We start from the raw sequence: 144,179 nt of genomic DNA on the forward strand, positions 1-144,179 counted from the left end.
AGAGGTGCCTGTTGCTGTGTTGGGTACTGTATTTCTGAAACACCCAAAGGTCAGCGAGGCATCCTTGGAACCATGAGAGGCAGGCCGCCCAGAAATCTTTGGCTAGACCCAGTGAACCTGAAGCCTGCGGAAGAGAGCTAGCTGGACCATTTGTTCAATCCATCTTTGGGCTTGCACCTGAAACTGGGTGGTGGTCCTGTTTGGACGTCCTGAGTAAATTCTGTTGTGGGGCCTAAAAGAGGATCCGCGCAATCTACACCAGCCCGTGGCAATCCAGGGGCAAGGGCCTCAGGGATTACCAGTGAGAGAGGAATAGCGACACAAGAGAAGCGTCTGCAGAAGCTCCTGAGCAGGTAAAAGGAAGCACGAAGATCTCGGTTGGAGTCTGGTTACCCCCAAAGACTGCCCTGTCAATGCCGGAGTTAGGATGGCAGGAGTACCCCGACCTGGAAACAACTACCCGTCAGGCGGAACAAGTGACTAGAAGGTTGGACTCATTGCGATTCCTCCATTGGCATATAGTTTGGAGTTGGAGGTACACAGAGTAGTCCACACAGTCCTGTGGAAGCCCGGTGAAGAGGACTTCAGGGGACTCCCGTAAGAGAGGGTGCCTGGTTTGAGAGTGGAATACTGGTGAGCGAGGAATGTCGAAAATTGCTCCACCATCGGGTAGCTGGCAAAGCTGCTGCATTTAAGGTAGAATCTTCAACAGTCGCCTTTGAAAATGTATGAGCAACAGAATTCACTATTGATCCACTTCCATCCTCACAGCCAACAGTGTATATAGACTTCCACAGGTAGGACAGCACCCACAGTGCCCAGGTGCACTGTGACTATTTGAACTGGTGAGCGAGAAATCCAGATGTCGTAGATGCTGACATTCGTGCCCAGAGTAGTCTGGTGAACAACAGAGGCATACCGTGATGCCTGGAGCTCCCATGTGCACCTGCCCATGTATCCTGTCCTGCCAGCAACTTAAATGGACTCAGTGGAGTTCTTGTTTTTGTCATTTTGTTCTCTCCCACAGGTTGGAATCTTTGTCCCATTTCTATAAAGGTTAGGAGGGATGTAGTGACCGGCTAGTCATGTTCTAGTGTTTAGAATTGATGTGCTTCCACCAGCCACTCCTACAGGGCTGGCTTCCACACTCACCCCATACCAATCCATCACAGGTGTCACACAACATGTGACCCTTCCAATAAAAGGGGCCAGGCGCACCTGCCCTGGGCCAGTTCTATATACTATACCACTGAGTCTGTGTCATTGCTTTGAGTGCATGGGGGCCTAAGGCCCGACCCATTACACTGTCTAGAGGAGTCTCAAATAGTGGTTTGGAGAGTGACATAGTCCCTTTAGATCCCTCTATTAGTCCTTTGTGGAAGGCAGAAGATGTTTAACAGACATGCTTAGCTGATGCGAAGATCTATGCCTGTTCAGACAACAAACTGAATCAGGTCTGGCAATGGTTTTTTAGAGACAGCAATCTGTCAAGAGTAATTGCTCTGTGAGAAAAAATGTATAAACATCCTAGGACATGCACATGACCTTTGCAGACAAGGGCATTTGACTTATCCAGAGCACAGAAAACCTCATGGGCGCTGCTAGGTAGCATCATTAGCAGAAGTATATTAATTAAATTACCAAAAAGCTCACAGAGAAACATAGGATGAGAGGTCTAGTGTCACCAAGGGTAGGGGCAAAAAAACCCACTAATTTACAAAATAGTAATTACTCAATAATTAGCAAGTGCAACAGAGTGCATGTTTGGAATACAACATAAAACAAGTAAGGAGATGTGGAAGAGCAACCACTTGCAAATATGAAAGGTCTGCCCGAACAACAAAAAAATTAGACTGAAAAGGTTAGACAGTGGTTTATCAGAGACCGCTCATGTCAAAGTAAACTTGATACAATAAATTAATGTAAACCTCTGGAGCCTTCTATCACCATGGAAGTGCAACAGTGTTCTCCTAAGGGGCTCTATGATGGCTGTTGCAAGGCTCACCACTGTACTGCAATAAAAACAACGACACACACCTCTTACATTTAGGCAAAACATTGGAGCCACCCCCATCAGACACCATATAACACAAGCCGTGATGTTACAAGGACACCTCTTAAGCCTGTGACAACCTTATTGTGACTAGTGAGAGTCCCTCACCTTTTAGTGAATACAGGTGCACCAGACGGGTTCATTGTCTTAATAGAAGGGGCTCATAAACAGCCATAACAGGGCCCACCACAGAAACATAATGAGGAAGATATTTCTGACCAGAACTGATGTAGGGAACCCAAAAACTAGTTGCTTGACCCCAGGAAAAAGGCAGGGACATGGTAAATGAGTCAAGCATTCTTCACCTGACCACAACATTGTGCCAAGTGAGAACCCCCTATCACTTCTTGGGTGTACCAAGCCAAATTCAATCTCTTGAGGCACACAGCCAATAGACAGCCATTACTGGGCTCACAAATAAGTTGTGATAAAGAGCCAGACATTTCTACTGGGCCCTCTATAGTAGCATCCACCGCTGGCAGTGTGACCACAAAAATCAGGATGTGACAATACATTGTGTCCAGCAGGAGTCTCCAATATCACCTGGGAGTAAAAGTTACGGGTGGGCGCAACTCACGTAATTCAGTGTAGCGTAATCACCCGAGAATTCCATGAGATTACGCATAATTACGCAAGAAGCGTATTTCTGCATTAGCGCTATTTCTCAGAGCAAAAATGCCTCCTGGCATGCAAAATGTGCACAAGAATGCTAAGTGTGTTCTTGGGGTAGGATTTCCCCCCAACTTACTCTGGGCATTTAGCACTATTTTCTAGCACAAAATGCCCCCTCGTGTCCAAAAACGGTACGAGAATGCATTTTGGGCTAATGCATAGCACTAAATGTAGTAGAACATGAAAAGCAAGCATGTGCAGCTGCTCACGCTTGCTAAATGTGCTCTTGCTGTATGATTTGTTCCCCAAAATTACTCATAATTATGTGAGCAGGAGTAATGGCGTAATTATCAGTAATTACACATGAAAGAGTAATGAGGAATTAACCCAAATTACTCTGATTACTTTGGCATAATTGAAATTCCACCAAGGCCTAGTAAAAGTCTGATTCGACCTGAGAGCACTAACCCACAGACTTACCAATCTCTACAAAAACAATGAATCTCTGATTTATGATCAGGCCATAATATCTCATAGACCATTAAATGCTTTTTGCCGAGGTGTCTAGTCTGATCATTGGTGCAAAAGGCCAAGTTGTAAAGGTCCCCGCCGCTTGGACCAGCAAGGACCCGGGATGACCTGGGCCAAGGTCAGAGATGCTGCACCACCTCATAACCTAGCACCTTGAATGTCAGCTTAAAGTGAGTGCCATGACAGCATAAAACCAATACTCATTGAAGCCCTCCACCAACTATAGTCAGCAGGCTCTCACACAGACTACAAGCTGAAAGTGGTACTTCACTCTCTTTATGGGGCAGATTTATAAGCCCCGTGTGCCACTTTTGCGCCACCGTTGCGTCACTTTTGTGACGCAGCGGCGGCGCAAAGCCAGCGCCATGCTGCGGGCTATTTACAACGTGACGCATCTAGCGAGATGCGTCACGTTGTAAAGCTTGCGCCACATGTGGGTGTACCTGTGCAGGGGGGGGTGTTCCGGCGCAGGAACGCCTCCGTAAAGTGGCTGAGTGAAATCTACAAGATTTCACTCAGTCACTTTTGAGCCCATGCTGCGTCAAAACCCTGCGCCTGCTAGAAACAGGCGTAAGGATTGACGCAGCATTATGACGATAGGGCACCCCCGAGCCTTGCTGGAGCTGCGTCGCGCTTGCCACGCAACTCCAGCAATGCGCCACCTTACGCCTTCAGATGCGTCACGCATCTGTTTATCCTTGCGCCACGATGCGCTGCATTGTAAATGCGGCGCATCTGTGGTGGCGCAAGGGTAAACTTGCGTGACGCATATTTCCTGGCGCATCCATGCTGATTTGCAGGGATGTGCCAGGAAACATAGATCTGCTCCTTTATATTTAAACCCTGCTGTGCCTACTCATGTATTATTTATAATGCATGCCATTATTAAAAAAATACTGATTTAAAACATTTGGTGCTTCAGTGCTTTGCGACTAATACTTGTTCTGCAATCACACATGCCCATGACATACAAAACCTCAACATACACTTCAAGTGTATTATCCTCTTCTTTACCCAATTCAATCTCACTGAGATATTCCATCACAGGTACATACTCACCAACGCCACATCAAAAGATAAGAAGGGAAACTGGAGTAGCCACAATAGACAAGAACTACATTATACGTTCCAAGGTCACTATTCCCTAGAGTCTCTATGTAACTATTCACAATTCTCTTGCAACAACCTTCATAAAAGTATCTTGACTGCTACCTGACAACATTTTTCACAGTCTCCAATCATATATTGGTATAGGGCAATTTAACTTCTGGCTAGAAAACAGATCTATTGCATCTTCCAAATTGATCCTAGATCTGCGAAGCCTTGTCCAGAAACCCAGTTAAAAAAAGGCCACTGTCATGACAATGTGATACAACATAGCCTACAAGTTAAGAACCTTGGCCCAGATTATTAAAACTGTTACCCAATGAAGAGTAGCACCCTAGGTTGCTGCATTGCATTGTGTGGCAGGCAGAGAGCAGGAAAGCAGCATATCTACAGAGATGTGAAACTATCCTGCTCTCTCACTAGATTGGCACACAATAAGGCTGCTGGGTGCCACGTACACACCGTTGCACCATAGTGCAACGGTGTGTGCATGAGTTTAGAATAGGTTTTGTACAGAAAAGGTAAACTTCTAGTACAACAAATTAACCATAAAAAAACTTTGAAACTTTTCCGACTTTGAATGGGCACTGTACAGCACAGCGCGTATGCAATGTCAGAAAAGTTAGAAGAAATAAAAGCATTTCTCCTCTTTGACACCAGCTTTCAAGTGGCACCTTATTTTTTGGCACAAAACCCTGACTACTATTGTAAGTGGTTTTATGGGAATACTCATGTACCTCCCATGGAACGCCTCCTTGATGCCGAGTAACTTATAGCAGAAGTGCTGCTTTAAGTTACTTTCTGGCAAAATATGCTTTGCACAGGAAAGTAAATTAAACAAAACATTTTGGTCAGGTTTGCGTCACTTTTGTGACGCAAACCTGCACAAAATGTTTGCTCATCTGGACCCTTATGTGAACCACTGCCAGATGGCCTGATCACAGCACCATCCATTTTCACCATATTACTTCCTCATCCTCAATTTACTCGGAAATTGATAATAAATGCATCAATTCTACTGTATTTAAAAACTGACTTCGAAATGTTTAAAGCTAAACTGGCACAGACCATGCACAACAACTAATCCTTCGAGACTCATTGGCTACTACCATCTTTCAAACAGAAACATGTGCCTCCTTTCCAGAAACCAAGAAACAGAGAAGGGTTTTGGCTCTGATCAGTTAGGCTGAGCCCAATTCAACCAACAAACAACAAAACGCTAATACTGATACTCAATTCTCAAACTGCAACAGGCACATTGAACTAAAACAATGTCACCATGTACTTCTTTTTCCGTACGATTTAATCAGAATCTTTTTAAATGTTCACATGTATAAACCACAAACAATTACATCCATTTTGGAATTCCTAGAAAACACCAAGCTCCCTTCACCCATAGAAATCTAATTAAAGCATCCTTCCAACCACAGCAACTCTCTTTCACTCCCCCTCAATGCACCCATCACTGTCAGCCTTCTCAATCATCCACTCATTCCACTCTCCATACGTACCAAAACACCCACCCGCACCCTGCCCACCTTTTAATACTTCATTTGACCTTTTGTTGTGGCCAATCAAGTGTATTAATTTTTGTCAAAAATTGAAAAGTCTGCATTTATGAAAAGTGTTTTTCTGTTTGGCTCTTAATATTATCTATTCCTTTTTTATTGTTGTAAAAATGAAGTATTAAAAGATGGGCAGGGTGCCGGTGGGTGTGCTGGTACGTATGGAGAGTCCTTTCCAGAAAGGCATAAGCTGACAAAAAAACAACCCTGGTTTTTGAATGCAGTAAAAAAACATGAGAATCAATGCCACACCCTCGAGACCACCTAACAGATATTGTCCTCCTAGTCCACAGCCCTTAATCTCAAAAACTCAGAAGCCATTTCTCATAAAGCAACCTTCAGTGCAAGAAAGGACAACTTCTTAGGCCAACACTGAAAAGTTTCAAAGGGTCTTTAACCCACAGTGCACTACAGATGCCAATGTAAACTCACACTTCCTCAGGCCACCTATGCCCACAAAGGCACTCCCTTACAAAGGTTCCTCTGGAAAACACCAACACCTTACTAAAAAAACATAAAACCCACCAAAGATATAGGAGATTTCTGTGCTGCTCCTGTCTTCTTCACACATGTGAAATTCTTAGCTGCACTTGTACCCACATTTATCAATAATCCACTTTAATCTAGAGAAGAACCCAAGAGGGATATGTACAACAGAAGTGGCGGAGTGAGGCGTTAGCCTTCATGGCTTAACGCCTCTTTTGAAACGCTGCCCCATATTTACAACAATATGGTGCAGCCTTACGTTTCCTCCTGCGCAATATTGTACAGCAAGTATAAGGGTTATGGAGGTCTGTAATTGGGAGGAAGTTACAACTAGTTTCTAGTTCATTTTTGGTATGCAACTCTAGTTATTTAGTTATTAATACTTTCAGGGGAAAATGTGTTTCACCAGGATAAGTGCCTAATTTGAGCTGGTGGTTGCCAGTGCGGGTCACCTGCCCTATTTTTTGAGGACTGGCACTTTTTTCTCCTCATCAGACAATTCCCAAGAGTTGAGAGGGAAAACTCTCAAACAAGAAAAAAGGAGGAAGAGAAAGATGGAAAAAAAAATCACCAAGCACCGGTTGCAGTCGTCTGAGAAGCGCTTTGGGCACCGGCACTCATTATTTTACAAATTAAGCGCTTTACAGTACATTTCGTTATTACTGTTTTTCTGTACTTCTTATCAGACATTCTAGTCTAGGTCAAGGTGTCTTTTCTAGTGGTCTGACATTCTGGATACGGACCAGGAGTTCCAACAGCATGCCTCAACTTAAAGAAGATGAGGTATGTATTATTCAGCTATGCAAGGAGATTGTTAAAATAACGTATCTGTAATAATGATCACATGCGATTCCATTTTTCTAAGATACATAAGGTATAACTATGGGGAAAACGTAGATTGAATTAATCTAATCATCTTTCTCTAAGCATTTATGTCTGGGAAATTTCTATTCTTATTTCAGAAGGTGTGGAGGTTAAATCTCTCCCCTATCTTTAAGATAATACAATGAACAACATCTTAGTTCACTTCGTACACTGGACCTTGTTGTATTCAGATATATGGATCATCTATATGTGACAGAGTTAGCTATATTCCTATTGGTTGTGTTTGCCCACTTCCATAATGGCTCCCACGCATTAAAGTTTCAGACTTTTTAAGAATTCTTCCATCTTATATAATTAATAGGATAGGTCTGGAAAAATATTGAACCTGAAGGGCTTTTAGGTATCTTTAAATTCAGTGATTCTTTTCTTTTTTTACTTCATTCCGCATAACCTAAAATTGTTTAACACCTCTGTCCCTGAGTAATGTCCTGGTCCATGACCTATCCTCAGACTGTTGTGGAAGGTCTTCTCCTTCTCCCATTCCTCCATCTGCTGCAGCATTTGGGGACCATACGTCTATTTCTCCTTCATTAGCAGTTTTTTTTAGATTTTTTTGGGCCTTTTGGTCTTCGTTGGTCTGATCCTTGACATCTGGCTCCATGGTGGTTGATTCAATATCTTCTACTCTGGTTCCTCATGTATTGTCGTGGATTCATGGAATCTTTATCGGTCCATTCGCTTCATATCAAACTTTCCAAACATGACTTTTCCTGAGGACATGGAAACTGTCCTTCACCTTCTGCTAAATTTTCTGGAGCAGTGCACAAGCTTTTTGTAGAGTTTTCTTCTTCTGCTTCCAGTTCTGAGTGACTCAGATTCCAGATGCAGCTTCCTGTTCTGAGGTTTGGGAATAGAGCCATCCAGTTGTCTTCCCACACTTGCCTGCTGAAAAGTCAAAGGCAGATAAGTGGTTCCTTTACAAATTTGAAAAGAAGAAATCAATATATTCTACTGTAAAGGATGTATCAACACAAATGCCACAAAATGAAAGACCATGGAATGGCATGGTGAGAAATAAATGATGGATTTAGGCCCAGATCTCTGTACTGCGGTGAATATATGACATTGTTCTGCATTCTGTCCATCAACTGTTGTTTTTGCATTTGTCACACCGAGTGGGACGGGTAAGCCCAGACGTGGGTCCCGGTGCTCTCCATGCCACTGGAATCAAGCTATCCTGGCTTAAGAGGGGTGAAACCCTGAAACTGGTCCTAGGATGCTTGTTTCCAGTCCAGAGAGGACCTGGCTTGGCAGTTCGGGCTGGACTGTTCCCATGAGGCACGGGTCTAGACTGATTTGCATATGGCTGGGTTCAAACTGGAATGGCATGGTAAGCAAAAAAACGATGCATTTAGGCCCAGATCTCTGTACTGGGGTGAATGTATGACATTGTTCTGCATTCTGTCCATCAACTGTTGTTTTTGCATTCATCACACCGAGTGAGACGGGTATGCCCAGACGTGGGTCCCGTGCTCTCCATGCCACTGGAATCAAGCTAATCTGGCTGAAGAGGGGTGAAACCCCAAAACCGGTCCTAGGATGCTTGTTTCCAGTCCAGAGAGGACCTGGCTTGGCAGTTCGGGCTGGATTGTTCCCATGAGGCACAGGGTCAAGACTGGTTTGCATATGGCTGGGTTCAAACTGAAATGGCATGGTGAGCAAAAAAACAATGAATTTAGGCCCAGATCTCTGTGCTGGGGTAAATGTATGACATCGTTCTGCATTCTGCCCATCAACTGTTGTTTTTGCATTTGTCACACCGAGTGGGACGGGTATGCCTAAACGTTGGTCCTGTGCTCTCCATGCCACTGGAATCAAGCTATCCTGGCTGAAGAGGGGTGAAACCTCGAAATCGATCCTAGGATGCTTATTTCCAGTCCAGACAGGACCTGGCTTGGCAATTCAGGATTGACTGTTCCCATGAGGCACAGGGCCAAGGTTGATTTGCATATGGCTGAGTTCAAACTGGAATGGCATGGTGAGCAAAAAAAACATGGATTTGGGCCAAGATCTCTGTACTGGGGTGAATGTATGACATTTTTCTGCATTCTGTCCATCAACTTTTGTTTTTACATTTGTCACACCGAGTGGGATGGGTATGCCCAGCCGTGGGTCCCGTGCTCTCCATGCCACTGGAATCAAGCTATCCTGGCTGAAGAGGAGTGAAACCCCGAAACCGGTCCTAGGATGCTTGTTTCCAGTCCAGAGAGGACCTGGCTTGGCAGTTCAGGCTGGACTGTTCCCATGAGGCACAGGGTCAAGACTGATTTGCATATCGCTGGGTTCAAACTGGAATGGCATGGTAAACAAAAAAACGATGGATTTAGGCCCAGATCTCTGTAGTGGGGTGAATGTATGACATTGTTCTGCATTCTGTCCATCAACTGCTGTTTTTACAAAATGATAGACCAGCACCTTAGAAATCAGGCTTAATTCTACGATAAACATTGTCAGATTTTAAAGCTCCTCTAACCAATCTTCTGGCACAGAGGATTAATTGGATTTCCATAGTTTCAAAATCCGTTAATTGAATGCAATTAAAGATTACAAGAAGAGATTTGTACGATAACCACTAATCTTTGGGAAGTTTGTATCAAAATGGCCCAAATTACATGTGCTCTTGCTTTTATTTCTAATGTTAATGATTTTAACCTTTTGGAACAACCAAGTCAATTTTATTATAATCTAGTACAGGCTTAAAAAAGAAGTATTCTTATCCACATCTCATTCAAAGGTCATTACCATTCATGCCCCGAACTTAATTCTTTACAGGTGTATAATATGTCCTGAAAAGTATTTTCTTTTGCATTAATTTTGTTCCCATGCCAAGAGTGTAAGAAGTACAGATTTTCAAAATACCACCCCAGCACATATCAGAAAACAATCGCTAAACTCAGTGGATCAAGCTCATTTGTTTCAAAGTGATCTCCTTATTTTAAAAACAATCTAAAGACTAGTAATTATCCTCAACCATATTTTAGACCCTTGGTACTCATAGTATGGCCCGCGGGCCACCAGTGCCCCGGCAGGCCTTCATTGGTGGCCCGCGGACCTTGCCTTGAAGTTTCTACGTTTCAAGTGAGGCCGGCAGTAAACACAGAAGATGACCACAGAAGCATACCTAGTGAATACCTATTAACCCCTTCCATGCTCATGACGGAACGGTTCCGTCATGAGCATCGGTTGAGCTGTGCTCATGACGGAACCGTTCCGTCATGGCCCCGCCCGCGCTCGAACCCTTCAGCACCGCGGGGGAATCCGCGCCGCGCTGAAGGGGTTAAATAAGTATTCACTACGTATGCTCCTGCAGCCATCCTATGTGTTTACTGCCGGCCTCTATGACGTCATACACGGCACGGTCGGAAAGCTTCCTAAAAGGTCCTTTAAAAGTCAGCTGTAAGCGATTTCATAGCTGACTTTTAAAGGGACTTTTGGGAAGCTTCCTGTTTCGTGTTACGCATGACGTCCTCTTCTGAACAGTTGATGCAAGCACATTAAGAATTTGGACAATTGCACCTGGAGAGAGAGACAGACAGAGAGCGACACAGAGACAGAGAGACAGACAGAGACAGACAGACAGACACAGACAGACAGACACAGACAGACACAGACAGACTGAGACAGACAGAGACACGCAGAGAGAGACAGAGAGAGACAGAGACAGACAGAGAGAGGCAGACAGAGAGACAGAGAGAGACCGAGAGAGAGCGAGACAGAGAGAGACAGACACAGATAGAGACAGAGACAGATAGAGATAGAGACAGATAGTGATAGAGATAGAGACAGATAGAGATAAAGATAGAGACAGAGACAGATAGAAACAGAGACAAATAGAAACAGAGACAGATAGAGACAGAGATAGAGATGGAGACAGAGATAGATAGAGACAGATAGAGATAGATAGAGCTAGAGACAGATAGTGATAGATTCAGATCGAGACATATAGAGATAGATAGAGGCAGAGACAGATAGAGACAGATATAGATAGAGAGAGATAGAGGCAAATAGAGATAGATAGATGCAGAGACAGCTAGTGATAGATAGAGACAGAGACAGAAAGAGACGAGGAGAGATAGAGATAGAGAGAGATAGAGCTAGAGATAGAGATAGAGACAAAGACAGATATAGATAGACATAGAGACAGATAGATAAAGAGATAGATAGAGACAGATAGAGACAAAGACAGATAGAGATAGATAGAGACAGAGACAGATAGAAACAGATAGAGATAGAGACAGAGAGAGACAGATAGAGATAGAGATAGATAGAGACAGAGAGAACTAGAGTTAGATAGAGACAGAGACAGATTGAGAGAGATTGAGATAGATAGAGACAGACAGAGACAGAGAGAGATAGAGATAGAGTAAGGGACAGCTAGAGATGGAGATAGAGACAGGAACAGATAGAGCTAGAGATAGAGATAGAGACAGATACATATTGAGATAGATAGAGCGGATAGAGACAGAGACAGATAGAGACAGAGATAGATAGAGACAGATATATATAATGACAGATAGAGATAGAGACAGATAGAGATAGAGACATAGATATAGATAGATAGAGATAGAGACAGATAGATATAGATATAGAGACAGATAAAGACAGATAGAGATAGAGACAGGGTATATAGAGATAAAGATAGATAGAGACAGAGAGAAATAGGGTTAGATAGGGAGAGAGACAGATAGACAGATAGAGACAGGTAGAGATAGAGATAGATAGAGACAGACATAGACAGAGAGAGATAGAGTTAGATAGAGACAGAGACAGATAGAGCTAGAGATAGAGGTAGAGACATAGACAGATAGAGAGAGATAGATAGATATAGAGATAGATAGAGACAGATAGAGACAAGGCAGAGACAGAAATAGATAGAGCTAGAGATAGAGGTAGAGACAGAGACAGATAGAGATAGATAGAGACAGCGTTAGATAGAGACAGAGACAGATAGAGCTAGAGATAGAGGTAGAGACAGATAGAGATAGAGATAGATAGAGACAGAGCTAGATAGAGACAGATAGAGATAGAGACAGATAGAGATAGAGATGGATAGAGATACAGACAGATAGAGACAGAGACAGCTAGAGATAGAGACAGATAGAGATGGAGACAGATATAGATAGGAGAGATAGTGATAGATAGAGACAGAGGCAGATAGGGACAGATACATATAGAGATAGAGATAGATAGAGACAAAGACAGAGACAGAGACAGGGAGACATGGAGTTAGATAGAGACAGATAGAGATAGAGATAAAGACAGATAGATATAAAGATAGCGACAGATAGATATAGAGATAGATAGAGACAGACAGAGACAGATAGGGACAGAGACATATAGAGATAGAGATAGATAGAGACAGAGACAGGGAGACATAGAGTTAGATAGAGATAGAGACAGAGACAGATAGAGATAGAGACAGATAGATATAAAGATAGAGACAGATAGAGATAGATAGAGAAAGGGAGAGACAGATAAAGCTAGAGACAGAGATAGATAGAGGCAGAGAGAAAGATAGATAGATAGAGAGAGCGATAGAGATAGAGATAGAGATAGAGAAAGATAGATGTGTGTGCTGGAGCAGAGTTTTCTGTTGAAAAATTCATTGGGTTTTGAAGCTTCAGTTGTCTAAACGTGGTAAAAATAAAATTACTAATTTTTAATCATTAATTATTTGTTTTGTGTAAATGTTTTTTTTTTATTAATCAATACGTATGTATTAACAAGAGAAAACCCGACACGAGGGAAACGCTTATATGTTGCAATTGACAATGTGCATGTTTTATTAAATAAACGTTGCTGAGTGCTGTTTATTTTTAAGCACGAAACGCTTTTGAATTAATGCTTTTCTGTGTTGCTAAAGCTAGATAATTGCATACACTTAAGGGTATTAGTGGGGTTAACACTGTTTAATCACTATGCTGTGGTAACGTTGTTTTGTCTCTTTTAATTAAGATGGTCTATTGTGGCCTATGGTGGCCTACTAAAGATGGCTGACTTTTGAAGCCTGGTTTCGAGTGAGAATTTGTGATGGAAAAGGCCTTGCTGAATATGGATGCGAGTCATCTGTCCACAGTCTTTGCCTGGTTAAAACTTTCCGTGAGGACAGCAGCAGATCTGGGCATGTTTCCAGATGCACTGGACAGCAGCCTTGGCAGCCTTGGAAAACAAAGGAGCTTTAAAGAAAGACTCTAAGCTGTGAGCTCACCAGAGGAAATATGTGGAAGTTGAGAAGAAACATTTGTAGACTTAGTTCCTGTTCTGTCTTTTTATTTTTGTGACTTTTTCTGAGCGGAGATTTTTCAAAATGTAGCGATGCTACATCCTTTCCTTCTCGCTCTGCTCAGCGGTTCGGCGGATGAAGAGGAAATTAAATGTTTCTTTCCTTTGTTTGAATTATTATAAATATATTAGACAAGAGAGGGTTCCATTCCATTGCGGTTTTACTTTCTTCCCAAACCTGTGTTGGTGAGAATCGATGCTGTAAGGACGGTGACTTGGGAGATTTCTACCGAGAGACTTGTCCTGATGACCCATTCTGACATTTAGCTAGAATAGGTAATTATGAGAAAATGATTTATTCTGATTAATTTCTTTTGACTAACTCTAGATAAAGAATCATAACTTTGATACGGTGTTGGTGATTATTTCTTGTCAATTATTGAGTACTCTATTTGAATATTGATGTATAGATTGTTTAGATCATGACAATTGCAATAGCTAGGTCTTATTGACCTCGGTGTAGGTGTGGGGTTTAAGTTTAGGAGCTTTCTTTCCACAGGTTCAATGTTAGTAGAGTATTTGAGTGTATGTTAGTGAAATGGGCCCTAGTGTATGGTGAATGTATGTGCGTGTAACTGTGAGATTACTCTATCCGTGGAAGTAGGGAGATTATATACACCCCAATCTGCATCAAGTTCCTGGTAGCAGAGTGATGATGGTTATTGATGATTGTCTTGATCTGATTAGATTGCTTGTATATTAGCTTATTGATTATTGATTATTGATTGATGTTGGTATATGTACTAATACTATATGTTGGAGTCGTCATGTTGAGTTATATGTAGTGCTTCTGGAACTTGGAAGCTAGTAGCAGTTCCGTAGTAGGGCAGAGGGAAGTATATGCTGCTCTCGGGAAAGACGGGATTGTTGGTCCTGTATGTATGCAGGAAAATTCACATTGTCTGGGTTCGGAATCAGTGACATTGTTATATGTTACTATTAGAGATATTTCTGGTATATAAGGAGTGCGTATGGTAGTGAAGGTTATCTATGAAACTCTGGTTTTAAGTCCCAGGGATCCGTAAGGTTCGCCGTTAAAGCTTATCGCGGGAGAAGTAATAGGTATTCTCTGAGCTTGTTTGAGAAACTTTGATGTGTGTTATAATTCTGTAGTGGAGCAGATTGTTCGCTGTTCTCGGGAAAAGCAGGATTCTGTGTGTATGTACTATATTTTCTTGTATGAATGTGCGTGAATGTTTATACATTTAGTTGATTGTAAGACTCTTTGGACAAGTCCTAGAGGAAACAGTTAATGAATGTATGTTAGAGGGGCAGAGTAGAGGGATGTGCTACTGTGTCAACGAGAGGTTTCTTGTGAAATAGATTTCTTTATTATTCTTTGGTTAGCGAAGCGGACAATGGAGATGTTTATATGTTGTAACTAATAGATTTTATAGAAATTCGACACGAAGTCTACTGAGAAATCTTGTAAAGGAGGGGTAGACGACTGACAGGAGTCAGGAGCCAGAAACTGCAGCGACTGCTGACGTCAAACAGACCGCGCTCTCATTGGATATTAGATCAGAATAGTGCTCGCGCTGAGATTGGTGCGTTGGTGTGAGCCGCGCAAGGATTGGTGGAGCTATTTAGTGACGTAACGTTCCAGGATTGGTGCGTTAGTGTGAGTCGCGCTGTTATTGGTTGAAAAATCATATTGTGTAGTTGTATTACGGAAGGGATTAGAAAGTTTTGGTAAGCGTTAAAATGTATTACCAAGAGGAGAAAAAGAAAAAATCTTTGTTCAGAAAGATTAAAAATTGGTTCGACAAGGATAAAGATGTTAAAACGAGAGAGGGTGAATTGTTACCTCCATCGAAAACGCCTGCATCCTTCATGGCTGCGAGATATGGGTATCATACCTGTATATGGTTGGAGAATTGGGTTAGGTACACCAAAGAAGATGGAGTTTTAGCATTTCCAGAACATGGTTCATTTAATCTGGCCGTGTTGAAAAATTTACGGGAAAAGATGTTATGTCTTGACCCAAGACCAAGGCCGACACAATTCGAGGCTTTAGTGGAATGGGAAGAGGAAGTACATGAGCGAGAGAAACAGAGGTCTGGAGGTAACTATAGGTATATGTTTGGGAGGAGACATGGTCGTGAAACTCATCATGATCGAATGACGAGATGGCGAGATGCTAGTATGTCAGAGGGATTATATCCTGTGAGAACAGTTGAAGAGGGAGCAGAAAGGGTTCCTGAGGCAGAAGTGAGAAGATATGGAGTTAATGAATATGAGGATGAGGTTTTAAATGACATGATTTACAAAAGACCACCTCCATATAGACCGGAACCAGAAGAGAGTACACCAATTGTTTCTCCGATAAGGGATACGCATCGTATCATTGAGACAGAAAATGTGACACCTGAGTTAAGAAATGGTAATCCTTTCAGGGAGAGAGAGAATAGAAGCAGTGGCGAAAATACGAGAGAATTAGCCAGAACTACATCGGAGTTGACTGAAAAGATCAAGGAACTGACAAAAAATCTAGATGCTGTTACGGTACCAGTAACCATAGGTCCGGTTATGCCTGTTTTTGATAAGCAGAGGAAGGGTGAGAATGGTTTGGTTATTCCATATGTTGGGAATAGATTGACAAGTTTGGTTGGTCCTTCAGGAGATTCAGGAAAAAGGGCAGGAAAATTCAGACATAACACCTGTAATGAAGAATTAGAGGAGTCTAATTCAGGACTGGATGCTGGTGAAGCTAGTTGTTCAGGGATGCCAATTTTAGAACCGCAGAAGAAAGTGGTTCCAGTGAGAAAATCTACTGAAATAACAGCTGAGGATTTGAATGAATGGATGAAAGTTCTTCAAAAGAGGGATAAAGATTCACAAGCAATTGATGTTGCTAGGTTACGTGTAGAATTAGAAGAGCTTGTTGCAGGGACAGTTCCAACAGAAATTCTAAAAAATCCTCATGATGGTGAATTATTATTCATGTGTAAGAATATTACCTGGAGAGCGAGAAATACACATGACAGATTAAGAGCAATAGCAAATGACTATGAAGTTGACATTGATAAAGTGAAAGTTTTGCAGAAGTCTTACAGGATGGATTTCACAGACAAGGATATAGAAAATTTGAATGGCACTGGTAGAACAGGACAGATTAAAGAAATGATCGCTTTATTGCGAAAATGGGGTGATGTTTAAAAGTGGAAGGATAGATGGTACAAAAAGAGAGAAGAATCAGGGGATAGGACTTATTCAGCATTTCCTGTGAGAGAAAAGGAAAAAACAGTGGATACTTATCCTATGAGAGAAATACCTGGAGGAGGATATGTACATGTTCCATGGACCAGACAGGATATTTTGTCATTTACGAATGATTTCCCTCGATTGAGAGAAAAGCCCGTCGAGTGGTACAGGCAGGTAGACAGGTTTGTGAAATTGTCAAAAGTGCTGTGGATTGACCTGAATAGTCTGTTTGATATAATTGTTCCAGCAGACTTGTGGGCTGAGTGTAAAATAGTTGTGAGTTGGCCTACTGAGGAATATCCAAGAGATCAGAGAACAGAAGCACCAGATCCAGAAGTAATGAGAAAGTATGAGCAGGTGATTGTATACCTGAAAAATAAAGTACCTCCAAAAGAAACAGACTGGGTTAAAATAGATCGAACACATCAGGAAGCAAAAGAATCAGTTCATGCTTTTTACGAGAGGCTGATACTGGCATTTAAACAATTCAGTGGAGATGAACACCTGGGTGACAAGGATTTGAGTCATTTTGTATACAGATTTGTATATGGCCTGAGACCTGAGATTAGTGAAAGAATTCGTGAGCATACTGTGGATTGGCAGAGTAAGAAAATAGATGAGATTCTGAGACATGCAAAATACTTCAGTGATGAGATTGAAGCAAAACAAAGAAAGCTGAAAGAGAAAGCAATGTGGGCACAGGTGAAAGTTGCGGAAAGACAGGAAGCACAGTTGGTGGAACAGGCGAATAATCCAGGACATAATGCAGGGAATAGACCTAGGTATGCAGGAAAAGGAAAGGGGAATCTTGAGGAAGCAAAAAAGAAGTTCCCATGTCACAACTGTGGCCAACTGGGACATTGGAGATCGGAATGTACTAATCCACCATTAGTGAATAATGAGGGAAACTCCTTGAATCAACAGGTGCAGAACGAGGGTAAAAATCAACAGCAGCAACAGCAGAAAGTTGTGAGACAGCAGAGTCAAGAGCCAAAACCGCCCTTGCCGCAGAATAGAGGAGCACAAAAGTATAATTCGGATTCGGGATCCTACAATGATGAGCAGGTAAACAAACCAAGGCGTTCTAACCAGGTACAACAGTACTTGTTAAAGAATGAAGGGAGTGAGTCTGAGGGTGATTATTGACGGTGCCGAAGAGAGGAGGAAGAGTGCATACTTGGTGCAACTCTAGAAATAGACCAGACAGGACCATTTGTGGATGGGAAAATAAATGAAGAAGGTGTTACTTTTTTAGTAGACACAGGTGCGACAAGATCAACTGTCAGGTCAACAGATATTAGAAATCTTCCTCTCTCGGATGAAGCAATCCAAGTAGTTGGTGTAGCAAATACACAAATCAGAACACGTCTTACTGAACCAGTAAGAGTACAAATAGGGAAATTCTCAGACATGCACAGATTTATCGTCTGTGACACAAGTCCAGTGAACCTGTTAGGTAGGGATCTACTGTGTAAGATGAACTGTATAATTTTTTGTACACCAGATGGAATAGCTTTTGAAACACCAGATGAGGATGTTTTGTACCGAGTGACTCTAGAAAATAGAGAAAGTGAGTTAATTGGTGCATATGCTGTGTTTGATCCAGAGGATTTGCCTCAAGAGCTGAGAGACACAGTGAAAAGGACAGTTTGGGATTTTACTGGAGAGGATGTGGGATTGATGAATAATGTAGATCCTGTGAAAATTTCAGTGAAAGAGGGAATTACTTATCCTAACATTCCTCAGTACAAAATGACACCAGAAATAATTGAGGGAATAACTCCTATAATTGAGAAAATGATTCAGCAGGGAGTTCTGAGAGAACTACTGAGTAGTCCGTGTAATTCACCGATAATGGGGCTAAAGAAGCCTAATGGGAAATTCAGGATCGTACAGGATTTGAGAAAAGTTAATCAAATTGTGGTGGCATGTTGTCCTATTGTGCCAAATCCATCAGTGATTTTGTATCAGATTCCACATGATGCTGAGTGGTATACAGTGATTGATTTGTGTCATGCTTTCTTTTCAATTCCATTGCATCATGACAGCCAGCCGATTTTTGCATTTAGATTTGGCCAGCGTATTTTAGCATGGTGTCGTATCCCACAGGGGTATACAGAGAGTCCTTCAATATTCAATCAGTTATTGAAAAAGTCATTGGAGAGTTTGATCATGCCTGAAAACTCAGTACTAGTGCAGTATATCGATGACCTACTTGTGGCATCAAAGACACGTGAAGCTTGTGAAGTAGATACTATAGCTTTACTGAACATTTGGCAGATGGAGGGTTAAAAGTATCTCCAGCCAAATTGCAGTTCTGCAAGAAAGAGGTGCATTATCTTGGACACAATATTGAGAAAGGTCTGAGAAAAGTGACTGATGACAGGATCAAAATTATCAGGGAAATGAAAGCCCCAAAGACCCAGAGGGAAGTGAGAATGTTCCTGGGAATGGTGGGTTATTGTCGTCAGTGGATAATTAATTTTTCGCTGATAGCGAAGCCACTGATTAAGCTGACTAAAAGTGAGATGACAGACCCATTGGAACTAGATGGAGAACAAATGGCAGCATTCGAAGAGCTGAAAAGCAGAATGTGTGAAGCCCCTGCTTTGGGTATGCCTGATTATGAAAAGGAGTTTGAATTGTACTGCAGTGAGAGAAATGGATGTGCACTTTCAGTGTTAATTCAGAAACATGGATTACTGAGAAGGCCTATTGCGTACTTCTCATCGACACTTGACCCTGTAGCTGTGGGTTTACCAGGTTGTCTGAAATCTGTGGCTGCAACATGCAGAAGCCTAGAACAGAGTGAGGGAATCATAATGGGATATCCTGTAAGGGTATTCGTACCTCATAATGTGGCAATTCTTTTGACAAGAAGCAGAACTCAGTACATGTCACATAGTCGGTTGACTAAATATGAAAAAGTCATTCTGGGAGCATCAAATGTGACTCTTGAGAGATGTGTGAATGTGAATCCAGCGACATTGTTGCCGGATATTGAAAATGTGGGTGTGAAAACAGAAGATGATCACAATTGTTTGGATGTGCTTGATTACTGTACAAAACCGAGACCAGACATAAGGGATCTTCCCTTGCATGAGAGTGATCATGTGTTGTTTGTGGATGGATCATGCCTGAGGAATGATGAGGGTGTGCTGTGTGCAGCATATGCAGTGTGTAAGGTTTCAGAAGTAATGGAAGCATCATCATTGAAAGGAGTGAAATCTGCGCAAGTTGCTGAAATAATTGCATTGACAAAAGCTTGTGAAATTGGGAAAGATTTGAGAACGACTGTGATGACTGATAGTCAGTATGGATTTGGAGTTGTGCATGACTTTGGCCAACTTTGGCTACAAAGAGGTTTCTTGACGTCGAGTGGGACTCCAATAAAGAATGCTGAAGTGATTGGGAAATTGCTTGAGGCGATACAGCTGCCTAAAGAACTAGCAGTTGTGAAATGTGCTGCCCATGGAGTAGGAGACGATTTTGTGACAGTTGGAAACAGATACGCTAACGACATTGCACAATACTGTGCAAGAAATAATCAATCTATTAATCGGGAACGAGAGAGTGAAATGTCTTTTTGTTCTGTGATGTTTACTAATGTCTTAGAGACATGGGATGAAGTGAAACAGTTGCAGGATGAGGCAGAGGAAGAAGAAAAGAAAGATTGGATTAAGGCAGGTTGTGCCCCGAGAGAGACAGACCATGTTTGGGTCTATAGAGATGGCAGACCAGTAATGCCCAACTCCATGCTGTCAGCAATGGCAAGGATGTATCATGGCCAGGGACATTTGGGGAGGGATGCGATGATTAGGTCCTTCAAACAAACCTGGTACAATGCAAAGTTCAGGACAATTGCAGAGAGTATCTGTCAAAGATGTTTGATTTGCCAGCAATTTAACACTGGGAAGAAGACAGTGGTGAGTCTGGGAACAATAGGCAGAGAAGGAGGTCCTTTTACAAGAATGCAGATTGATTTCATTGAAATGCCCCAAGTGAACAGACTGAGATATGTACTAGTTGTAGTCTGTTTGTTTTCAAGATGGGTTGAGGCCTATCCGACTAGGAGAAATGATGGAGTAACAGTGGCAAAGTTATTGTTAAGGGAGTTGATTCCTAGGTACGGATTTCCAGTAACGATTGAGTCTGATAGAGGTGGACACTTCTATAATGAACTCATGAGTTTGATTTGTGAAGCATTAAGCATACAGCAGAAGCTACATTGTGCATACAGACCAGAGGCTTCTGGTGTTGTTAAGCAGATAAACGGCACAATTAAGAACAGGATTGGTAAGATGTGCTTAGCCACTGGCATGAAATGGCCTGATGTTTTGCCTCTAGTGCTAATGACTATCAGATCTACTCCAGATAGAACTACTGGTTTAAGTCCGCACGAGATAATCATGGGACGTGCAATGCGACATGCATATGTACCTGTCAATAAGTTGATGACAATAACTGATGACATGATTTTGGATTACTGTAAAGGCCTGGCTGACGCAGTTCATTCTGTGTTTCACCAGATTGGAGAAGAAGCTACTACACTTGAGAAGAAGCAAGCTCATGATCTGAGTCCAGGGGACTGGGTGAGGATTAAGGTGCACAGAAGAAGAAATTGCTTGGTTCCAAGGTGGGGAAGACCAAGACAAGTCATTTTAACTACGACGACTGCAGTGAAGTGTGCTGGTGTGAAAAACTGGGTGCATGCGAGTCATACTCTGAGAGTTCCAAACCCAAAGGATGGGACTGGTAGAGAGTATTTTGAAGAGTCAGATTCCAGTGATGATGAAGACCCAGAACCAGTAAGAAAGGATCAAGGTTCAGGAAAAGAAGCTTTCCCTACAAGTTCAAGAGAACCATTGAGAATCTCAGAAAAGAGATCTGATTCTGAGAGAGAGCCTGAAGTTCCAAAAAGCAGTGGAGGAAAAAGAAAAGAAAAGAGCAGTTCCACAGAAATTACTCCTGAATCAGGAGAGGAGGAGATTGAAGAACCACTTGAGATTATTTCTGAAGAAGTAGGGTCAGAAGAAGATAGAGAGGGACAGATTGCGGAAGACCCCCGAGGAGGTGTAGGGAACACTTCTAATAAGTTAGGTGAAGGGACAAGTAGACAGCAAGAAGATTGCGTGTCGGAGACCCGAGGAGGGAAAGAAGTAGGGAAGTCTCAAAGAGTGGTGAGAAGGACTGTGGAGCGAAAGAAAATTGCTGAAGAACAAAAGCGAAAGAAAACTGTTGAAGAACAAGAGGCATTTGAAACAGAATCGGATGAAAGTGAAAGTGAAAAATCAAAGGGTCGAGTTCTGAGAAAGAGAACTTGGATTGGAGAAAGAAATAATACGGAGATAAGACCGAAAAAGGTCATAAGAGGAGATTTTTGGCCTAACAACAGAGTAAAGAGGCTGAGATACAGACTGATAAGAGGAAATACATCGAAAGCTGAACAAGTGAATGAAGTATAGAGTCAAAATGAAGTAAAAAGGAAGGAACAAAAGGAGTCAAGAGAACCTGAGGAAATAAAGAAAATTAGAAGACCCAACCAAAAGTACAGATCACCGGAATGGTCTTATGTGGCACTGTCTGAAGAAGGAAAAGAAGAAACAGTGACTCGAGATAATCCGGAGGGGATCTTGAGAAAAGTGGTTGAGGAAAAGGAAGAATCTGTTGGAATCTTAAAAGTTATCCTGACTGACATTGGGGAAGAGTCAGATGCACAGGATGTTGTTGATGATCTAATACAGTTTGATGTTGCTGAAGAAGAAGGAGTGAAAAGTGATGAATATCCAAATTGAGTGAATTGAAGAAGTCACTTGGAAAAAGTGAAAAGGAGAAAGTCTGAAACTCAGCTGTCTGAAGTAATCCAAAGTTTGAGAAATTACAGTAGTGGAGTAGTAGAGGCTAAGTCAAAAGACAAGGTCAAAGTAGTAAGATGGCTAACATAAAGAATAATCAAAGTAGATGTGCCTTCTTAAAAAGATGGTGTAGAATGTGCTGCTGCTGTACTGGATTATTAATGCTACTATGGGGTATTTTAGCTTTATTAGTTACATTTAGAGTTTCAATAGGTACATTTGGAATACATACTGAGAATGAGACAAATGTAGAGAAGAATTCGCAAAAAGTAGTTCCAACTAGAATTAGTAATACTTACATGCATAAAGATAGGTCAATTAATGATTTTTCTAGGAATGTTTTTTCAAAATTGTTATACGAATATGTGAAAACAATGGAAGTAAGGGATTGCTACGTTTGTATGCAATTACCTGCATCCGTTTCAGAGGGTGTTACTTATCACCATTTACCAGCTACGTATGGAATTTCTTGTAGTGTATTAAGTAGTGTTTTTTATTTGTTAGGGAAAATAGATTATAAGATGTCTAACAAAGATAGTATTTTTGGGCACTTGCCAATGAACAAAGAGCTGAATCCAGCTAAAGAAGCTAACATTTTTGGTGAGATTTTTATTGAAAAAGAAGAATTAACATTAGATTACATTTTTAAGAATAATTTAACTTGTAGTTTGGAAGAAGAGGAGAAAGCTTTCCTGAACATGGTGGAGGAGAGGAGATTGAGCATGCATGAAAAGGCAGGGAAACATAAAGTGAGTGAGACAATTTGGGACATTGAGATGGGAAAAGAATTGAGAAATGGAGCTAGTCCAACTTTAGCTTTAGATGCACCACAGAAGGGTAAGCTGTGCATTACAAGAGGGAAATCCCAATATGATACATATTTTGTTGGGACTAGTGAATGTCATGATACATACTTCATTGCAACAGGATGGGGTTTCAGAGGTGGAGAAGATACAATTTTTCCAGGAGTGTATTATGTTTGTGGGAACAAGGCTTATTACAAGTTGCCTGACCATTGGTATGGCACGTGTTATGTGGGCCTGGTTTTTCCAAAGATTTTTCATATAGATAGAATAGAAGATGTAGAACATATTAATTTACTAATGCGCTTCAAGAGGGAATCTTGGTCTGAAATTGTGGGTGACATTTTTGGAGCTTTAATTCCAGCAGTGGGAATTTCTTTAAATGCTAATGGGATTCGGAAACTGTCGACAGTGGTGGATCGCTTATCGACAAATACCGCTGGAGGGTTTCTTTTGGTGAATACGGAATTAATTGCCGTACGTGCTATGTCTATGCAAAATAGACTTGCTCTTGATATATTATTGGCTAAGGAGGGTGGAGTTTGTGGAATGCTGAAAGTTCAACATTGTTGCACTTACATTCCAGATGAAAGCAAAGACCTGAAGGTCTATATCAAAAATATAACTGATTTGCATGAAGAATTAGTACCACTTGAAGCTGAAAGTATCTGGACTAAAATAGCTAATAAAGTGATAGCTGTTAAGAGTTTTATTGCAAAAATAGGTAGTACTATTATAGGTAAGATATTGTTTCCTTTAACTTGTATAATTGTTGCTTTACTGATATTGTGATTAGTGTGTGTGTGTTGTAAAAACAGGGGAGGGAAAAAGAAGTTAATTAAAAGAAACAATGAAAAGAGAAATAAAAGGTTGAAAAGAGAACCACAAGAAATTGAATTAGAAGAATTAAGGGAGAGTGTCTACTTAGAAACAAAAAGGGATGATGAAAGAGTGTCTGGTGTGTAGTGTTGTGTAAGGAGGAAAAAGACATTTCAAATTTCTCCTAAAATGGGACTACATTTTCACAAATTTTTTTTTTGTGGATTATTTGGTGATAAAAATCACCAAAGGGGGGATTGCTGGAGCAGAGTTTTCTGTTGAAAAGTTCATTGGGTTTTGAAGCTTCAGTTGTCTAAACGTGGTAAAAATAAAATTACTAATTTTTAATCATTAATTATTTGTTTTGTGTAAATGTTTTTTTTTTATTAATCAATACGTATGTATTAACAAGAGAAAACCCGACACGAGGGAAACGCTTATATGTTGCTATTGACAATGTGCATGTTTTATTAAATAAACGTTGCTGAGTGCTGTTTATTTTTAAGCACGAAACGCTTTTGAATTAATGCTTTTCTGTGTTGCTAAAGCTAGATAATTGCATACACATAAGGGTATTAGTGGGGTTAACACTGTTTAATCACTATGCTGTGGTAACGTTGTTTTGTCTCTTTTAATTAAGATGGTCTATTGTGGCCTATGGTGGCCTACTAAAGATGGCTGACTTTTGAAGCCTGGTTTCGAGTGAGAATTTGTGATGGAAAAGGCCTTGCTGAATATGGATGCGAGTCATCTGTCCACAGTCTTTGCCTGGTTAAAACTTTCCGTGAGGACAGCAGCAGATCTGGGCATGTTTCCAGATGCACTGGACAGCAGCCTTGGCAGCCTTGGAAAACAAAGGAGCTTTAAAGAAAGACTCTAAGCTGTGAGCTCACCAGAGGAAATATGTGGAAGTTGAGAAGAAACATTTGTAGACTTAGTTCCTGTTCTGTCTTTTTATTTTTGTGACTTTTTCTGAGCGGAGATTTTTCAAAATGTAGCGATGCTACATCCTTTCCTTCTCGCTCTGCTCAGCGGTTCGGCGGATGAAGAGGAAATTAAATGTTTCTTTCCTTTGTTTGAATTATTATAAATATATTAGACCAGAGAGGGTTCCATTCCATTGCGGTTTTACTTTCTTCCCAAACCTGTGTTGGTGAGAATCGATGCTGTAAGGACGGTGACTTGGGAGATTTCTACCGAGAGACTTGTCCTGATGACCCATTCTGACATTTAGCTAGAATAGGTAATTATGAGAAAATGATTTATTCTGATTAATTTCTTTTGACTAACTCTAGATAAAGAATCATAACTTTGATACGGTGTTGGTGATTATTTCTTGTCAATTATTGAGTACTCTATTTGATTATTGATGTATAGATTGTTTAGATCATGACAATTGCAATAGCTAGGTCTTATTGACCTCGGTGTAGGTGTGGGGTTTAAGTTTAGGAGTTTTCTTTCCACAGGTTCAATGTTAGTAGAGTATTTGAGTGTATGTTAGTGAAATGGGCCCTAGTGTATGGTGAATGTATGTGCGTGTAACTGTGAGATTACTCTATCCGTGGAAGTAGGGAGATTATATACACCCCAATCTGCATCATGTGTATGTCTGGTCTGGTGGCTCAGTGGCCTAATGCATCTGCTGCAGGCGCCTGTGCTCGACCTCATGGTCACAGTTTTTTTTTTAGTATAGCACCGCCCCCCCCCCCACTGACCCTGCCCCCACCTGTGCAGCCCTCGGCAACAAACCACACTGTAAATTTGGCCCCGAGAGAAAGTTTGTGAGTACCCATGTTTTAAACCCTGTAAGAGTGGAAGTTGGTGGAAATTAATGCTACCAAAAATGTTTTTTTAAGAAATTAGGTAAAACATTGTGAAGGTCCTCTGCTGACCAGTCAGTCCTAAAGAAAACTGCAAATGATGAAAAGATATATGTTTGTTGTATTTGTATACTTAAATGTTTTTGTTGCCTCGCGCCTTAATCTACACTTTGTTGGCCAACTTGACCGGTCACGACCAATGCCCACAACACTCCTTGTGCCATAAATATCTTAGACCTTCACAATTCTTTGGTGTACTTCTGTAGTAAGAACCTAAAAGCAATTAAGTTACACTGTTAAACATTTACATGGAGACAGAGGTATGTAAGAACTATCTGCTTAGGAGGTATTTATTTGTATTTGTTTTGGGCGGGGACTGTGCACAGTGTAAAAAGTTGTAGTGGACTTCATTGGCAATGTGCAGGTCACATGAGTATTTTTATTCTGAACTCATCATCCACAGTATTACAAAGTACATAAAAGGCTAAAAAATGCTAATGTGATATTAAAAAGAAGCCTTCAAAGTGGATGTCAAACCAGCCCAAAAACAAAAATCACAAAAACTGTCCTCCTTTTCTTTATATTCAACATGAACGTGTCAACGCACCACCTCTAAATAATTTAGGAGGGTTGATAAACAGCAAAGGGAAAATCCTGAATGTTAACACCATTAAGAAAGCCTACATTAGAAGACTTTTCCAGTTCTCAGTATTTGCAAATGTATTTAAATATTGGTATCATTATAAACAGCAAAAGTCATCAGCATAAAACCAAAACCTCAACAATGCAATCATACCATAATACAATTGCCTTTAAGAAATTAAAGGAGAACAGCAAGTCTGGCAATCAATCAAATTAATAGCAGTAATTAGGCCTAAATACAGAAAAGACCACAAGCATAAGCACAAATCTACAAATCGTAGCCTGATTTTACATAAATGGGCAGCACTAGGAAAAATTACCTGCACATCACCAATCACATTATTAATATTAAAATAGCTTGTACTTCAATTATTTTCATTGGCTGTTAAAACCATTATTTTTTGCACAGAAGAAATCGCACATTTTATTAATGCAAAAACACGAGAGATCGAAGAACTTCTTTACATTAACAACATCGGAGTTTTATGTTGCAACAGAAATACATTCTTTCCCGAGGAAGCCAGAGACTTTGCACACAAAGACAGAGACCATGATTGCAGCTGAATTTCGTCAATTTTATTAAAACAAAAAAGACAGATGTAGGCTTGTAGCTCACGCACAACAAATAGCCATGCACTTTTCTGCAATGTGACAAGCTCTGTTGTTAATATGGCCTAGTTATACCTTCTAAACCAAAACCTATATTAGGCACTTTTTCTAATAAAACGTTTTGGTTCTACGGAAGCATGGTGCAACACATTCCAACCTCAACTCACAATGAATAAGGTTTCAGATAGCAGACTTGATGCAGGCATTTCTCACTACAGCCTCGGAAAACTCGCTCTAATGACCACGCACATGACAAAACCCCGTTGGCCTTAGAAGAGTGCTCTCTCAGTCTAAAAAACACATTTAATTGCACTGTTGAGAATGCTACACCTACCTCTCCAACATCTCAAGAAATGAGTACAGACTCCATTCCTCTCACCATTCTTCACTGTCATGTTCTGCTGTATTGTCAGTAATCCTCAACACACTTCCCATCCTCAACTCTCCACCATGCACTTTCACACTAGCTCACCCACACTACTCTAAGTGGACCTCCCTCTAGCACAGATCCAGCTGCACTGCTTCCTACTTCATAGGTGTAGATACTGAATTGCTGTGCTGCATAAGTAGAAGTGTACTGTATTGTCAGACTAAAGTCAGTCATCACCAAGTAGACCATCCATTATCCGATGCAACTCCAAGGCTTGAATGAATGTTGTCTCTCCACTACTCTCTCCACCTTCGAAGGGACTTCCTCTGCGTATGGGCCACATATGAACTGCCTCTTCATCAATAAAGAATACAGCTGTCCATTTGTCATTCTGTTTATCTTCTGACCCATGCCATGTCCCTGTGTGCCTGCTTGTGTGTTGTCTGAGCGTATGCATGTGGTGTGGCACCCGGTGTGACTGTATTTAAGTATGGCCCTTGCCTCTGAGCTCTGTGTTGGTCTGTGTGCATCACCGATGTCTTTTGTTTTCTGTGTATGTATGGGTGTATGCCTGTCTGATTAGGTGGTCATTGGTGCCTCTCCATCCGGGGACCTTTCTGCATTTTTGACAGTTGGTCTGTGTGCATGAGTATCTGGAAACAGTAGCGGAGTGTTGTAGTGTTTAATTAGGAGCGAACAAGGTGACTTATTTTGGAGTCCCAGTACTTAATTGCGCTAGACTAACGTGGCAAGTGCTAAGCTCACTTTATCTTGAAGCATTGCCACTACATATGTAAATATAACATAGAAATGGAATTTTAACCAATACATCACTTTTCTAGGGGAAACGGCCACTACAAAGCGTCTGTTTCCACGCATAACCATAACCACGCATGCATTACAACGCATGCGTGGTTACAACGAAAAGCCTTTACCACGCATACCTTTACTACGAAAATCGGAGTAAAGGCATGTGTGCTAAAGTTAAAAGAAAAAAAAAGGGGGGGTTGGGGCGGTCTCCCCCCCCCCCAAAAAAAACATGGGAATAAAAAAGAGGGCTTGGGGGGCACCCCCACAAATAAAATATTAAAAAAACTGTACCTGAATCCGTCAATTAACGAGAGATATGGAGGCAATCCATGTCGTTAGAGGAAACGGAAGGACACTTCCGCTTCCTCTTAACGACGTGGAACGTCATCAAGGAAGATTGAGTAGAGGAGAGGTAAGGGGGAATGAGGGGGTGGTGTCCCGCAAGGGAAAAATTTAAAGAGTAGATAATAAGTGCGATATCCTTTAACAAGAAAATGCCATTAACATGCATAATTTAACAACGAAAATTGTTTTAAAAGTATGCGTGTTAAAGGCATTTTCGTGATAAAGGATATTCATGGTGATGGTATTCGCGTTGTAACGCATGCGTGGTAAAGGCATGCGTTGCAACGGAATGCGTTGTGAAGTCATACATTCCTTTTCTAGTTCTAGTTAATAGCACCACACAATACCAACCAATATCAACCACAAAAACGCAGGAAGAACCCTTTGTGGTGGGTGGGGGTGGAAGAGGGGGATGTCATCTGTTTTAGGGGTGTCTATTTCTGCTGTTTGGCCGGCGCCGGAATTTGCCCTGACTTCCTGATTCCATTTTCTTCTAAAGCATAGGGTGGGTTGACACCGGTTTCATGGCGCTGAAGAACGTAGCAAACACCAACAGGTGACAGAAACGGAGGATTAGTCCTAGAAAGACTAAAGGGTATTCCTAAAATCGAGGTATTTTTAAAACAGCCCCTGGGATATGGCCCCTTCCTGGTCGAGAGATGAGGTCAGAAAGAGGTGATGTGTTCCTTCTCCTTGTTGGGCACTTAGCCTGCAGAAGTATTGTACTGTAATAGCATTTACATACCACTTACTTTCCATGGTGAGGTATTGTAGTGCTTTGCAGCATGTAGAACTGTACTCCAGAACCCAAGATTAGTGGTTCCTTTAATATTTTTGGTTATTGGGATCAACCTTGTGATCTCAGAAAACAATTCCATGCATCTGCTCCATTTTTGGGAGGCAGGTCAAATTATTAGGATCTAAGTGTGATCCTTGGTGTGAGTGGATGCAAACAGTTCGTGGGGTGAATTGAAAGGTTAGAGGAGATTCGTTATTGTTAGGTTGCATGTTCTTCAAAGATGGATAGGTTGTGATCAAAGAAATGACCCGTGGGTAATTTGCAGAAATATAATAATACAGAATAAGGCAGACAAGCATGCGACTAAGAGAAGGTTGCACTGAGAGAGAGGAAGCATGCTGAGGAAGGAGGGTAAAGAGGGTATTTCAATAGAGAGAAGAAGAGATAACAATCTATAGTTTTAAGTCAAGGTCAATATTTCATGTAGGGTTTTCATAACATATAGGGAGGAGACTTTTTTGGGAATTGTTTTTAATCTGAAGATGTAAAACTATCGAAGGAAACAACATTATTTGTAAGAGGCAAGCATATTGTACTTAAACAATTGTGTAATGTGTACTACTTTGTGAGACACTCAAACAGTTATCCACTTGAATAGCACGCTACCCGAGTTATGTAAAATTATGTAGACCAACGCCTACCCTGCAACAAACCTGCATAAACCACTTGTAGGAAAGTGTCCCTTTTTGCATGGTCACCCCCCTAACCGTTTGCCTGATGTCTGATGCACTTTGACTGAGTGTGACCTGGGTCCCTGACAATCAGGTTCTCAGGGCCTGTGTTCTTTCCCAAAACTGTACCTTGCTCCCACAATTTGCACACCTCTGGTCTACTTATAAGTCCCTTGTAATAGGTACCAGTGGTACCAAGGGCCTTGTGACCAGAGTGGGTCCCTTAGGGCAGCAGCATGTAGTATGCCACCCTAAAGGACCACACACCTGACACATACACACTGCCATTGCAAGCAATGTGTTGTGGTGCAGCTAAATTAAAAGAGTCCACATGGCACACCTTCCTGGGTGCGATGCCTAAATACCACTGCCTGTGATTCTTCTTTAGATTGGCCAGCTTGACGTATGAAAGCTTCAAAGAAGGTTCATATAGTTCTTCAATATCACACTCCGGGGAAACCTGATTCCATACTGAGTGTTGTGGGGGATACTCCTTCTCGTCTGCCTCCAATGACTTCTTATACCATTTTGAAAAGTCCTTGCTCCTGAGGTTTGCATCTGGGAGGAATTGCTCCAACTCCCAGTCACCATGTATTTCCATATTCTCTGCTGCAAACCAAGAAACTGATTGCTTGTATTTAAATCTAGAGAAGCCACTTCTAATTCTAGCTCTTAACACTTCCCATGGGTGAACCCCCTCTGATGTTAACAGATCTAACCATATAGTAATGCCCGCTCTTCTAATTGGTATTGTAAGACTATCCTTAAAACATAACGGGGTCCCTGGGGATTCCCAGATTGGGGCAAACTTGGAATAATACCCTATCCCCCATCTGCTTCTGACCTTATACCACAGACTAAGGGCAGCCTTCAGTACTTTTAGTCGCACTTTTTTGAAGTACCTTGGTGCCCAAAATTTATACAAGAAGCCGTCGCCACCATCCTGCCTTGTCATTTCAGCCAAAACACTGCCCCAAGATGACTGGTCTGGCTTTTTGAGCAACATCCGTATATTTTTAAATTGGAATGCTACACAGTACCACTTGATATCCGGAAGGGCCAGCCAGCCTTTAATAAGCCTACGCCAGAGCTTTTTCCACGCCTGTCTGGTGCCTTTATAGGCCCAGATGAAACTCACGATCTTACTCTGAATTTTACTAATGTCCAGTTTTGTAAAATTAAGGAGGATGGCATTAAAAAGATACGTTAGTTTGGGGAGAAAAACCATTTTAACTAGGTTAACCCTTCCATAAATTGTTAAAGGGAGGTTTCTCCACCTGGCTAATAAACGGTAGACTTCTTTTATGGTCCCATTTAAATTAATCTGTGGGATTTTCTCAATATCCTTGACAATTATAATACCCAAGTATTTAAACTCTTGACTTGTTCTACCCCCCCCCCCCCCAGTTGTCGATGTTCCAGCACATCACCTCAGTTTTAGAGGTGTTGGCTAGATACCCTGACAAAGATCCGAATTCCTCTGACAGGGTTTCAACCCTTGGTATTTCCACCGCGGGGTTATCAGTATATAGAAGCAAGTCATCAGCATATACGGCGACCTTGCTGCTATATTGGTAGGATTTAAAAGGTGTAATCAGATCATCTGCTCTTATTGCCTGTGCCAGGGGTTCTATATAGATGTTGAATAATAGGGGTGAAAGGGGGCAGCCCTGTCTCGTTCCTCTTAGAATATTAAAGCTAAATGTTAAGGTCCCGTTTAATAGTATTTTAGCGGAAGCCCCCTGATAACAGTTTGCCAAAGTCTGAATGAAGATAGACCAGAAGCCCATCGACCTTAACACTTCCCAGAGATATATCCAGCAGACTCTATCAAACGCCTTGGCCGCATCTAGTGCCACTATGGCCAAGGGTTCAGATCGGGCCGTAGCCAGGTCTATATTGCCTATTAGTTGCTCTGTTTGTTCTTGAATATACCTTTTAAGGATAAATCCTTTCTGGTCAGCATTAATCAGCTGTGGAACAATTTTAACCAGCCTCCATGCTAGAATGCCCATAAAGATCTTATAGTCAGCGTTCAGCAGGGAGATCGGTCTGTAGGAGTCAGCCCTTAAGGGATCCTTAGTAGGTTTCAAAATGAGTGCTATAGTTGCCTCTTTCCATGAACTAGGTACTTTGCCCGCTGACTGACAGACCGAGTTGAATAGGATGCCTATATTCGGGACCAACTCTTCCAGCAGGAGTTTAAAAACCTCGCTAGGAAGCGCATCTGAACCTTCTGCTTTATTAGTTTTACATCTCCCAATTTGCTCTCTGATCTTATCCTCAGTTTTTGGGGCGTCTAGACTTTTGCAGCTTGCAGCTGTTAAAGTCGATTGGGATTTCTCCCTCAACCAGGTTTTGAGGATCTCAGTATTTGGTATAATCTCCTCCTTATAGAGCTCAGAGAATAATGAGAGCAGCCGAGCTTGCATGTCCGCAAATCTACTGGATGTCTCCCCATTTTAATTTATAATTAATTCATTTATGTGGTTCTTTGCACAGTCCGCTCTGGCTTTCCAAGCCAGGAGTGCTCCTGCCTTATCTCTATATTCGAAATTCTGCATAGATTTTGTCAGCCACTGTGCTTTACATTTCTGATCAAGCCTTATCCTATATTCCTGGCAGACATTTTCAAGTTTCCTCTGAACTTGTTGTATTCTTTCAAGGGCCCCTTGATTGAGCCAAAGCTTTTCTGCCTCACATTTGGAGATTTTATCTACCAGCATTCATAGCTCTTGTAATTCCTCCCTGTTCTTAGAACAAATACGACTATATAAAAAGCCCCTCAAGTATGCCTCAAAGGCATCCCACATGTAATCCATAGACGTTGATCCAATATTTACAGAAAAATAGTCTTGGGATACGAGTCTAAGCTCTCTAGCTATCTCTGGGTCAGTCAACATAGATCTTTTAAGTGTCCATCTAGGTCTTAAGTTGCACCGAGTCCCTGCTAAGGCAAAAACAACAGGAGCATGATCTGATATATGACTAGGCTGAATGACTATTGATGTCATATCATCTACAATAGACCTATCAATCAGGACATAGTCCATTCTTGAAAAGTATTTGTGTTTCTTACTGTGGAAGGTAAAGCCCTGTATGTTACCCATCTTTACCCTCCACAGATCAGAAAGCTCCAGATCGTGTATCATATTATTTAGAGCCTGATGAACCCGAGGCGCCCCTACATAATGGCTCTGATTTGATCTGTCCTTTATGGGGTCGAGAAGCACATTAAAATCACCTCCGATTATTATAGGTGAGACTACTTCCGTCGGATTCCATTGTAGCTTACATATGTATGTGTGGTCATCGGTGTTAGGACCATAAAAGGATACACATACTAACTCTGGTCCTCCAAAGTCTAGTTTGGCTATTATCCATCTCCCAGTTTGGTCTGTTTTAAATGATTTAATTACGCAACCCGCTCCCTGTTTTATCAAAATGGCCACCCTCTTGCAGTGGACTGTCTGTTCTGAAGTACAAAAATATTTTATCCAAGGGTACCTTGAAAATATAGTGTGACTCTCTGAATGGCTCAAATGGGTCTCTTGAATTAGGCATATCTGGGCGGGGCTTTGCTCTAGTTATTTTATCACTAACCTCTGCCTGCAGGGACATCTCAAACCATTAATATTCCACAAGAGGAATTTTAGATCACAAACTCTCATTGAAGAGGCTCAACTGTTGAAAGGGGCCATCCGGTTATATCCATATCTAACAAGAGAAACCCAAAGCGGGCTAACTGAGATTGAGGAAGCCTGGATTGCCGCTTGGTTGGTCTCGGAGACTGTAAATCTATTCCCCATCCCTTCCTTGAGTGCTAAGAGAATATCTGCCAAAGATCCTGGGCTCACTATAGAAGGGTGTTGGAATGATGTTACTTGTTGCATTAGTTCTAGGCGGGAACCTGGCTGGACATCTTGCGCCTCCAACACACTAAAGCGGTTTGAAATGGAAACCACAGGGTGGACAGATATTTGGGGGCTACTAGAGTCCTCAGACAGCGCCTCTGCCGATTGATCTGAGACCAAGAGTATAGGGGGAGGTTGTGTATCTTCCAGCGGCATGATTGACATAGTTGGCATAGTCGGCGCAGTCGATGTATTCTGAATATGATTCGATTCCATCTTGCTGGTGGTGATGGAACAGGCACCTTCCTTATTGGGGTAAGAACTTTATAGTATGACTTTAAAGAAGGTGTTATCTTTACTTTAGGAGCCAATACGTTCTTTCCTCTGCCTCTCCCTCTATCTGTAGAGCTTTTAGTGCACGCAGAGGACTCAATTTTTGCTCACTTTTCTTTCGCCTTGTCTTTCTCCCCCCCGCTTTTGTGTGTCTAAAATGTCTTGGATAATCAGTCAGATGCTAGGAGGGAGCTGTACAGCCCTTGTTCTGAGAGTGTATCTGCACACTTTAGCTGTGGGGTCACTTTTTACTTGCTGGCCTTCACCCCTTTCCATATAATAAAGGTTTCCCCCTCCTCCTGATGCCCAGACAGTAGCAGGAATCACCCTCTGGTGGCTCCAATACAAACAAAGAGTGGGGAAGAGCCCCGGGTATCTGAAAGAGTCCTTACCTTCCTTCCCAGCCTCAGCTTCTAGATCAAATCTGACCATCTTGCACCCTACCTGGGGGGCTTGCTCCCCCACCATAGTCCACTTGCGTCCTGGCTCTACCGCAGAGTAATCACCGGTGCTGACTCTGCCTCCGGAGGTCCAGACTAGGAAGCATGCAGTTCTGCTTTAATGCCACTCACGATCCGCGCCCTCCCACCGCGAGGCACGGAGTGCTGGTGTACCTCCCCGGAGCTCTGGAGCCATCCACTGGTCCAAAACCAAGAAGAGGGGACAGGAGGCAAAAAAGGTACTAACACAACGAGGAGGGAGAGGGAGGGAGGAAAAAATTACTCAAAGTCCATTGCGGGAGACCCCCTAGAGAGACCAGGGATCACGCCCGAGGAGACAGTCAGCCCGCGGCTGCTTAGCTGACGGTCGCCATGTTCCCCCCACCAGTGGAGGTGCTTCTCATCTCCCCTAGGAGAAACAGCAACACTTGGCAGTGAGCCTCAAAGGATATCACCTTGTGTTATGCTAATTTGGGCAGCTCCAACTAGTGGAGATGTCCGCCCTCTGTCCTAACACCTCTTTTTGGTGGCAGGACAGGTGGGAAAATTAAAAAGCAGAGTAGGAGTGTCCACCTTGGCTGGGCACACCCCTATGGCACCCAGGAGCTGAGGTGAGCCACTCTTAAAAATTCTCCATCTTGGTTTGGAAAATTAGGCGCAATAGGAAGAGGGATGTGCCCCTCTCCCCAAAAGGAGGGGCACCTAAAGGGTGTGATCACCCTAGGGGACAGTAGCCAATGGCTACTGCACCCTGACTCAGTAACGCCATTACATTTAGTATTTAAGGGCTTCCCTGAACTTTGTTCCTCAGATTCAATGACTTACGAAGAAGAAAGCCTGAAAAGCTTTGCAGCAGTGGAGAATAAGATGACAGCTGACTTTGTCCCAGCCCTACCGTCCAGCGACCCTGCTCCCAGAAACCAGGCGCATCACGCAGCCAGCAATCTCCAAGAACTCGAGGGACCTGAGCTGTCTTCAACAAAGACTCTTTCTTCCCATGGACACTGGATTTGTCCAGCAAGAACCAATCCCCAGGACTCCGCCTCCAGGCGCATCCGTGAGCCTTCCATCGCTCTGCACCCGCTGGCCATGGCCTGAGCCCAGGTGGCTCACCACTCTAGTGACCTCTCCCTAGCGATACTGACCTGGGATCCAGTGTTGGATGACCTCACCTGAACTTCCCCACAAAGTCAGCAGCCTCAACCTAACCCGACTTCGACCCGATCCGGAGAGAGAAGCCCGACGCCTAAATACACCCCTGCACCAGCAGCCCCCAGGCATAGGAGTGCCCGCCATCCCCCCACTGTCCAACTCACCTATCCAGTTCTTGGTTTCCTTCATTCAGCCTTCTGGACTCAGCTGGCAGCCTTTGTCCCCAACCGAGAATCAACATTGCTTTCTACAGGGCACCTGACGCCTCCTTTGCACATCGCACACGGCCGCCCCTTGGCTGCTGGTGGTGTAGCTTTTGTGCTACTTGGTGGGCCCTGCAGTGCAGACCTTAACTCCAAGGGCCTTGGTCCCTGAACCACGGGTACTTACCTGCAACTGGTGCCTCTTCGGTACCCACCGGTCTCATAGGCTAACATTGGGCCCAGTGACCTCTGCACTCGTCTGCCCCAGTGCCGCTGGTGGTGCAGTACCTACCCTGGTCCGACCCTTGCTCAGAGTTGGTCAAACCCTCCAAAGAATGAATTGTAAGTCGAGTAATTACCTGAAATTACTTTCTGTCTTTCCTCCCATAAGATTGCATTGTTATTTTTTGTATTCCACTTAGGAGCCGATTCCGATCTTGCTCGGACAGCCTTCCGAGAGCTGTCCGTAGCCTTACCTTGCGACCGACTCGCTCTGGGAGCTGGATCGCCCAGGCGATGAAGTACAATGCGCAAATGTGTTAAAAATCCCGACCGGCATGTAGGCTCCGATTTCAGCAACATTTCCCTTACGAGCCTGATCCGTAAAAGTGGATTCGAGTCGCCCAGAAGCAGTCACACAGCAGTTTCCAGCCGGACAAGTACAATGTGTACTTCATACGCGCCGAACGGGTTGCCACTTCCAGCATATCACAGCATCCGGGAGAGCTGCATTGCTGGTCCGCTTCACTCCACAACCTGATCCATGGCTACGAGACGGACCAACTCTCAAGGTGTATGAGACGGAGCAACAATCAGCAAGTACGAGACGAACTAATGATGAATCCCATCGTGCAGGTCATCCCAGTACCGTATATCTATGACCGGTTCAGGAACAGACGCATACATCGCAGACGGTAAGTCAGACACCCACCACACAAACAAACGTCACGAACCCAAGAAATGCTACCCACACATAGGGAGTGGATAGCCCTTCCACCAGCAACAGCCAAATCATAGGGGTTGTATGGACATCACTACCAGCAGTCCCCACACATGGGGGGTGCTCATCACTACCAGCAGTCCCTACTCATAGGGGGCTGGATGCCCAGCACTACTACCATCCCCACACATAGGGGGCTGGATGCCCATCACTACCAGTACCCCATCACTACCAGTACCCCCTACTCATAGGGGGCTGGATGCCCAGCACTACTACCATAACCACTCATAGGGGGCTGGATGCCCAGCACTACTACCATCCCCACTCATATGGGGCTGGATACCCATCACTACCAGTACCCCCTACTCATAGGGGGCTGAATGCCCAACACTACTACCATCCCTACTCATAGGGGGCTGGATGCCCAGCACTACTACCATCTCCACACGTAGTGGGCTGGATGCCCAGCCCTACCAGTATCCCTACTCATAGGGGGCTGGATGCCCAGCACTACTACCATCCCCACTCTTAGGGGGCTGGATGCCCAGCACTACTACCATCCCCAGACATAGGGGGCTGGATGCCCATCACTACCAGTTCCCCCCACTCATGGGGGCTGGATGCCCAGCACTACTACCATCCCCACTCTTAGGGGGCTGGATGCCCAGCACTACTACCATCCCCACACATAGTGGGCTGGATGCCTAGCACTACCAATACCCCCTACTCATAGGGGGCTGGATGCCCAGCACTATTACCATCCCCACTCATAGGGAGCTGGATGCCAAGCACTACTACCATCCTCACTCATAGGGGGCTGGATGCCCAGCACTACTACCATCCCCACTCATAGGGGGCTGGATGTCCATCACTACCAGTTCCCCCTACTCATAGGGGGCTGGATGCCCAGCACTACTACCACCCACACTCATAGGGGGCTGGATGCCCTGCACTACTACCATCCCCACACATAGGGGACTGGATGTCCATCACTACCAGTACCCCCTACTCATAGGGGGCTGGATGCCCAGCACTACTTCCATCCCCACTCATCGGGGGCTGGATGCCCAGCACTACCAGTACCCCCTACTCATAGGGGGCTGAATGCCCAGCACTACTACCATCCCCACACATAGGGGGCTTGATGCCTAGCACTACCAGCATTCACATACATAGGGTGAGTAAGACAACCCCCCTACCATCTTGTCAAGATTGTATGTTCATGTGTGTAAAATGCTCACAACACAGATCCTGACAGTGAACATACAATGTAACTCCCATCACATGTGTGCCCAAAAGGTGATTGTGGTGTTCATAAATCCAGTATTTTAGGATCATTGTGGCAATGGGCTCTAAACCCTCCATCACTACAGTGACCAAAAGGTGATTGAGTGGTCCAAAATTCAAGCTTTTGAGGATCACTGTGATAATGGGGTCTAAATTCCCCATCACTACAGTGACCAAAAGGTGATTGTGGGGTTCAAAAATTCAGCTTTTGAGGATCATTGTGGTAATGGGGTCTAAACCCCCATCACTACAGTGACCACAAGGTGATTCTGTGGTCCAGAATTCAAGCTTTTGAGGATCATTGTGGTAATGGGGTCTAAACCCCCATCACTACAGTGACCAAAAGGCTGATTGAAGGGTTCAAAACACCAGCATACTAGGAACATTGTGGAAATGGGGTCTAAAACCCACATCAGTACAGTGACCAGAAGGTGAGTGTGGACATAAAAATAGCAGCATCTTCAAACCAGCATGTATGATTCCTGGTCACAACACCCCAAGCAATGTTGTGGCAATGTAGTGGTTGTGCCACATACAAAGATTGCTGAGTATCACAAGAACACCCTCTGCCATGTGCACACAAGCATCGGCCATGATCCCTGACAATGCCTCCAGTGTCCAAGTAGAATATGTGAAAAGTGAGTATCATGATGCATACACGCATATCTTTACGAAGAGACACACAAACAAAGGAATCCTGTGGATACTGTAGATGTTAGCTGACCAAGTCCCATACCATGGCAGCAATGGGACATACCAAACATGATGAAAATGCAGGCTGATGAGCTAGGAGACACTGGGACACTAGGGAAAAACCTCCACACAACATCCAGCCAATGGTCCACAAAAACCATACCAATGCAGTGGTGCAGATGCACAAAAACAAACAGGCTGCCCCACCCTGCATATCATACACAACATGTGTGGGTGTCTCAGTGGCCCCAGGCTAGTACACAACACATGATAGTGGGCTGATCTCCAATGCCACTGATGTGTACACAGTGCCACACGAAAGTAACTCATGAACTGTGCCCACCTTTGTGTGCAAGCAGGCATTCTCAGATGACTGAGATCCCAACGGATTCATGTGACACAAGCTGGGCGTAAAAGCAACCAACACAGCAAGCGACAGGCCCACTACAGCACTACCCTCAGGGACCCTACATTGGTGGGACAGTAGCCTGTATGAGAATCCAACTGTGATTATAAAGGTAGATGTTGCCCATACTGTGAGCACACTCACCTGTGCGCACTGGGTCATGTGTCTGACCAACAAACTTCTATCACACATACACAAACACAAATCTCTGGCCATGGCCTGTAAAAAATGGTCAAAATGTAGGTCGGGCCTAGCCATGAGACAACTCACATTTGGCCACTCACCACCACACACCTTGATCTGCGCCAATGTGCATCAGCTAAGCACACATGGACTGGTGACATTGCTCATGCTCCCATGACACTCCCAGGGGAGGTGGGGGGATCCAAGGTAGCCACAAATCCTCACACATGGCCAGTCAAGAACCCTTGTGAATATCTGCCACACTGCACAGTATATGGTACATGGGCATGACGTGAAATCTACCTGAACCATTGGGATCCCTGCCACACTCCCACACCAATGAGGAATCAAAGGAGAGCCACAAAGAACACATGTCGACACCTTCCAACATTGCAGCTCTGACCCTGATGAGTGGGAGTAGTCACACACACATAAAAGTGACCCACTCACTGACAGATACCACATAGGGAAAACAACATGATGTTGCTAACACAGAAGTGCCAATGGGAATCCTGAATGTGTCCCACGTGCGTTTGACAACATCCCCGGACCTTACAACTAAAACACCTAGGGATGACACCCTTATGACCAGTAGTTTGCCATGCACCTACATCCCAGAAAACCCAAGGCAAATATGTTGGATAAACACAGGACAACTCAGCAAGCACACCAAACAGGAACATCTGTAGGGAACACAGGCTGTGTCGAAAAAGGGAAGGGAACACACACAGACATGCTCACACAACATACACCATGGGCTCTGGCAATGCCACGCAATGACACACTGCCATGAGGGGACTCCACTCCTGGTGAAGGTCAGCTGTGCAAAACGTTATCTGTGCAGGGCTCTGTCATGTCAGCATAACACTTGCTCAGTGAGCCAACAATTACAACACAATGAAAGCTCTGGTCACATTAGCCTGTGTACGGGAGTGTCCCTTAAGTCATCTGAACATATGCAATACACATGTATAGCAAGTTGCACTGATGACACAGATGACTTGTGTACCATTGATGCTCAAACCTGCCTGTCCAGTGGAGATGGGCCCAGTCAGGCAATCTTACAACGTGCACAAATGTAAGCCCAACATATGTGCAACAGTGTGTGCCAAAGATGTGAAGTATCAAACAAAAGGAGAAAATCCTGGTCCCAAATCTTTTCCTATCATTACATCCTGAAATTGCAGCAAAGGATGCAATGGATACAAACCGGAATAGTACACATATCCCATGGATCACAGGGAGTCCATCACATCAACAAATCAGTTTCTTATACCTTTAAAAGACCATTACAACAGCAAGTTCAAGATAGTCATCATCAACATCATGTACATTAGATGCAACACCACTGGATCACAACAATTGGCTTTATACAGCACATTAATCCATGTAACTGTGAAGTCCATAATGTCAAAAGGCCAATGGTCAGTCCATTTAAAGATTCCTACCAGGATGACATGTGACAAGTTGTCACCAATTGCTTGCCTGCAGTGCTACGGCCAGGGGACATCTTTCCTTGGAGGGGCATACATAGGGGCAGGACAGGCACCGCAGGGACAGGATCAGGGGACAGCAGAATGGGGCAGGGGAGGGGTGGTGGCTGCAGGTGTGTCACTAGCAACTGCAGTGGAGGTATCTGACACAGTGGGCACCGTCACCACTGCAGGGCTCAAGTCAGATGGGGTGGTTTCTGGCACCACTGCAGTGGGCAGATCAGATGGTATGAATGGGGTCTCCACTGCAGTGCCCGTCAGATGGGGTGGATGTGCTCTCTACTGCAGTGCCAATCTCCAAAGGGTGCAGATGAGGTGGGCAGGAACAGGTTGAGTGTGTGAGGTGGGGTGGTAGTGCATGTGGTAGCGGGGAGGGCCTAAGCATTTTGGGGATGTGGTATCAGTGTGTGGGGGAACCTGTGGCAGGGTGTGGTGGGGGACCTGTGAAGTAGTGGCCTGGGGGCTGCAGGACGGAGACTGTGAGGTGGAAGTGCGGGATTGTGGTGGGGTTTTGCCCTTCCTGGTCCGGGGGGATTTGCGGATGTGGGCTTCAGTGTTCGTGCAACTGGGGGAGGGTGTCCGTGTGGCAAGGGAACTCCCCTCAGTGCGTGGTGACTTCCTCTTCCCCTTGTAAGTTGGAGCAGATGGATTGGTGGGGAAGAGGCCAAGGTCACAGAGGAAGAGCTGCTAGGAAGTGGGGGTTGCAGGTGAGGCAAGGGAAGGGGTTTTGGAGGGAAAGGCATCTGAGGACTGTGGAGTGCTCATGGATGCCTGTTTCTGTGTCTGTGACCCATCCCCTGTGTGTGTGCCATCAGTCCCCAGAGTGTGCGTGCTTGTGGGTCCGGTTTTTGGCTTGCGTGGCTGTGTGCTGCTTGTGTCTGTTGTGGTGCGTGCCTGTGCTGGTGTGTATGTGCGTTGGACAGGTAGGGTAGTGGGGATTGTGGATGTGGCAGAGGTAGGAGGGGTGAGGGACTGTTGGAGGAGGGACACAGCTGCCGCCTGTGTGGAGGCCATGGCCGGAATGGTCCTCTGTAGGGCAGACATGTTTGATGAGATGCCCTCCATGAAGGAAACTAGTTAAGTCAACAGACTGGTGTGAGAATGGAGGACACTCAGCATCGCTGTGTGCCCTACATGAATCTGCTTAAGTAAGTCCACAGACTCCACACTCAGGGCAGCAGGGGAGACAGGGGAGACAGGGGAGACAGGGGCAGGGGGTGTGGTGCCTCGCACAAAGGAGACATGCTCCCTTACACGGGAGCCTACACGGACATCTGGGATGGGAGCAGATGGGAGGGTGGAGATGGTGGTGGTGGCGGGGACAGACTCACTAGTCGTTGTCTGGGGGCTCCTGACACCCACCTCCACAAGGTAGTCATCACTCCAGCTGCTGTGTTCCTCAGCCAAGGTGGTTGTAGCTGAGGTCTCCTCAGTGTAGCTCCCCTCACCCTCCGTGCCACTGGGTCCCTCTGACTCCTCTGCAGCTGACCCGGTCTGGCTCAGCGGCTCCTCCTGGTCCGTGGAGCTGTCTCCTCCAGTAGCCATAGATGTATCTGCAAACAATCAGGATAAACAGATCCACATCAGTCACCTGTATTGACCGGACACATCACAGTCAGTACAGCACATTACAGAGCACACCTTTGCATAATTTGCTACATATTGCAAAAAGTGCTGACACATATTTGAACAAGACACTTGTCAGTCTGCCAGTCAACCATGCCCCTCATATCCTTTCCGTCCATGGACCCATCTGTCTGGGGAATGTAGTATGCCACTACTCATATGTGCACACATGCACCACATAGACAGTTGTCTGAATTGCAGGATTTGTGAATGAAATATGTCAGTACTCACATATCCCATCTCCTGCCACTGACTCTGTACATATGTCAGGATAAGGGATGTCCAAAGTCATTGTCAGTAATATGGATATGCTTCCTTCACCAGACACTATCATGTGCTCATGTATTGATGGTCAATGCCACAATTGAGTGCATGCAGGACAACTGACATTACTTCAGGATATACATTTGCAAGTGGTATACCATGCTACAGGACAGTCTGGCTAATCAGTCATTACTGGCTTCAGTCACAGGGGCAGTGCTTCCAAAAACAAACAGTCTGCACTTTGTCACAATCATGTTTTTGTGGGGAATATAAGCCCTGCAGCTGTCAAGTGCACATGTTCCCCCAATGCTACCCACATCTCAAGGCATCGTATGATCCCACGTTATACAAATGCTACAGTTGAGTGACTACAAGCACAAATCTGTAAACATGAGCACATAACAGCCCGATGAGAACGATTGCAAGCTGCCTGCACTTCAATATAGAATATACCATTAGGCACAGTCAGACGATCACACACCTATGTGTTACCCCATTGTGCTGATCCAACAGCCACATCTCAGCTGGCTGCCCACCCCAAACTCTGTAACACCCCAGGAGTCTAAAAAGCTAGGCCACTCCAAAATGACACCGGGGCAGACACCTGATTGCACATTTCACAATGCACTAAATGTAGGCTGACACACAGGAGTAGGAGAACAGAGTGTACTTTATGTCCGGAGTTGGCATACCTGTCATGTTCAACATGGGATTACCCTGAAAACTAGGCATGTGTCCATGCATGTGTGACACACATGATGTACATTCTTCTGAGGCCCCAACATTGTCGCACCTGCTGCATGGGTGTGTGGTAAATACCCCAGACGCATATAGTAAGCCAGAGCAGCAATTAGAACACATATTAATGGCCCACACAGAGTACATGTCAGATTACTGGCAATGTGCAGACACATGTCAATCAATTGCCGCACTCATGAAGCCCAAAACAATTCACCGGTAGCAGATGCTGTTTCCAACCTTAACCTTGGACAACAGCAGGGACACACAACCCAAGTGACACAAGTCACAGACTGAGAGGGCCACACCTGTGTATCAGATGACGATGGGCCATAACCTAATTTAGGCACATGACTATGTTCAAGCAGACAGACGAACTGTGGGAGTGTAACCAGGCTGAAGGAGTGCATAGAGCATGTGAGACATAGTTCACAGAATAGGCATGCACTTCCCCCTCCTTGCTGCTCTCTGGCCTTTAACTGCCCATCCAGGTCAGGGAAGACCACCGTCACAACCTGGAGCATGTGGGGGGTCAGGGTCTGTCCTCCGCCCCTTCTGTGAGGAGGCGACAGCTTCAGCGGGACTCTTACGATCCTCAGGGTCCAGCAACGAAGGTCCTGCCACCTCTTCTGGCAGTTGCGGATGCGGCACCTGTGGACCCCCTCAGATTGAACTGCCCGGGCAATGGTCAGACAGATCTCCTGTTTCTGATGGGCATCAACCTGTGAGGATGACAAAGTTAAAAGACCTTTAATGCACATGCTACATGTTTGTGTATCACACATTTGGATACCCATGTCGTTATCACAGGGCATATGATGTACACAGGTATGCAACTATGGTGAGGGACAGTTCTACCACCTACTCCAATAGGAAACAGATGCGGAAAACACTGAGATTCTAAACTTGTCATCCACAAACTCAAAAGAGCTCCTCTTGCCTATTTTATTTGAAAGAGATCAATAGCATCACCAATTATCTCTTTAGAATAGAGAAGGTGAATAGTGCTTGTACATTTCTTCTGATCGGTATCACTCCACTTTTTCAATCTGACCTCTTAATGATGATGCATCACCCTTATATGTGCTGCATTCTAAAGAATATCTATATCTTTATAATTAACATTATTTTGTAGCAGATATATTATTGCATTTTTTCTTTAGGAACATCGACTAACTCTTGCCATATCTATTGGCTCTTCGTAGGAACACAATTCACTAGAATTACAAGTGGTTCTTGCAAATCTGTCTGTACCCCTACAGTTTCAATATTCTGCTTCAAATCTAATGGAACATATACAACTTTACCTTTCTGGAGCTCAGTTAGACGCAACTTCCCTGTTTTTGGTTCCATATGGACTATAGCTTGGAATGGATGTATAAATTGGATAAGAATTTATTCATACACATTTACATCTTGAAGTTCTAGTGGAACTGAAACTACTTCTAAATTGTTATGGACGGCTCTAGCTGACATTTTGTTATCCTCTAACTTACAATAACAGTACTTGCATATAATTTGTTGAATGGGACAGTTAAAGCATTCCTCAACAAATAAATTAGTTACAAATTCTCCCCACCTATCTTTGTTCTCTTTTTCACAATTTAAATACAAATCAGCCTTCCGAGTTTGACTTTTGAAGCAAGTGCATTAACAACAAATGCTAACAGAGTTTAGTATCTCTGAAGAAACACTGATAAACTTTTTGATCTCTTTTTGGAAGTTCAACAGTAATATCTATATCCTGTTCTGGCACCCCTACAGATAGCAATTTCTAATTTTCTCTACACTGCTCTTCAGGACCAAAGAAACAAAAGTGAATGTCACAAACTTTCTGTACCTCTACTACTGTACCATACAAAAGAGCTCGATTAATTTCTCTTAAACACGGAGCAGGACTTTTAACAAAGTAAAGCCTCCTAACTAGTTTTCTCATTTCAGAGTGGTGAACAGCTAACATTCTAAAGTGATGAAAAATCCTTATGCACACTTTCTTTGATAGAAATGCTAGCAAATGTACTTGCAAATTGGTATACCTCCTTACTTTGCAAGGATCTAATCTTTGCAAAATACAATTTTTTTGCTTCAAACTTCTACTCAACATATCAATAGATTCCTGTTGAATACTGCAAACACTGCTACAATTCCATTTATATGCAGCGGCCTGTCTATGTCTTCCCTGTACCTCATCAGCTATGAGTTCCTCTCTATTTCTAGGTACCATCACCTCTTTTGGAAAAGGACAACCTTCTTATACCTCATAACATCATCCACATTGGTCAACTGCATGCACTAATTTGTTCCCTTGCAAGTAGCTTTCTTCAATAAAGAAAGGCTGCGTACTGGAGGCATGTATCCATTCACCACTAAAAACTTTGAAAAACTGACTTCTGTCAACAAATCTTTTGCTTTCGCTTTGTCTCCTAATGGACTACACTATTTTGTCTATGTGTTTAGTCTGTTTAAAATCAAAATAAACAGCTTTCTCTCAAGAGTAAACACCTTATGAGCTACACTCTCAACACATTCCTTTTGTCTGACAGCTTCTCTTCTTCTTCTATACTTCTTGATAGTTTTTGTTAAATTTAGAATTACTGCACTACAGAACATTCTAACTCTGTTTTCCTTAAACTGCTTCTGCCTTGTGGTTAAACTTTGTCCTTCTTGGCACAATTTTTTAGTCTTCATATCATACACATTTTCTCCTTTCTTACTTGGTTGTAAAGTTTCTTTTTTATTTCCTTGATCTTCTACTTTTTGAGCTGATGACATACCATTTTCAGAAATGTCTTTGTCCTCTTACCTGCAGCCCTTTTCTCTTTTACCACTTTATCCACATTTTGCCCCTTTTGTTTGTCAGTTGTAAGGACACATAGTATCCTTGTTGCTGTTTCTTTCTTCATTGTAACTCTCTGTGGTTAACAAAAAATCGATGTCGGAAAATAAAATAAAGAAGTACAATTCTCTTTTCAGTATGTAGTATTACATGCTGAAGTACAAACATAAAGAGTTACAATATTAAAATATTGCTAACATTGCTTTATTCATTTTAATGTTTACGTCTGTTGCTTAGGATGATCTATAAGTGAGGCTATGGATCTGTAAATGCTCACTGAAATTTCAAACTACATGTGTTAAATTTTAAGCACATACAAACGTACCATATGGCCTAGCTGGAGCCTATCTTAGAGGTGAGTCATATGTGATACAACAGTAAGTTAAAGCTTGCGAGGGGTTTTATTTACAAAGTAGGCATAGCAGTAAAAGGGCATGCACACACAGAAGAATACCAGGCCCGAGACATGATGCAAGGCCTACTTCTCTGGATAGTGATCTTTAAAGTGTCAATTCTTCAGCAAATATGTAAATAAGTGTGTGAGGGCCTGGTTGTTTTTGTATCTGACTTTGTTGATATATGAGTACCTGTCTTTCTGGCATCTTTAGTACTGTGAATGTACATGTAAACTGCTGCACTGATCAGTTCTTGAGTGTGATACCGTATTGGGTTATTTAAGTGTGGTTACAAGCACCCCCAGTTCTTCAGCAGATATCTGAATGCGTGTGTCAGTTCCTGTCTAGGGCTATGTTTGCATATGTATCTAAATTTGATAGCAAATGACTGCCTCTCTCTGTGACATGCATGCTTCTGTAAATGTGTGTGTAAAGAGCTGCATAGTTTGCCTCATGGCTGTGTTGGTGAGTATTGGGTTATTTAAATGTATGTGCAATTGCCTCCATTACTACTAGATACATATCAGTTCTGCCTGTCTGTGTGAGTAAATGCTTAGGTGCTTCTGTCAAAGTCTTTATGGGTGCTTTAGTGTTTGTTTACTGTTCTACTTAGGTCTGTCAGATTAAAGCCTACATGGCAATGTGGATGTAAAATTGGGCACATGATTTTGTAGGACTGCATATAGCTTACTGAAACATCAGAGTATATATGTTATCTTTTAACCAAATAGCACCCTTGCCTATCACCTATCTCCAGCATACCTCAGTGATGAGTTATATGTGGTAAGAGATGAGTTTATACTTTCTCTAAGACTTTTTAATGGGAAAATTGGCCTAGCAATAAAATAGTATGCACAGGCTCAAGTGTAACAGACCTGAGACATAATGCAAAGTCTAATTCCCCGCATAGTAGACTTCAAGGTGTCATTTCTTTAGCAGATATCTGAATGAGTGTCTCAGTTGCTATCTGGGGCTCTACTCGCATGTGTATGTAAGTTTCTTGGTAAACGACTGCCTCTCTTTGAAATATGTATGCTTCTCTAAATGTGTTTCTAAAGAGCTGCATAGGTTGCCTCCTGGCTGTGTTAGTGAGTATTGGGTTATTTAAACGTGTGTGCAACTGCCTCAATTAGCACTAGATACATAAAAATTCTACCGGTCTGTTTGAGCAAATGTTTACGTCTTTCTGTCAAAGTCTCTATTGGTGTTTTATTGTCTGTCTGCTTTTCTACTTAGGTATGTCAGATCAAAGCCTGAATGACAGAGTGGATTTATAATTCGGCACATGGGTCTGTACAAGTGCATAAAGCTATTGAAACTTCAGATACATGTGTTACCTTTTAATCACATAGCACCCTATCCTATGGTCTACCTACAGGCTACCTTAGTGCTTGCTTAAATGTGGTAGAAGAGCAATTTCTGCCTTTTGTAGGACTATTAAATGTGACGGTTGACCTAGCAGTAAAACTGCATATATGAAATCAAGTATAGTAGGCCTGAGACATAATCCAAGCACTACTTCTCTGCATGGTACACTTGAAAGTGTAAGTTGTTTGACAGATATCTACATGAGTGTCTCCGTTAGTAAGTGGGGATGTGATTTGGTACGTATGAAGTTTTTTAGTACATGACTGCCTCTCTTTGTGACATGTATTCTGCTGTAAATGTATCTGAAAGGGGCTCCATGGATTCCTTCCTGGATGTGTTGGTGAATATTGGGTTATTTAACTGTGTGTGTGCAACTGCCTTCATTAGCGGTAGGTATATATCAGTTCTGCCTATTTGTATGAATGACACAGTCTCTATGGGTGTATTAGTGTCTGTCTGTTTTCTACATAGGTATGTCAAATAACGTCTGTGTGGCAGGATAGAAGTATAATTCAGCATATGGGTCTGTAGGACTGAAAATAGCTCACTGAAAGTTCAGAGTACATGTGTTACCCTTGAATGACATCGTAGTGTCCTGTGGACTACCTACAGGCTACCTTAGTGATTAGTAATATGTGGTAGAACAGCAGTTTATATGTTCTATAGAACTGATAAATGTGAAGGGTGGCTTGGCAGTAAAACTGCATGCACGGGCTCAAGTATAACAGGCCTAAGACATAATCCAAGCACTACTTCTCTGCATGGTAGACATGAAAGTGTCAGTTCTTTAGCAGTTATCTGAATGAGTGTCTCAGTTCCTATGTAGAGCTGTGATCTGATATGTATGTAAGTTTGTGAATGACTGTCTCTCTTTCTGACATGTATGCCCCTGTAAATGTCTCAATAAGGCCTATATGGGTTGCCTCCTGGGTGTATTAGTGAGATTAGCTTATTTAAGGCTTTTTACAACTGCTTCCATTAGCAGTATACATATGAGTTGTGCCTCTCTCTGTGAGTGAATGTTTAGGTGCATCTATCATAGTCTCTATAGGTGTTTTAGTGTCTGTCTGCTTTTCTACTTAGGTATGTCAGATTAAAGGTTGGGTGGCACAGTGCATGTATAATTACACACGTGTATACAGGAGTGCATATAGCTCACTGAAACTTCAGAGTATATGTGCTACCTTTGAAGCACATAGCACCCTGCCCTATGGCCTAGCTACATGATACCTTAGTGGTTAGCTGTACGTGATACAGGAGCAGTTTACATCTTATGTAGGAGTCTTAAGTGACAAGACAGCCCTATCAGTAAAACTATGTGCACAGGCTCAAGTCTAGCAGACCTGGACATCATGCAAAGGTACTTCTCCGCATGTTAGACTTGAAAATGTTAGTTGTTTAGCAGACATCTGAATGACCGTCCCAGTTTCTATCTATCTCTGTTATTGCATGTGTATGTACATTTGATAGTAAATGACTGCCTTTGATTGTGCCATGTTTACTTCACTAAATGTGTCTGTAATGAGTATTGGGTTATTCAAATCTGTATGCAACTGTCTCCATTAGCGCTATACATAACAGTTCTGCCTCTCTGTTTGAGTGAATGTTTAGGTGCTTCTGTCATACTCGCTATAGATGTTTTAGTGTCTGTCTGCTTTTCTACTGTTGCAGGGATTCTGCAAAATCACAGAACTTTGCTTGGGACCATAGAACCTTAATAGGTAGGGACTGAGTTATCCTACCACCTTAATACCCATGATCCTGGGACCGGCTAGCTTTAGTGTCTCACTTGCCCTCCTACTCACTCACAGAGGAACAAGTGATTAGACCCCCCAGAACACAACACTAGCGACACTCTCAGGAATCGTGGCACCAGGACATACTTTTCGCTCTCACACACGTACTTGTCCATAATAAGGTCAGGCAAAGACACGAGAAAAGTGTAATATATTTGTTTTAACTATCGTGCTCAAGATGCAGTAAACGTGCCACAATAAGTAAGAAAAAGCCTAACACAAATACAGTCAGCATAGTAAGTAATCCATAAATCATAAAAGGAGCTGGCAATGCATAAGACAGGGTAAGCTAACCCTCTCCCCTTCTACAAAAGCAAAGTGATTACATATCCAAAGATTTCTGGGTGTTTACAGAAGACCCCGTACCTTAACAAGCACAGATGAAGGTTCTGCATCTCAGATGTAGTCACAATCTCGTCTGTGTGTTTGCATGTCTGTGCATACCTATATGACAAAGAGTATGTGTTCCCAAATAACAGCTGCATTTGTGTGTTTTGTGTATGTACTAGAGCCTGACCAAAATAGAATACCAAGTAGCATTGTTGCTTGACCTTGTCTACTGAGTTCAGACTAAATCCCAGGAAAGAACAGAACACAAAAACAACTGTAGGCTCAGTGTGGCACAAAGCATAATACATGTGCTTTGAAATGTGTGCAAAGCAAAGTAAAAACTGCAACATGCTCAAGCTAACATAGGGAAAACTACAATGGGCCTGCACGGACATGACTCTACTTAGGTATGTCCTATTAAAACCTGAATAAGAAGGAGGAAGTATAATTAGCGCATTGGTCTGTACAAGTGCAAAAAGCTCAGTGAAACCTAAGACTGCATGTTACCTTTTAAGCACATAGTACCCTATCCTATGGCCTACCTACAGACTTCCTTAGTGCTTACTTATATGTGGTAGAAGAGCAGTTTATGTCTTTTGTATTCCTATTAAATGTGAAGGTTGGCCTAGTAGTAAAACTGCATGCACGGGCTCAAGAATAGCAGGCCCAAGACATAATCCAAGCACTACTTCTCTGCATGGTAGACTTCAAAGTGTTAGCTGCTTAACAGATATCTGCATAAGTGTCTAAGTTGCTATGTGGGGCAATGATTTGATGTGTATGTAACTTTGTTGGTAAATGACTGCCTCTCTTTGTGATATGATTTTTGCTGTAAATGTATCTGTAAGGGGCTCCATGGATTCCCCCCTGGGTGTGTTAGTGAATATTTGGTTGTTTAACTGTGTGTACAACTTCCTCCATTAGCAATAGGTACATATCAATTCTGCCTGTCTGTGTGAATGAATGTTTGGATGCTTCTATCAAAGACTCTAAGAGTCAGGGCCGGCTTTAGTGCTGGTGCCGCCCTGTGCAACAATGTTTGTTTTTAAGTAAGTAAGTAGCTTTATTCGATACAAACATATCATAAAAGCATTTTCCACATTTTTAGAAAAAGAACATTTTAAAAAACAATCATCAGTATAAAAACATTTCGTATCCGGAACAGCATATTGGGTAGGGGGGGTCATTCACTGGGTTAACAGTTTTCTTGCAGTTCTTAGACGCCAAGCCCAGCCCAAAAATTTTGCCATACAAGTGGAAAAAAAGGGTCTAGCATCTGTACGTAAAATACGCAGAGCTTCCAAGTGAGAGCGAGTTCCCAGACACCTGCACAGGGGCTTCAACCACCTACGTCTCGGAGCTACATAGACACTACATTCCAACAACATGTGGGACACAGACTCTACCCTTAGATCACAAAATGGGCAATAGGGTACAGTTTGAGCGGGCGGTTTCCAAGTGGACATGAACTCACATAATGGAAGCACCCCCACCCTAAACTTAATGTACAGTGCTCTGTCCCATGAGCTCTGAATGGTATCTAGATAAAGTTCCCTTGACGGCGAGTCTTTGACCGACAGAAACAGAACTACAGATTTACAATGATTTATACTTCGGGCCCTCTCGTTGTCTACCCATGCCCAATAAACCTTCTTTAGCTGTTGTTTCGGGGGTGCAGATTTATTGGCCCAAGCCTCTCCTAGGCCTAATTTGTAGAGCAGCTTTTTTACCTCCCTAAGCCAGATGATCTTATGTGAACCCGGTAATGACAAAATGTCATTCAAAGCTTCTGCATAGCTTCTTAATTCCTGTACATTCCAGATTCTGGACCATAACAAAAGTGGGCGTAATTTCGCTTGGTCGCAGATTGCCCGGGTACCTGCATCTAACAGCAATGGGATTGTTGGCGTGCTGTGGGGCAAACCCATTAGATCTTTATGGAAGTTGTTCTCAAGATGGGCCAAAGTGTCAACTCCATGGGTGCCCCACAGCTCAGCACCATAAAGTGCCGCACTTACAACCCTAGCCCTATAGATATCTAGGGGAGCCCCAATAGGTTTTGATAATGAGGCTCGCTGTTCCTTGAGCAACGCACCTGCCACCCTTTTGTGAGTAAGAAAGATTTTTTGGTGGTGTGCCTTCCAGCTCATGGTGTCACTGATGCGTATACCCAGATAATCAAATTCTTTGACGCGATCAAGTGGGACAGAATCTAGGACCGGGGGATAGACGGATTTTTTGGGCGGGTTAAGGACTAAAAACTTGGTTTTGCCTATGTTTATGGCCAAACCCCTTCCTTCACAGAAGGTTTGAAAGCTAGAAAGCAGCGATTGAATGCCCATTGGTGATTTTGAAATTAGGAGGGTATCGTCTGCGAACAGGAGCGTTGGGATTTTCCTTCCAGCCAGGGTTGGTGCATCCGATGGTTGTTGTAGAAGATGCTCCACCACTCCGTTAATATAAAGAGAAAACAGAGTGGGGGCAAGCACGCAGCCCTGGCGAACGCCTCTGTCCACGGGGATACGAGATGTTTTCTCTCCCTGTGTACCCCATCTAATTTGGGCGAAATTCCTATCATGAAATTTCACGAGCAGCGACAGCAAATATGGAGGGAGGCCTAACCCATCGAGGACGTTCCATAAAAGCGCGCGTGGTACCAGGTCGAAGGCAGTCCGCAAGTCAATGAAGACTAAATACAGACTGCCCCCTCCCAGCACCACCACTTTCCAATAGATCATTAGAAGGCGGAACGTCTGCTCGATTGTGCCTGTTCCTGATCTGAAGCCCGCTTGAAGATCTGACAGGATGTGATTTCCATCTGCCCACTCGTTGATCCTGCCCAATACCACCTTCCCTGCTACCTTTTGAGAAGAGTCCAATAAACTAATTGGACGGTAGTTCGCTGGGTCGTCCCTAGTACCTTTTTTAAAAATAGGTACGACCTCAGCACCCCTCCATGAGTCAGGAAAGACTCCACCCAACATAACTTCGTTCAAAAGCGAGGCAATTAATCTACTCCAAATGGGTGGATAATTCTTGATTAGGTCTCCTGGGATTCCGTCAGGACCCGCTGCTTTGTTCGAGACAATACCTTGTATTGCTCTCTCTACTTCTAAGCTGGTAAATAGGCCATCATAGCACGGGAGGTTGATTGTAGGATTAGGCAATAAACCCATGGGTGGGCAGGCTAGCTGGGGGAGGCCTGGAGGAGCGGAGTACAGTTGTGAGAAGTGGTCGAACCATACCCCCCCTATAATGTTACAAGTTAGCTGCTGGTCAGTGGGCTTTTCCCTAGATCTTAATAGGTCCCAGAACCTCTTGGCGTCCTTCCTGGTGCTAGCCTCTACTAAATCTCCCCAAAAGTTAAAATCATAAACCTGTTTGGCTTCAAATATGGTTTTTTTATAAAATTTTCTAGCAGCCCTAATAGCAACTGTGTCTTTGGACTTTAATGTCACAACAAGTTCCTTCTTAGCTTCACGACATTTTACAGTATACCACTTGTCTGACTGTTTAGGCAAGGTTTTCGAGAGACCCCTACGAGAGATTTGGGGAACAATAAATAAGTCACTCAGTGCCAATACAGTCTCAGTGAATAGAGGTAAGATCTTATTATCGGTTAAGCTTAAAGTGTTCATCCGGGGCTCCGCCTCTTCCAAAATAGACCCGGCTTGGGCCATCCTTGTTTCATCAGCCAAGACTTTTGCCCACTTTAAGCGCCTGCTACAGTTTGCGGGGACTAATTCGTGGGAGGATTTCCACTTATGTCCGAGTGGGCCTTGGCTTCCAGCCTGCCAAGGAAATGAAATAGATAGCGATAAGGGGTTGTGGTCGCTATCGCCCGACACTATAACCTCCATATCTAGGTGATATAGCCAGAGATTGTAATTAAGCATAATATAATCAATCCTAGACGTATGGTCTTGTCTGTTATAAGTGTGTGCACCCATATGGTCAGATTTGGATCGGCCATTTGTCGGTCGCAAATTATGCTCCATACAGAGGGCATTGATCTCTATTGCGTTTTGCGACCATTTGGGAATCGGGTCAAGATTCAAAGTAGGAATACCTCTCCTGGTGTCCTCCTCAAAAGTGTCCAAGATATCTTCGCTGACCAAGGGCTCAAAACAGCAGTTGAAATCGCCTGCAAGCATTATATAGGAGTCCGCTTTGCAAGCAGCCAGGTTGTGGTTTAGGCCTGTAGTAGGTAGATGGGATACACCGCCTTTGGCACCCCTCAGGTAAATGTTGAAGATTTCCATACTTCTTCCCCCTTTGTGTGTTATCGTTAACCACTGGAGATCCGGTGATTGGGTATTTCTTTCTTTCACCCTGAAGCCCAGAGTAATACTAATCCATATAATAAGGCCGCCTGACGGGCGACCTTTGGATCCCTGCTCCTGGACTGCAGGGATAAAAAAGGTAGAGAATCCCACTCGATGTCTTGGCTCTAAACACCAGGTTTCCTGAAAGAGGCAGATGTGAAAGGGTTCCAGAAAGTCGTGGATGTCAAAGTTACGACCAAGACCAGCCACATTCCAAGATAGAATTTTTAAGACAGAGTCAGCTTTTGGAGAGACCTTGATGGGGTCAATGGGCATAGGCATGGGAGAAACAATCGCACCCACAGGTCTTGGAGACCTCACAAATGGCTCGTTTTGCTGGAGAATGGAGGTCGCATAGGAGACCAGGCAGGTAGAATCCAGGTGTTCAAGAGAAGTAGATGCAGGGGGGGTCATGCAGAGCAAGTTTGACCAATTTTCCCTGCTACAATTTACTGTTATGTCCAATGACAAGGTCACCCCATCAACCCTTTCATTGTTGGATCGTCCTACTCGGGCTGGACAATCAATGGAATGATGCCTTTGCGAAGTTAAGAATTCCCTTCGGGGTTGTTTGGGTGGTTGCACAGGGAGTCAATCCACCTCCTCTAGGCCACCAAATCTGTTAAAAGTAGAGAGACCATTCCAAAGTGGGAGGGTCTCCCGGTGACACCAGGGCCTATTCGGCCGTTGGTGGTGTTGGACCAATGACCAATTATCCCCCTGGTTACAGATGGGTCGGGGGGGATAAAAAAAGGATAGTGGTTTGGGTTTGACTAAGGAGTCATCATTGCTGGGCCAACTACAGATGTGGTGTGCCGTGTGTGGGTCTTCGAAGGTCACTACTATGCAGTCCCCCGAACTGGATTTCAGCGTTGGCCCTACCCAGGGGGTCCTGCGAACCATCAGTACGCGACTTCTTCTACCATTGGGGATTGGTCTGTTAACATTTAACCAGTGCATTATTTTATTTTTCAGCGACCAGTGATTTTCAAATTGGCCATTACCTATCATAGGAACACCCGTCAAGACAACCACATAGTCGTTTGCCTCTGGGGGAAGGTCAATATAGCCGCCTCTAAAATTATCTTTGACTGGGGGAACCTGAGTTTTACTGAGAGTCGATCTATTTAGTGTTTCGCGTTTAGAATGTTGCAGGTTGCGTGTGAGACCTTGTGGGGGAGCCTTTGGTTTAACGCAAGCTTGCTCCTCCATAACTGGCCTTAGTTTAACGCGAGCTTGCTCCTCCATAACTGACCTTGGTTTAGGGACAGATTTTATTGTGGGTGGTACTGAAGAGGAAGCTAGATTGGTTTGGGGTGCGGTAGGTTGTGGCATTGAGTCAGCTGCAATAATGCCCTGGTTTTCCAGACTTTTCAACCCAAGAGTGGCCGAAGCAATAATGCTCTTCTCTATTTCTCAAAAAGCAAGGAGGGTTCTGGCTCAAGTAGCAGCACGGCCAAACCAAAGCTAATATAAAGAACAAAACAAGTGCCAATACTGTATGTGTTTTCACCTCGAGTTTACGTAGTGAACTGAATTAAACAAGAACACTAGCCACAACTTTGTCGTTGAATTTAATCAAAAAAGTGTTTGCTATTTTATAAACACTGCATTTTTTGTTTTTTGTGAAGGTTAAATAAAGTACGCTCATTACAATACAAAAATACAATACAACATTAATGACAATACTGACAATACAAATACATTTGTTACAATTTAGACACCTGTGCACAAAAAAGAAGAGATTTGTTCTACCTAACATACAAACAAACAACACATTCAAATCACATTATATACAATCTATATACAGGCCATCAGTATATCGCAATTGACATAGTCATGAATTAATTCACTGTTTACTTTAAACAAAGATTGGCCCGAAGCGGAGAGAGGTCTACGCGTTTCGAATCCCACTGAGTGCAGCAACTCTGAGGCCAGCCACCGCAAAATTAGAACACGAACACCGACGCTCCCGCAGAGTAAAACGGACGCCGCGATTGATTCGTCCCTCCGCTATACTACGGAAACTGCTTGGCTGCTCGCGCTCTGCACCGAGATAACGCGCTTGTCGTGTTGGAGCGGCTGTCGAGTCATATACAAATTATAAAGACAAAAGAATCGTTCTGGCCCAGATCCTCGGCTCATTACAGCATTTTAAACAAGGTTTCTGTTTGAAGACGCAACACCTTAGAGAATAAGTTGGCTTTCCTCACTGTTAGCCACATGTTGGTCCTGATGAGAATCCCAGCACTCAGTGGGATTCGAAACGCGTAGACCTCTCTCCGCTTCGGGCCAATCTTTGTTTAAAGTAAACAGTGAATTAATTCATGACTATGTCAATTGCGATATACTGATGGCCTGTATATAGATTGTATATAATGTGATTTGAATGTGTTGTTTGTTTGTATGTTAGGTAGAACAAATCTCTTCTTTTTTGTGCACAGGTGTCTAAATTGTAACAAATGTATTTGTATTGTCAGTATTGTCATTAATGTTGTATTGTATTTTTGTATTGTAATGAGCGTACTTTATTTAACCTTAACAAAAAACAAAAAATGCAGTGTTTATAAAATAGCAAACACTTTTTTGATTAAATTCAACGACAAAGTTGTGGCTAGTGTTCTTGTTTAATTCAGTTCACTACGTAAACTCGAGGTGAAAACACATACAGTATTGGCACTTGTTTTGTTCTTCTCTATTTCTAACAAGTTATTTTCTATCCTTGATAGTCTTAGATCTAGAGGTGACAAAAGTTTTTTAAGTGTGTCCCAAACCACCTCTATAAATTCTTTATTGTTATTGGTTAACCCGTCTACTTCGGGGTCCACACCTACTGGGGTATTAAGGAGGGGAATAGATGGATTTTTTCCCTGCCCCTCACTACATGACTGGGTATTAGGGGTATTCACTACTCCAGCGTTAAATGCTGTGATGTTGGTCACTAGTAGATCTTTTGGAACAGCAATTTTCGCTTTCTTGCGGAAATAAGCTGAGCGAGAATTGCGTTTCCTCTTCGGTTGTTTACCACTGGGGATATTATTAGACAGATTCGGGAAAAATGCAATGGGGACAGGGGTGTGCACACTAAGAGGTGTCGAAGGAGTTTCCTCATTCTTACTTCCTGACGCAAATTGGGGAGTAGCCGGGATCGGTGGATGGTGAACATCTGCCTTAGTGACTATACAATGTGGGCGGGCTGGGCGCTCAGGGGTGACAGAAGTGGCTATGTGGCCTAGAGAGGATTTCTTAGAAAGTGCGATTACTTGGGACACTCTTCTGGCGGCATCTAGTTCTAGCGAGACCCGAGATTGGAGCTTGAATATCTCTTCGTCTATAGCTATGTTTGTGCGGGTTATAAAGTCATCCATGGGGCCACTAATTTGTGACCCACGTTTAGAAGACTTGCTACGGGTAACCCTTGGATCCATAGCGCTAAGGCACTGTAACAAAGGTAGGTCTATTTCCCCTCGGTTATTGATTTAGCTTCCAAAAATGTCGAGCCAAGAGGGGTGGGCCAGTCCAGTCCTCTCTGTCCTCGAACGGCCTCAAACGGCCCGCTCTTTGCCCGGTCTTAGCCCCAGGCGCTCCCGCGCGCTCCCGCGCAGCGTCACTCTCCGATATTTATGTGAAAAAGACCAATGGGGTGTGTCGCAAAAAGGTGGGGGCGGGGCGTTCAGGGAGAGCGGGGCCAGGTGACTCAGCCTCCGGGACCGGGACTCCTGGGAAGGTGAGTCCCGGTTCACGCTCGCAGCCCTGATTCCTCACACGCCCCCACAGAGCAGCCAGGCAGGAGACCACAAGCAGGCGGTAAAGGTGAGGGGATTCCGCAGCGGGACCCGCGAAGCGGGTTCCGCAAGTCGTGGGTTTGAGCAGCCCTCACACAGATGCAGCGCCGGCCAGGACCAACAAACAGCGACAATGTTTGTTGGCACCCCCCGCCCCATGACCACCTCCACCACAGATTCTCTCACTAGCACCCTTTAACAGTGACCAAGTCTCAATAACCACACTCTCTCAGATGCATTGAATTAGTTATATAGTGCCACTCATGCCAGTGTAGGGTTTCCAAGCACTTTGCATCACACACACATTACACAGAGACAATCAATCATACATGTGTAAATCAGTGCATAGGAAATGTTACATAAACCAAAGGACTAAAAGTGTAGGAGTCACATGTCATTCATACTGGTAGGCAGTATAGTTTAAGAGTGCCTGGTGTGGAGAAGCACAAACTCAGAGTCGTAAAAGAAACAGCGCAGTTGGGAGTTTTCTTTAATAATAAAAATCGATTTCTAGCCAAATTAACCCTTTATGCAACATTAATCAATGTTCTAATGTATACTTTGCAGTGTGTATGCAGTTCTATGATGAAAGTTAATAGCTCACTATTGAATATTAGGACTTTAAGTTATAAATTGCAAGTAACAAAAGGATGTCTCTTTTAAAAGCAGTAACCTGCTGATCTGTTTACATTATATGCACTCTGTAATCTACTTGGTACACGTTCTTTGCAGCAGGCATATTAACCCTCTGCACTAACTTCACATAAGTCAAAACCTCAACTATACAAAACGTTGATCTCTCTCCAGGAAGATAATTATCACACAAGTTATCTTTACATTTTTGTGAGGCCTGGTAATTGCCGGAGGAAAGAAACACTGAAGCAGGTGCTTCAAAAACACAATAAACTTGCAAACACAGAGCACCCAGGAAGCCAGCACCCAGTGCGGAGGCACCGGTCACACTGCCCTAGAGCCAGCCCTGCAAAGAATGTTTTAGTGTCTGTCTGCTTTTCTACATAGGTATATCAGATTAAAGTCTGGGTGGCAGAGTGGATGTATAATTGAGCACAAGGGTTTTTAGGACTGTATATAGCTCACTGAAGCTTCGAGAACATGCGTTACATTTGAAGCACATAGCCCAATTCCCTATGGCCTACCTACAGCCTACTTTGTCACTTTTCCCATGTGAAAAGTGACGCAAAACTGGCGCAAGGGGCTTGTAAATCTGCCCTTACATGTTTAACGATCACTAGCAGCTGGGGGCGTTACCAAGATGGTGGCCGAGACAGAGGCACCTGAATAAGCTCTGTGCAAGGCCATGAAAGATCCTACATTAATCCTGCTTCACAAACTCGCAAACCCTCTGTGGCTGGAGACGTTCTGCGAAGGAGGATGCGCTTTGATGGATCGAGAATCTCTGAGGACTGCAGCACCTCGACCACTGGGGACAGGGCTGCAGATCACACCCGATGACGGATCGAGGAAGGGGGTCGCAACTGTGGACGTTACTGTGCGGTATATCCCTGCGAATTGCCGATGACCGGGGTAAGGAGAAAGACCCCAGACCCTAGCACCCCCTCGGTTGAGCAGGACTGGTGTGGTGGCTCTATACCAGGTGTGACCCATTGTAACGGGGAGAGGATATCGAGCAGGTGGGGCAGGCTGGGTCCATGGGCCTGAACTGCGTTCTGGAGCACTATTGGTACCTTTCACCCTCTGTCTTGCCGATGCCATAGAGGAGAGGCATTGAAGTGACAGAAGAGGGACGTGGCCCACGACGCTGGCAGAGTCATCGCCGTCCAGGCCAGAGACCAGACCAGGATCTGAGGTGAGGGGCGCGGAATTCCCCCTCTCACCTTTCCTCCCTCCCCGCTCCTTGAACACATTTGGCTGAGGGGGCATTGAGACCTGCATTGGAGATTCAGCAGGAGGAGTGTGTAATGCAGGCTGCGAGGGGTGGACCCGCTGCGCGACGTGTGTATCTCTTCCCTCCCCGGCAATCAAGCATATTTACAGTGGCACTGCAAGCAGGCTATCTGTGTCAAAGGGCTCGGCACAGGAGACCGCTCCGATGCCCAGGTGGGGAACTGAGGGACACTCTCAGTACTGCGGACCCTCAAAATAGGTGCGTAAGTGACCTGATATCCATGGAAGCGGCGATGAGTGGGTAAATGCAATAAGACTGGCAGATCTTTACTAAGTGAAGCACAACAGACTGACCATTAAGTAAGTGGCTTACCAGACAAGACCTGGCATGTTTATAGATAACTCTGAACACTATTTCTTTCCCCACACACCGAGCCACACATGCTGAGTGCAAGAATGATTTCTTCTGCTAGATGGGAGTCGTTGGATGCGATATAGTGTGTCTAAGCCACCTAGTAATAATTTGGGTAAGAAAATACAATAACTAGAGGAAAGACTGAACCGTGGCAAACTCGACAATACATGGACCGAAGACACAAATGCTGAAGTACAGGCCGATTGACACCTATGGCTATAGCCCACCTACCGCCGCTGGATACTTTCCCTCCCCTTCTCGTTGCAAACCACTACAGTGACATACTTAAGGCACTTGTCTGAAACGCAACATCTAGCAGGATGAAGCCTAAATTGGACCTTGGGGAGATGCACAAGAGTCAAACATACGCTCAGAAGAAGGCGACACTGCAGACAAAACTCTGACGGCAACCCTCACAGACCACTCTCGCAAATTCGAGGAGCTATTGGCTGCAGTTATGGATATTAAATCCACTCTGGAGCCGAAACTTGACTCAATCAGTGTAGACATGGGTATTCTTCAGGAGGAACATAAGAAACTAAAAGATCGAGTCATGGAAACGGAGTCAACTTTAGCTGCTTTGAGACCCATGGTGAAAGAATCAGACCAATGTTTACGAGCCCTACAGACCAAAGTGGAACATCTAAGAAACAGCCTTGAGGATCAGGAAGGGCGGTCCTGACATAATAATGTTGCCATAGTTGGCATCCCGGAATGGGCGGAAGACCCCAACATGGAGCTCTTTTTGATGGACTGGTTTGTAGATATAATACAACAAGGCAACTAGTCAACCTTTTTTCTGTCAAGAGAGCACACAGAGCCCTGGGGGGGGCCACCTCGCCCTGGTGCAGTGCCACACACAGTAGTGGAATATCTATTCAATTATAGGGACAGGGACCACATCCTCCAAGTATTGAGGGCAAAGGGTCTGTGGGTTGGTGAAAACCCAAATTTACCCTGATTACACACTGGCGGTCCAGAGGCGCAGGTCCTCCTTCATCGAGGTAAAGAAAGCCCTATGGGACCATAGCATAAAATATGCACTGCAATTTCCAGCAACTCTCTGGCCCACCATGATGGCACCACACATTTCTGGATGGCTCCGAAGTTGGCGTGGTCCTGGCTCGAGCAGAAGGGTCTGGCCCCTGAGTGGAGGGGCAAGCCCAACGCAACTCACACAAGGCGAACATAGCATAGATGCTGAACACACCCAAAGAACCAACTGCAGGGCCCAACCTAGGAACAGACAGTGTTTGAGGGGCTAAGGGGGTGAAAGACATGAATCAACATGTGTTGGCCTGCTCCCCCTCGGGTTCGGAATCAGAGACACAGCACAAGGAAACTCAAATAATGTCAGTTACCCAACTTGCCGCACCACTTGGGGATGGCTCTGTGGTCACAACCCAAATGGCTGAGGAATGGATGTGAACAATCTTGAATAGATTTGGAAGGGGATGGATGCGTGGGTCGAGGAGGTTTACCTGCGATTATCCATTATCACCTCCTTCTACTTTAAGAGTGAGAACTGGAAAGCAAAACCTGTTGCATGCACCTAAGGCAGCCACCTCTTAGGGACCGCTCACAGAATGCAGACACTTTGTAACTGAGTTATCATTATTGTTACGCTACTTTTGCATTTCAGTGCTAATAGCCGGTCGCCCACTGGTGTTCTGACTTGGGAGTGGGAGTTTGGCATTTATAGTCATCATGTTCTCTAAGGTTGCAGAGGATGTCTCTACATGTACTGAGGGGGCAACAATATGGGGATTTTTTATTTGGGGGGAACTGGAAGATGGTTGTGAGAGGGGGAAGCCCAATTAGGAGGTAAACACCAGTTTATACTGATATGCAGCCACAGACATTGAATCCTGAAATAGTGTTATTGTCCTGGAATGTCCATGGGCTGGCTGGGTACACTAAACGTTATTGAGTATATCAATATCTACAGAGACGCAAAGTTCATATAACTCTCTTACAGGAGACTTATCTCAAAGCCCACACACTAGAAGTCACGCGTAGACATTGGAGGGGTACCCTCATAGGAACTACGTACTCTAGCTACGCCAGGGGGTTTTGCTGTGGGTTGCCCCTGGGACCCCACTGGAGATTCAATACTCACACAGTGACACAGAGGGCCACTATGTGGTGTTGGGGGTGACTAGATGGTCTCCCAATATCGTTGATGTCACTCTATGCCCCCAACGCTAACCAGACTGCTTTCTCACACTCCGTAACATCCACATTATTACAAGACACACTAGCTCTGGTGTATTGGGGGGGAAATTCTAACTGCAGTCAGGATCTCAATAAGGATCGCTCACATCTCCCACTACCTGGTGCGCAGTCTATAGCGCTACCGCAAGGCCTACAGCAGTGGCCCACTAACTTACAGATACAGGAGCCGTGGAGGGAACCAAAACCCTGATACTAGGGAGTACCCGCATTATTCTGGATTACATGATTTACATACCCGAATTGATATGATATATGATTAGCATGATGTCCACACCAGGGTGACAAATGCAGAGTATTTGGGGCGCAGGTTGTCAGACCAATACCCCCACAACTGCGATTGGCATGGGGAACGTGCAGACCAAGATACCCGACATGGGTGTTCCCCGTAGAAGCACTTAAAGATACACCACTACATACTCTTGCTCTGAATGTATTGTCTCCTATTTCAAAGACAATGAAGGAACTGACTCAAATTTAGGGATCGAGTGGGATGCATTTAAGGTTGTGTTGAGGGGACACATGAACAAAGCAGTCCATGACACTAAAATGAACCTCCGCAAAGAAATAGAGCAGTTGGAGTAAATGATCAGACTATTGGAGCAAGGAACTTCTGATACTTCATCAGCAGCAGCACGTCTAGCAAAGACCAAGTTAGACTACAGGGAAATGCTAGGTCGCCTGAGAGTCATATATTATAGCAAACACATGGCCAGGTGACATGTGGAAGGGGACATATAGCTTGAGATAAATAATGCTTTCTACACATACTATGCCACCTTATACAGTGCGCCACAGGAAAATGAAGCCTCTGACTTGCAGTCCTTCTTGGAGGACATATCACTTCCTCATGTCTCACCAGCAATACTAACGGAGCTGGAATCCTCTATCAGGATAACTGAGGCAGAGGATGCCATCCAACAAATGGCAAAAGGTAAAACGTCTGGAGTAGAAAGTTGGCACCTGGAGTTCTATGTGCCCTTTCGATCCCGACTTGCACCCCAGTTACACAGAGTGTACATGGATGCGTATAATGCAGGCAGACTACCCTCCTCACTTCAAGAAGCAATATTGGTTGTGTTCCCTAAACCGGGCAAAGACCCATTACTACTCGGTCATATCGTCCCTAATCCTTATTGAAAGGTCGACTACAGGATCCTGGGTAAAGTATTAGAAAATAGATTTATAAAGATGGCCCAACTGATAGTGCACTCAGACCAAAATGGCTTCATACCAAATAGCAACACTTTCTTGAATTTGCATGGCTGTTCATGCTGATGGATTGGGCAAAACAAGCAAGACACAATGTTGGGTAGCATCTCTAGATATAAGAGAAAGCTTTCAATACCCTGGACTGGCAGTACTTGTGAGAATTGCTATCATGTTACAGACTAGTGCCTCACTTTTTGAAGTGGCTAACTGTATTGTATTATGCTCCTACTGCAAGAGTACGGATTGGTGCCATCATACCGCAATCATTTAAAACTGAGCGGGGCACCCGTCAAGGATGTCCCCTCTCACCAATCATATTTGCATTGCCTATGGAGCCACTCGCATGTGCACTACACCAGCGAGCGCTGAACTGGAGAATAAGGGCATAAAACAGATGGCATGCAGTCTCATTATACGCAGACAACACACTGATATACCTACGCAGCAGGTCAGCAGACCTACCGGAGCTGATGTTGCTTTTGGAGCAATTTGGAAATGTATCAAGGCTGAAGGTTAACTGGGACAAGTCACTTCTGTTTCCAATTACTTGCTTAACTCCTGAACAAAGGGTGTACGCCCAGTCACGCTGCTTCCCTGGTCTTATGATTCGTTTAAGTATTTAGGGGTCCAGGTGTATCACTTGCCCAAGGATCTGTTATATGGGAATCTGGGTAGGGCATTGACTAGCGCTAGATCCTCCCTGCCATTCTGGACATAGCTACCTCTCTCACCCATGGGTTGCATCGCCATCTATAAAATGCTATTATTGCCAAGACTATTTCACTTTTTCTCAGCCATCCCTCTACAACTACCCCAGAGGTTATTTGGGGTCTTGAGATCGATGCTAGTTACTCTTATATGGGGCAAGAACAGGAAGGGGGTCTCGCTCAAGAAACTATATGCGCTAATATCAGAAGGGGATCTGGGAGCCCCGAACTGTGATTATTATTATGCGGCTGCTCAGTTGCAATGGCCAATGAGATGGATAGTGGGCCAAAATACATCAGAATAAGGGAAATGGGCAACTTCGACTTGTCTGCGGTCTTGGAGTGGTTGATGGGTGCATACAATGTGATGCCGAAAAGAACAGGCAATCTCCAGATGACTACTGCTAGCCTTTGCTGGTACCAGTACTTGTATAGGAAAAAAACCTCCCCCCTTATGCCTCAGCACTGCCCCTGTGGGTGATACCAAGATATGCAATACAAGGCCACAGAATGGAGGCAACGAGCTGGGCCAATGCAGGACTTACCACATAGGGTGACATGTTCGCTGATTTCATCTTTTCTACATTTGATGCCCTAGTAGACGATTATAAGATTCCTACTATATGCTTCATTAGCTAATCAGTTGTGAGTGGTATGGAAAAAATCACATGCGGGATCAGAGGTGTCTAGGCTCCTCCAAACGCATGCATATGGTATGGTCATGTCCAAAAATAGTTGCGTACTGGACAGAAATAGCTGAAATATTGACAGAGGCCACAGACACACTAGTCCCAATAAATGGACAACATTTTTATTAGAGATCACTAAGTGTTCATCAAAACGTAAGTCACTGAATACATTTTTAGATTTAGCTCTGGTGGTCGCTAAGTGTAGACTGGCTATGTATTGGAAGGCATGTCTGCCTCCCCCATCCCATTTTGTCTTAAAGATTTGCGTAAGGCCCTTATGGCTGAACTAGAGATCTCCCTGAGCTTAATCCCAGGACGATCGAATGTAACTAACACTCCCGATTGGAGGACATATCTTACTGCCATAGAGGATAAATTGGGTGGTACCCCAACTGTGGAATATGGTGCCCCAACAGAATGCCACTCTGACAGAACTGGGGAACACCCTCCACATGAAAGGCTCGATGTTGGAAATAGGAGACCCCTCTTATATGTGGTTTTCTCCCCTCTGCCATCCGGACTCTCCCGGAAATCATTATGAATACAACAGATGTTTAGGGTCCCCCCGCACAGGAATTCCTAGCAATGCTTTTTGACAGGGGTCTGTGGTACAATGATAGTCGTATAATACATGCAATGTAGCATAGTAGAGATTTTGCTCTTATCGTTTACCCCAATATTTACTTTTTCATTATGTTGAATGTTGTTTATGTCACTAAACAGATATATCTTGGAATGCAGGAGAATGGGAGCAAGTCCCACCCTAAGTTTAGAACACCAGTGAATATATGAAGAGAGGCTGCAAATTGCATGGTAACTTTGCTCGACATTTGTACTGTTGCAACTTGAAATAATACACTGGGTTGCTGTGCTATGTTGCTATATCTCTCGGAATTGTATTTTGTAACTGATGTATATTGATGAAAATCTAATAAAGAAATATCCACAAAAAGAAAACTATAACTATCAGCCTCATACTACACATGTGACTTACTACAAGCTTAAAGAACATATCTCATCATTTAAACATATACAAACCTGCATTATAATTTAGGAATATATATGCTAAAGAATATCTGTTAGGTAGGTGACAAGTTTCACTGATTCATAATTCATACTCACCTACTGTGCATATTTCCTGTTTTTATTTTGTTGAGTTTTTATATAAAGAGAACTCTACCCAAAGGTGTCAGAGTGCTTCACATGAGTACCAGTTGCATTACAGGTGCACACAATATTTTTTTTTTGTTAGGCACAGGGAGATAAAGTGATTTGCCCAGAATCACAGGATTTTAAGCGTCCCTGCCGAGACTTGAACCCAGTTCCCCTGCCTTGAGGTTGACCGCCCTAGCCGCTAGACCAGGAGAGTGTACTTGGCCTCTTTTACAATGGAATAAATAGGACTGCAACTCCCACAATGCTTAGAAAACATTCTCTGTCAACCGCAGATCATGTATACACATATTAAACTTTCACATCTTTAAATACAGTACTACATATAACCTTAACCATTAGAGTACAGTGTTTTTGTGTAACATTTAGAGAATAGATTAAAACAGTACAAGGGAATAAAAAGCTCCATGACAACACATTGTCAACTCATTTCACATACACCTAGTGTGCGCCTGACACAAACTGTGTCTTACTGTCCTAATAATAAATATGTAAAAGCACTCATACTACTAGACCATTATGTAAAAGCACTCATACTAGTAGACCATTATATAAACTTTAGGCTCTTTTTTTACAATGTCACTTGCACATATATACATTCTTAATCATTTTTTGGAGTTATAAAGTAATGTAATTCACATACCAGCAAATTGAGTTTGTTAATGAAATAGCTTTTTTTGTTCTTATTAGATGCAGTAGTCTCAGGGTTTGTAAAAACTAAGCACACCACTCTCATAAAAAGCAACCACAGATGGATAGTTTTCAACAAGGCAGCAAATGGAAACATTCCTTTCATATTTTAGTATTGTAAGTGTACTTCTCAATGGTTAGTATGTGTTAGCCCTTTCACCCCCTTTTACAAAGATCACGAAAATGGGTGCCTATTTTTGTATATTTGTGACTTTTTCGTGATCATCGCAGTGAATTTGTGGGAAAGAAAATGGGAGCCCAAAAACATATTTACCGTCATAGTTTTATGACTATAAGACTACACTACACCTTTTTAGCAAGACCTCACTAGGAAATTAAACCTTTTTTATGGTAAAAGTATTCTAAACACCACAAAGTTACAAAAAATAGTGACCTGTGTCTTTAACACCCTTTCCCAATATACTCTTAACACAGTCTCCATACCAGCACATTAGAATCAGTAGGTCATAAGTTCACACCATATTCTAGAAGGATAATACTTGTTACAAAATCAACTGCAGCATGTGCAGTTTACTGTACAAATTAAAAAAGCATATCCATGTCTTTATTACATTATTTCTTTTTTACCAGAGCCAATCACAGATGTAGTTACTATGCCTCTCAACACACTACCTAATTTTATTCACCTATATGTTCACAAAATGCAATCAAATATGTGATTTTTTTAAACCAGGACAACACCTCAATGGTAACTGCCTTTCATTTGGAAAACTACTTCATTGAGCTCCAGCCTTTTCCTGTCTGCTAATGCTGATTCACTTCAAAATTGTTAGAGTGTGGATTGTGGACCAAAGATATGTCTTCTAGGCTAGAGAAGTTGATAGAAAGAGTGATATTGACAGTGACTTCAGTTTGCCTAATATGGACATTAAATGGATTGTCCAGAGAGGGTTAAAGTATCATCAATTGCTGATATTGGTTAAAAGCATTGTAGATTCCAAACCCCCTAACCTCATGATTGTGCACTGTGGTGGCAATGACCTAGGCACACTGATTGGGTTAGGACTGGAAATCCTAATGAAGGATAACTTTGCAGAATTAATTCCCTTTTTCCCTCACAATGTCTTGATGTACTCCAACAAATGCCAGCGGCAGAAATGGAAGTGGTCTGATCAATTCTTTCCACAAAACCAGGTAATATGTTAATAAAACTGTTTCTGCATTTCTCAGACACCATAGCATGGGCTCTATGTACAACAACAACCTTTTTGACATGCATGGAATTTATAATGGAGTTCACTTTATAGACAAAGGCAACAGGGTGTTTCTAAGCAACTGGAAACTCTGCATCCGGTCTTAGGTGTAGCTGTCATATACACAAAGGCTCTTATCAGAGCCACTCTCGTGGCCAAAATATTGGTAATTATCTTTATAAATATCCTTTTTTTCAACAACGTTGCAATGGTTGTGAATATATAATAAAAACTCATAACAAAAGCACACATTCAATGGTCAAGAGCACATTCAAAATGTATAACTAAAAAATAGATTCTAACCATCCCACTACATACATTACTATCTAAATAACTAAAAAAAAGTATCACTCTCTCAATGTGTCTGTCATAGCGTGAATGACTGACTGTCAACTATGACTGGGTGCATTAGGTTCTGAGTGGGTGAGTAAGTGCCTACACAAGTCTCTGAATGACTCTATGAGCGGGTGCATAAGTGGCAGAATGGATCTGTGAGTGGCCGGATCACTGTCTCAGTAGGTTTGTGACTAAGTGCATCAATGAGTCAGTGAGTGGGTGCACAAGTCTCTAGATGGGTCTGTGAGTGAGTGTGTAAATCTCTGAGTAGGTGTGTGAGTGGGTGTGAGAGTGTATGAGTGGGTCTCTGAGTGAGTATGTGAGTCTCTGAGTGGATCTGTGAGTGGGTGCATGAGTGTCTGAGCAGGTCTGTGCATGGGTGCATGAGACAAAGTGGGTCTGTCAGCAGATATGTTAGTCTCTAAGTAGGTCCATGAGTGGGTGTATGAGTATCTCAGTGAGTCTGTGAGATGGTACGAGTCTCTGAGTGGGTCTGTGACTGGGTGCATAAGTGTTTGAGTTGGTCTGTGACTAGGTGATTGAGTCTTTGAGTGGCTCTGTCAGTAAGTGAGTGTGTGAGTCTGTGAGTGGGTACATGAGTCTCTGAGTGGGTCTGAGTGGGTGCATGTGTCTGAGTGGGTTTCTGAGTGGGTGTATGAATGTCTCTTTGGATCTGTGATTAATGCATGAGTCTCTGTGTGGATAAATGAGTGTCTGAGGTGGTCTGTGAGTGGGTGAATGAGTCCGAGTGGGTCAGTTAGTGGATGTGTGACTCTCTGAGTGAGTCTGTGAGTGGGTGTATGAGTTTCTGAATGGGTCTGTGAGTGGGTGTATGACTGTCTCAGTGAGTCTGTGAGTGGGGGCATGGGTCTGTGACTGGGTGTGTAAGTGTCTGAGTGAGTCTGTAAGTGGGTGCACAAGTCTGTGAATTGCTCTGTGAGTGAGTGACTGTGTGAGTCTATGAATGGGTGCGTGAGTCTCTGAGTGGGTCTGTGAGTGGGTACATAAGTTAGAGTGGGTTTCTGAGTTGGTATGAATGTTTCAGTGGGTCTGTGAGTGGATGATGAGTCTCTGAGTGAGTGTGTGAGTGTCTGAGTAGGTCTGGAAGTGGGTGCAGGAGTCTGAGTGGGCCTGTGAGTGGATGTGTGACTCTTTGAGTTTGTCTGTGAGTGGGTGCATGAGTTTCTGAGTGGGTCTGTGAGTGGTTATATGACAGCCTCATTGAGTCTGTGAGAGGGGGCATGAGTCTTTGAGTGGGTCTGTCACTGAGTGAACAAGTGTCTGAATGGGTAAGTAACTATGTGAGTCTATGAATGGGTGCATGAGTTTCTGATTGGGTATGTGAGTGGGTGCATGAGTTTCCGAGTGGGTGTCAGAGTGGGTGTATAAATGTCTCAGTAGTTCTGTGAGTGGATGCCTGAGTCAATAAGTGTGTCTGTGAGTGGGTGCATGAGTGTTTGAATGGGTCTGTAAGTGGGTGCATCAGTATCTGAGTGGGCTTGTGACTGGGTGCATGAATGCCTGAGTGGAATTATGTGTGGACGTATGAGTTTCTGAGTGGATCTGTGAGTGGGTGTATGGGTGTCTCAGTGGGTCTGTGAGTGGCTGCATCAGTCTCTGAGTTGGTCTGTGAGTGGATGTGTGACTCTCTGAGTGGGTCTGTGAATGAGTGCTTGAGTCTCTGAGTGGGTCTGTGAGTGAGTGAGTGAGTGAGTGCATACGCCTGTGAGTGTGGGTGCTAGTGTCAGAGCAGGACTCTAAGTGGCTGTATGAGACTCTGACTGGATCTGTCACTGGGTGTGTGACTGTCTGTCAGTGAGTGAGTCAGTGTTTAAGTAAATCTGAGAGTATGTGTGTATATTTTTTTTCACCAATATTGGAGACATTGCGATATTCCTGATGTCCCCGTGACGTTACACGGGGAGACCCGCTGGTGGATGCAGCACCTTCACAAATATCACATGTGGTTAAAAAAGTTTGATTTTCCACACATGACCTCTGTTATTTTCATCCCCATTTCACAAACATCTCTCTCTACCCTGACCCCTTATATCAGGTTTTTTCCAGAATTTTCAGCCCTGGGAACCATTCCACAATCCATAAAATGGCAGTCGCAACTTTCTCTACAGGTTGTGGCCAGCCAATCATGGTATTTCTGTTGGCACACACATTCGCGATTGACCGTGCAATCGTTGTGATATATACATGACCGCAGATAAGCTAATTGTATTTTCTTAAATTTCTCAACAACTACTCAGTGGTTTTAAGCCAAATAACACAAATCACAATCACAGGACCAAAACCTAGCTTTCTGCCAAATTTGGTGTGATTTTGTTCAGCGGTTCATGTTGCAGGCGTGTATTAATGTCCTCTGGGAATTAACATGGGAAAACACACTTATTTTTACACCTCTGTTTCTCGGTCCCCGCTTGACAGATCACCCCGAAACTTTCCATGCACAACAAGACCTAACTTGACACTTTTTTGGGAAAATTTCATGAAGATTCATCAAAGTTATAGGCAAGTCAAAAAACACTTTTCTTTTGAAAACATAGTCCTAACTATACCTATCTACTGGTGACAGTGGGTGTCACCACTGTGTAATTATGTTAGATCAAACTCACCACTGTGTATTTATAAGTTAGATCACAGTTTCCATAGGAAGACCATTTCTTAAAACTGCTACTTACTTTGGCATCATTTGGTGAATCATCACAAAACCTTCCTAAAAAAGTTTATCCTTAGATCCTTAGTGAGAAGTTTTGGGGGGATCTCTCAAGGCTGAGAAAATGGGAGCGTCCCAAACCATATTTTCCCATAATAATTACAATAGGAATGGTGGCAAGTGAACCTGAAAAAGAGGCTAAACAGAATTAGACCAAATTTAACAGAGAGCTAGATATTTACTCAGGAAGTGCATTTTTTGTGATTTTGAATACATCAATGTATCTGTTTTTGAGAACCTAGAGGCCAAAATATAGTGATATCTGGAAGGTTGGTCCTGTGTGACTCCTGCAGTACTGCACATTTATAAAAGAAACCATTCTGATTGGCGGGTGGCTTTTTCACATCTCAGCCTCTTCAGTTTTGCGTAACTGGTACTGGTCCTGCTGGACTGAGTGATCTGAGTGGCCACTATTACAGGTCTTGGGGACTTGGCCCGATTGTTTTGACTATGTAAAAAACAAACATACAAGGCGGCAGGGTAGAGTTACCATGGCCATGCGCGGCAGGGAGTTGGCCTCTCATGGAGGGTTGGGCACAAGGCCTGGCTATAGGCCTGGGCTTGAGGCAAATTCCATGCATGGCCTAAAGCTATGATCAGTGAGGAAGATGGGTGATTATGATAAACACAAACTTAAATTTGCTGAACAAAATCTAAGTTATAATTGGATAAGACAATACAATTGTAGCTTACCTTAAAAAAACTGAAAAAATAACTGAAAAATCCAAAGGTTACTGTGACATGATATTTAGGTCTTGGTTGGCACTAACTAATGGGTAAGGGGGAAATCCTGGACATTAACAAATGGGAAAGAACATTTTTGGAGGGACCCTACCCACTTTTGTGGCAGTTCCTCTTTACTCTACTACAAACAATCTCAGAGGACCTCTCAGTCCCCAAATCCTCCTTGTTGGACTTGGCCCTTTTTGAAGGGTCACCCTTGAACTTTTTGCCTTCCTTCTGGCATTTTTTCTGACCTGGTGTTGGTGGTTTTAGGACTCTGGGCACGTTATCACTGCTGTCCAGTGTAAAGTGTGTGTGCTCTCTATGGTAAAATGTGGTAAGATTGGTCTACACCTGTTTGGCTAATTTAATTTACCTATCAGTCCCTTGTAAACTGGTATCTCAGATACCCAGGGGCAGTAAATGAAATGCTACTGGTGAGCTTGCAGCGCTGCTTGCGCCACCCACCAAAGTAGACTTTCAAACGTGTCTCAGGCCTCTGCCATTGCAGGGGTTGCGCGCACAATTTACTGTCGCTGTGACGTGGCACATCAAGTAGATGCCACGTCTGTGACTCCCCTTTTACTACGTATCAGTCACCCCTAAGGTAGGCCCTAGCTAGCACTATGTGTAGGGTGCATTGTAGGTAAAAGGTAGGACATGTGCCTTAACTGTGTGGCATGTCCTGGTAGTGACAAACAACCATTTTGGTTTCTCATTGCTGTGAGGCTGCCCTTTCATAGTAATGCATTGGGGATTCCCTGATAAGTGCTTCAGTGGTAATTCCCAATATGAGAGGAGCAGCGTGGTCATGTTTGGTATGTTTGGAATAGTAGTAATAAATGCTGCGTAATGGTGTTCGCAGATTTATTATCACTATTTTAGAAATGCCACTTGTAGAAGTTGGCATTTCTGTGTGCTATGTGTCTTTGTGCCTGGCTGATGTGTATTGCATGTCTGGCTCGGGGCTGACAGGGGCTGGTAAGGTGCCGTGGCTGGGTGAGTCAGTGCTAGGCTGAATAGGCAGATCTGCATTTGGAGAAGTGGGAATAGTAGCCCCTGACCTTGAATAGGTCTGTGCCTGCCTTGTACAATGCTATCTCTGTCCCCCTGTGGTGTGTCTGGGGCCAGAGCCTAACCTAACAATGAGGGTGCGTGAGCACTGTAAAGAAATGCTTGAGTACCCCCAGAACTAGTTTGGACTATGTCCAGTGCCCCGTGCCAGGAGGAAGAACAAAGACAAATGAGCTATAAATATTGGGGCTGTGACTACATGTAAAGTTATACCTGTTTGGAGCTAAAGGACTTCTGGCTGCCAGGAAGAACTGCCACCCCTCACTGCTGAAGGGCCCTGTGAGCTGGCCTGCCTAGGCCCAGCCCTGCCCAACCTGGAACCTAGCGTGAGGGAAGCACTGTGTTATATGCCTCCCCTCACTGATCATGGTGTAGTGGGCGCTTTAATCCACCACTCCTCGCTGTGCCTTGACCTCAGGAGCACTGTGGGTGCTTCCCCAGCTGTTGGGGAATGGGTGGAGACCTTTGTGGTTTTCTTTGCGTTCATGAGCTCTGTGCCTGCAGACAGGGAAGGAAGCCAGGCGGCTGTTGCCTGGTTGGAGGCGGGGCCCTGACAGCGAGCAAAAGCCGAGCCTCATGGGCTCGCATCCAACTTGGGCATGAGGTGTGCGGGACGGGCGCTCTGGGCCCCATTTTCCTGAGCCCGAGAAGTGAAACTCTTGCTGCACTGCAGCGAGAAGCAGCCGCCAACGCGAACCAGAAGTCAGGCGCCCGTTGTCTGGCCAGGGGCAAGGCTTACTAAGGAGGAGAAGCCAATCGTGAATGATGCGGCCAGAAGTCAGGCAAACTTGTGCCTGAAGGAAGGTGGAACTCCCGTGTTGCCAGTGAGAGCCTCGCGTGCTGCCTAAGTGGAAACAGGAGACGGCTGCTTGAAGGAAGGCAGAGTGCGCGGCAGCAATCTCTTCTCCGACCACCAATTGTTTCCCTGGGTGTGTCGAGGTCCTGCGCCACCACTCTGAGTTGCTGGGAGTGCCCGCAAATGCTGCAGTTGTCTCTCTGGTCCTGAGGAGCCAGGGTGGATGTCCCTTTTAGGGATCTTCGCTGCATTCTGTCGGCCTGATTTCCCAGGCCCAAGGGGCCCTTTTGAGTTCATACCCGGGTGCCTCCGCAGCGCCGGGATTATAACCGCCTACACTGTGGTAGGAGGGCAGACAGCCCTGTAACCCACGTTTGGGGGAGTAACCTGACGGTATAGGGGGTACCAGAACCACAAGACTGCTGTGCTCCCTGACTCTATGGTACTCTGAGTTGTTCCCTTATGACAGAGGGTGATTTATGTGTTGGCTCTTCATTACGAGATATATGTCTAATTAAGGGCGAGATGTTGGTTTATACCCTGCACTGCTGGTGAGGTATTGGCCTAAGAAGGGCCTGATGTAATGAGGATTTCCATGCTCAGGATTTATGCATAATGCGTTTATCCTACAAGTGCCTTTACCAGTAGTTACTGGTGGTGTTTATCTTTTACTACTCTAAGGTGATGTTTGCACCTTATCAGTGTTACTGTGGTGCACTGGTACTTCGTTTGGATTGATGCCTAAAATGTTATGCATAATGTGTTTATGCTATCTGTGACATTACCAGTATTTACTGGTTGTGTTTTACTACTTATGTGCTAATGGTGATAACAGTGGCCCGGTTGGCCATGGAATGTATATAAGCCCCTGTAAAGTAATCCCTAAGTGTTAGATGGCACAGTGTATATTTGTGATCATGTTCTAATGTGTTTTATGGATAATACAAAGGATATTTTTGATATAACCTTGTGTGGAGTTTCTTTTGTGGTGTGCCTAGTGTGTTGCTGCTGTGTGTGTGTGTTGCACAAACGCTTTACATATTGCCTCTGGTATAAGCCTGACTGCTCGTGCCAAGCTACCAAGGGGGTGAGCAGGGGTTATCTTCGGAGTGTAACTCCATTGCCCTGACTAGAGTGGTGGTTTCTGCCTGGCTTAGGCGCTTGCCCTAGCCAACCAGAAACCCCATTTATAACATTGTTTGTCAGCGGTGAAGATAGGACTAGCGTTTGCACAGTACCACAGCGACGACTGGTTGCACTACAAACTCTGCATTTAGACTAATCACATGTTTTGGGATTTCTCCTGATTATTTTTTCTCCTCAAATTGTCATTTTTGAATTGTGTTCTTCTGCTCTTCTAAAATGTTGGTGACACCCCGAAAGTGTCAGTCATGTCTCACCTCAGTGATGCAGCAGTTATTGTGATAGAAAGTGCATTTAATGTAAAGAAGTTGTGTAGTTATACTGTGAAGGACCTAAAGATGTTCTGTCAGGATCTTGGGTGTCAAGTGAGTAGGTCTGCGGGAAGGTGGGACTGCATGAGGCCGTGTTGGCCTGTTGGATATTCCAAAACCGGGTGAGGGAGGAGTCTGGGAGGGAGTACCCCAAGATCAGTGAGGTCTCTGAGAGGGACAGTCCCTGACCGGCACCCCTACAGGCCAGTGACCCTGGAGAGTTTGAGCAGGAAGGAGAAACTGACAGGGCAGGGACGCAAGTAGATAGTGAGGACTCCAGAGAATGGGAGTCCCTTGCTGGGTCCAGTGCCGGGGGCTTAGCCCCATCCCTTTTCCTGTCCCCAGAGGAGTGGGTGGATAGGAGGGAAGAAAGGGAGCATCAGCTGGCGTTCAAAAGGCTCAGGTTGGAGCTAGCGCAGCTGGGTGTGGAGGAGAAAAAGCTAGAGACTGCGAGGGTCTTAGTGCAGGAGAGGATGGCAGAGGCAGAGAGGGCCTTCGCCAGGGTAAAGCTAGCTCTTGAGGATATGTCCCCTGAGTGCAGTTTTAGTGGTCTGGATTCACCAGTGAGCATGGGGTCCATTGGTGGCAGCAGTATGGAGTCCAGTGCAGAAAGTCCCAATCCCAGAGCCCAGAGTATGGTACCCAGTTTCCAGGAAGAGGGTGTCACGCCTGATGGGTATAGGTTGAAGTTCAGGGGCAGTAGGAAACTGTCTCACCAGTCTTGGGGGGAGTTTGTGGATGAATGTTGTGATGCACTGGAAGGTTAGGTGATGGGTAGCACGGAAAACAATTTTGAAGGGCTGTTCAATCTGATTGTCAGAGAGCACATGTTCCATTGTTGTTTTCCAGGGTTACGCCAACACCTGTTGGAGTGTGAATTCTCTGACCCCAGGGGGCTTGCACAGGAGGCAGACCTCTGGGTGAGTGCTAGAGGGTCTGAGGAGGCATTGGGGAGTGACCCTAAGAGGAGTGGCTCAAGTATTTCCCAACCCAGGGTGGTGGGAAAGGTTCTTAGTAGCCCAGATAGGTCCCGGTGTAGTGGGAGGGGTGTAAGGACTCACGTCCTGTCTCCGCGGAGAAGGAGTGAAAATGGGAAAAGTCCCAAGATGCTGACGTGGTATAGGCCTAAGGAGGGCCTGATGTAATGGGGATGTCCATGCTTAGGATTTATGCATAATGTGTTTATGCTACAAGTGCCTTCACCAGTAGTTACTGGTGGTGTTAATCTTTTACTACTCTAATGTGATGTGTGCACCTTATCAGCGTTACTGTGGTGCACTGGAGCTTATGTGGGATTGATGCCTTAAATGTTATGCATAATGGGTTTATGCTACATGTGACATTACCAGTAGTTACTGTTGTGTTTTACTACTTATGTGCTAATGGTGATAACAGTGGCCTGATTGCCCTGGAATGTATATAATCCCCTGTAAAGTAATCCCTTAGTTCCAGATAGCACAGTGTACATTTGTGATTATATTCTAATGTGTTTTATGGATAATACAAAGGCTATTTTTAATATAATCTTGTGTGGAGTTTCTTTTGTGGTGTGCCTAGTGTGTCGCTGTTGTGTGTGTGTGTTGCACAGACGCTTTACACATTGTCTCTGGGATAAGCCTGACTGCTCGTGCCAAGCTACCAAGGGGGTGAGCAGAGGTTATCTTCTGTGTATAACTCCCTTCCCCTGACTAGAGTGGTGGTTTCTGCCTGGCTTAGGTTCTTTCCCTAGCCAACCAGAAACCCCATTTCTAACACTCCTGTTTCCACCCAGAGGTTGGCCAGGGAAATTAGTAGTCCCTCCACTGTGTCCACTCTAAACTTTTTTTGAGGGTAGCTTCCCTCACTGTAGCCATTTTGGATAGTGAAGGCTTTGGGGAGAAAGGCTTTCCCTTCTTCAGTTCTCTCCTTACATTATATTATGAATGGGCAGGCTTCACCTCTGCCCCTTTCAAGTTAATTAAGTTATTTGTCCCACACCAACTATACATCCTGAGCTGGTAGGGATCAGATGCCAACACCCAATCCATCCTGTCACCAGGCCTAACAGTCTGGCTACACAGGGTAGGCATGAGGCCATGTTTTACAGGCCCACTCTAAGGATGGCCCAATAGGTGCTCCAGTCATTGTGTAGGTGGCATATAACTTCCAGGCCATTTGTATATTTCTTACTCCATATACTATGGACTTATAGCCAAGTTAACTATGTCACTCAACAGCAAGCCAATGTAAACGTTTAAAGGGAAAGCATAGGCACTTTACTCCTGATTAGGACGAGTAAGGTGAACAGAGCTAAAAAAAAAAAACAGCAACAACAGAATCCAGTGAAAGACTAAACGTCTGGGATGACCATGCAGAAAAGGCAGATTTGCTAGAAGAGTGATGTGAACTCGACGAGTGAGATAAAAGTACACAAACACCTTGCGTGTACTTTATTTTATAGCAGGGAGTAGCAAACGTAAGAAAATGATGATCTCATCCACATATCTGTTTGTTCTTCCCAGCCATCTTTCAAAGAAGGAAATCCTTATTTTTCGGGCCTCTAGCTGCAAAAATGCATGTCTATATGTTGTTTTCTTCATTAAAATCAATTTGTCAACAATTGGAAAGCACCTTTTTCTATTAGTGAGTTGGGAGGCCTAATAAGTGGCATTAAATTACCCAGGGGTTTCTATGATGTTGTGATCCTCCACCTCGTTATCATATTCTGTTATTGGCCTCCAGGAGCAGATTATACTGTTTTACAAACAGACTCTCATGTTTGAGATGCTACTGCTGGAATGAAAATGTTTTCTGCAAAGCAATCCGCTGCTCCTTGGAGTTAAGTTCATACGATATATCTAATACCTAAAAAACTAAAAAAGCAAGCTTGATACGGCATACACACACAAACACCAGGCATTTGTACTCTGCAGCAAGTGCATCAGCCCACCAAGCTGAAATATTTCACACACAGATCACTACTACAGGAACTCAATCTTATAAACTGTCTAATTGGATTGAACTCTGTAAACTAGAGGTACATACTTTTCTACAAATGAGAGTTTCATATAGCATGTGTCTAAATTGCCAATATACTACTTGCAGTTAGCAAGCTGTTCTTATACAGCACACAATCATCAGACAGATTTGAAGGGCTTCAAGAATGTGGATTGCTTTTCAGAATATCCCTATTCCTCCCTTCGACACCCTCAACAAACAAAGCCTCTGCCCTCCCAATGCTGATCATTCAAACACTTAACCCATGCTTGATGCACTATCTTTTTTTAGTTGCGTACACGACAAGAAGGTTGGGAAACCACAGACTCAAGAGACTCAAGACCTGGCTCTTTGACAGAGACACAATTCCCAGATACCCCTAGGGGTGACAGGGTTGTGCTCTACAAATACTGTTTGCTTGATTGATTGACTCAGAGCCCCTGAGTTTCACTGACTAAGCTCCACCCCTGTTGGGAATGCCCATGAACCGGAGATCGCATAGCTCCTATGAGCTAAAAATTAAAAAAATATTCAAACCTTGAATGAGGGAATTTCTTTTATCCCAAAAGGCATTTCAATTCCCTTAAATCGTGTAGCTGAAGAGCTCATGTTTAGTGGCCGTATAGAGTAAAATCTGTTCTGCTCCCGTTACAAGACTCGGCGCTTCAGTGTGACACTGTTCTGAAAAATAGATTGAAAAGAGACAAAGAGAGAGTGGTAGCATCCCATGCCCCTGGTTCAGGTGAGGGGGGTCTCAAAACGGTCCCTTAAAGAACAAAACATTAAAAATGTATATTTGTTCATGGGGTTTGCGCCACTCTTAATGGAATTTGTGTGGCCTCTGTGGTCCAAGAAAGCTAGCCACATACCTACAAATTGTCAACCTCCTATGATTCCTCAGCCTTGCCTCTGTCACAAGGTGGCCATCGGAAAGTACCTTAAATGCTCAAAGACTCATATTTTTCAGCAAGCCTGAGGTATAATGGGCCATATGTATGAACACGTTTTCCCATAGACACAGAATGGGTAAAACCCTTTTACACATCTGGCTCATAATGGCTACTTGAAAATGTTGTCTGTGTTCCAAATGTATCTTCTTCTATGTTCTACTCCATGAGCACCATGAAGTCACCAAATGACTCGGCAAACACTACAAGACCAATAGATGAAATGAATTAAATTGTGCCTGACTGGCACGGTTCAGCCATGGGTGTCTTCCCATGCTTAATTTGTGAAAGAATGAGTGCTGGTGCTCAAAGCTCCTGCTTAGAAACCCTTGCTTTAAGTGTAGGAACACCAAATCCCAAATCTGCTCAATCTTGAATTCAACCAGGCCTCTCTAATCCACTGCCACAAGCTCCCTGTCCCTTTATCTCGCTCCTGCAGGTCCCTGCTCCCTCTCTTTGTGGCTGTTTTTCCATCGTTCTCTCCCTCCCTGTTTCCCCTTTGTGTGTTTTTCCCTCTCTTTCTATCGGGAAATGTTTAATGTTTGAAGGTAAAAAATAATTTTGGTCTCCAAAAATGAGTGCTGGTGGCCCCCACCGGTAGACATTAAGCACCAGTTTTTTTTAAACCTTACGTGACCAATCACATTCTCTGCTACTTCTAGCATGTCTTTTGAGAAAATAAACATCAATAATGTATATTTCTTTACTAAATACGTTCATCTAAAAGTGGAATAAGTGCATTAGAAACCTAGCATAAACATACTGGCTTAACTAAGGCTAGGCCAACTGGAAGTATGCAATTCTGTGGCCTCTGCGTTTTCTGCATAATGATGGACCTGCGATAGGGCCGCATAATCTTCCATCTGCTCCACAATTTGCAGGTTTCACAGAAAAATGTGTTTCTAGTTCCCAAATCACCACACTTCGATCTGCTCAGTGTCAGACACTTTGCCATGGGTAACTGGTCATCTTTCAGTTACAGATTGCTGTATTGGCGTTAAACTGGTACTAAGAAAGTGGGCACTGTTCAGTGTCGGATTGGTAACGAGGGCACTCAGGCAATGCCCGAGGGGCTGGTGTCCGAATTCCAGCTGTGGGCTGCTTTTTTGAGCAGCCTGGGGGGCCGATTTGGCGGTTTCTGCATTGTTCGATGCCACCAGTGGCCAAGTGGGTGCCTGAGTGGCCTTTCTGGAGGCAGATGGGCGTCCATTACCTCCTTTTAATCACCAGCGGAGGTGTCAGTCCCTTTTTCTCGCTGGGCCGGCCCATTAATGTATGCATATTGAGGGGGCAGGGGGCCCAAGCAAAAGTGGCCTCACTTGTTTTCAGGTGTGTTTCACCAGTGTAAACTAATCCGTGCGTTCCCCCCGCCCCCTTTTTATAAAATTTCGCGGAAGTAGTGTTTTGTGGAAAGGCAATATGCAAATGTGGGCCACTTTTTTAGCGTGCCCGGGCCGATTTTTAATCCCAAACCAACCCTGGCACTGTTACTCGGACATAAAAAGTAGAGAAAAGTCCAAAATAATGATACAATACTGCTATAGATTGCGCCGCATTATACAGCAAAATTTGACAGCTCTTTATGCACATTGCTGCATAAGCCTAGTGCCCTGACTAAGATATATTAGTTATCTCTTAACCATGCCAAACTTCCCACCCGTAGCTGAACTTTATTATAGGCGATTGTCCACTTGTGACCAGTGTTATTCTAGATTGCTATCATGGACCTTATTATAAGAAGCACGTGCACAGCTGTGCTGTACTCGCTTACCACTGCTATTTCTTGTGTTTATGACTGTGCCTGCAATTGGTGTTACATTTATGACTGAGAATAATCGGTAGAGTGACCAATTCCATTACACAGACCAATGGGGAAATACTCAATAGACCTGACAGGCGGTTGCATAATTTGCACCTCTTTCTCGCTGTGCAAGGCATCTAAGTGAATTTGTATATGTTCAAGGCGTGCGACAAATTGGAACTGGTACACTGCACTTCATGAAAATTATGGCTGACAAGGTAAAAAAAAAACAGAACTGACAAAACAGGGCTTTAAGGGATTTTAAAGTATAATTATCTACTAAAATCCTGCTTCACATGTGACAGGAGATATAGCAATAATAGAGTCGGCTTTCTGGAGGGGATTTTGACAGACGGAAGTGACTTCCATTTTCTGCCAGTTCATCAGTCTGCCGCTTTCCTCTAACAGACAGTAGCTTCACCACCTATCTGAACGTGTCCGCTGAGTTGTCAAGTTTTCCCACCCTCTGCATAATTGAAGAATCCTCGAAACATTTTGATGGTTAGCTGCGAAGGTGCTAAAAAGTGACGCCTCAATTATTAGACTACGCTAGGGAACAGTCAATGCTGGGAGTTGGGCGCGCGCTTGCACGTCACCATAGGTAGCTCCGCCGGCAGGCATTCATTGGGACGCTGGCATCCCGTTCTCGACTCTGAGACATGCCAAGGCGCCCGAGGGCGCAATCTCACGTGTGCATGACAAGCAGGTCGACGTTCGGAGAGCTGAATTAACTATGGAATAAAAAATCTACTAAATGGGACCAATATACAAAGTAAACCTATAGGGGCATATTATCAAGCACGGCGTTAAAATTATCGCCGCTTTAGCGATAATGGGCTTGATAATATGCCGCAGAGAATTCCAATAGAAGCCCATGTTGACACCAGAACCTGGGCTTCTAAGGAAATTCTCAAGGGCATATTATCAAGCCCATTATCGCCGCTTTAGCGGCAGTTTTCTGCCGCTAAAGCGGCGATAATTTTAACCCCGTTTCTTGATAATATGCCCCATAGTTTTTAAAAAAAATCACAACAAATGTTCAATTTCTCGTATTCTTTCCCAAATCGAGAAGATGGCGAGAGAGGCATGCAGGGAAGCAAACTTGGGGGCATATTATCAAGAAACGGCGTTAAAATTATCGCTGCGTTAGCGGCACAAAACTGCCGCTAAAGCAGCGATAATGGGCTTGATAATATGCCACAGAGAATTCCCATAGAAGCCCATGTTCTAGTGTCAACATGGGCTTCCATTGGAATTCTCTGTGGCATATTATCAAGTCCATTATCGCCGCTTTAGCTGCAGTTTTCTGCCGCTAAAGCGGCGATAATTTTAACGCCGTGCTTGATAATATGCCCCTAAATGAGACCTAGCGAAGGAGAGAGGGACGTTTTTATGTAGAAAACGTGTTTTTATGCACTGTTGCCACAGTTGTCTTTGCGTGGCATTTCAAATGACACTCGGTTTGTCGACTTTAAGAGGAGCATTTGAAAAGAAACGTGCCACGTGAAAAGTAATGTAGGCTTGAGGTTACATCATAAGCATTCAAATGTAGAATAGCATAATTTGGACTACTTTTTAAGCAGTTCACATGGAGATATGCTTTGGGCTGATTCCATGACTGATGGACAACCGTCAGCCAATAGATAAAGCCAGCTGAACCACAATAGCCAATGATTGATAGAGGCAATCAATAATCCCTGTGTATGCATGAATATGCGTTGTGTGTGTTGTGTGGTGGCATGAGACCGCTAGACAGTGAAAGCTGTATGTAGGCGAGACGTAAACGTGTACTGAAATTTTTGACACATGCTGATTTGGCATCTTGAAATAATCTAAATACAACAATAATGATCACATTACTTACCAGTAGTCACATTACTTCCATTGTTATATCCTTCTCCCATGCAATACATTTGATGAGACCTCCCTGACAGAACAGTTTGATATCATAAACCTCCTTAAAATCTTAACAATCCTGCCCCCTTCCAGAGGTATGGCCCATAAAACGCGCAACGCCCATCATTTCTCTTGTATATCAATATCCAAGTATTAGCAAAGGTTTTTTTGGTTGGCTAGGGTATGCACCTAAGCCAGGCAGAACCCACCCAGTTAGCGGAAGTAAGTTACATACTTAAGATAACCTCCCTCACCCCCTTGATAGCTTGTCACAGAGCAGTCAGGCTTATCCCAAAGGAAATGTGTAAAGTATTTGTAAACATGCACACCCACACACACAGTGAAAACACTACAAAAAGACTGCATGCCAGTTTATAAAAATAGCCAACATTTATCTGCAGCAAACAAGACCAATGCAACAAAAAATCCAACATACACAAATCAAGATATCCCTTTTAAAAGATGAAATCAAGTATAGCTCTTAGAAATCAAAAATAGCCCCAACCGGGGTTATTTTTTCATGGTCAATGCCGACGACTTCACAAAGTCAGTCTGACCTCGATAGAGTGAGGGCCGGTTATGGAGTCAGGCAGACCCCAGTACAGTACCTTGAAGGGGTGGTGAAAAAAACCCAAAGACAATGCAAAACAGTGGGGTGGTGAGGTGTCTCGAAGTCAGGTGCGGTGTCAGTACCTTACTGTTGCAGGGTAGGTGATGCATTGGTTCCTTACTGTTGGCCAGGGGAGGGGATGAATTAGTTTCTTACTGCCACAGAGAAGGTGATGCTAAGGTTGTCAGTGCGGTACCTGGGTTCCTTACTGAGATGTGGCATCAATGAGGTATCAGAAGTCAAGTAGTGAGGCTACGGTTCCATGGCGTTGATATTGATCCAGGCCTCAGGTGTCGGAGTTGGAGCAGTGCACCACGGACTTTGGAGGTGTGGTGCTCTAGACTCGTGTGGTGCCAGATCTTTGGAGGCACTGCGGCATTGTTGGAGCCTGCAGTGCATGTCAAGGGCAGTGCATTGAGTGGGACCATGATTCTGGTGTAGGCAGGGGTACGGCGTCAGAGTTGCAGACCGGCACCGGGTCCGAAGTAGGTAGGCATCAATGCCTTGTTTTCAATTGCCCAGGAACTGGAATTGGCACCACTTGGCTAGTATAACTCCTGAGCAGATGGTCCCAGGGGTTGCAGGTGAAGCCTTTTATGGCCCGAGAATTCTTTTAAGTTTTAAAAAGAAATATATTAAAGAAGATTGCAACAAGTGGACAATTACATTAAAGATGGAATTATAAAATTAACAAGATATTTTATAAGAAGATACATTATCTTACTAGAAGTAAATAGATGCATATAAATACTTTATAGCATAATATTATTAAGAAGAAAGAAAGAGACAAGAGTATGGGAGATACATATAATACCTACCGAAAGAAATAAAGAGCAGAGTGAAAAAGAAGTGTAAATGTATAAAGTCACTAGTAACATATCAGCAATAGAAGTTGATAAAAATTAATTTAAACAAGAAATATAATAGTACATTTCACTGAGGTTTGGGGACTTCTTTCAAGAGAGGTTGGTGACAAGCAAAAGTTTGAGCACATTTGTCTAAAAAGACAGTAACAGGTGACTAAAAAATATGGGGCATATTCTCAAGGAGCTATCGCAGAGTTAACAACACTTTATCGCAGCCAAAGTCGCGATAAACTTATCACCCCATTCACAAGCTGGTGCCAACAGCCCATAACACCGGTTTAACCGTGATAGCAGTCACAAAAAACATCGCCAGAGATGACCCCGGCAACTATCGCTAATGAGATGCAGAGTAGGCCGTTCCCGAGCAAAACGCCGCAACAACACCACTCCACAACATTCTCAACGACCAGACAGATCTGCGAAAGGACCACGAAACATCCTATGAGGCGCGTTAGCTGCAGGAAATTAACACCTGCTCTGACCTGGTGCAAAGTCGGATGGCAGCCTGCACCACAAAAGGGAGCCTAGTCCAAACCCACACCTGAAGAACAACAGATGCCATGGAGCCACTGAACATGCGGGCCGGACACCCAAGAGGGCCCCAACACCCACCGCCACCCCAACCCCCCCCCCAGACACCCACCGCCTCCGACCAACACTGAGGCAGCGCAAACAAAGACAGTGACCCTCCAAAAATGCACCAACCTCACAGACCCAACACCAGAGAATGTTATTGCCCACTACATGCTCAAAGGGACAACACTCCTCCTCATCCTTACCACCATTGCCCACAGTCTGGGGGTACCAACACACCAGACAACCAACATCCCACCTCAGACAAAGCTGATGGCTGTGCTGCACCTGTTGGCTTCTGGGACCCTCCAACCAACATCCGCCTGAGACAGAGGAGTCACACAGCCGGGCCAATCCAAGTCCCTCACAGGTGCCATTGATGACACCATCAGCTTGGTATCCCACTATCTATACTTCGCTCACACTGCGCAGGAACAGCCGGAGACCAAGCAAGGCATGTACACGACAACTGGCTGCCCGCAGGTGTCAGGGGGCAATTGACTGCACACATGTCCCACTAGTGGCCCCTGGCAACACTGCACACACTAAGCACACATATCCCACCAATGTGCAGGCAATAGTGGACGACCGGGGAATCCCCGCCAATGCCGCCGCAAACCACTCAGGCAGTGTGCATGATTCCCACACCTTGCGACAGTCCAACATCAACCTGCACCACCAGGATGGCACCTACGGAAATGCACTGCTCGTTGGCCAATACCACATGCACAGACCACACACCTCAACTCCACAATCATGCAACACAAGACACAGGAAATGCACACGTCACAAGCTCACATACAACATGCACACCCACCAGACACGACAGCACAACTCACTGTGGGAACCTGCGCCAGCCATGTACATTGCCCACCCACGGCATGGCACCTCGGCCACACCATAGCAGATAGTGGGAAGAGGAGGGCACCAGGCATGTGCGAAGGAGGCAAGTGACCCATGAATGAGTATGGACGCAACCATGTCACCCCAGCCAGGGGGGACCATTGTGGAAATGTAGCCTGTTAAGTCCCCCCCATAAGCGTGAGCGGAGTGGGATGACCCGGCGTATGCCAGGCCAGCATAGGAGTGTGAATAAAAAGCACGTAGCCCTGGGCGTGGTCCTCTTCCGGAATGCCCAACATCTCTGCCAGAGCGGCGCCTCTCACTCCGCCACGAGGCCATCACCGTCGTCCTGAGCGGAGTTTCTAGTGACCCTGTGCGCCTGCTGTACCCGGGAGCGCTGGTCCCCGAACCCGTCTTGTCTGCCCCGACGCAGCCAGGCCTCACTGCTCACCTGCTGACACGGGTGTGTGTCAAGGAGGGCCCACCACGTGCCGATGCAACCTCCAAGCCCAAGGCTCACGACCTTGGCAGCCTGCTCAGACCATCATGGCCTCCTCGAGCAAGGCCCTCAGTCCTCCTTTCTCATTGACATACTCCACCGGTATACACAGTGGACAAGTGACTCACACATTTGGAACTGAGTCTTGATTTATTTGTTTCAGAGTGTGTACGATTGTACGCAAGGAGAGGAGTAAGAGGAAGACGTGGTTCAGTACGGAGTCAGAAAGGTTCATCGTAATGGAGGTGATCAAACACTACCAACGACTGCTCTTGTGCCACTAACTCTGTGCATCGCAAGCCAACGACACATGGCTGTGGGCCCCTGTTGAGCCATGGCTCCGGACTGCACTGCGGACAAGTAGGCCACACGTGTGGAACTGAGACATGATTTATTTATGGCAGATTCTATGCCATTGTACACGCATCATCGCAGACTGCATCCCCTTTCAGCACTGGTGCCACTAACTCTGTGCCCCGTAATCCATGTACACTCCCTGGTTGAACTTTGGTGGCATGTGAGACTATGGCCTGGGTGTTGTCATCATCATCATGTAGGCGATACTGATTTGCTGTCAAGTATGTGTCTGTAGCATTTATCTCCTACATATTGCCTGTGTCTGCTTGGTTCTGCCCTCTGCACCAGGCCCTGGAAGAACACCTTCCACTGTCCCCTGAAACACTCCACGTCATTCACCTTGGACATCAACGAGGACCTGCTCAGCTCTGGTGTCCCTATCTCACTGCACCGTAAGTCACCGTCCCGTGGCGGTGTGCCTGTGCCAGCTGCACTGCATCTGGGGCCACTAACTCTGTGCACCACAACTCATGGACCTGTTCTGATTGAGTACTGTGCTGTGGACAGCGCACGCAACAATGTTACCTCATGCAGTGGGGAAGACCTGGCACAATCATGAGGAAGATGTGTCAAGTGTGCGGACGGGAGAAGGCACAGAAAATGGGAGGGCAGGAGGCAACAACCCGAAGGCAGGAATGCAGACTGGAGGCGGTAATCCAGCTACACACCCGGATCAATTACTGGGTATTGCGCTGTGGACTGCGGACGCAACTGTCACTTCAGGCAGTGTGGAGGACCTGGGACGATGATGGATGAGATGTGGCAGGTGTAACTCACCCTACTGCAGCTGCAGCAGGGATATCCGGAAGGGACACAATCCGAGACAATATCTCACATGAGAACGCACAGCCCTGGTGCCCCTACCTCAGTGCACTGCAACTCACGGAACCTCCTGACTGAATATTGGGTGACCTCTGTACTTGCTCCAGCTCCACCCATGTTGCTCAGCAGTTGACTCTGTTATGCTGGTGCTTTCTGTTTTCATTGCACTGGTGTCCACAGTTCAAGTTTTTGCCAGCACCAAGCACTCCATGCGGGCTGGCTTATACTCACCCCACACACATCCAGCACAGGCGTCACTGTACATGTGGCCCTGCCAATAAAGGGGCCGGGCGCACGTGCCCGTAGCCAGGTCAACATGGTATCTGCGTGTGTCCCTGTGGTCTTGTTGTCTGCATGAGGGTCCTGGGCTGTACGACATTACATTGTGCTGTGTACAGCGGACGCGGACATGTCACCGCAGGCAGCAGGTTGGGCTTGGACATGTAGCTTTGTCGTCACCCACTCAATTCATAAGGTGAGTGGACTGGGCTGTCTTACGCAGAGCCAACGTGGGTGTGTGACTGATGTGTGCGTACCCCTGGGCGTGGTTCTGTACCTGGAATGTGCATCTGCATGTGTCTCTATGGCAGTGTGGGTCACCTTTGTGGGGTGTAGGTTGTCCCTGAAGGGTAATGGACACCCATGTATGTGGTCTAGTTTGCCTTCCATGGGTTCGGACCACACCCGCACCAGTTGGGCCACCTCCTTTTGGCATTCCGACACCTGGCATTTGGGTGCCATGTGTAGGTCGGTGGGGTGTTGTGAGCCAGCCATGCTTGTGGATGCTTCATGCTGTGTGATCTGTTGCAGGGGCTGGGTTCTCCTCTAAGTAGCTTGGCTGCCCTGGTCCTGGGGGTGGGTTGTGTGGGATGACCATGGGCTGTTGTAGGGCATCGGTGTCGAAGGTATGGTGGTCCTCTCCGGCATCACTGATGTGTGGTCTTGTGTTCTCTGCAGGAGGTGTTGTGTGTCCCTCTGCAATGTTGACATTGTGTTGACATGTATGTTGGCGCATTTTTCTTGGTTACATGCAGACTGTATGACAATGTACATTCTGACTGTTTGGATTCAGATGCGGGACAGTGTACATTTGGACTACATGACGGGTGTGAGGTTGTACGTGTAAATTTCCATCTCACAGTTTCCAGCTCTGTCAAATGTAGTAGGCATGTTTCGGCATGTGTGCGGAGCCAGTTGTGTCCTCTGTTCTGCAGTGTCGGGGTTGCACATTGTGCCACATTGTTGTCAATGTGGATGTGCTGTTATTGCTATGTGTGTGTGCTGCAGTGTGCCACGGGGATGAGGGACATGATCTTGGGTCATTGTGGGTGTGCAGTATGCTCTGCTTATTTGTGCATGTGTGCTGTTGTGCCCATCTCCCCCCGTCATCCCCAGTCCCTGGTCTGTACTCACCCTGTTGATGTGTCAGGTCCTCTGGAGCTGTGTCCGCACTCCCGACTCCTTGCACCGTCTCCGCACTGTTGACTGTGGCCTCCGTTTCCTCCAGCTACTCCTGTGGCGCAGGACTCCCACCTACTGTCGCCCTTGCTGCCTTCCTGTTGGCAGTGGCTTGGTGCCTGGTTTAGATTTTCACGTCATGCCAGCGCCTCTTGGCCTCCTCCATTGGCCTCCTCGACACTCCAGCTGCATTCAAGGTGGTCTGATTGTGGGTCAGTTGCTGGTTGTGTTCTGTCACCTCCGTGAAGCTGGTCTTGTTTCCCTGCAGACTGCACCCCGTCTTCCTCTACCTCTTCTCCTTGGCCTTCCCTGACCCCTTTGTTCCTTGCTGGTGGTCTGTGGGGCTTGTGGGGTTCACGTTGGCCTCTGTGCTCGGTCAGGGTGCCTCCATGGTGCTGCGCACTTTGGATTATTTCTGGTGTGTTTTTCTTGTTCTGCTTTTATAGTGCATTTTCCTGCCAGACGTGTGGGATTTGCAGGCCTGTGGCTGGTTTTTTCAGCTTTTTGTATCGTGCTTAGCCTCGTTGGAGCTTTTTTTGCGTTCGTATTTCGCATTTTTGCGGCGTGGCGTTAATGCAGCCATTTGACGCGTTATCTGGTGACTATCGCATGGTACCACCGTGATGTGAATACTTGGTTAACACGGCGTACATTTCCCGCGATAAGACTGCGATGTTGTAGGTTGCGTTAAGTTACTTTTGTGATGATTGTCACACGTTCTTGAGAATATACCCCTATCCCTCTTAATAACAAGGGAAACTGGGGTAACTTCTGCTCTATTTTGATAACATACACTATGCCACCAGGCTTGAAAAGAAACTTGTGAAGATTGTTTTGAGTTCTTAGTAATCTGCTGAAAGGCAACCACAATTAATACAAGTAGTATAACTATTTTAGAAGTGTTTTTTTGCCAAACATGGGAGAGGCTTCCAAGAAAAATAGTTACAAATGAAAATGGAATGTCTGTATAAAAAATAGCATTAATATGAGACCATACTTTCTGCCAAAATTGATGGGTATGTGGGCATAACAAAGTATATGATTTAAATCTGCAGTGGCAGCGTTACATGACTAACAATTTGATGAGAATTCTGGATAAATTGTATGCTAATTAGCTGGAACAAACATGAGTCTGTTATACATAAAAAAGAGAGTTTGAGTGATGTTAGCAGATCTTGATGTTTTGCATATTTTCAATCACGATTTATTCCAAAGTGTGATGGACCATGAGATATGGATATCTCATTCCCATTGTAATTCAATTCCAATTTAACTCTGTGTTTTGGAATTCTGGTAAGTATTTTATAATGGATGAGACATTGAAATGAGCGGATAGTATAGGAAGAAGATGACTGTTATATGTTGTAGCAGGAATATGGGATGCTAATGATGTTACAGTGAAAGCAATGGTTTGAATTAAAGCATTGACTTTATTACAACATGATTTTAGAAGAGTGTACAATCATTTTGCTTGTAAATGTAATAAAACAGTAGTATGAACATAATTGGTGAACCCAAAGTAAACCTTTATTCCTCCATGATTTCTATAAAATAGGTGTACAGTGGATTTTTAGAAGATTATTGTGCCAAATAAAAGAGTGAAGACACTGTTCTCTGTCTGAAAGATGTGAGAAAAGAAGTGGGTTTAGTAGTTTATGGGTAGTTTTATGGATAGGGGCTGATAGAAAGCGTGATTTTTTTTTTTTAGAAAATTATAGGAATTCTTTGAATGAAAAAAGGATAGAAAGGATAATTCAATATCTTTCCAAGGGGAAGAAAATTCCGTAGACGACCCCCTTAGACATTTAGAAGTTTGTTTAAGTAGAAACGCAGTATGAGAAGATTGAAAATCAGGGAAAGTCACACCTCCTTGACATTTGCTACATTTTACCTTGAGATGGGACATGCAGGATTTTGTATTATTCCATAGAGAGGAGGAAAATATTGAGTAAGTTTTTAAAGAGAGTAAGCATGAACGCTAAGGGGGGTGGCAGAAATAGTATAAAAAATGACGGGTGTGAGCATCGTATTAATAGTGTCAAGTCTACCCCACCATCATACATAAAGAGGATGCCATCTAGCAGTTAAAGTAGATAAGGTGGTGATAACTGCATTGAGGTTTAGATATATAGGGCCATGTTTACAAGGGTTTAATGTGCCATAGTGTCAATTTTTTGATGTTACGGCAGCTTTTTTAAATTCCCGTATTTACAAGTTGCCGCAAAGTCCAGTTAGCAGCATTTCTTCAGCATTGACGTGATTTTTTCATAGCGGCACTTCTGTTAGCGTGAATTACTGAAAATTAGATGCAAGGTAGGGATTCCAGCGTAAAAACACCCGCAAAATACACAACACAATATTTGCAAGGCTTTCCTTATACATCGCTAAAAAAGATAAATTGCCGCTAAGTCCCATTTGAGGCAGTTTAATATCAGAGCTTGAATTTCTGCTGCTATATCAAAGTTTTTATAAAAGCCACTTTTTGCAGGCGTCGACTTTAAAAAGTTGAAAACAAATCATGCCATATGTCATTTTAAACCTGTCAATAGGTATATGATCTAGCGTGGAAAGAGGCCAAAGAGCAGGTAAAATCATTCTTATATACTTTCCACTGCACGAAGTGTTCCAAAAACGTAGGGGCATATTTACAATGAGATGGAGCAGCGTGACGCTGAAAGCAATTTAGCTGCACCGTGCCATTACAAAAATGCCCAGATGCGCTTTATTTACAACAATATGGCACACCCCTGTGTTTTCTGTTGCGCAGCATTAAAAAAATTGGCCGAGCGCTAGCGCAGGCACCCTTGCACCATGGTGCAAGGGGACCTGCATTGCAGGGATGATTGTGTTTGTGCAGGAAGGGTTCCTTTCCTTCACAAAAACAATAATTAATGACATTTTACGTCTTCTATGTGTGCTGCAGAATGCAGCATACATAGAAAGAGCAAAAAACGAGGAAAAATAATAGCATTCTCCTTGTTGTGCCACTCTAACGCATCCTTTTTGAAGGCGTTAGTTTCTGACGCTACCTCAGATTTACAGAGACTTGTAAATCTGAAGCAGTGTCAAAAAGCAATGGGTGTTGCATGGGAACGCCCCCAGCAACACCGATTTCATGCCCCCTTGCCGGCCGAAAAATGTGACAGGGATGGCCACGTTTACAAGGCGGTGTTAAGCCTTGTAAATATGGAGCAGGGCATTGCGCCACCGGATCATCAGAAAAAGTGACAATCGAGTGATGCAATGCAATGCCCCTCAGACTCCATTTTACAGTCACCCAGTGGAGAAAATATTGAAAATGATCAAGCTGCTTCATTTTTCTATACACTTCTTCCAATCGAAGAAGCAGAGGTGAGCATCGTCCTAGCAACTGCTAACGTTAGTATTCAACTCATTGCCTGAAAAATGGCTCACCTTAAAATGGATCAGAAAATGTGCCTATTAACATTGAAATGAGTTTTTGATTATGAAATTCGTCTTTTTGGACTCCGGGGCTTGAATAGAGCCTGGAAATACATTTTTCTTATTGCAAAAGAACGTTTTTCAACATATTCAGTTTTCAATCAATTTTACTTTCTAGCTGGTAATTGGCACATAACACGCCATTCAATCCCGGCTTGTGAATGTGAAATTCGAATGCCTTATCTACCAAAACGTAGTGAGAATAGTGTAATTATTTCACCCACATTGGACTTGGCCACCCTTCCATTCGTTTTGCACCCCATGACCTTCCATTCACCTGGAAATGATTTGTCAACTTGTGGTACTTCAGCTGATTCTCTAAATCAAAGATTATTCTACATTACAGAATGACATTCAGAGTACTGAACCAGGAAACCTACAGATAATTATTAACATACAAAATCAAACAACATGGCATCCTGAAACTTCAGTGGAATCAGGACCTAAAAATAAAAAAAATGATAAAGAGTAGAAAAAAAAGTATTTGCAAAGTATTGCCACAACAGCTACGGCGCAGAACTCTTTTTAATGTAGATGGATGTGATCAGGAAAAAAATTCCATCACTTGCAGTACAAGGCAGTCAGTGGTGGAAGTGAGCTGTTTGGGGCTGGAAGCAAATTGTGAATAACACTTAAAGAGACCAATGGATGAAGAGGGCTGACCCAAAGCTGACCAAAGTGTATCGATGCATTTTGTATGATTACTTGTTATTGCATTAGACTAACTATACAGCCAAAGCTGTCTATAGGCCAGACCTAACATGTGAAACTCCTCCTCCTAAGTGTGTCTCAATTGACTTGTCATGTTGGAAAGAGCTAAAAGGACTGAAAATTTGACTGACCTGCAGATATTGCTTACTAAACTTCCCACTGTCTTTCCAGAGATGTCACTATTAGGGCCTGATTTAGACAATGTGACAAATATCCCGTCTGCCGAAATATAAATCACATAATATCCTATGGGATTTATATTTCAGTGGCCGGAAAATCTGTCATCATTGTGACGGAGTAACACGTCCGCTGAAATTTAAAACAGGCCCCTTGTCTAAATAAACAACCTAGGCCCTACATGATATCGGGCAGAAAGCCATCCTACAGCTTGTCGGAGGCTTTCCGCCTGACATTATAGGTTCCTGTCCAACCGCCATGAACGATACTGGCGGTCAGAGGGAAATCCACAGGGAAATATTTCTCTGTTTCTGACGGGCTCACAGAGCCCGTCATTGCTGCGGGTGGAATAGTAATTCCAAAGTGACATTGAAGTGAGCCTTGGCTCTGCCGATAAAACTATTACAAGTTGGACCATTGGACAGACCTGGGACCGCTGCAACCACCAGGGGCACAGGCCCTCGTAGTCTCCACGGTGTGGGGGCCTCCAAGCTCCAAGGGGCCCCCTCAGCAAAGTACTCTGGCTGGAAAGCTCCTGATTGAGTCCAGAGGGGGTCCCTCCACGTACCTTGCAGGTGAGCCCCCTTAAGTTGTGATACGCCAGTGGTCAAAATATCATCATTCCAGTACAAAAATATCGAAAAACATATTGTTGTCATTAATGTTGTATTAAATATTGTTGCTTAAATGTATTCTAATGTAGTTACTAAATGTTAAATATATTAAATAGTAACATTAATTTAATAAAAATAAAACAGATTTAAAATATATTTCAACAAATATAACAAATAAACTTTAAAAACAAATGTTAATGGCACACATATATAAATATATATTTATATATATTTACATATGTCTAGTTACAAAACTATGATTAAACTATTCATTTTAATTTACACTATAATTTCAGAATTTTGTCAATAATGTAATAATATATAATATTATAGGAAAAAGTATTGAGAAATAAATAAATATATATTTGGGATACATTGGAGAGTATAAATATATATATTTTAAATAAAATAAAGTAAACAACATGCATTTCTTACAATTTTATAAAAATATTTTACACATTTAAACATTAATAATTATAAATATTATTATTTTAAACAAGTAAAAACTTAATAATATAAATTGTAAGAATGTAAAATAAATTATATATGTTTACAAATAATGCATATACTGTTCCCACTACAAATTACACAAAAGTAAGCAAAGTCTTCTACCAAAGATGTATAAACTTTCCTACTCTCATTTCACACAATGCAGCAGTAGGGAAACTGTTACATCACACAGGGGTAAAATGTACCATTCCACTCCAGTCATTGGAACAGAAGGGAAAGTGTTGGATTACAGATGGGTACATTTTATTATTCCCACTCCAGTCAGTGAAACATTAGGGAAAGTGTTGGATTGCAGAGGGGTAACATTTTCTATTCCCATTCCAATGAGGGCAACAGTAGGGAACGGGTTGTATTGCAGAGGGGGAAAATTTACTATTCCCACTCCAGTCAGTGAAACAATAGGGAAAGTGTTGAATTGCGGAGGGGTACATTTTACTATTCTCACCCCAGTCAGTGCAACAGTATTGAAAGTTTTAGATTGCGCAGGGGAAACATGTACTATTTCCACTCCACTTTGTGAAACAGTAGGGAAAGTGTTGTATTGCGGAGGGGTGAAACTTACTATTCCACTCCAGTCAGTGTAAAAGTAGGGAACATTTTGGATTAAGGAGGGGTCACATTTCTTATTACCACTCCAATGAGTGCAACAGTAGGGAAAGCGTTGATTGCAGAGGGGCAACATTTACTATTCCCACTCTTGTCAGTGCAAAATTAGAAAAAAACAAATTCTCTTCAACACTATAAAATTATTGCAAAAACATAGTAAAAAAAATACAAATACATTTCATAATAAATATTAAATAAATACAAATGACAATGTTAACTACATATCATTATTAACTACAGATAATATTTTATTTAAAATAAAAAACATTTAAATACATTATTTTATTTTAAAATTATTTATTAACAAAAAAATATTTCTTCAACGATTTTGTTTTAGTTACTTTGCACCATATACACCTACACAACCCGCACCTAAAACGTAACTTAATTTTTTTTATTATTTACACTATTGCCATCCATATTTATCAATAAACTTATTATCATTAATTAAAAATGTATCTTGACCTCCTTGGAATTCTTGACAAAAAGGAGCACTCTGCCCTTAGTGTGTAATACATTATACTTGTATCGTGGGAAAGTACAAATTACAAATGGGAAAGATAAAGACTCTAGCCCTACATCTACTGTGAATTTCTTACCCGGCACTTCGTTGGACGCTCTCTTAAATCGGGCAGTGAATGCAGTCTCAAAGTAGATAAAGTTGCCAGGGAGATATCTCTTCCTGGATATGGGGAACACTTAAGTTTTGCTGCAGAGGGAGAGGAGTTTGGGTCCAGTCATGGTGGTAACGGCTCCCTTGACAAATGTTATCCTTGACAAGCCAGCACCAATAATTATTAATAAGGGAAGTCTAGTTCTAGCTTAACTTTTCATAAGAAACCTGGTCCAAAACCCAAACCTACCACACAAACATCTAACATTAAGGATTCTCATTTTATTGTCTCCCTTGAAAGTATAAACTTAACCCTCAATGAGCTTAAGACAACACTGGAATGCGTTTTGGAACAAATCAAAAATATGCCCTTTCAAGTCAACCAAGACTCCCAAATATCCGGGGGCGTGGCCACGACGCCGAGCAAGATGACCGCCTGACGCGGGACCTCCGATGCACCGGAGCTTCTCTTCTTTGCCGGTTCTTCTCCGGAGAGGATTTTAACATCATGAACATCGGTTTTTGATGTGGGAATTCAGCGCGCTTCTGGTGAGCGCTTTTTGACACACTTTTAAGACCGGGCTGCCTCTTTTTTTCACCGCGTCCGTTCTCTCCTCAGAGAGCGGCCGCCATTTTGATTATCTGAGGCGCGATGCTCGTCTTGCTGCTGGCTTGCCTCCATTTACTTCACATTGCCCTTTTTTAGGGTCCTGCACCTCCTGAATGCCGATTCATCCTCTTTTTTGGACACTGCCTTGCCATATGACTACCTTACTGCTTGTGCTGCTTCACGCTACTGGAATGAGGTAACCCCTGATGAGGACTTCCATACTATGTTTCTGCCTCTGATGGGAGCGTCCTTGGCCTGGTTGATCACTGACCCTGCACTCTTCATTTTTGCATAGTCCGGCATTGGCCTGTCTCTATCTGTTTATTCTGGACTGTCTCCCGGAACATTTCTTTATTCACTCCACAAGCTCTCCTATGGTTACTGCTTCATCTTATATGTGACTGAACACCTTCACTTTTTGGTCTTACCTTATAATCGCCCTCTTCCTTGCTGCTGGTCATTTCCGATTGGCTTCTATGGGCAAGTTACGTAACCCAAAATTTGTCTTTACTCCTTCGGGGAACTCTCCTGTGGTAACTTCTTCACCTCACTCAACGGCGGACTCTCCTCCCAAGGCAGCCCCAATGGCGGGAGTAGCTCTCCCTCGCTCCTCCTCAACACAGCCGCCTTTAAACAAATCCTCGCCTCCGTCAGCAACATCTTCTAAGCGTCTCAAACAAGATGCCTCTTCTTCAGAGAAGTCACCATCCCCTATTTCCATGGAGATGCTTTTTGAGGAGATTCGTGCCCTTCGGCCATTTGTGGAGGAGACCAACAGTAAGATGCAGTTTCTTGAGGAGAAATGGTCGTCCATGGACACCAGAGTTACATCTGTGGAGCAACAGATTTCGGATCTTCAATCTACTTCCCAGAGGGTCTCCTCCTTGGAAAAATCTGTTTTGGCGCTTCAACAGCATACGGAGGAATTGGAAAATAGAAACAGGAGGAATAACCTTCGTATTTATGGTTTACCGGAATCTTTAGAAGGGGATGATCCTGTGCTCTTTTTCTCCTCCTTTCTCCCGAAGCTTTTGGATATGCCGTCCACCACTTCCCTCAATATTCAGAGAGCACATAGACTTGGTCCTCGCTCGTCCACATCAACCAAACCGAGGGGAGTCATTATCCTTTTTTTGAAGTTCACAGATCTTCTCTCTGTTCTCTCAGCAGCCAGGGCCAAGCGTCAGATCTCCTGGTTGGGTCAGAGAGTGTACCTCTCCCAAGATGTTTCAAATGCTACTGCCTCTCGTCGGAAGGAATTTTTGTCTCTACGAGCTCCTTTGAGGTCTCTTGGTGCTAGATATGGTCTATTCCACCCATGCACTTTCAAAGTTACGCACCATAATCAGACTTGGACTTTCCAGGATCCTGCTGAACTCAAAAATTTCATTCATATCCGTTCTAATTCTGCTATGGAGACCTCTTCCTCTTCTTGTGGCTGATTGTTCAATTGTTTTTTACACTTTCAGATTACTTGAAAATGTCTAACTTTTGCTTTCCTTACAGGTCATCCATTTTTGTCCCTGTCTTTGTTTCTCTCCATTTATTAGTCTTTTCGTATTGAGTATAAATATACTTTCTTATTCCTTCGTATCTAATTTTCATCTCCCTCTATCCTTTGTTTAATAATTGCATCTTGTTATTGTCCTTCATCATTCCTTCTTGATTTCTTTGCTTCTTGCTTCCTCAGTTCTTTCCTCTATGTATCGCTCTTGGATTTTTACCCTTTGATTGTCATAGTGTCTTTTCTCATTCTCATATGTTACACATTTTTTATTCATTTATCTAGATGGACCGACTGCCTCTTCATCTGGCTCTTCGGTTATGTTCCTTGTTCCGGTGCGATCTGGTCTGGTCTCCCGTTTTGGGGGATCTGTCACGTTGAGTGTCGCCATTTCCCCGTTGTCCTTTTTCGCTCTCCCCTCAGGTATGTTTTCTTCAGTCATCCCTTTGGGATATGTGCTGTCTCTCCTTGTATTCGCTTTCCTTTCCCGCTTCCTTTCTCCTTTTCTCTCCCCTTTACTGGTTGATCAACTCCGATTCTCCTTTATTTCTTTTTATCCCTCTCCTTCCTTTTTCAACCTACCTTACCGATATTTCTCAAAGTTTTTCTTTTTCGGCTTGTCTTTTGCGCATGCCCTCTCTTTTTCACTTTTCTGTCCTATTTGATTCTATGTTATTTGTTAATTCAAAGTTGTTACTTGGAATGTAAAAGGTTTCATTAACCCTATTAAGCGGCAGAGAGTTCTGTCCCATTTGGCTTCATATAACCCAGATATAGCTCTTTTGCAAGAAACCCACCTTAATGATGTTGAATCTCTGAAGTTAAAAAGAAGTTGGGTGGGTACAGTTTTATTTTCACCCTCTGACAACAAAAAGAATGGAGTCGCTATCCTCTGTCACAAAAGACTTAAATGTACGGTTCTGTCCCAGGAGACGGACTCTGAAGGTCGTTGGATACTAGCCAGATTACTGCTGAACTCTATTCCTTTGACTGTTTTCAATGTCTATGGGCCTGTACAAGCAGATTGTTCTTTTTGGCCTTTAATTACAAAGAAATGTATTCAATATAAGGATGTATCATTTATTTTGGGTGGTGATTGCAACCAGATTGTTGACCCATTCCTTGACCGTAAATCCACAGTCCGTTTCACACCGCACAAACCCCACAAACAATTCCTTAATACTATTTCACAATCACACCTTATTGACTCTTGGCGTCTTACACATCCTGACACATTGGACTATTCCTTTTTCTCTCCTCCTCACTCATCTTTTTCTCGCCTTGACTATATTTTCCTCTCTAATTCTTTATCTCAGAATGTTCTGTCTTCTTCCATTGAACCTATTGTTATCTCGGACCACGCTCCCATCGTAACAGATTTTGACTTACTCCCACCACATCCTAAACCCTCCCGATGGCGCTTTAATAGTGCACTTCTTACTGATCCCAACTTTTCTTCCTCTTTTCGCTCCTTTGTGGAAGAATTCTTTTCTCTTAATTCGGATCCTAGTATTTCTTCCCACACTCTGTGGGATTCCTTTAAAGCCTCTGCGAGGGGGTTCATCATTGACTTTGTCTCCCGGAAGAAAAAACAGTTTACTCAAAAGCGGAAATCTTCCTTGGCCCATATAAAATTCCTGGAGCATCAGTTCTACACATCTTCTGACAAATTTATGTCACCGGATCTCCTGCGAGCTAAATTGGAATTCAACAAATTAACTACTGATAATGCTTCTTCGGTTCTTCTCCGCAGTAGTGCAAGGTATTACGGAGGTCGCAATAAATCTGGTAAGCTCTTGGCCAATTATCTTAAATCCCGTGAGGAACGCACTCTTATAGATTCTATATATTCTTCTGTTGGCACTCTTCTCCACAAAGACAAAGAAATCCTTGAGCAGTTTCAATTGTTTTACCAGAACCTTTACACCCCAGAATGCCCTCCCACTCCTTCTCTTAGTCAGAGTTATTTTGACAAGCTCCCTAAACCTTCTAATTCTCACCTTAATTTTCCGGATCTTGACCTCGATCTTTCACTACGTGAACTCTCTGCAGCCTTGACATCCCTTACTAAAGGCAAAACCCCTGGCCCTGACGGCTTTCCTGTGGAATTTTATTTGCATTTTTCAGACATTTTACTGCCTAAACTTTTAACCCTCTTTCAATCATTTTGCTCATCCGGCAAGGCAGAAGGCACTTTTCAAGATGCCACCATTTGTCTGATTCCCAAAGAAGGTCGCGATCATCAATTTTGTAAAAATTACCGACCGATTTCGTTAGTCAATGTAGACTACAAAATCTTTGCCAAATTACTTGCAATGCGCCTAGACCCCCTTATGCCTCACCTCATTGGCAAAGAGCAATGTGGCTTCGTTAAGGGCAGGCTTACCTCGGACAACTCTCGCCTTTTTCTTAACGTCCTAAATAAGGCTCCTTCACTCTCAACCCCTCTTGCTGCTATCTCTGTTGACGCAGAGAAGGCCTTTGACAGGGTTGACTGGTCTTTTTTGTTTGCTTCATTGCGATGGCATGGCTTTGGTCCCAAATTTATATCCCTTATCTCTCTCCTATATTCTGCTCCCAAGGCTTCGGTACTTGTGAATGGACAACTTTCTCCATCTTTTAATCTTCAGAGGGGTGTTCGTCAAGGTTGTCCTCTTTCCCCACTCCTTTTTGTCTTATCTCTTGAACCCTTTTTATCCTCCATTCGCAATAATACTTCCATTTCTGGTTTCCCATATGGTTCTAATCAATTGAAACTTTCTGCCTATGCGGACGATATCTTATTGTTTATTTCTGATCCTGAATCCTCCGTACCCCCCTTGCTGTCCGAGTTTAACTCTTTCTCTTTGGTTTCAGGTTATAAGATCAATTCGGACAAAACTGAAATTCTACCTCTCACCTCATCCTGTCTCCCCCATCTTTTCTCTGCTACTGGTTTCGCCTGGAGTAGCTCCAAGATTAAGTACCTTGGCATTTTGTTTTCCAACTCCATCTCATCCTCGGTTAAATTAAATATGTCGGCAGTTATTTCCAGGATTGATCAATCGCTCTCAGCCTGGAATCCCCTCTTTCTTTCCTGGTGGGGTCGATTGGATTCAATTAAAATGATGATTGCTCCTATTTTAATTTATACCTTTTCTATGTTACCGGTTCATATCCCTACATTTTACTTTAAAAAAATTGATTCTCTTCTTTCTCGATTTCTTTGGAAAAATAAGAAATCCAGAATTTCTCTTGCCACCCTCCGTAAGCCCAAATCGAATGGTGGAGTTAACTTTCCTGATTTCCGTCTTTATCATAGATCCTTTTCTTTACGTCAGGCTTCGAGATGGATCTCATCAACTCTTTCTCCTTTCTCGCCCCTTTGGCTGCTCATTGAACACTCTTTACTATTACCCTTCTCCTTTGCTGAGGTGGTACGATTCTCTGCCAGGAATCCCTACTCTCTCTGTCCCCTATTCAAACATACCTCCACTCTTTTAAATCCTTTGGTTCTTCCCTCCGTGGTCACACGCACGTCCTTTTTGAATTCTCCTATCTGGTATAACTCTCTTATTCTTCTAAAAAATAGACCCATTTTTTGGAGATCGTGGAGGGTAAAGGGCGTATTGTGGGTCAACCAACTTTTTGATGGCATATCCCCTTGCTCTTTTCCCCAATTTCAACTTTTATTTCGATGCCCTCGTTCCTTTCTTCGGAAATTCACAACCCTCATGGCAATTATCCTAGATCGTTATTATTCTCTCCCCTCTACAGCATCACCGTCACCTCCCCCTCCCCTTCTAAGTATTCTTGCTACACTCCCTAAAGCATCTCTCATCTATAAATCTTTTATAGCTCCTAATCCTAATCGCGTCAAAACTAAAGTGGAGCTTTCTTGGGAAACAGATTTTTGTTGTACTTGGCCGATTGCTCTCTGGGATAAGCTGTGGTCCAGATCTTAAAAAATTTCTCGCTCTGCTTCTCTTACTCAATCCTTATTTTATCTGTATCACAGACTCTACCTCTCTCCGCTTTCTTTATCCCGTTTTTCCCCCTCCTCTGACTCTAAATGCTGGTCTTGTGGCTCTTCTGGTGCCGACCTTTTCCACATGTTTTTTCTGTGCCCAGTCGTTTCTACCTTCTGGGGGAAAGTGTGGTCATGCCTCTCTCGTATCTTCTCTCTCCCTTCCTCTTTCACAAACTCTTTTCTCTTTTTGGGTAGCCTCTCTGAACCTTTGAACCTACCCGCTCATCTACACGGTCTCTTTGACCTAGCGCTTGCTCTTGCCTTCCAACACATTTCTTCCAACTGGAAATCTCTAGCTTCTATTTCCCTACAAGGCTGGTGGAATTCTTTATGCCATTTTCACAGACTGGATGTCTCCTTTGCCTCCACTTGTAAACCTGTTCGTAACGTTGATCTTTTCTGGTTGCCTCTCACCACGTATCTGGACTGCTTGGCCCTAAAGAAACCCATACGTCTCAATGCAGAAAATTTTAGGCCCCCTTGATGTCTTGAACTCTCTCCTTTTGTTATCCCGTATAGATTTATTTAATACTATTGCTTGTTTATGATGGTAATTTTGCATCGCTGATTTATATAGTTTGAATATATGCCGTAAATATTAGATAATGAATGGTCTATATTATTTCTTTATATCTTCCCCTCTCCTTCCCCCTCTTATCCTCCCTTACCCTATCCCTTCTCTTGTCTCCCTCAATGTTAAAATTCTCTTAAAATGCTTTGTGGGTTTCTAACAGTGATATCAGCAGTATTAAGTTTTCTCATTGGATTCTGTATTATTGCAATGTTTGCTGATATCTTCCTTTTGTTGTCAATTCTTTAATAAAGCTTTCAAACATAAAAAAGACTCCCAAATATCCAACCCTCTAAGAAATGTCCCTCAGATTGTGTACCCCATCTACCTCAACAGACTTTAAGGTAGACAGGTTTAGATCTTTTAGTTCACCAGCTATTCCCTCAAACACAGGTAGGGGGAGAGTTAGTTACTCTGATATCTACTAACATTAAGAATCCATGTTGACTTGTTTAAGTAATTTAGGTTCTGCTCAGCTGAATATGGGGAGTCCTTTAGTGGGCGGCAAAAATGTAATACAATCTGTACTTCAATTTCGGAACTTTTAACAGTAGTAAATCCTCGACCAGCGCATTCTGTTTTTTTCTTGGTTAGATTCTGCACTAAAGCATATAAAATCCTGAAACAAGCCACTAATCAAATCCCACATGATATAATTTCTGTCAGAGTAGCAGGACAGAATAATAATAGTATCACCTTAAAGAAAAGGAAAACTGAGATAAGGGCAGAAGTGTGGGAAGATGTAGAGAGAGCAATTGCACCCAAAGAAAATACAGCTTTTTAGGAAGTAATAAGACATCCTTCTTTTACTGGAAAAACAAATTCTGGTAGTAGCTATGGTCCCTTTTTCGAAAGGATATCTGCTTCAGAAGCAACCTTAAAGTCATTAGTAGATCTGGCTAAGTCACAGTCATAGCCAGTAATGGACTGCCTTTCGGGGTCTATTTCCCCATTGATACATAACTTAAATTAAGTCCCTCAAAATTCTATCAATTAATCAGGACACTCACCATGGGCATCCACAAAGGCCATATACAAGAGGGGAGTTCATTCTCTAAGACTCAGAGGACACAGTCTTAATGCCCTTTCAAGTCAATCAAGACTCCCAAATATTCAACCCTCTAAGAAATGTCCCTCAGATTGTGTACCCCATCTACCTCAACAGACATTAAGGTAGAAACCTTTAGAAATTTAAAGAAAAAGGTCATCCATTGGCTTACAAGAAATGGTGCTTTCTCTATAAATGAATATGATGACATTCTCATGTTGAAAAGAGTAGGTTGGGTTGGCCAGTCAAGAAAAGCATTAGAAGGGGATTGTATAGTTGCCTCTTGTAGAACCCCCAATTTGGTGTGTTGACTGAATAAAACTAGAAGCAGGCATGTGCCAAATGGCCTTCCCATCCCTTGTTCCATTGTCCCTTTGGGCTTTTTTACCAGCCCAAATTTCTCATGACTTAGTTAACAAGACAGGGTCCTATTACTTCTAATATTAATACTTAGGAGTGATAGCACTATCAAGTCACACAATAGATTTCAACCCCTTGCCACTTTGGATGAAAATGATTGACTTGACAACAATTCCACCCAGCAAAGTGAAAGACTTCCTGGAGGAGATGGCCTATTAATGTTTTTCAAGACTAGCAACTCTCCCTTGTCTACTGACTCCTTGGGCACTTATGCAGAGAATCAGTTTTTAATAATTTGAAGGTATCCTATGGTACTCGTTAATGACCATGGAAATCCTCTGGTGGAGAACTTAACTCAAAGGAAGACAGTTGTAAGGTTGGACTTCACTGTTCTTGCAGGGCCACAACACTTGGAATTTGGCATTGACTGCACTGATAAATTAGAACCCCAAAAATCCAAATCTCCGCCTGTGATACAAATGAAGCACCGCTTTATTCCTGAATTTAGGACTGTGATAATCTTTTCTTTATGTCTTGGAACGTGGCGGTCGACGCTCTAAAATATGAAATCCTGATTGGTTATATTTAATTGATTCTTCCGATATAATCTGTTGCCAGGAGACCTGTTTTTTTGATGATGTAGTATTAGACAGGTTTAGATCTTTTAGTTCACCAGCTATTCCCTCAAACACAGGTAGGGGGAGAGTTAGTTACTCTGATATCTACTAACATTAAGAATGTGGGGGCATATTATCAAGCACGGCGTGAAAAATTATCACCGCTTTAGCGGCAGAAAACTGCCGCTAAAGCGGCAATAATGGGCTTGATAATATGCCTGTGAGAATTCCAATAGAAGCCCATGTTGACACCAGAACATGGGCTTCTATTGGAATTCTTATGGGCATATTATCAAGCCCATTATCGCCGCTTTAGCGGCAGTTTTCTGCCGCTAAAGCGGCGATAATTTTAACGCTGTTTCTTGATAATATGCCCCGTATTTGTCTCCTTGCTGTTACATACTCCTTACTATCAGATTTTAAAGCGCGCACTCCCATGCAAGTTTTATACATTTGTAGTACATTTTTATTTTAATTCTCTTACTTCACATCCTGTGAGTATTAGTGAGGATTTGGAAGTAGCAATCACTTGCTTGCTTAAGGAGGAGACAGAAGAGACCACCTTTTTGTGTTAGTTGGGGATTTTAATGCCTCTAAATGTATCTACAGTAGGACTCAGGTGTGTGGTATTATAAATGAGCTGGGCGATAACGTGGCACATTTTTCACACTCTCTGTATGAGGAAGCCCTCACAAAAACTTTGCTGACTAACAATCTTTCCTTTATATCTGATCTATGGGGTGGTCTGAATTCAAATGCCATGCCATGACCTACGTCGGTAGGGGTAAGGGGAGCATAATTGATCATATATATTAATTTCTGAAATATTTACTAAATCTGTTAGCAATTTTGATGTCTTTGACTCTCCTTTCTGTGATCATTTCCCGGTGTAGCTTGTCTTGGGCTTTTGCCAATTAGTCAATGCCCTGTTCTGTGGTTATTACCCATAACTTTCACCCCAAATCAAGGGGTGCGTACAGAATGGTGTAATGTAGATCCTGCTAAAATCCATTTAGACTTGTTTAAGATTTGCTCAGAGTAATTTAGGTTCTGCTCAGCTGAATATGGGGAGTCCTTTAGTGGGCGGCAAAAATGTAATACAATCTGTACTTCAATTTCGGAACTTTTAACAGTAGTAAATCCTCGACCAGCGCATTCTGATTTTTTCTTGGTTAGATACTGCACTAAAGCATATAAAATCCTGAAACAAGCCACTAATCAAATCCCACATGATATCATTTCTGTCAGAGTAGCAAGACAGAATAATAATAGTATCACCTTAAAAAAAAGGAAAACTGAGATAAGGGCAGAAGTGTGGGAAGATGTAGAGAGAGCAATTGCACCCAAAGAAAATACAGCTTCTTGGGGAGTAATAAGACATCCTTCTTTTACTGGAAAAACAAATTCTGGGACGGACACTCTCATTTTAGAACAGGATTGGGTTACTCATTTCTCGAAGATTTTCACCTCAGAAGGGAGGGATGAAACCCCTCTTGATAGAAGAGATTTAATTTGTAATTTTGATGAATTGTTAAATTGTAGCACAACAATAACTGGGGTGGAAGTGAGGAAGGCCATATGTAGTTCAGCCTCAGGCAAGGCAGCTGGCCCTGATGGTGTCCCACTAGAACTTTTTAAGTATAATCTTGATTTATGGGCACATATAATTACCAATGTATTTAGAGCCATAGTCATGGTCTGACATGGCAGCCCCGCACCTACACTGTCGAAGTCTTAATCGGGCCCTATGTATGGACTTTGATTGTATCCAGCTCCAAATTATTTTCTTGCTTTAGATTACTGGTTCGAAGGCAACCGAAAAACCCGATTCATGTGGTAGTGATAATTGAACACAAGCCTCCACTTCTGATACCAACATTGTCTGCCTCCTCTATGAACTTCTAACCCCTCTGAGATAAACAACAACCAATGAGGACAACAATTGCTGCTATTTCACACTGGGGCCACTGTGAAGCCGCAATCAAACTTAGCTCAACTAGCGTAGTCACATCCTTGTGTCTCACTCACCATCTCAAAATGAATTAACAAATACTATTAAGACAGAAATAGATAGTCCTATACAATAGTCAAGATGTAGACATTCACATGTTGAAGCATTCTATTTAGAACCTAGCTTATGCCAAATTACCACACTTTCTGCACACATATTGTTCTCAGGCATGTATCTTTGCCTTATACAATTACCTTGCTCCAGAATGACCACAGTAGTACAGTGGCTACTATGCTGCAACAGACTGCCATATTCCTTTTGCAATTATGAAAGAGTGGACAAATACATGCTTTCATAGGTGAGGCCATAGTACAGAGCACAAGTAAGGACAGAGGAACTTTGCTGTGTACTAGGCATATCACAGTTACGAATGCCACAGGATGTGAACTAGTACTTTGACTGGCCAAAAGCAGTATTCAGTCAAAATATGTAGTAAAAAATATTGAGCTGCAGAAATATTGAATTTTCAATATCCTTATCCACAAATATCGTGATGCAGGAATATCAATATTACCAATTTACTAAGGTAAGAAATATCAATGTTAAAATATCTATGGGGCTGATTACGAGTTTGGCGGTCTGAATGGCGCAAAACCACTTGCGCTATGCCACCGGCATGCTGGCGCACGGCTGTCCGGCGTATTACCTGTTTTGCATGCAGACCACCACTGCCGGCTCAACAGTTCAGCCAGTGGTCTTGCGCCGGCCTTGCGGTTGGGAAACACATCATCAGATCACCCCCTGGCACAACTTGCGCCCTTAGCCCAACCACCAAGCTTATTATGAGTACTAAAAGGCCTCAGTAGTCCGGTAGTGGTGCAAACTAGTAGGTGGTCCTGCACAATCTTCCAGTGCCTATGTTAAGAGCAACAAATCACAACACAATTTCAAATTTAAAGAGCCAACTTCCATTGGCTTATCCACATGAAGCAACGTAACAAATTGACACGTTTTCCAACCAGCCCATAAAACAGCTGCCAAATTCAGACCACAACCCCTTCCGAAGGCAACTGAAACGCTATTATTTTCCATAGTCCTCATCACCATTACCTTGAGTTCACATATAACATCACTCACAAACCACGTGTGTCACTTCCTTGTCCCCAACCAATACAGCTACAGCCCTGGGAGTAGAAGGTTTTGGAACTCTTATATGCTGAGGGAATGACTGGAATACCTGGCAGAATTGACACTGGTAAGTGACAACACTACAAATGTCCTGACTACGCATGAATGTGTCTGTTAGTGTTAACAAGACTGCCCTGCCTGTCCCCTTCTCTATTGACCCTTACAGTACGGAGTACTGAAACTATTGTATACAAAAGTCTCTTTTGTGGCTGTGAAATTAAGAGCAATTGACTCACCATGCACAGAATTTAATGCACAGGCAGATATGCAAATGGGGTCTGTAAGTGCAGTACTATCTCAACCTTTTGTACACATCAGTCATTTCAAGACTTACCAATGATTACAAATGGTTTTCAACAACAATAGTCACAATTGTACATAAAGTAAGTGTAACAGTATGGAAAATGCAATCTAACACAACTCCCAGGAGGGCATTTAATACCATATCAAGTACAGGCTGTTGTTGGGACACTGCACATTAATTTAATGAGGCTCGGAACCACAGAAATCACACCTATAGCAGTACCATAGGTGGAAATCCTGTGGTTCCAAACATCTAAATGTTCCTGAATAGTGTCCCTGCAACAGCCCTTATCTTACGTGGGAGTGAAATGACCTCCTGTGAGTTCTAGTCATGTCAGAGATATCCTACTTGAGATATATGGGTCACGATTACGAAAGCTATACTATCCCACATGCCCTTGAACATCACCTGAAGAGGCTAGTATTTGGCACACAACAACACTACTCCCCCCAACACACCCTGGGACACAGTGAAGAAGACACACACTTTAAATGTCTGCAGCACACTTCACACCAAAAACCTCATAAAAAACAACCAGAAACTTGTGTAAATGTGTCAAATTTGATGTTATTCAAACACAGTGTTTGTGGCATTCAAACATAACAAGCATTGGCATAGCCAATAGGTCTCGCCTTTGGGACCTTATAAGTGTTTAGCCATGCAACAGTTGATGTTGTTGCAGCAAGGATATTGTGCTGCATAACTAAATACTTATAAGGTCCCAAAGGTGAGACCTATTGGCTATGCCAATGCTTGTTTAGGATTGCCTGTGGATGAGTAATATGTAGGTTGGGTAACTGATGTGGAGAAGCATCTCTGTTATTGCTCTGCATGGTGGAGATGTGTTCACAATGGGTAAAGAGAAACGGTTCAGAAAAACGAAAATTAAATAAAATACATTCTGAACAATTAATGCATAGGAGTAGATGCTGATAACAGGTCAGAGATGAGATGTCAAAAAAGTGTGTGCATAAACTGCTAGGTGGAGAATGGTGTGTGTAACGGTTCAAGACTGGTTACAGTGAAGTCACTCAGTGGGAAAACTGAAGTATTGGTCCATGAAAGATACCAGAGATGGAGCTGAACGTAATTTAAGGTCCAGACAGTTATTGGAAGCACTCAGCAATGGTGAAATAAAGAAGGTGGTCAAAGACTTCTAGAGTGGGGCATAAGTGACAAGCCTTTGAAATCTATGGTACTGTGTTTATAACTTATAGCCGGCCCAAATAAAAGTTTAGAAAAACATGGACATAATGGGGTCTTTTAAAACTGAGTAGAGCAAATGAGTTGGTCTTCAATTCCAGCTACTGATGTTTTTTTAATACTAGAAATTGTGAAAGTGGTTATCATAATTTCAGGTGAGAGGTTTAAAAGAGAGAAAAACTAAACAATTTCAGATAATGGTATACAGCATTGCTGGGTACATCATTCCTAATGTACATATTTATTCTATCCTCAAACCAGCGGGTTTGTGGACAGTAGGAATCGGGTTATCAAGGAATGTATTCAGTTGCCTATGGATAACAGGCTGGCCATGTTAACTGATTGCAGAGATGGCATAATTGTATATGTGGAGCTGGAGAACATTGTAATACTTATCTCTGGAAATGTGGTCAAAGTCCAGTTTTTATTGGTAGTCTTACTGAGTCTGACTCGGGGAGGGGTATGAGGCGAGGGGGATTTGGTAAACATCCACCAATGCCCCATCCTGGCATGTGTTCAAATAAATCACTATACATCAGAAACCTTCCTGCATTCACACAGCATGAACAAGAAAGCACTGAAGGGCCCAAAAGCAAGTACAGAGATAAGTCTTCTCGTTTGACCCCCATCATCCAGAACAGTCTTCTGGCCCCAAGCTCAGATGGACACCACCTGCAAAGATCTTCCAAAACGCGCTTCTGTGTGTTGTGTTTCTCCAATCACTGACCTCCTTAAATAGCCCTTCAGGACTAGCCATGCAGTCTACAGAATAATCAGATAAAAAAATAAAACGCAGAACTGAAAAACAGACAAAAATGTAGTAATTAAAGAGGATAGTGCCTTGTCTGCAGAAAAAGGATTGAAACTGTGCCTGGCTATGAACGCAAATGAGCATGAAGTGCAACGTACATAAACATAAGCACAAACAGCCGTTTCAGGTTAAAAATCATGTTTCAGGACTTAGCGCCAAAAAAGCGTTTCTATTGGGCCACCATCAAAGCCTCTAAACTTGTATGCGGCATTAAATCATTTGACACACCTGTGAGCTTTTACCCTATTTCCACTGAATTCAGCATGCCAACAGCTTAACCAGGTCATCATGAGAAAATGGCACCTTGTTTTCCTGTGATGTAAAAGTGTACATAAACAGCTGTTCTCCAGAACATACAAAATGGTTGCAGTCTTTTCAGGCTCCCCATGGGAAAGACGGATTGTCCTGCTTGTACAAAGTGTTTTTGTCATCAGAGGCTCACCGCAATACATGCACATGAAAAGAAACACATGACAAGTGCTACAATACACTTTCACTATGTGTAACCAGCAACTCGTTTACTCGAAACCCTACCTCACAGAAAAGAACTCCCTGAAGAGTGGAGCACTGGCTGTGTCTTACTCAATGGAAACAAAATGGTGCCTTTCTTGCAGTAAATCAGAGTCGCCGCTTATTGAAACCAAACACTACCAGCTTCAAGAAAATATTCTTTCGTCTAACAAGGGGAAAATGGCCATAAAAATATGTCAGTCGACAATGTTGGGACACTGATGAAGTAGGACATTCAGGAATCAGAATAGAAGCTAAGGACTACACCCGAATAGATAAAAGATCCGAAAAATTCAGTAAAACAAACTGAAGAGTCATCTGGGTAATCACTTGGGCAACGAACAATCAACCCTGTTATGGAGACAGTTTTTAGGCTCCACTTCTAAGATAACTCTCCTTTCTATTTGAGCTTCTGTCTGTCTAGGTTTCATCTGCGCCCATCACGGTCACATCATGAAATACCACAAAGTAATGCTTTTAAATCGTGCAGTTTGGAACAAACGCCCAGCGATTAACCAGTTCGGCAAAGGCTTTAGAGTAATGTTACTTGAGACTGCTTTGTGGGGAGCATAGAGGGGTGAACCTGGCCGGCACAGTTTAATATAGGGCTCCCAGGAACCAGCTCAAAGCGAAGTTTGTAAATCCAACTCACCTGAACATGCATTGACGGCTGCGTCAGAACATGTCAAGACAAAACTCCCAAAACTAGGCCTATCAAAGTACTCGGTTCATTCATGTCTTAAGGCCATGGCATCATACAAGGTGTGCGCGGCGGGGGGCGGTTTGGAAGTATCTCTTTATCCACTTTATGGACACATGTTAATATACGCCAAGGTGAATTGTTAGCAAGTGAAATAACACCCCTACTCGAATTTGCTGCGTTTTCGATAGATCACTTTTTTTGACCTTTTGCAGCTTCCACTGATCTCTTCACGTGATCCTCTGCGAACCTTGGTGTTGGGTGTTGTGCTCCAAAACCTGCTTTCCTGGTTGGTTTACACCCATTCAAGAAGATGATGTATAACACGCACTGCAAAATTGTTACTGCGCTCTCATTAACAGAGGCTTGATTGACCAACGGAGGAAACGAATACAAATCCGAAACTAGAGTCACAACTGAACACATCCATTGCAAAAGAAGGTGTTTAAAGACGAACTATCACACCGTACTCTTGGGCAGCAACTCGTTTCCTGTGCGTGGATGGTACTGACTTCTTAAGCAGACAACTCCCTCGGCCGGATGCCATGCAGTGACGCCCTCACGCACTGCTGAAGGCCAAGGTGTCCACACCAGTGTACTAAAAATCATTCGCTCACACACAATACTGTATCACACACACGGAAATCTTCATGGAGGAAAGAAAACACTCCAAAGGTCGAGTGTTTAAATGGCTTATCGCACACATGGAAAAATTCATGGAGGAATGAAAACACTCCAAAGGTCGAGTGTTTAAATGGCTATTCCACATCAGCAGCGGTCATTCCACGCGCGCGCTAATAAAACAAGCATTGGCCACGCGGCCGCGAAAGTGATCGCGATTGCGATCGTGTGCTGCGAGCGAGGCAGAGAAAAGACATGGCGCTGCGCGCGTGCACGCTCACGTGCACTCGAGCTTTAGGCCACAGGCAGCACTTTGAAAAGCCGTATACAAAATGTCTCGGCCAGACCAGCGCATGCGCTGGATCAGACGAGACCTAAAAAGGATAAATGATAAGACGTCTACATTTCTACAACTTAGATTAAAAAAACAGGTCTGTCAGTGTCTCATGTAGATCATCCTTCGACCAATCCACCCTTACAGAAGTAAAGCATGCATGGAAAAGGAGAGGCACGTATATTCAGAGTCTCTAACAGACCCCATATACCTGCATGCATAGACACAACTCAAACATCGCACATGTGCCCGAATGTCTGTCATCTACACTTTTTCACCAAGGAATGAGAGCTACATATAATATTGGCAACTGTAACATCCAATCTCTGCGGATGGCCAAAACACTCTTGAATCACATTGACAATCAAAGGTGGAAGTACCTTAGCAATTTGGCGAACATGGAACAATGCTGTCTGACATCTCAGAACATGTGCACACCAATTGCATGGTGAATCTCGAAAGAACTCTACAACTACAAAGATCATTGGCTTGACAGTCAATAAGTGTCACTAAACAATTTAGCTCAAAGTGAACAACACAACAAAGAACTGCAGACATATAGGTATACAAATCAGTTAATGGAACAATGATTAAGGAACGTAGATTAAGCAGAGTATCCTCTCTCTTCGAAAAATTGTCTAGTCAATATGAATTGTTTGACAAAACATCAGTCAATGTACTTGCACCAAATGATTTCCAACATACTTCTGGAACCATTTTGACTTTGAAAGTAAATCAATGTCAATTATATGTCGTAATCCTAAACTTCATTAAAAATCCAGTGATCCATTAGTGACTCAAAGTGCTAGAGACTGCATTCCTGAATCAGTTTCTGATGCCATAAGAAATTCCACTGTCCATTGTATGAACTCAAAGTTACAACATGATCCTGATCGCCACCAAATTCTGAGATAGGTGACAACTGACCTTCAACCATGTCAGTCGACCACCCGTTCAGGCTGCTGTGTGTCGATGCATGTTCTTCAGGTAACACCAGTGTCTCCAACCTCACATGGTGGAGCAATTGCAAGCCAGATTGACCAACTAAATAATGGGTCAGTAATGGACTTATCAGCGGCACCAAGTCCTAGGCACCTGAGGTAGGTGAAAATAAGCAAAGATCCAATGTCCACTGAAAGGGACACCATAGACAGTGGAACCTGGGCTGCATGCAGCTAAACAAGCCCATTGGAAATGTCAGGGCCCAATGATGCGCCAGTTCTCTCAAAACCATGATGCCGAATATCTGCAGCATTCTGGCATGACACAATTGAAGCACCCGTTCCTAAAGGTGGCCCATAGATGGTGCATCCATGTTGAACAGTTGAAATATGAACAGGACACCCTTATTTAGAAACAGCCACAACGTGGAGAGACCAAACACAGTCAACTCTGGAATTCATGAAACTCTGAACCAACACAAACAAGGTACATACTAATCAATCATCGCCCGAACTGATACCATATGTCAAATAAGCATATTCATTAGGTCTATGAAGTCTGACCACTGATGTTCCATATCTACAGACTTCATAAAGGACGACTATGTACAACAATGACAGAACGACTCTGTACAACAATGACTGCGTTTCATTACACATTCTTAACACCTGCCTCACGAAGGTGTGGTAAATAAATTAATTACCAGATCTGAATTTCTATAAATTAGCAACACCAATAAAATAATGAACTGAGGAGTCCGTGGTGTGCGAGTTAAATGGGCCTTTATTCATTAACTCGAGTTAAGGGAGAGCTCCATCACCTCAGCAGGTTCAGGAGTGGTCTGAAGCTTTATTCACAGAGTACAGCTTTTATACATTTACACAGTATTTTGCAAGTCATTGGGAGAAGCCCTCCTTCTTTGTAGCAAATGTCTTTGCAAATCAGCATTGCTCAAGGCGCATAAGCAAAACACAGATAAGCACATACTTTTCATGGATGTAGCTTGAGGGGATGCTATCAGAGGGTGGGGGAGCCTGTGTGCCTGAGAGATAAGGGTGTGGTGCGTGGGTCATGAACAGACAACCTTGGAGGGAACTGAAATATGTGACAATCTGCATGGCCCCAGCGAGTCTTAGGCCAGCTGGCTTAAAAGAGATACGAGATAAACTTGTTTTCTCAGAAAAAGGGAAGACTTTTGGGCCATTTCTCAAGTCGGCCTAACCACAAAAATGCATGGGTGTAACTGACTGAAAACAAGGGGCAGCTTGAGGAGATACGTGAACTGGCTGGCCCTGGGCAAACTAAAGTGAATTCTAAAATGGATGCTGTGTCTAAAATGGATGCTGTATAGCACTGTTTTTAGAACAGCAGAGAAAGGAAAGTGTGCGAGGGGACAGAAACGGGAATGCGATCTTTTAATTAATTAATTTTAATTTTAATTTTCTAATTCCCTCCTTGTCCCCAAGCACAACTTATGTTCTTTTTAGGCCACTTCTATGGCCATGAGACCGTCCACATGGGCTTGCAGCATCATTTTCTCATTTTCTTTTGCTCTATTTATTGGTTTTGGGATAAGGCATGTAGCACAGAGACCGCACAAAGCGGGGCCGCACTGGACACAAAGGCAACATGATATTATGAAGGCAAGGACCATCCCAAGTACGGTCAGCATTTTCCATCCCCATGTTGAAATAAGGCCCCATATCCGGTCCATCAGGGACCAAGAGCCTGTGGCCTGGTCGAGGCCCTTTGATATTACATGAAGTCGGGAAATAGCTGCGTACACCGTGGGTGCGTTATCAGGAATATAAATGCAGCAGCTAGAACTGATCAATTTGCATGCCCCCCCTGGTCCGCCAGGATGATGTCTAAAACCAGACGATTTTGTAACGTCATGAGTCTTTCGGAGGCCATTTCAGCAGTGATGTTGCCCAGCGCACCGGCCGTCTCGTCAATAGTCTTTTTCAGCACCCGAGTTAATTGTCTTATGTGACGGCTATTAATCATGGGTCCCCAGAAGGGAATAAAGCCTTTACACCCATTTAAGAAGATGATGTATAACACGCACTGCAAAATTGTTGCTGCGCTCTCATTAACAGAGGCTTGATTGACCAACGGAGGAAACGAATACAAATCCGAAACTAGAGTCACAACTGAACACATCCATTGCAAAAGAAGGTGTTTAAAAACGAACTATCACACCGTACTCTTGGGCAGCAACTCGTTTCCTGTGCGTGGATGGGCGTGAGAGGAGGTACTGACTTCCTAAGCAGACAACTCCCTCGGCCAGATGCCATGCAGTGACACCCTCACGCACCGCTGAAGGCCAAGGAGTCCACACCAGTGTACTAAAATCATTCGATCACACACAATACTGTATCGCACACACGGAAAACTTCATGGAGGAAAGAAAACACTCCAAAAGTCGAGTGTTTAAATGGCTTATCGCACACATGGAGAAATTCATGGAGGAATGAAAACACTCCAAAGGTCGAGTGTTTAAATGGCTTATCGCACACACGGAAAGATTCATGGAGGAATGAAAACACTTCAAAGGTCGAGTGTTTAAATGGCTATTCCACATCAGCAGCGGTCATTCCACGTGCACGCTAATAGAACAAGCATTGGCCACGCGGCCGCGAAAGTGATCGCGATTGTGATCGTGTGCTGCGAGCGCGGCAGAGAAAAGACATGGCGCAGCGCTCGTGCACGCTCCCGTGCACTCGAGCTTTAGGCCACAGGCAGCACTTTGAAAAGCCGTATACAAAATGTCTCGGCCAGACCAGCGCATGCGCTGGATCAGACGAGACCTAAAAAGGATAAATGATAAGACGTCTACATTTCTACAACTTAGATTAGATTAGAAAAACAGGTCTGTCAGTGTCTCATATAATTTATCCTTCGACCAACCCACCCTTACAGAAGTAAAGCATGTATGTAAAAGGAGAGGCACATATATTCAGAGTCTCTAACAGACCCCATATACCTGCATGCATAGACACAACTCAAACATCGCACATGTGACCGAATGTCTGTCATCTACACTTTTTCACCAAGGAATGAGAGCTACATATAATATTGGCAACTGTAACATCCAATCTCTGCGGATGGCCAAAATACTCTTGAATCACATTGACAATCAAAGGTGGAAGTACCTTAGCAATTTGGCGAACATGGAACAATGCTGTCTGACATCTCAGAACATGGGCACACCAATTGCATGGTGAATCTCGAAAGAACTCTACAACTACAAAGATCATTGACAGTCAATAAGTGTCACTAAACAATTTAGCTCAAAGTGAACAACACAACAAAGAACTCCAGACATATAGGTATACAAATCAGTTAATGGAACAATGATTAAGGAACGTAGATTAAGCAGAGTAACCTCCCTCTTCGAAAAATTGTCTAGTCAATATGAATTGTTTGACAAAACATCAGTCAATGTACTTGCACCAAATGATTTCCAACATACTTCTGGAACCATTTTGACTTTGAAAGTAAATCAATGTCAATTATATGTCGTAATCCCAAACTTCATTAAAAATCCAGTGATCCATTAGTGACTCAAAGTGCTAGAGACTGCATTCCTGAATCAGTTTCTGATGCCATAAGAAATTCCACTGTCCATTGTATGAACTCAAAGTTACAACATGATCCTGATCGCCACCAAATTCTGAGATAGGTGACAACTGACCTTCAAACATGTCAGTCGACCACCCGTTCAGGCTGCTGTGTGTCGATGCATGTTCTTCAGGTAACACCAGTGTCTCCAACCTCACATGGTGGAGGAATTGCAAGCCAGATTGACCAACTAAATAATGGGTCAGTAATGGACTTATCAGCGGCACCAAGTCCTAGGCACCTGAGGTAGGTGAAAATAAGCAAAGATCCAATGTCCACTGAAAGGGACACCATAGACAGTGGAACCTGGGCTGCATGCAGCTAAACAAGCCCATTGGAAATGTCAGGGCCCAATGATGCGCCAGTTCTCTCAAAACCATGATGCCGAATATCTGCAGCATTCTGGCATGACACAATTGAAGCACCCGTTCCTCAAGGTGGCCCATAGATGGTGCATCCATGTTGAACAGTTGAAATATGAACAGGACACCCTTATTTAGAAACAGCCACAACGTGGAGAGACCAAACACAGTCAACTCTGGAATTCATGAAACTCTGAACCAACACAAACAAGGTACATACTAATCAATCATAGCCCGAACTGATACCATATGTCAAATAAGCATATTCATTAGGTCTATGAAGTCTGACCACTGATGTTCCATATCTACAGACTTCATAAAGGACGACTATGTACAACAATGACAGAACGACTCTGTGCAACAATGACTGTGTTTCATTACACATTCATAACACCTGCCTCACGAAGGTCAAGCAACCAGATCTGGGAGCTGCATCATGTTTAAGCAGTCATGCACTCGGGCCTCTTAGCTGAACGTAATCTATCTTCAAAGTAGAAATGGAAGGCCATGACAAACTCCCTATCCCCCCACGTGGAGGAGGCAATGAGACACTGTTTGAACATCATAAGAGCGGGGTCAGCATCAAGACCGAGGCTATTCACAATCGCATACCATAATATATAAGTGGAAATAAAAGCAGTCTGACCTCATTCATTGGAAGAGCTTGAAACAGATGTTAAGGTAGTGTAGTGCTGCAACATTTGATCAGTAAATGAGAAACAAGGTTCATAATAATTGCTAGCCTGGAAACTCCAGACAAACATATGACAGTTTCCCAATTAATAGACAAATACAACAGCGTCCAAATAATACCTTAGTTCATTACTTACGTAACAGGTGCGGCGTAGGTGAAATACTGTGCTAGCCAACCTAGGATCAACACAAAGATGTGATATAAAAGACACTGTGTGGCAAATACACAGCAAACAGACTGTCTACTACATGGACTTCAAAGAGCCCCATATGTCACAATAAAGAGCAGTGGAAATGTATATGTTGCATGCCAAAGAATGGGATGATGTATGTTATTACAAAATTCACAACTGTAGATATCAATCCGACATAAAGATGTAGGACATTAGGGTGCCGATTCCGATCCTGTAAAACCTGGGTACGATTCGTCGTACGGAGCGTATTCTCCATACGACTCGTACCTGGGAAATCCACCGTACAATCCAGCAAGTACGATTCGTACAAAAATACCATTTCCGTACGAATCGTACAAAACACCGTACGGCTAAAAATTACCTACGAGTCTGATCCTGGACAGTGTGTACGCGATGTCCGTACGGAGTCAGGCAGCGTTTTACGGACCAGCAAGTACGATTCGTCCCTACGTCACTCCGCACAGCTATTTTTTTACGGCAGGCAAAAAAAGCCAGAAAACTGAGTCCGACGTGAAAACGGAGCCCCGGTACGCGACGGACAGCCATGGACCCCATCCTACGTGTAATCCCTGCCCTCTTAGCCTACGACCTGGTGCACCGAACCCGATGCACACGCCGCAGAAGGTGAGAACAACACCCAGGGGCCAAGGGGGGAGTGAGGGCCAGGAAACATACCCTCTACCCAAATTAAAACCTACAATATTGAGAACATACATTACCTCAAGGGTCCGGTCACTCCGGGGGGCGTGTCCACCAATCCCTGCGTCACGCAACAACGGAAATGGACGTGTATGCCTACCCCTACGGCAACACTACAATAGTGATACGCACCGTACTCACACATACATAGCGTGGGTACGGTCTGTAGCACTATATCAGTGGTGCCGTGGGGGTACGCGTGGTATGGACCGTACACACGCTCTGAGAGCGTGTGTACAATCCGTACCACCATTGTAGTGGTGTCCTAGGGGTACGCGTGGTATGGCCCGTACACACGCCCTCAGAGCGTGTGTACGGTCCGTACCACCATTGTAGTGGTGCCGTAGGAGTACGCGTGGTACGGACCGTACACACACGCGTACTCCTACGGCACCACTACTATAGTGATACGGACCGTACACACGCTCTCAGAGCATATGTACGGTCCGTACCATGCGTACTCCCACAGCACCACTACTATAGTGATACGGACCGTACATATGCTCTGATAGCGTGTGTACGGTCCATATCACTGTGGTAGTGGTGCCGTAGGAGTACGCACGTGTGTACGGTCCGTACCACGCGTACTCCTACGGCACCACTACTATAGTGATACGGACTGCACACACGCTCTCAGAGCTTATGTACGGTCCGTACCATGCGTACTCCTACGGCACCACTACTATAGTGATACGGACCGTACACACGCTCTCAGAGCGTATGTACGGTCCGTACCACACGTACTCCTACGGCACCACTACTATAGTGATACGGACTGTACACACACTCTCAGAGCGTATGTACGGTCCATACCACGCGTACACCTACGGCACCACTACTATAGTGATACGGACCGACCGTACACACGCTCTCAGAGCGTGTGTACGGTCTGTACCACGCGTACTCCTACGGCACCACTACTATAGTGATACGGACCATACACATGCTCTCAGAGCGTGTGTATGGTGCATTGCACACGCTTACACTGGTGATAGGTGGCGCACACAAAAGAAATGGAGGTCTCTGACTCGCACAAGGCTGTACATCAAGTCATTGTCATTGCAGACTTTCATGTGCAGGGCCTAGGTGTGCCAGGCAGTGATATTGCACATGTCTCCTCATGTAGTTGCACAATTGATGTGTGATGACCTGTGTACACATGTCATGTGTGATGGGGCACTATGTGGCACACTTCCCCTTCACACTTTGCACATGTGTGCCTGTAGTACAAACGTGTCAAGCACAGCATCACTGATATGGCACAGTCACCACCACCACCCGCAACTGTCCCCTGATGCCAGGTACATGGGCACTAACAACTGACATTTCACAATCACCATGCCCCGATGTGACTATGTCATGTGTGTGTCATGTGTTCCCATGAGCTTGCTGTTACTGTTCCGTCAACTACATCTGCTGTTGCTGCATCCAACATGTGTCTGTGTGGAGATGGGCATGGCACACATCTAAGCACACCATGTGACATGTGGATTCCCATGTAAGCAGGGTCTGTATGCATCAGACATGATATTTTCACCTCAGGACATATCTGCATCGTCTCAATGTCTGTGTTTTCTGTTTTCACGTGTACCCCTTCATGGCAATGTGTGTGATCTGTACATATGAGTTTCCATGTGACCTGTGCATCTAGCTTGCGGTCAGCTGTCTGTATGAGATGACATCCTTCAATTACAGCTATGTGGATGTATGTCACTCCTGTGTTGTCTCTGGCTGTTCACTCAGACTGGCCCCAAGCTCATTTCAGCGCATGTCATGTAGACTCGCCAATCAATGGGTGTATCTGGCTTTTCGTAGGAGTATCACCAAGCTAGCATACGTGTCCTGGATGTATTGCACACACCAGACTCTGTATTTAGCAGATGTGTAGTAGCAGTTGAGCATGTGCTCTGTTCATTGACATTGATGTTGTTATGCTCTCAATCCTCGTCATTCATCACAAATTTCTGCAGGGCACCACCTGTCACCCGAACAATGCCAGACTTGGGTGCCATGAGGGAACGTGCCTGCATCCAATGTTACCAGTTCACTCAACAGTTGATTGAGGACTTGACCGCCAAGGTGGCACCACACCTCCAACCGCGACACAGGTATCCCACTGCGCTGACCCCCAAGATGAAGATGATGGCAGCCCTACATTTTTTTTGCCACAGGTACGTTTCAATTCACCATAGCTGATGTTGGTGGCATGTCACAGACCATGCTCAGCCGTGTCCTACGTGATGTTTTGGCAGCCATGTTTGAGCACCTTGATGAATTCATCCATTTTCCGACTCCTGAGGAGTTTACAGGTGTCAAGGGTGATTTCTATTGCAAAAACAACAATTGATGGACAGAATGCAGAACAATGTCATACATTCACCCCAGTACAGAGATCTGGGCCTAAATCCATGGGTCAGACTGATTTGCATATGGCCATGTCTGAACTGGGGTGGCAGAGTGGGCTAAAGAACAGTGATGGATTAAACCCAGATCAGTTGACTGGGGGTGAGTGCTTGCAATGTTCAACACTCCGTCCATCATTTCCTTTGGTTTTGTTTTGTTCGCCACAAGTTGGCAGGGTATACTCAGACCTGAGTCCCTTGCTCACTTTGCCACTGGATTCAAGCAAGCCTGGCTGAAGACGGCTGAAATGCCAGAAACCGGTCCTAGGAAGTTTGTTTCCGGTCCAGGGAAGACATGGCTTGGCAGTTGTTCAACACTCCGTCCATCATTTCCTTTGGTATTGCTAAGGGTGATTTCTATGCCCTGGGAGGGATGCCCCATGTCATTGGGTCCATTGATGGGACACATGTGGCTTTGGTACCACCACAGGCACAGGACGTAGCCTATCGCAACTGTAAACATTACCACTCTATAAATGCCCTTGTGGTGTGTCTTGCTAACATGCCGATTTCCCATGTCTGTGCACGTTTTCCAGGGTCAACACATGATGCCTACATCATGAGGCGTAGCAGGGAGCCACAAATGATGCTGCTGGTGGGTATACTCTGTTTGTCCTGTGTGTTGCGGTATCTCTGGCTCTTACGGCATCTCATGACCCACTTATTTACATGATGTTTCCATGTAGGGGACTCTGGCTATCCCAACATGCCATGGCTGATGACGCCTCTCCGCAACCCAAGGTCAGCTGCAGATCACCGGTACAACAATGCACACGGGCAGACCAGGCGAGTGATTGAGAGGACGTTTGGGCTCCTGAAGAGCCGATTCCGGTGCCTTCACAAGACAGGCGGGTGCCTCCCATATGCACCGGCGAAGGTCTGCAAAATCTTCATCGTGTGCTGCATGCTGCACAACATGGCAGTGGAGAAGGCAGTGCCACTCTTCCTAGAGCAGGATGAGCAGGAACATCCACCCATGGAGGATGAAGGGCTTGGTCATGAGGCAGTGATGAGGAGGAAGAGGAGAATATCCGGAGTCAGCTCATACGCAACTTCTCATAATGGTGAGTCACTGGGTCTGAGTGTGTACGCTTTGAGGCTTGGGTGGCAGGTGCTGCAATGTGTGTGTCCAGCTGACTGTATGCTAAGTGACTTAGATTTGTGTTCTGATGTGTGACTCGAGTGATGATGTCATTCCACACATTTTAGCAGGGACAGTTTCTTTTAAATTAGCATGGGGACATCATTGTTCCTGTTTAGTAAATGTCCATGTATGCGGATAAAAAATATTTTCGCTGACTTCTTGTGTTTCTGTCATTCCCAGGTTCTTGCGCATGTTGTCTGCTCATGTCATCATTGTCCTCCTGCTATTCCTCATGAGTATTGCAACGTGTGCTGAATCAGCGTTCCATGCACGGACATGGGGAAATTTCATTTTGGGTAAGGATTGCAGCAAGGCATTTTGGGGGTGGTACGTGTTTGGAATGTGTGGGGACTGCCTCTGTGCATGTTGTGTTACCATGCATACATGTTGACTCACCATGGGGCACATAACATGTAGCATGACTCCCATGAACTGATAGTCACCCTTCGTGACAGTCATCTGTAATGGATTTAGGATTCTGATTAAGGCATCAATGTGTGTAAAACTTCCCTCTGAAACATACGGAATGCTACGGGTGGACATAGTGTGGGACATCCCCATGACGGGCTCAATGGGGAATTGCAGCCTCTCTGTGTGCAGCAGGAGGTGTTTGGCTCATCCCCGTAACTTGTGTGCCAGTTCATTTGGATTTACTACATCCGTGTTGTGAAGGGGGTGTCCAGCGTAGGTCCCACATGTTCAGTCAAATCACCTCTGAGTCTGTTTGCATTGATGCATTTCCCTCAGTGTGAGCTTGAGTAATAAAGGTGTTCCTCACCCTCCGAAGTGCCTCATCTCTGTCAATGCAGGACTCTTGCCACTTTGCATGCGTCATCTCTGGCATAGTTGTCAAAGATTGTGCATATGAGTGTATGTGTAGTTCGGCAACATGCATGCAGTTCTTCATGGATAATGATCTCTATTGTGCAAGAAGTCCATGGTTGTGTATGTATTTGGTCAGGTTGCTCCCACCAACGGGCCGTCAACGCCTGCTGAGGGTGTGTCTCCTGTGCGCAGCTCGGCCTTCTGTTTCCTGATCCTGTGTCAGTCATCTTTGGTGATTGTTCATCCATTTTCTCTGGGTGAGCCATGAGTAACCTGACACTCCTTCCTTAACATGCACCTGTTGCAGTTGTCCTTTCTGACATCCTTGTCTTTGTGTGCTACTTTTGGCCTACTTTCCAGTACATGCCGCCTGCTGCTGCGGGCCCTGCGGCAAGGGCCCACCAAGTTCCCGGATTCTGCAACCCACATGCCTCCAAGATGCTCCTCCCTTCCTCCCTACACCCATTCATTAGGCTGTCATCAGCTTGTCTGGGCCACTGTGGTTGCCAGGCGGTGCCAAAGGCAGGACCGTCAGCACATGCAACGTGCACATTGCACGACCCTCATGTCCTTGCATGACCAACATCACACAACAGTCTCATGTTGCAGCCACCCTCCAAGCAATGTCCAAGCAAAAATCTACCGCCTGCTCTCAGGCATACCCTAGGCTAACACACGACACCTTCGCATCACCATCATGGCAGTGGATGAAAGCATCCTCAACACACAACTTCTTCATTGCCATCTCAGACGGATACAAGAGCACCCGCAGGGACGGCGCTAACAATCCCGGAGGATGAATTGATATCTATTCCCAAGTACGCACTCAGGGTCACAAATCCGGTTGGGCACAAACCCCCTGCAAACCATCAGAGTAACACTCATCTACAGATCTCCAGGCCTACATCCACAATGCCGCAAAGCCATCAACACGTCCATTGTCATGCACGCCCTCACATCCACAGGATACATGTGGCTGTGCGCCAGGAACTTCTAGCTGGATGAGAACAACACCAGCATCCATCATTGGTCCATCCACATTAGCATCCACGTTTCCGACGGGCAACACACTGCCACACACCCCGCTACCATTCCCCCAAAGATGCTTGATGTAAGTCAACACAGACATGCTGTGTGGGACACTGGAGCCAACACCACCGCCACACCCTGCAACCTCACTCACTGGATCAGCAACTGATCCAACAATCTAGCCACGTTGACAGACTTCCCTGTGACGCACATCAACAACTAAGCCACCTGGGTCAAGGCAGACCTACTGGACTCATACATGTCTAGCAGGACTCTTGTGCACAGCTTGCAACACAAATACCCATCAGTGGCCTTACAACCCTGAAAAACGGCACACACAGCCATCACCATATCATCAGCAAGGACAATTGGAGATCCTTCAGATGGGGAGGGGGTCAAAAAACAGCACGACATCAAGGAGCTCATCAGCATCGTGAGTGCACTGACATCAGCTCTCCATCCAAAAGACACCCCACCCTAGCAAGGCTGAGCCAATCCCTTGCAACTTCCTACCACTGCAAGCTCATGGACATACATGCAAGCCTTGGCACACAGAGACAGAACGCACTATTATACGCGGGACCAACCACCCTCAGGTTTTGGACTTCCATCAGCAGCAGATACAACACCCGGCTCATGTGCAACATCCCCTGGGGATCTCCATAAGGCCCCTTCCCACACAACATCTCAACCACATCATTCCCCATCCTTGTAGCCCCCGTCCAGCACGCCATGTATGTATCTTTGGAGTTAGCCACATTCCATGGTATATAGAGGCATGCAGTGACCCAGGCCCTTCTTAGACAATGGACGGCAGGAACGCTGGCTCTCAAGGAACCTCAACGTGCTTCCCTAGCCAGCAAATGTCATCAAGAAGACAGTCAACGAGCAACTGGCAACCTTCCTCCATGCAAAGAGCTCCAGGCAACCTGCACAAGACCGTCTTCCACAGTAATCAGCCCACTGCAACCGTTATCATTGCCATCCAACACCGACAACTTTGCCCTGCTCAACAATGGTGAGGCTGCCCCCCTTGACCTCTCCACAGCATTATGCACGATGTGGTCACACACTGCCAGCTCACATATCTCCAACACTGGTATCCAGGGGATGGACCAGGATGAAATCACCAAGTGGCTCACCAGCAAGGCCATGGGAGTGGGACTCACACCTTCAGCATGTAGTACAGTGGCGTCATCTGGCACATGGCCCAGGGCTCATCTTTCAGCGTGTCAATCTTCAATGTGTCCATGACCACCCTCTCCACCATCACATGCGCACACAACCTCATCATCAACTCGTATGTCATTGACAGCCAGCTGCTCCTCACCCTCACCAAAGACACAGCCATTGCCAGTTCCAACCTTCAAGAAGGCATAAGGTCCGTTGATGAATGGCTGAACATCATCCACCTGAGGCTGGACTTGTACAGGACTGAGGTAATCATCTGAGGATTGTCCCCTTACAGCTGGGTCAACTCCTTGTGTCCCACCCGCCAGGGCACTGCACCAGCACCCAGTGGCCACACACACAAGATGGTGTGCATCATGGACTTGTCGCTCACAATTTCCATGCAACTCACCAGCATCTGTACCTCATGCTGCAACACCCTCCGCATGATGCACATGACCCACAGATAGGTCCACTCCAAGGCAAGACAGACCGTCCCCCAGGTCCACGACACCAGCCGTGTCAACTACAGCCCCGCCCTCTACAGAGCAAGTACAGCCAAACTCCCGGAAAACTTGTCCACATCCAGGGTGCATCTGCACACCTCAGCTTCAACATCCTGCGCCCCAGCCACATCACCGTCCACCTGAGATAGCTGCAATGGATCACTGTCTGCTGCAGGATGACCTTCACACTCCTCACCCACACTCAGGAGGCAGTCCACAACCGCAGACCCCAAACCAACCTTGGACGTCTGTCATCCAAGACCCCGTTGGGCCAACTCCGTGCATCCAACCTTGCCCTGGCCAACATTCTTCACATCCACCGCACTCCAGCATGCAGGACATAGTTCTCCCACCTGGCTACACATACCTGGGACTCCCTCCCGGGGCACCTCCACATGAGCCATGACCTCTACACCTTAATGATGCTCTTCCAAATTGGTCTGTCCACACAGTATTGCAAGCCGTCCCTCAGCAGCTTGAGCCCATCACGGGTGAATATTGTGCTCCATGTCTGTATGGGATGATACATTGTGACCCATGTGTGTCCTGTACCGGACTCAGATCCAAGGGTATGGATGGCTGGAGTTCTTTCAACACTCAGGCATAGTTTGACATTTCCCCACACGTATGTTGTGGACTCATGCAAAATGACTACAACATCTAATTAAAGAAAGTTTGTTTTATTCTCAGTGGGGGGCGTATATTGTGGGTGAAAATAGGTGATATACAGTGTGGCTAGAATCCAAAGTTCACAGGGGGAGATGGGATCCTTGGCATTTGAAGTCATCAGAGTCCAGAACACAGTGGTTGTCATAATTGGGCAGACTGTGACCAGCAAGTCCATGTGGCAGAGAATGTCAGTGGAGGAGGTGCTGCTGTTGCGCATGAAGGCCAGGTGCCAGGCCAGGTGACCTGGGAGATGTGGATGGTCCGCTGCCTCTCACGGTCTTTTCCGTGGACGACCCACCTTCCTCGCGGGACCCTCAGATGCAGGCCTTGACGATGTTTGGGACGCTCCGTCAGACGAATCCTCCTCCTCCTCCCTCCCTGTGGCTGGTGTTGGTCTTCGCCTGGTGGCTCAGGGAGGGTTGGCCATGTTGTCGGCGATCCGACGGAGTGAACGGCTTATGTCCGTTTGCACCGCCAGGAGCCCAGCCAGTCTTGCCTCCATCCGTCCTTGGTGTTGTTGTTGACTGGTGTGTTGCTCGGCCTGCTGGTTCTTAATCTCTGTGAGGGTCTCCACTACCTGGCTGATGGCCCTGGTGTCACGCCGGTTTGCCTCCATGATGTTGCGTATGTGTGACATACCGGTCCCTTCAGCTGGCTGGTCAGGTTCTCGCCTCCGCCTGCCTCCACTCCCACCACCCCTGCCCACACGAGCCTGGCCTGCCGTTGTGGGCACATCAGGTCTACGGGACCCCTGAGGGATGGCAGTTGCGGGGTTGTCTGCCTCCTCCTGGGTGCCCGGCGAACCTTGTCCCTCCAGGTCAGACTGGCTCAGTTGTTCACTGCGGGAAGGGCTCCTGGGTGGCTCCTGGGATGTGGCAGGAATGGGGGTGGTGGTTGGCACAGATGTACCTTAGGAAGGTGCTGTAGGGGCTTGGACACCAGAGGGTCCAGGTGGGTTGGGGTCATCCACGGAGTGTTGAGAGGCATCGCTGCCGGTGGGATCAGGTTCCTTCCGAGCCTGGGACTGTGATTCTTCCCCCCATTTTTGGGGGGAGATCCATGACGTTGCCCTGTGTGTGAGAGAGAGACAATGTTAATGCTGTTTCATGCGACATCCATGTTTCATACATATTCAAGTTGGCACAGTTCCTCCAGGTAGTTGTATGTGCCTAGCATTCCCCTCACTGTTCACTTGTGGATGGGCATGTTGCGGGGGACAGATTGATATGTTCTCCTGAGTGTTTGCCATGTAGATTTTTGGCTTGGATGCTTCTTTGGCTATGGTTGTGTCACATGTCCATTGTGAGAGTGGGTAAATCCATTGCCTGCCCCGGGGGTGTGTGCTTGTGTAAGGGGTGTGTGTGACAGGGCCTGCTGGTGGGTGTAGTGTGATTTGGCTGTGGGTCTCCCAGGTAATGTATCTGTCCCATCGTGGTGCATGCTGGCATGACAGTGAGTGTGAGTTTCTGTCCTAGATATCTGAGCTTGTGGTGTTGGTGTTTGAGTTTACAGTGGTCACAGGAGGGCCTTGTGCTGGCTACAGCAGGGCCAAGTGTCAGCTACCTTGTCAGTACTTTGCCAGTCCCTGTGCATTGAGCATGGTGCATGGGTATGTACCTGGGCCATATGGGCTGAGGGCAATGGTGTCTGATTCTGAGTTGAACAATGTGTTTTGTGAGCCCCACAATCCCAGCATCCCGGACATCCAGTCTTGGGTTTGTGCTTCGTGTAGCCTGGGACATGGCCTGGCCTTGCTTTGTGGATGGGGCATACACATGTTAGTGGTATGAGCGTTGTTTTTGAGTGTGGTGGTGTCCGGTGAGGGCTTGGGGGTAGTTGCGTGCATTTGGTGTAGTTGGGGTGTGGATGCCATTACCCCCATGTTACGTAAGTTGTTAGTGTACTCACCAGGCTCTGCAACTCCTTCGACTCCGTGTACTCCCACCGGCGGAAGCAGGGCCATCACCTTCTCCTCCCAGGGATGGTAATGTACCGGTCTGCGGGGCAGCCCACCTCCAGTGATGTTGCTCTGGGCGTAGTCCTCGTTCATTTTGCGCTTGACTGCCCTCCGCAGATCGTACCACCTGGCTTGGCATTATATCCTGGTCCTTCTGATGGGAGCGCAACAGCATTCACCCTATCGACGATCCTCTGCCACAGGCGTGATTTTTCGGCTACGCTGGTCTGTCTGACCAATGTTCCAAAGAGCTGTGGCTCGACTCTGATGACTTCGTTGACAAGGATGTCCAGCTCCTCCCTTGTGAACTTTGGATTCTTGTCTGTGGGCATGGTGTGGGGTGAGGGTGTGGATGGTTGTGGGTGTGTGGGTGTGAATGTGAAGGTGTGTGTGGGAATGTGGAGAGGGGTTTTGTGTGAAGGAGTGTGTGTCAAGGTGTATATGTTAAGGTGTATGGGTGCAGTTGTTGGGGTGTGCTCTGTAGCTGCAGTGAGTCTGTTGCAAAGGCTCATGGTTTGTGTGTGTGGGCCCTTTTTATTGGTCCATTTGTGGGTGGGCCTGAGTTTGAATTTTTGGTGGGTGTGTTATAAGAGGTGGTTGTGAGTTTGGGCCTCTGTTTACCTGTTTGGATGTGCCAGGTCAGTAATTTTGATGTTTTTTGTACTGTAGACGTGTTTTGTGGTGTTGTGCGAGTCGAATTGATCCTCCTTGTGCTGTTTTACAGTGTCCTGGTTCAGTACGAGTCGTTTTCGCATATGTAAGGTGCGTCTATACGCGACGTTGTTGTACCGTGCTCGCATACGCAATTTTGTTGTAAGGTCCGTACATACGCGATGCTGGGGGACAGTTCAGGGGTATGGTGCATCCAAGTACGGTGCTGGGGTACGGTGCGTCCAAGTACGGGGCTGGGGTACGGTGCTGGGGTACGGTGCGTACAAGTACAGGGATGGGGTACGGTGCGTACAAGTACGGGGCTTGGGTATGGTGCGTCCAAGTACGGGGCTGGGGTACGGTGCTGGGGTACGGTGCGTATAAGTACGGGGCTGGGGTACGGTCCGTACAAGTACGGGGCTTGGGTACGGTGTGCCCATGTACGGGGCTGGGGTACGGTGCTGGGGTACGGTGCGTACAAGTACGGGGCTGGGGTACGGTGCAGGGGTACGGTGCAGGGGTACGGTGCGTACAAGTATGGGGCTTGGGTACGGTGTGCCCAAGTACGGGGCTGGGGTACGGTGCTGGGGTATGGTGCGTACAAGTACGGGGCTGGGGTACGGTGCTGGGGTATGGTGCGTACCAGTACGGGGATGGGGTACGGTGCTGGGGTACGGTGCGTACAAGTACGGGGCTTGGGTACGGTGCTGGGGTACGGTGCGTCCAAGTACGGGGCTGGGGTACATTGGGTACAAGTACGGGGCTTGGGTACGGTGCTGGGGTACGGTGCGTACAAGTACGGGGCTGGGGTACAGTGCTGGGGTACGGTGCGTACAAGTACGGGGCTTGGGTACGGTGCTAGGGTACGGTGCATCCAAGTACGGGGCTTGGGTACGGTGCGTCAAAGTACGGGGCTTGGGTACAGTGCTGGGGTACGGTGCGTACAAGTACGGGGCTGAGGTACGGTTCGTGCAAGTACGGGGCTGGTGTATGGTGCTGGGGTACGGTGCGTACAAGTACAGGGCTGGGGTACGGTGCTGGGGTATGGTGCGTACAAGTACGGGGCTGGGTACGGTGCGGACATGAGGGGGGTACGGTGCTGACATACGGGGTGTACGGTGCTGACATACGGGGGTACGTGCGGACATATGCAGGGGGGTGGGGGGGCTGTACGACTCGTATCCCGGGCACAAGTTTACCCGGGATACAAGTGGTACAGAGTTCGCTCCGTACGGATGTTTTACATACGCTTGTGTATTCGGAAGGGCAGTACAGATCGTACTTGTGCACTCGGACTTTAGTTTTACGATTTGTATGTAAAACTGTCCGGGTACGTCTCGTAGACTTTTCCCGAAGCGATTCGTATGTATTTTTCACATACAAATCGTACTTCACCGGTGGGACGGGACTTGTACGTAAAAAAATACGGATGCGAGTCATACGGGATTTTTTTTTTACCCAATCGGAATCGGCACCTAGGTCTCTGACTTCTCAGCAGGGTTAGCTAACCAAAATTCAATTGGCACATATTCAGATTCGTGCCAATGAATATTCTTTATTGTCAATAGGATGCAAACCACATCTGACAGGCTTCTACAACATATGACAAATTCCATCTGCCTGATATTAGTGAAAGCAGATGCCAGGAAAGTGACCACATTTAATGTTACGTTGTGCATGCCAACAATGGTAAAAACTCACTTACCATGTGGATGAGTTCATGCTACACAAAATCACTTTTATAAAGACATACCTAAAACATCTTTCCATGGTTTGACCCATCGTAAGTCAACTCATTCACAACAAGGTATTTCGTGTAAGCTTGTGTACCACATTCTCGAAAACATTTTGGTAAATGCACGAAATTACAAGTACACACTCATTGTGTATGATGCTAATCATTTATCTTCCAAGATGTAGTGCAGTACACATATATATCATACACCACAATGTGAGCTTACATATGAACTGCATTATCTGTTACTATGCACGATCATGTCACGTTAGCATTGGTCAACAATTGCTAATGGCAAACATCATCATGCCAAGCGTACACTGAATCATCAATGTTTGTACTTGAGCTGATGAACAGAGAGGAATGTCAACAAGCAAATGTGTGACCTATGTGTGTCCTTGAGCAATGAACCTGTTAATTTATACATCTTTAAATGCAAATTCATGACATACAAACAGGACAAGAATCTGCACACATATGACCATAGTGTCAAACCATATAACTAGTCCTTCATTGATCCGGCAACAAAAACCTTTTACAATACCTTGACAAGGACTTCCAGAAGGTCAACACACTCAATGAACAGTAATTGGACAAGTAAACCATCTGATAATCACACCTGTCGACAATAAGAAAGTGTTCAGTCTCTCAATCTGTCACCCCATGGCATGTCCCAGGAAATACATTTGTCCCATAGTGTGCCTTTCTGATGATCAACAAATCAGAAATCACTACAATGTTATAAGGTCCCAAGTTAACTCTACAGGAAACTCCAATGTACACTTCGTACATCAGAACTGCAGCACATACACATTGAAGTCACGACTCAGAAATACCTAGTGAAGAAGACATTGTATAGACACCTGTTACATAACAACACAGATGCTATTAACCTACATACAGATTTTTTACAAAACACCAATTAACACATCACAGTTGCACATTGGTCATTACATAAGTGTAACACACATGTGGCACAATCAATCATCCTATTCAGACCATATCATCTGTCCCAGGCCATCCATTGTCGCAATCATTGGACTCTTGATGTTAACATCCTTATCTGCACATCGCTGCTACAATGTCTGCATCCACACTCGTTAACACATGCCTGCTATTATGAGAAGTCATTTTGTGTAAGGTGTTGCCTACCATCTTCTTCTTCACCTTCCTCACTGTTATTGTCTTCACTAGGCATTTCACGTGCCTCACCCGTTGGGCTGCCTTGGCCTGCTACATCATCATCAATGAGAGGTACATGGGGGCAGATTTACGTTCCCTGGCGCATCCCTGCAAATCAGCAGGGATGCACCAGGGAAGATGCGTCACGCAAGTTTGCCCTTGCGCAACCGCAGATGCGCCGCATTTAGTTTGCCCTTGCGCCACCGCAGATGCGCCGCATTTACAATGTGGTGCATCGTGGCACAAGGACAAGCAAATGTGTGACGCATCTGCCGGCGTAAGGTTAGCGCAGTGCTGAAGTTGTGTCGCAAGCGCGACGCAACTCCAGCACTGTTCCAACCTGCCCTATCCTTAACATGGTGCGTCACGCCTTACACCTGCTTGAAGCAGGCGTAAGGCTTTGACGCACCAGCGTCACAAAAGTGACTGCGTGAAATCTTGTAAATTTCACTGCGTCACTTTTCCGAGGCTTTTTCCGACATAACGCCCACCCTGCATACAATAAACCTTTAATGAGGCGCAGGGCTTTACAACGTGACGCATCTCCCTAGATGCGTCACGTTGTAAATCTGTCGCAGCTTGGCGCTAGCTTTGCGCCGCCGCTGCGTCACAAAAGTGACGCAACGGCAGGGGAAAAGGGGCGCACAGGGCTTGTAAATCTGCCCCTTTGCTTCTTAGGTGAATGTTGTGCAAGATACAGCAGGCCATGGTAATTGGGCATACTTTCCTGTGTGAGTAGATTGGGGTCCCACTACTCTTCTCTAGGCATCGGAACCTGGCTTTTAGGAGGCCAAAAGCCCGCTCCACCGGCCAACGTGTCCTACCATGTGCCTTTTGGTAGTGGACATTCCCCGGCGTAGTGGGATTCCTCAGCGGCGTCAATAGCCATGGCATTTTTGGATATGCCGAATCACCTACAGGTAACCATGATAGTAGTGCACAATCTGACAACAGGATTTTTGAACACAGTACAAGAGATGCCACAATGAAGAGAAAACATACCTAACACCTATCCACAAGCCAGGCCCTCTCTGGTCTGAATCGTTACATCATCCATTGAAGGCTGCTGTTCCATAGTATAAAGGCATCATGTGCAGATCCTAAGAACTTGGCACAGACGTGGGTGATGTACAAATCTACAAGGCAAACCACTGGCTCATCGATGGAATGATAGCTTTTCCTGTTCTTACACACCTGCTCATGGTCATGTGGTGGAACCAACCAGATATGTGTGCCATCTACGGATCCAATTACGTTGGGGATGTGACCAAGTGCAAAGAATTCTCCCTTCACATGTGCCAAATCGACATGTTTTGGAAACTGTATGAATGTGGCAACGTGCTTCAATAGAGCTTGGAGGACTTTGGTTGTGGCATTCCACCTTAAGTGGCAATTGTAAATTGGAATGTTCCGGTGGTAAAGAAATATAACACAGCCAACACCTTTACAAGTGGCGTGATATTGTGAGGATTATTCTGTTCTAGTGAAATGTCTGGCTTCAGGTGCTCTTTAAGATCCAAAATCATTTGTCGATCTAAATAGTACTTCTGGATGACATGTCTAACTTGCTTGGTGTGAAAATCAGGGAAAGGTCTATACCTGGAGGCATGTGTCTCCTCCTACTCGGATACCTAGGTGAGAGATATAAGCAATATGCGGAACTGAGGCAGGAAAATGATGTACAAGTGTGTCACATGGATGCAAAATTTAAAGCTAACACAAATAAATCCAACATTAGGGTGCCGATTCCGATCCTGTAAAACCCGGGCACGAATGGTCGTACGGAGCGTATTCTCCATACCAGCGTTTCCCAAACTGTGGTCCGCGGCCCCCCAGGGGTCCGTGACACATTCCCAGGGGGTCCGCGGGCTCGAGTTCCTTCGAGTCAACTATTTTTAAATATTAAGCATTTAAGCATACAAGCACTGTGAATGACAGTGCAGGGGCGGCGGGACCAAAAAAAATCGGGCCAATCACCATTTCAGCTTAGGCCGGGGAAGCTGAAGGGTGATTGGCTTATTATTTTATAGCCGCGCACGCTCCCACGGCAGTGCGTCTTCCCTCGCGTCTGCAGCCAGCCCCGGAGCATTTTGCCGCCCAATGCCCTGTCTCCGCTTTCGGCTCGCTAAATACCTGCATTCCGGCACCTCGGACCACTACTAGAGCACGTGAGTGAGTGTTTATTTCTTAATAATTAATTTTAAAAAATGTTACATTTACCGCTGTTGGCAAGGCCAGGGGACGCCGTGTGTATTTAGGCCGGGTGTACCAGTCACGCAACACCCATTGGACTCACGTTGTGTGTGTCGGCCCTCAGCCCGGGATGAGACTTCACCCGAGCACTTCACAGGTATTTAAAAGCCCATTTGAACGTTAATGAGGCCTTACTGTTGTTTCACCCCTTCTAAGAGCCCCGCAGCTCCAGGGCCGGCTTTAGGGCGGTGCGACCGGTGCCACCGCAACGGCCGCTGGCTTCCTGGGTCCGTGTTTGAAAGTTTATTATGCTTAGATTAGAAGCACCTGCTGCAGCGTTTCTTTCCGCCGGCAATTACCAGGCCTCACATAAATGTCAAGATAACTCGTGTGATTAATTATCTTCCTGGAGAGAGATCAGCATTTTGTATCGTGGAGGTTTTGACTTCTGTGTAGTTAGTGCAGAGGGTTAATATGCCTGCTGCAAAGAACGTGTGCCAAGTAGATTACAGAGTGGGTATGATAAACAGATCAAATATTACTGCTTTCAAAAGAGACATCCTTTTGTTACTTGCAATTTATAACTTAAATTCCTAATATAGAATAGTGAGCTATTAACTTTCATCCTGCACTGCATACACACTGCAAAGTATACAATATTAGAGCATTGATTAATGTTGCAAAAAGGGTTAATTTGGCTAGAAATGGATTCTTATTATTAAAGAAAACTCCCAACTATGCTGTTTCTTTTTCGACTCTGAGTTTGGGCTTCTCCACACCAAGCACTCTTAAACTATACTGCCTACCAGTATGGATGACATGTGACTCCTACACTTTCAGTCCTTTGGCTTATGACGTAATATTTCCTATACACTGATTTACACACGTACGATTGATTGTCTCTGTGTAATGTGTGTGTGATGCAAAGTGCTCGGACACCCGGGCCTACACTGGTATTAATTCAATGCATCTGAGAGAGTGTGGTTATGGAGACTTGGTCACTGTTAAAGGGTGCTAGTGAGAGAATCCGTGGTGGAGGTGGTCATTAGGGGGGCGTCAACAAACATTGTCGCACAGGGCGCCACCAGCACTAAACCCGGCCCCTGCAGCTCCACTCTGCCTTTTGCTTAAACTAGATTCAGCCACCCCCCAAATCAGCTCCACTCTGCGTATGTCGTGTGTGTGTCAGCCCGGGATGCGACCGCACCCGAGCACTTCACAGGTCTTTAAAAGCCTATTTGCACGTTAATGAGGCCTTACTGTTGTTTCACCCCTTCTAATAGACCCTGCAGCTCCACTCTGCCTTTTGCTTAACATTCAGCACCCCCCCCCCCCCCCCGAAATGTTTTCTTAGCCCCCTGCCCCCCACGAAATTTGGCTCTAGTTGCGCCTCTGGTACTTACTAAATACATTACAATTTGGTTGGAATTGTCCCACCTCTGGGTAAGCCCTGTTTGCGCAGTGATTGGGTGGTATTCACTGCGTATGTAATTACCAGGTATGTTAAATATTGCACCCTTCTTAAAATTTAGGACGGTCAAACCTGCCGTAAACTTACAGGGGAAAAGTGTGCTATTTATAGTACCAAAGTACCACCGTCTGCATGTTAGTCTCCAAAAACTCAAAACAGATGCTATTTATCGTGCCCCATTTTTCTTGCTTGATTTAAATTTCGTCTCAGATTGAGGATAGTAGCAAATAAGGTTTTATTCAGGACAGATTTGGAAAAAAGGCCTCTCAGACGTTCCTGCAGGTCAAGCTGCTGGCGGATTCTGCCCTCTCTCATTAGATCTGTTTGAGAGGGTTCTGTTTCTAGCTTCTGATCACTCAGTCTGGGTTTGGTGACCATTTGCGTGTGCCTGGTAACTTGTACCTATTTGCGCTTCATGACTTGTCTGCTTGCTCCTCAGTCAGTGTCTGTGCAATGTGTACAGACTGCTATTGTGCTGCTGCTCTCATCTGTTTACTTTAATGTTGGCATATGCGCGCACTCCTTTTGTAGAATGTTAAGAGTGATATTATCATGATCTGAATATTTCAAACACAGTAAATCTGCAGGCGCAGGGCAGCTCAGTCTTTTAGTGTTACAAGTGAAATGACTAGCTGCTAGCACGAAAATGGAATATGCATTTGGTTAAAACGCTATTCTGGCTGGAAAAGTAAAACGCGACAGAAAAAAGTTGGGAATTAATGTGGTCTGATAAATGATGTTTCTTATGCTTTGAAGCAGTTAACTTAGCCTGTCTTGTTGCTCAAATTGGTGTATTTTCTGGTATTTATGTTTCCATCATCTTCATTGCTTTATTTTGCTTGTGAGCAAGTGTCACTCATAGTCACTGAAATGTCACTCATAATTACACTGTATTTATGACAATATCACACACCGCAATCTGAAACCTTGGCAGCTATGATTTAGCAGCAGCCTTTCTATAATTCTTCTCGTGTGTGACGAGTGATCAGCTTGTGTGCTAGTAGCAGTGACATTATGGTTTATTCCCGCCGTCAGGGTTGGTTTCATGAAAAGTGTGGCTGCAAGTGTAGTCCACTCCAAATTATTGCATTGATTTTAAAATGGCTTCTTCATGGCACATTATGCAATCAATGCGTGTAAATGTTTTAATTTTTGCATATTTTTCAAGATAAAATAATAAAAGCTTTAGTAATGCAAGTATTTGTTTGGTGTGTACTTGTTTGTGTATTTTTTGCGAATTATTGTTTTAATTTTTTGAAATTTAAATTGTAAAAATTGCTTGGGGGTCCCCGGACTCCAGTAGTGATTCAGTGGGGGTCCTTAGGAGTCAAGAGTTTGGGAACCACTGCTCCATACGACTCGTACCCAGGAAATCCACCTTACAAATCAGCAAGTACGATTCGTACAGAAATACCATTTCCGTACGAATCGTAAAAAACACCGTACGGATAAAAAATAGCTACTATTCTGATCATGGACAGCGCGTACGCGACGTCTGCACGGAGTCAGGCAGCGTTTTACAGACCAGCAAGTACGATTCGTACCTTCAGCACTCCGCACGTCTATTTTGTTTACAGGAGCCAAAAAGGGCTGGAAAAATGAAGTACACTGCGATGCACGACGAAAAGGGGGCCCGGTAAGCGAAGTACACGCCATCAACCACATCGTACGTGTCATCATATACGGTGCGTACCCCAACATTGCATATGTACGGTGCGTACATATGCGCTCTTGGGGTATGCACCGTACATAGGCCAACAGTGCATATGTACGGTGCGTATGTCTGCACTGTACCCCCCACCCGCGTATGTCCGCGCCGTACCCCAGGCGTACCTCCCCACCCGCATATGTCCGCACCATACCCCAGGCGTATCCCCCCACCCGCGTATGTCCGCACCGTACCCCCACACCCGCGTATGTCCGCACCGCACCCCAGGCGTACCCCAATCCTCGCGTATGTACGGACCGTACATACGCGAGAATTGGGGTACGCCTGGGGTACGGTGCAGACATACGTGGGTGGGAGGGTACGGTGCAGACATACGCGGGTAGGGGGTACGGTGCAGACATACGCGGGTGGGGGTGAGGCTGGGGGAGCCATACGACTCATACCCCGGGCACAAGTGTACCCGGGGTAGGGGTAGTACAAAGTTTGCTCCGTACGGGACATTTTCCATACGCTTGTGTATTCGGAACGCCGGTACGGATCGTACTTGCGTGCTCGGACTTCAGTTTTACGATTTGTATGTAAAACTGTCCAGGTACGTCTCGTAGACTTTTCCCGAAGCGATTCGTATGTATTTTTCACGTACGCATCGTACTTCGCCGTTTGTACGGGACTTGTACGATTTGTACGTAAAAAAATACGGATACGAGTCGTACGGTAATATTTTTTAACGGTTTGGAATCGGCACCTAAGTAAAACAACATATGCTTCATAACATTAACCCAAATATTTACATACATCACTTGGCAACTACACATATATTCCACAGAGGCAAGCCATTACCTGCCACCATAACACTCAAAATGTCTGCAGGATAAAAGATTCATTTAAAGGACTTAAGTGTGTGTAACATTTTCAAACAAGGCATAGCAGACAAAGTCTTCCAAAGGTGAACATCAATACAGGACACTGCATCCTGCTAGCGATGGGCAACATTTGTGTGCATTGATTACACAACTTGTAGGTGCATGATCACAAGGTATAACAGTAGTCTAGGTAGTCAATTTGCCTGAAGAAGTCCCAGATTTAAATATGTCAATGAAAGGTTTGAGAATGACACGCCCGCAAGGATGGGCCATGCCCTAAATAGCAATATTGTTTCCGCAAGGCCCCTAACGTCGGCAGTCGTAGACCGCGAGGGTGACGCAATCTTCAGCGGCTGTCTCTCCCATAGGCTAACTTGTGGAATGTGACTGCAGAAGCCAATCAATGTGCGCACATACGCACATGACCCCGTATGTTGCATACACTTACGCTTAGTTGTGAAAACATGCACTATTGCCTGCAGAGACTGCAGCCCTACACAACTCATTGCCATCAGCTGCTGTGTATCTCCGCTACGAGCAACAATGCCAGGCCAGACAGTTGTGTGGGCCCCTGCCTTTACTATGGAGGAACTAGGAATCATGGTGGAGGAGGTGCTTCCCCTGTATGTCAAACTTATGACTCTTCAGAGGAGCATGTGGGATTTGCTTGATGTTTGATGCTCAATGATGTCGCAGATTATACATGTTTGGTGATTATCCACATGTCATATCCTGCCATCTCTGGCATGGTGATGAATGTGATGGAGGAGGATTGAATGTGCTGCTCTGAATCACTTCAGACTACAATGTGTCTGACTTCTAACAACTTCCTACTCAGGACCATGCATAATCTTCAGCATTCATTTGTCAATGTGCAGAAAGTCTTCATGCATGAGGCAAACTAGTGGCCAATTATCAGTTAATCCAAATTTTGTTGTGTAAATGCCAAAAGAGTTGTCAATGTGTCTGTGTATGGACATAACCAATATCATTTGATGTCATTATTCACAACATGTTCTCAGGGACAGGTCAGAACACTGCCTACACATTTATGAGACATTGTCATATGAAGCGGGGCAGACCACTTATTGTCTTCCTCTGTTGTATCAATGCAGCTTGATGCCCATTCCAAGCAACATCATTGAAAAGCCATAGTCCAGAAAGTGCGGTCCTTGGGAGTCCACCCCATCCCAGCATCCATTGTATAAAAAGGTGGGAGGAACTACAATGGGTTTGTTAGAGTATCGCCCAGTTCATGCCTGGACGGTCCTTCCCACATTGTAGGGGTGCGTGGGACCATGAATCCCATGATGGACCGTATCCTGGCGGTGGCCTATCCGTTGCTACATGGGCTGTTGAGAGCTCAACAGAAGCAAGGAGGGGGTGAGTAAATTACTTCAAAGACAACATACAACATGACACCTTTGGTGAGTCACAGGTGAGGCCATTCACAAGTAGCATAAGTGTGGATGCTTAACAAGTGTTTGTCTGCTTGGGTAATGAGACAACTAAATATAGGTCTGTCAGCATGGCAACAAAAGTCTCTGAGCATTTTCATGTTTGTATCTTCAGCTTATTTTCCGAATTTGATTAATTGAACTGGAGGGCATGGCATAAAGCACAAGGGTGTATAATGTGGAGCAACATGGTAGGCCCCATCCAATGTCAGGGTTTACTCTACAGTAAAATGTTACGACACACAAAGGAAGACACTGCATCAAATGAAATTCAAATGGTGATGATGTTGAGCAGGACGTACACATGGGCAGAGGCATGACAGTATATTCTCAAATGTGACGTACCATACTGGTCATCTGCCATAACCCATATATGTGACATGAAAATGTCAATACTTGTGAACAGTGTTGACACACCACCATAAATCTTCTGATGAACATTGTGTCCTTGTTACATCAATTATGTGTACACTTGTCAAGGCCTACACAAGCATTGTACTGTGGTGTCAGTTGAACCGTGTCATGAGGTGTCCCTTAGCACAATATTGTATATGACTACACAATTCTCAGCCTTGCCAAAAATGCCTGATAACAAATAAACTTGCAACATTACACATGATGTACTATATACATCTAGCTCATGTGTAGCATCATTTGTAGGTCTTATGGCTTAATTAATCTCTATTGTAAGTGTATAACTTGAGGAATATTTTAGTTGGCATTTAGAACAGAGTAAACAGGTATGTTAAAAATGTGAGTGAACTGACACAATATATGACATTTTAAATTTGAATGATTGAGCTGACCTTTAAAAGAAGAAGACAGTACATATTCGAAAAATAACTTACCAAGTCATGATGGCATGACTAGATGTCCCTGACATTGCTATCTAACATTGAATAACAAGGTATGTTCCCAAGTTTATTCATAAATGAAACAAAAGGATTCAAAACTACCTTTGTTATGTTGGCATGTAATGATGCATACCATGAACATATGTTGTACTCATTCTCTTGGGAGTTGAAAAAACCATGAACATGTAAAGCTTTGTGACAAATTAACATGCCTGTGCAGTGTGTACAATTTTGAACCACATGTGGGTCATTATTGTATATAAAACCAAGTTAACTTGTCATTTCAGCAACCAGCCAGGCAAGTGTAGGAGACAGGAGACAGGGTCCAGGATCCTGGTGATGCAGCTGGCACAGGTGAATCAAATCTGGATTCTGACACCAATAGACTCAGTGGCCAGGATGGCAATTGGAGTACCACAGAGCACACAGACACTTTGGCATCTGTTGAGTTGGACTCAAGTGGATACTCTCTGTTGTTGGCAGCTACTATGCACCCTGAGGCAGATCCATCTTTGTCCGCCACCCCATTCTATCCCTATTCTCAATGCTGCTCCCAACCAGTTTCCTAGGCGTGCTCCTTTAACCTCTTGAGTGCCCATGACGAGATGGTCTCGCCATGGGCCGCGGTTGCACTGTGCCCATGACGAGACTATCTCGTCATGAACACCGCCCGCTAATGAAAGGGCCAGCACAGGGCGGGGAAAGGGCGGGGCACTCAAGGGGTTAAGAAGGGAGTTATCTCCACACCTCCAGGCACCTCTGCCCCTATGCCCCCAGCTGCCCTTGGTGAGGAGGCCATTGACATCCTGAAACAGATCTCTGTCGGGCAGATTACACTCATGAATGCCCTCCAGGGTCTGGGTAGCCAACGTGCTCAGATGGATGTCTACCTTGTGCGCCCTGCAGGAATCTTTTCAAGCTCTGGCTTCCTCAACAACAGCATAACTAACCCCACTCCAGCCTTCCCAACTAAATCATTCATCTTCCCCATCCCCAGTCCACATCCCCATTCCTGTAACTGTCCAGACCCAAATTACACACATCCATGCATGCATCTAAACAGACAAATATAGCACACAACAGCCCTGTCCACACCCAGTCGCCCAACCGAACACACCTCCACATAGCCAGTCATCCCCTCAAAAGTCACCCTTCCCACTACACCTCCACACAGCTAGCCATCACCACACACAGTCACCCAACCCAACACATCTCCACACACAACACATGACAACACTACAGATCATTCTACTCCCTCTACCTCCCACCCTGATCCTAACTTTTCTTTTATCTGGACCCTCTGCCTAAGCCCAGTTCCTCATGTGTCTTGGACTTTGCACAGAAGGAAACCTCCCATATATTCCACCACCCAAGTCAGCTTTTGCCATCCACACTCCATATGCACCATGCCTAGACCCACTCGTAACAAAGTTGCCACCAAAATGAGGACGAGGAGGAGGAGGAGAAGGAAGAGGAGGAAGGCTAGACCTCAGAAAAGGAAACGACCTTCAAGAGCAAAGTCCAACACTCTGCCTCAAACACCTCAGCCCCCATTCTTCCGCAGAGTAGTCTGTCGCTTCCATGAGTGGTCCCTGAGGTGCCTGGGTTGCTCACATGTTGCCCCTCCGGAGGTAGAGTAGTTTGTGGCATTCTACAGTAGGCAATGGTGTAGGCACAGATGCCAAACACACGTGTTAAGCCAAGTTGATATGACTTCATGCATTGTTCATTGTACATAGTTGTTTGTTCATTTTATTAAAACTAATTTTAAATATGTACGCTTGAGTCCTGCCACCCCTTAATATCTAATTAGTTCAAGTGATGAAATTATTGCCTATTTATCTTTGCAGATGTGATGACCTCACATATTGATCCTTGGACTAATCCAAGTAAAACTTGATGGGTTTGTGATCAACAGATATGGGAAAAATCAACAGTGGTATGTAACGTTTACTAGGTATGGTGCATGAAATATTCTGACAACTACATACTGTAAAAAATAAGATGTATATCTGTGATGGCATGGTTGAAGATGTGACATGTCATGAAAATACATTACGTAACATTTTTTAAATGTTTGGTGGCCTGACAGTCACAGGCTACGCATGTGCTGCTGTACATAAATGTATGATGTAACTTTGCCAGACCTAACATCCATATGTACATAGTCAGTTCCTGATATGTTTGCTAAACATGTGAGCAGTTCAACACTTATGTTTGTTTGCATGTCAGAAGAAGCATTACAGATGTGCCCGTCTGTGTAAATGTATGACGACACTACATGAGCACTTAGCGCATGGAGTCCATATTGTGTGAACATGGTGGAATATTCACTGACAACAATTAGGAGTACATATGCTTCAGTGACTTACATGACTAATTTGTTTGCAAAACCACAGGTGTCCTGGTATGTTTCAATGCACATATACATGATGATACAATCAGAATACGAAACTGGATCGGTCTACTACTTATTAGATACTAATTTGTGCATTTACGAGGAAACCATTTCATACGTCCTGTTATGGATTCAAGACCATGTAATGACATTGTTGCCACACAAACAATCTGTCCATTTGGTACAGTAACACACCAGCAGACTCAAGATGCTCAAGTACAATGAAATTGGTGAAGAATGTCACTATTCTAGTGGATGTCTTGCCTATTTAATCTCCTCCCAAGTACACCTCAGCATGTTCCACTTTTTTGAGCTGCAGATTCGCAGAAGGGTACACCATCAACAAATAAGTAGCTTAGAAGGGAAATAACTGCTGTAAACAAAATGTTACCGATTGTTGTGGAGTTGATGTGGATATAGTAGGCAATCGAAGGGAGATCAGTCTGAGGTTGAACATATTTAAATGGAATATTCGTGAGCATAAGTGTTTAATTTTGTACAATGCCTGTGGCCATTCAGTTTGGATGGTGTTTTGCTACACACTCTAGTGACGACCGTTGAGAGGGTGCATGTGTTGGCTCGCAGATCGTTGCTTTCTTCTTTTAAATGTTGCACGCTGATGCTCAATACGCAGTAGGCAGTGTTGACCGCAGATTGAACTTCCTTTAAACGTGATTGAATGTTTTTGAAAATCGCACACTAATGTTGGTGTGCGTGCATGACGTACTTTGGGTATGTGGTGTATATATAGGAGACAGTCACCTGACCTCTTTACTTGCCAACTGAG

The sequence above is a fragment of the Triturus cristatus genome, chromosome 6, assembly GCF_964204655.1.
Source record: "Triturus cristatus chromosome 6, aTriCri1.1, whole genome shotgun sequence".
NCBI classification, from domain to species: domain Eukaryota; kingdom Metazoa; phylum Chordata; class Amphibia; order Caudata; family Salamandridae; genus Triturus; species Triturus cristatus.